Below are 142621 nucleotides of genomic sequence, written 5' to 3' on the forward strand. Positions count from 1 at the left end.
CACCTCCCATGCAGAACTCAGGTGCAGAGCAGGACCAGACTTGCAGATGTGTTTCTCAAATCAGATTTTCTAATAGCACCCCTCTCTTACTGCCTCTCAAAGTCATACCTGCACCAGCCCCACCATCTCAGGGTCCCTCTGTGCTTTATTTCCCCCAACACCAATACAAAGCACTCAGGAATGATTTTTCCCAGCGACAGAAGTAATATAACCTTGTATTCCCTGACAATCTGGATCAGTACCCCTTTCCCCCATTCTTACTCTGTCGCAAATCCCTCTGGATGTGGAGCTGACCAGCCAGCTTGCTGACCCTGGCTCTTGCCTCATGGAATAGCAGAAGGAAAGAAGACACTTGCCTTCTCTTCAGCCATGTTGGTGCAGAAGGAGTCATCCTCAGCAATGAGGGATGGGAGGAAGCTTTTGAGGGTGGGATACTCCAAAGCAGGAGTGCGGTGATCAGTGAATTCCCGTAAACATGGCTTGCAGTCAGACCCTGCAAGACAGAGAAGGTCACAGCGGGTAACCAGACAGCTGGGAGAGATGGAAAATCAGCTGCAATCGGGCGTTCTGCTCCCTTGCCCCTTAAAGGTCGGCAGTGCCAGGCAATCTCTAGACCACAGCAGCCTTGATCCTGGTGCAGGGATTCTGTAACAGCAGAAATCTCATCCTTTGAGCTGCAGCATGTGCAAGGACAGAGACCAGGCTTTTTTGCCATCCCAGCCAGACCCATGTCAGATGTCCTATGCTGCAGAGGCCATTTCCACAGTAAAAGAAGACTCAAACACATTTTGATGGTTGCTATTGATATTATGGACCTTTGAAGCAGAAATCTAGGAATAAAAATACTGTCAGAGATTTTCTTTTCATCGTTAAGGAATAAAGGATGCCACTGGGAGGCAAATTGGAGGCACATTATTGACTCCAGACAACACTGAATGTGCAGAGCAATAGTGGGAGCACAGCTCACTCCTGTGCATTTTCCCCACGCAGGAATGTGAACCTGAGTGTGTGTACACCACCTGATAACTCATTGAGAAACAAAGCCATGGTCTGAATGTGTTTCATGGTACAATAGATCTTCCAGCTGAGTGAAGCACATTCCTATGGAGCGAGACACACTGTAAACCTCAGCCACAATCTCTAAACCATTGCGTGACTCACTGAGGTCTTTTTATTCTTTTGGGATATGCACAGCTGAGGTGAAGGGAAAACAGCCAGGCTGTTGGCTGAAGAACTATGGTGGATCTCTGAAGATGCAGAGAACAACAGCAAGAGACTGTAAGTGGCCATATCTATCTAGTGGGAAAAACCAGCAGGAAACTGCTAGAAATCGCTCACACAAGAGGAAAGCCAAGTATAAAAACATTAATGTGAGGAAGACATTGTTAAGAAATACACTCTTGGAAATCTTGCATCCTGCTGTGGGTTATAAAGCTACACAATTCAGCCAGGAATTGTGTGGTGCCAACTAAAAAAAGGCAGCAAACATGAGGAATAGTTGGGATGTTTGGTCCTTGGATCCCACTACACACTGCAGATGCCAGATTTTCTGTTTTAAGGGGCGTTTGGTGTGTTTAAATGTCTGTGGTGGCTTCAAGTGAGGGACTATAAATAATATAGAAAGAAAACACTTTGTGAAGGCACTATTTTAATTAAGGGCTTTTTAGCTATAAGAGCAGGGAAAATCTGAAACAGGTTTTCTAGCAAGGTTGTAAAATTTACTTCACAAGACATTTTTAATGAATAGACAAATTCTTGTCCAGGATGTTCCTGAGCCACACCTGCAAACAGCAGAGGTTTAGTAAGTTATTGAACATCACCTTTTGCTTTCCTTGAATTCATCTGGATTCAGCTTGTAATGAAAAATCAGCATTTTGAAGTCAATGCACCTTTAAACCAGCACAGGTTTTGGCATGAGCTTGTAGGAAACAGCACCTAAAAGTGTCAGTGAGCAGTGAAAGCCACTGAAGTCCCCAAACAGGCTGGGATGAAGGCTAAGGAAGAATGGACCCAAGGGAAGCAACCAGGAGGTGGGGAAGGTCCCAGGGGGACCAGGACCCTCATACAAGTACAAGGAAGGAAGAAAAAGGAGATTCCCTGTTCTCGCCATTCCTTCAGCAGCGAACTACCCACAGTTAAAGCAGCAAAGGCCCGGGGGGCAGCAAGAATGTGGCTGCTGGAGCTGACAAGGATGGTGGCCTGACAAAGACCAGAGCCCTGGCCTACAGGTTTAGCTAAAACAAAGAGTTTTTTCCTCCCCTTCAAGGTCCGGCCACCCCTCCAAGGCTACTCTGGGCCTGCACAAGGCTCTGTGCAGCTCTAAAGTGGATCCCTGGAACAGAGTCAGCTCCATGGAGGCCTGGAAAGTATTCCCTGTGCTCTGCCTGTGCCATGCAAGGCTCAGGATCTGGGCAAAGGCATAGGCTGCAGTCAACAGAGCCCCTCCAGACCCACCGAAGGACTTAAATCCTCCTCAGAGGCTTCAGACACTCGGTTCAACACGCGATAAATCAGTTCCAGGGAGCATGGTGGCTGTGAGGCAGAGACACGCAGCTCACAGGCTGCAGCCATGGAGAGACCATTTTAGGCAATGTGTGAGCACCAGCCACGGCAATTCTGGGCTCCCACATCTCAGTCTCAGCCAGTTGATGCTAGGCTGGCACCGGGAGCAGAGCTGAGCTGTGAGGGTGCTTGGGCAAGGCAGTGATGGAAAGTTGTGGGATGGTGAGCAAGGAAGGAGCAGCGTGGAGCACACACAGGAGGGATACAGGTTTGGGGGGCTGTGAACATCCCTATATCCACCATCAAGGTGGTCACCCAGTATCAGCAAGTGTGGCAAACTCTGGAGCCCCTTGAGTCTCTTGGACCATGCACTCAAGCCTGTTTGGAAGGATCCATGTCCAGCATGGTGATAAGGGGATGGGGAATCTTGGCCCCCCAGGCACTGGCAGACAGCAGCAGTCACCTTCCCTCAGTTTAAGCTTTAGATGGGATGACAAAATGACACTTTCAAGAACAAATACTGTTTGCTTTAGGAGAACATTAAGCAGATTAGGTATTGCAGTTGCTTAATTCGCCTCTGGCCAGGAACCATAAAAGGTTATTGCTGCAGGGAGCAGCCTCCTCAGAGGAATTCCCAGGGCAGAGCTGGGGAGGAAGCTGGGCTGGGATGGTCCCTGCACTATGCCAGAGCTTCCCACAGGTGAAACATGAGGACCCTGGGCTGCTGTGTGCGGAGGAAGGAAGCAGTGACAGGTGTCCAGTGCATGTGACAATCTGGGACAATCTCGGGGGGTTTTGATGCTGTGGGGACAATGGGATCAGCTGGATGAGCTGCCCTGGCTATAACTCTGTGCAAGGCTGCTGGGAGCTCAGCAGAGATTTTAATAATTCCAACTCAGACCTATAGTCAAACCCTCCCTCCTACTACCACCTCTGCTGCTTTCCCTCGGACAGGTTGGTCACTGGAGATGCACCCACGAGTGTCACAGCAGGTGACAGCACCAGAGCAGCCAGCACTGGAACGAGCTCTGCCAGCAGTGTCCTGTCCTCACCTGCCCCCAGCTCAGTGCCGGATGCTACAGGTCCCCAGCTGACGCTGGAGCCAGGCTGACGCTGACAGGGAAACACGTCAGAGGAAAAACGGATGGCAGCTCTCACCACGTCAGTCACATCCTCCAACATCAAACATTGTCTGCATTCCCACCAGGGAAAGGCCAAACCAAATGCATTGGGATAAAGGCACTGGGCAGTTCTGCTATGTGAAACAATCCCAGGAGGAAGGAAAGACCAGAATGGCTGGGCATTTCCCAGCAGCCAGGGTAGAGACTGTTGGGAAACCACGGGGAGCATCACAGACAAGAAAAAAAAGTGATTCCATCTCCCCCTGGCCCCTGCTCTGCTGGCCCTGTACCAGCTGCCCTTCACGTACTGTGTTGCAGGATGTCCAGAGCCATAGGGAAAAACCTTGGGAAAGCAAGTGCTGAACTCCCTGTGCCAAAATGAGCTGAAGGGCAGACCCTGGCCTGATCTGGGCCCCTCATTGTCCTCGTTGGCAGTGGTGGGGATTGGCTCCTGCAGCCCAGGCAGGGGAGGGGGATAATAAGCTGTCCCACACTGTAACACACTGTACAGGGAACTGCTGCCTTATCACCCTGCCTGGGGCCTGGCTGTTGGGTGCTGAGGAGCAGGCAGCCAGCACTGTTTTCTGCTCACTCTCAGCTGAAAGGTCTTGGCAGGGCTGAGGGGGATTTGCAGTCCCTCTGATTCACTCTGGAGTGAGACCCCAATGTTTTGTGCCCACAGCTCAAGCCCCATTGGGACAAACTGCTCTGAAAGCAGATGCTGAGAGGAGCTGATTCTACCCAGGTCCTCTCCAAAGCAGTCAGTGCTTGAGAGCACTGTGAGGCTGATTCATTTGTTAGAGAAATCAGCTCACCTGAGCCTCCCCAGTGAGCACAACCACTCCAGCAGGCACGGCACTGGGGAGGCTGAAGTGGGGTGTCCAGCTCTGAACTGCTCTGAACTGATGTTCAGAGCTCCTACTCTGAACTGACGTTCCTTCAAGTGTTCAGTTCGGATCTTGGTCTCCTGCACATCCACATCAGAAGAGAACTGGGAGGGGTCGAGGAATAATGGAGGAGAAAGAGTGCCAGAAGCTCTAATGCCACAGGTAAAGGTACCCAACATTGTCAGCCTGAAGTAGTGTTTGGAGGCAAGAACAGCAGTGTCCAGCTTCTCTGGGACTGCAAATGTCAGGACTCTCACTTCCCTATTCCCAAGTCATGGCACCACATGCAGGAATGAGGTCAGTTCACTCAATTGCTGTCACTTCCCATCCCTGCTGTCAGACACTGGGAAGCCCAGCCAGGGCCACCCAAACTGCACAGCTCTGGCAGTGCTCACCAGCCCTCACTGGAAGACCAGAAGAATCTTTCCCCAGCATCTGCTCAAACCCCAAGCTCTCTCCAGGCAGCGTGCAGAGACAGCTGTCTGCAAGAACCAGGACCTCCAGCTCCCTACCAGCCATGAAACAAACTTAATACAAAACCAGAAGGCTGATATTCAACCCATTCCCCAGCTCCTGAAGGCATTTATGTGCCTTGAAAAGAAGATGAAGTGGAACAAAAAGCATTAACCAGCACTTAGGCAGTGTCCCCTGCAGGGAGGAGGGGTAGCACCCCAAAACAAGCTCTGCCTGGGGACCCCAATGTTCTTTGGTACCTGCTCAGCCCAGGACAGGCTGTCCTCCCATCCTGCAGCAGCCCATCTCCCAACACGCTCTCAGCCCACTCTCCCCACACACAGGCCATTACCTCGCTTAAAGGACCATCTCTTCTTCCAGTGCTTGGAAAACGATGGCCAGGAGTGGTTGAGCAGCGAGTCTGACATTTGGGAGCCCCGTGCAGGGTACAGCCCAGAGCAGGAGACGCCAGCACAGAGCACAGCAGAGCTCAGCGCGCTCTAAGGCAGCGCTGCAGGGCTGCAGCCCAGGGGCTGCCAAGGGGGGAGTGGAGGAGCCAAGTGTTTTGTCAGAAGTATCAGCTGATGGAAGCTGTAGCCAGGGAGAAATTCCTGGTCCCTGGCGTTCCTACCTGTGTGATGGGTCAGTGACTTCCTACAGCTGGACCTGGGGATCAGCAGCCCCAGAACACACACAGCCCCCAAGCACTGCTCAAGGCTTGCAGACTGAAACAGAAAACATGCTGTTAGCACACCACAACCCCCTTCCCCTCTGCCAGAGCCTCCCAGCTCCATTCATGGCTGTCAGCTGTCAGCATGGGAAATCACCATCTTCCAGGCCGTTTGGCAAGAGCAGAACCTGAAGTGACACTGGGTAAGAGTCACCTGCAGTGCAGAGTAAGAGTTAAGACCACAGGCTTGACATTTGTACCTTTGTTCTTGGTTTCAAGTGCTGTGGTAGAACCCTTGCAAGGGACCACACGAAACCCTGTCCGTCTGCAACATCAGCATCCTCCTGCAGTTCACAGCAAGTCCCCATCCCCTGGCAAGGACCTTTCTCCAAGCCCTCCTCAGCTCTCCCATGCAGGGAGGCAGGTGGGAGCAATCTCAGCCAACTCCAAACTGCCCCAAGAGAACAAACTCCCCACTCCAAGGTCTCCAAGGCCACTGCTCCTGACTGGCACCATCCCCACAGCCAAGACTGGCTCCAAAGTTTGCTCCCAATCCCTCAATTAGGCTGAAGAAGTCAAGTTTTATCCCAGTGCAGCTGCTGGGCTCTTGGGCCAGACCAAACCTCCTCCCTGCTGTTTACCTGACACTTGTGGCCTCACTGAGCAGAGCACAGCCAGTTTGGGAACAACCACAGGTACCTCCTGGCTTGGAGCCCAGGCTGGGGTAGTGTTGTGCAAAGGCAGGTGGCAAAAACCATTTCCCTCACCTGGCCACAAAACCCAAAGTGTCATCAGTACACCCCTCCCCACATCCCCTCTGCTTCCATCTCCCCAGTAACTGGACTGGGCAGTTTGGAGTGGAATTTGGGGCTCCCAGGCACGGACCCCTCTTGCACCCAGCCCAAAACCCAGCTGTGCGCAGTGCCAGGGTGTCTTTGCAAACCTTCAGCTGTGGCACAGCAGCAGCAGGAGCCAAGAGCAGCACCTGAAGGGTGCCCAGCCAGCCCAGAACTGCCCCAGAACCAGCCATGGGGACACACTTCACTCCTAGACCTTGTCTCCTCCTCTTCACTCTGAGCAGAGTGAAGCTCCCCGTGAGCTCAGACTCCCAAGCCCACATTGTGCCCTTAAGCCTGTGCAGGGGGGAGGCTGCACAAAATCCAGCACTGGGACTTTTGGCTTCAGGACAAGCTGCTTCCTCACAAGGCCTTGAGGAAGACGAATGACAACCCCATTGTTGTGGCATGGAGCTTGTGCAGGGAGCGACTTACCCTGAGGGCTGGAGGAATCCCTGTGGTGAGTTCCCTGTGCACATCTGGATCCCACAGCCCTGGCTTCTCCAGCTGCTGGAGCAAAGCAAGAAGCGGAGCCTCACCAGGGGAGCAGCAGCCATGAGGGTGGTTTGCTCACGGGGGCTGTTGGCTCAACCTTCTCACCGCTTCCCCTTTCTGATAGCACAAACAAACCCACCTCTCCCACGCTGCATTTTCCACAACAGCGGCCCCAGTGCTGCCCCAACAATCCCTCTCACCCTCCGGAGGGTCTGGGCTCCAGGAGGGTCCAGCAGAGTCCCCAGGGGGGTTGCAAACCCCCAGAAACCCAGCAGGAGCCCTGGGAGCTGCTGAACTTGCAATGGCTGCGAGGAACAGCTATTGCCACAACTGCTTCCTGTTCCCTTCAGAGAAAAACCACTCTGTGTGTGTGCATGTGCCACGAAAGCATGACACACCCAGCCCAGCCCGGGGGCTCCTTGCACCATTTGAGCCTCACAGGGCTCCTATGAACGAGTCCCTTGTCTTTGCTGTCATGGTTTGACCTTGGGCTGCAGCAGAGACCCGAAGACCAGCAGGTCTCAAGTCTTACAGAGAATGAAACGATAGCAAAGCACGGAAATGCCTGTGATGGCCAAATTCATCCACGCAGGTGAGAGACAGGGACTTCAGCTCCAGGGCCAGAGGGGTGATGCCCCTGGTCCAGGCTCAGGTTTGTCCACACAGCCATTCCCTCCTTCCCAATGAGCCCCGTGGCTGATGCACACACACTACTCATCCCAGAGCCCCAAGCACTCGCCAGCCCCAGCCAAGCCCTAATCAGAACAAGATCCACTCACACTCCAATTACTCAGAGACCGCAGCTTTGGCAGCACTTAGAATAGCAATTACCCCATGCTCCAGGAAACCACAAGAGCAAAGAGAAATTAAGGTTTAATTTCTCTGAAGTCCACAAGAGCTCGATTAGAATCAGAGATCAGGGCTGCTCCTAAACACCAGGCACCTGCTCCAGCTGATGGGATGGTAAGCTGTTTTCCTTCAGCCACGTCTGACACAGTTTGGGGGTTGCCGAAGCTGAGCTATGCAGGCAGACTGGAAGGGATAAGGGCAAGAGGGCTGGCTGAGCCTCAGCAGCCTCCCCACAGCATCTTAGAGAGCCTAGCAGGCAGCAAAGCTCCCAGGACAGCAAGTTCAAGCTTTGTGGCTTTGCTTAATTTTGCGTTTTAGGATCCTCAGAGAACAAGCTTGTGCCAGAAGAAGCAACTCCAAAGCATCTTAAAATACTAGATGTCGTCATTCCCCCAGTAAGAGAACTCCAGATGGGCTCAGTAAAGAAATGGCACTGGTGAGGCCTTGAGTTCTGTGTCCAGTTCCAGGCCTGGAAGAAGGACATTGAGGGACTGGAGCATGTCCAGGGAAGGGAATGGAGCTGGGGAAGGGGCTGGAGCACCAGAAGCAGCTGAGGGAGCTGGGAGGGGCTCAGCCTGGAGAAAAGGAGGCTCCTCTCTGCAACTCCCTGACAGGAGGGGGGAAGCCAGGTGGGAGTTGGGCTCTGCTCCCAGGGAACAAGGGACAGGACAAGAGGAAATGGCCTCAAACTGTGCCAGGAGAGGTTCAGGCTGGACATCAGAAGAAATTTCTTCACTGAAAGGGTTGCCAGGCATTGGAAGGGGCTGCCCAGGGAGGTGGTGGAGTCACCACCCATGGAAGTGTTTTTGCAAAATCGCGCTACTTGCTTTTATAGCAACTCATTGCGTGGGTGTACAACTCCCTGTATCCTCTTGAGGGGCAAGTCAGGGAGCAGAGCTCCACATGTGTCCAAAGCAGACTCCAAGGCTGGGCAAGGAAAGAGCATGAGCAGGGCTGAGGCAGGAAGAGCCAGGGCCAGAGCAGCTGTCAGGGAGGAGCTCAGCAAACCACACTGTGGCTGGATGGAGTCACGGGGCAGGAAATACTAAGCCATCATATTGACTCCACCAGATGCTTGGCTGCACCACACCACCTGGCTGGCAGCCCCACGAGGAGCTGGCACCAGCAGCAGCTCCTGCTCCTGCTGAAATGGCCACAGCAATCCCACCTGAGTGATGTCACTGAAGGGAAGGCAAGCAGGACATCTTCAGTAAGCAGATAAGAAGAGCAAGTCCCTCACCTCGTTGGTGCAGCTGAACAGGAGGGAAATCTTGGCTTTGTTGAAACAAAACCAGGTCTAAATTAGAAAGATTTGACACACCAGAAGGGGCCTGGGCACGATGGGAGGTGAGACAGGAGGTTCCTGGTGCACATTCCATTACAGCAGCTCCTCCCCAGGACGGGGGTGAAGCTGATCCTCTGACTTCTATGCTTTAAATCTGCCTGTGAGGAGTTTGTCCCCCTCTGAGGAAGGAAGACTTGGTCCATGCACAGAAAATAACAATTACATCACAGAGCCACAGCTCTTGATGTATCAGGCAGAAGGACCCCAGTACCAATGTCCACCCGATGGCATCAAGCTGCTGAGAACCCTGGGATGAGGGCATGGTCCATCAAGGAGAATTGCACTGCCTTCACACCACATGCCTATGTTATTCGGGTTTATTGGGGCTTATTCCAAGGTATTAATTTAGTGCTTTCCCTATGGCAAAGCAGCCTTCAGGTGCTGCACAGACAGCAGACAAAAGGAACAGTTATTCTCGGATAATTTATTCATAATTTTAATATAAACAGTTAATTGTTCAATACTCTGACACAGCAAGAATTTTTTTCCTCAATATTCAAAGATATTTTCTGTACATGTCACTGCTTGGCTCTTAGATATGAAAAGATTGAAAAAATAAATCAAGGGGGAAGGTTTTCCTTTCTCTTCCTTTTTAAAAAAGAATAAATTGTGGCACATTTGATCCTTTATTTCAAAGGAGAGGTATCTGCAGTAGTATTTGTATTCTGGAACCTTAAATATGCAGAGGGAAAGGTGGAAGCAGCAAGAATAAACTGGGAAAGAAAATAAAAAAACCCCAAGGCCTCACAGAATATAATTTAACATGAAACTGTGGCTTATTTAAGTGCAAGCAAAGAGCATTTGCTCTGGGCTGTGTTTGATGAAGCCGATGCCCAGTTCCCCCATCCATGCGGGTCCTAAAACACAAACCAGTTCTGATACTCCAAGAATAAAATCATTCCCCAAACTTAAGCCAAAGGTAATGCTTTCCCTGTTTAAAGAACACTCTTACTTTTCCAGATTTAGAGGTGGCCTTTCTAAAATTCTCCATCAGTTTTTGTCACAGGAGAAGCCCTTGGAAGCAGAGATGGTGGAAGCATTGGAATCCTTCCGGGAGAGTCTGAATTAACAGAGCTTTGGCGTCGAGTCCAGCTCGGAGTTCTCAGGTAATTAGTCCTAAGCTCAAGATTTACTGGTGCTGCTGGGACTTACCAGGGGCCGGGGCTCAGCTAAGCAAGAGCATCTGTGCCCACTGGCGGGAACCTCCACTGGCGGTTCCTCTTTAGCTGCCAGGACTATCCCAAGTCTTCCCAGCCACCTGCTCCCAAGGGACCTTCAGGGCTGAGAAAAGAAACTATTTGAATCCCACCAGTTGGAACCTGGACTGGGAAAAAAACCACCACCAGGAACAGAATTTTTTGCCGATTGCCTGTTGGCAAAAAAATAATAACGCCATAGGAGTTAATACTAACTTTATTATACAATATTTAAAAAGTCATTTCTCTACCTGTCCCCTTACAGCTTACATTGTGCTGCAGTGAATTTGCCCAAACTGCAAGAATAAGTGCTTCCTTCCAAGAAGGACAAGCAAATTCATTTTAAAAAGAAATACACATTTAATGACAGCAGATTTGCTAAAAACGGTAACTTTAGAGTTGTTTTTCAACAGTCAGGTTCCTCCAGAAGTCAACTGGATGATTGGCTTCACTCTTGTGATGCTTGTAACGAGGCTGAACACGTCAAGGCCTTACACCGACACTCACAGACGGAATCCAAGCAGAGGGAACACAGAGTCAAGCAGAAGGTAATAAAAAGGCCAAATTCCATTAAATTCATACAAATAACCAAACTAATCTTATTTCAAATTTCATGAAGTAACTTATTTCTTGATTACAATCCATTTGACAGTTCCTTTCCCTGGACCACACACACAGGAGGGGCTCTTTCGGAGGGACCGGGGTGCCTGCACGTCCTCCGAGGGCACAGCAAGAAGATCACAGGGTTTATCTGCAGTTCCTGGCTCACTCCAGGCTCGGAACCAATCCTGCACGGATCATGGGAGCACCTAGCACAGCCGTGAGAGTAAGGTTTTATGGCACAAAGATATTTGACTTTCTGACTTGTAAAAACAAGGTTCCAGTCTTGGTAGCAGGAATCGCCACTTGCAGCGAAGGGCCTGGGGGACCTCAGGGTCTGTCTCTGTGTCACAGTGGTGTTGAGAGGGAACTTGACTGCCTCCCTCCCTCCCCTAAAACAGAGGCTCAGCACCCTTCTGGCTCCTGTCATTTCCTACTTGCCTTCATCACAGTCAGCTCAGTAACACAAGAAGCAACTTTGAGATTTTTTGTTTCCCAACATTATATGCAACATACTAAAATTAAGCAAAGTGTCCCATCGCTATAATACAAATTTAGGAGGAAAGAGATAAACTACCCATAAATTAAGAGTACCCTTTAGCAACCTAAAAGCAGCCTCTTCCACATCCACACAGCTGCTTTACAATCATCCTTGCAGTGTGGTCTAGTTCCCATCACTTTTCCCAACCCAGTGCTGGCACAGAGTTTTAGCTCTTCTATTTTACAACACAATAGAGTATTTACAAGCAGCCAAGACAGACACGTTCCTAACCTGGCAGCCAAGTTTTGCAGCACTGCACTGGCCTGCAAGAGAAGTTCCAGATTGGCAAGAGTCATTCAGGAAGTGGCAATTGAATTTATGTGGAAACCTTTCTGAGAAACCTCCAGCCTCACACTTCAGACATTTTCTCAGTGAAAGCTCAGCAGAGCACAGAAAGCTGTTTCTTGCTCCTCATGATTCACCACAGAGTGAATTTCTGTCTATGCGGGGATGCCAGATTGTGTCCAGGAGGCTCCAGTTGCTCCTGGACAGGCTGAAGAGTCTTTTGTGCTGCGAGTGAGACGTTCTCTGCACACAAAGGGCAGGAGCCAACCCTCCAGTAAATACTAATGCAAGGAAAGAAAGAGCTTCCCACTTGCTGATGCTGGTTGCCCTCCTCCAGCCATCCCACCTGCTCTCCTGCTCCTCCTGAACAGCAGCAGTGAATGTTGTGATTCCACTGCAGCTGGGAATTCTCGCCCCATAAGGATCTGGCTGGAGCAAAAGCAGCAGCTCCCCCCAAGAAAGGCTCAGCCCAATGCCCCTGCCCAGGCTGGGGGTGCTCACAGCTCAGAGCTTTCATCTGGCACATGCAGTCTCCACTTGTATAAAGTCCTCATGTCTCTGAGCAGGAATCAGTGAGATCCAAGGAAGGATTGAGGCATCCCTGGGGTAAGGATCTTCCAGCTGCAGAGACCAAAGTGTTGGCTGTGGGCTGAGTAAGGATCTTCCAGCAGTGAGAGCTGGGCTTTATGGGTGATTTTATTCTTCCTAATTCTACAGCTGAGTGTGATCAGGAACAGCCACGAGCAGCAACTACTAGTGTTATTTGTTTTTAAAAAGGAGAAACACGACACCCTCCCCCACTGGTACCACACACCTCTCCACACTCCGGGCACAAGGTAGGAAGGATGACCAGAGGAATCTTTACACACAGTGCTGGGTACAAACAACTGCTCCGTTTGGTGCAGAGGGAAGATGAGCCATGGGAATGGACTCTTTCCATGGAGCAACACATGCTCCCTGGTTCAGTGATCTGAGTGTTGCAAACCATGTGTACTCACAGGGACAACCAGTATCAACAACGTGGAAAAGCCAGACCCAATACGAGGTTCCAATATTCCTTTAGATAAAAGAGCTTCTCTTTCCACAGTTATGATCACTGCCACTGGAAATGTTATCAAAGCAAGGGTGTGCTGGGAAAGATTTATTTCAGGAGGTCACTAGCAGGACCAAGACACCCCAATCCAACCCCAAGAGCAAGGGCTGGTCCCAGTCCCCACTCCATGCTGGCACATGCTGCTCCAGGAGGAAGCAGCCTGCTTCTTTCAGGTCATGAGTTCACTACAGTCCAAACATTTAAATGGCTCTTTTGTTGTGCTGTTTTTTAAAAATCACAACAGAACTAATAGGACAAGATCAGATCCAAATTTGAAAATGGGTTCATTGTCACTACTGCTCAGATTAGGGATCAACAGTGACGAACTGTTCTCTTTCCCATTCCCTTCATGAATGGTCCCTGGTATTGGAATCAGCTGATACTGATTTTCCCTGATCCACAATAGGTCCAGACCAAAATATTTAAACAGGTTTAGAGGTGCGTAGTATTAAAAATATCCTTAAGAAACACTGAGGTAGACTGCACCAGAACAGGACAAAAATAATCCCACCACATCCACCTGCCAAGATTTTACGGATACAAATTTACATGTTCTGTGTGTTTAAGAAAACAAATTGTTTGTTGCTTTTTTTTTTACAGTGTTTTATATATTAAAATAAATAAAAAAATTCTAATAAGAAAAGCTTCTCTTCCTTAGAAAAGTGTGAGAATATGTCTTCTTTCCTGCAGTGTAGTATAGAGCTGCTAAACAGTTACGACTTTGTAAAGCAGAAGAAATGTAAACAAGGCCTTTTGAAATCCAGAGGTTCTCACCCATGTCTGGACTGTGTTTTCCACCCAAAATTTTTGAGCAAGCTGTGCCCTCCACCTGGGTCTGCACTGAGCAGCCTCCAGCAGCAAAGGGCCTGACAAAGGGCCCAGAGTCCGTCATTGCCCCTCGAGGCTGCGCCCACCGGTGTGGGCTGGGAGAGGTGCTTCCCTAGGCATTCCAGCAGCCCCTCTCCTTGGCTTACAACAACAGCTCTGCCTGGGCTGGAATCAAAACCCACACACCAGCTAAGCTTCCCTGCTCTCCCCAGGCCAGGGCGCCTCATTTTCTCCTGGCAGAGAGCACAAAATGGGTCTTGGACTTCTCCAGAAGTGGAGAAGTGGAGGACTGAGCATCTCTCCCCGCTTTTAAATCATCTCCTGTCTGACACGGGCCTGCAACATCCATCATCATCATCATCTTCATCTCCTGCTTCCGCCCTTCTCCAGCTGGACTCGCTCCCTCCACACCACGAGACACATGTAGTTCCACAATTATCCTCTAACATAGTTTGCTAATCAATCACCTTTGCCTTTATGCAAACAACAGCACAACAAAGCACAGTCCAGAAGGCCAAAGCTGACATCCCAAAGAGCCGAAATGCTGCATCCCAGGAATTCTGCAGCAGAGATCTCAGGGAACACAAAGCTGGACACCTGCAAGCACGGACAGGCAGCAAACCACAGTCACTTCCAGCTTCTGCTACATGTGCAGAGCCCAGAGCCTTGTGCTCCCCCCTTCACATTGTGTCCCTTTCTCGGCTGCAGTTCGTGCTTGTCCTCTCCTGCCAGCTCCATCTGTGGCACAGAAGGCAAAGCGAGGGAGGAGCAGGATCAGGGCTGGGATGTTCTGGTGTCCTTCAGCTCCCAATGCCCAAATTCAGGCTTCGACTGGAGCCAGCTGACTGCGTTGTATAAATCACGGAACTATTACAAAGCCTTGTCAAGTATGAACTTAACATGTGCTTCATCGCTCCTCCGAGGCTAAAATTAGTTCGTTCTGAAATCTTTGGACCACTTTAAGACCAAACAATCCCCCAAACTCTCCCTTCCTCGAAAGGATCATAAACAGTCAATAATTTATATGAAGTTAAGATTTAAACTAAAGACATCTTTAAATATGTTACAACAAACAATATATATACTCAATGCTGTAAGGACAGAAAACTCCGTGTCTCAGGTCAGGGGACTCCTACTCCGTTTGGTCTTAAAAGTACCCACAAATCTCAGATTTCTGCTCCTTTGGCTCCCAGCACGTTTTCTTCATTCGTGAATGAGAGAAAACCTACTCCCAAGAGTCCTCGGTATAAAAATAATCTGTTTAGGATTCAGTCCCTCCAGGGAAACGGGAAAAAAGATAAGTACACACTTCCGAGAAGAGGAAAGCTCCTGTGAGAACACAGAACAACTGAGTTGGAAGGGACCCTTCAGGATCATTGAGTCCAACTCCTGACCCTGTGCAGGATACCCCAAGAGTCCCACCATGTGCCTGAAAGCATTGTCACTTGTGTACAAAACCAGAAGTGTCTATTTTGCTATAGGTTCCACCCCACACAGATATACTGCACACACGCCCACGCACGCACCCCTGGGACTTAACCCCTTGAAAAAGGATGAAAGCAGCAGCTATTGGTCAATCTGAGGATCTGGCGCATCCGACTGAGGTGTTGAATCCTTCAGCTGTAGCGGAGAGTCTGCCTGAAAGCCTGGAATTCTACTGGAAATGCTTTTGTCCTGCAGAAGGTTTGTTCCACACTGTGAGGCTGTAGCTCAGACACCAGCAAGCTTCACGTCTTCTATTGGCAAATGCAGATGCTTCTCCTTCAGTTTAGCTCACACAGTTGCTTCCTGTTGTGAAACCATGGTTACAGAAGGGACAGCAGCCATGGAAACCTCTTCCATTTATGTTCACAGATAAGTCCACTGACAACCAGTCAACTTGGCAAAAAAAAAAAAAATAAAATATTAAAAATCTGAAGAGTTTGTAGATGTGTGTCATACACTGTGGCAGCAATAACAAGAGTCCTGAGATTTGTGGAGGGGGGGGAAAAGCAGACAGAACCCTGGGGCCCAACAGGAAGTGTTAGGAAGGACTTGACCTGGGCATAGAGAGAATCCGCCCGTTTTTCTTGCCACCGTTCATGTGAGTGTAAGGTATGTGCTCCTCATAGTTCCCCTTGAGGGCCATGGAGGGTCCATTGTCCCTCCCCAGCGCTTTGTCCCTCTGGGAGTACGAGGAGGGGTCAAGGGGAATGCTCTCCATGTTCTCAAAGTCCATCTCGTACTCCTCCGTCTCCAGAGGTTTGTTTTCCTCGCTGTAGAAGAAGGAGACCTCGTGGAAGCTGGGGTGCAAGTCCTCCTTCAGCATCTCGATGATCTCGATGAAGGTGGGCCGCATTTTCGGGTTGTACTGCCAGCACATCTGCATCAGGTTGTGCCTGGAGCAGGAGAACCAGAGTCAGGGGTAGGAAGTGACAATTCCATGTACCAACCAAGGCTGGTATCCATGGCAGACCACCCACCCTCTGACACCCCGAGCTGTTTGTTTTCTTTCCAGCCTCTACACTGCCTGTAGATCCTGACAGTCCTTTTTCTTTGTTTCTGTCTAGATCAAAAATTCCTTCCAATTCCTTCAATTGTTCTTAACTTGGCTTCCGAAGGAAACAGGGCTGTGGTTCACAGACTCTGTGTGTGTGCATGTGCATGCCCTTACAGCCAGGTCATAGCTTTTTAATTAATTCTATTTTAATTTTAACTCAGCCTGAAAGACAACAAAGCTCCTAAAATTTCAAGGAAAATAAGAGGCTGGGCAGAGGACAGACGTGCTGTAAACATCCCACCCAAAAGAAAGGCTGCAGCAAGAGGTCACATGTTATCAGACACCATGGAGAAAGAACTTACAAATACAAATAGAATTTCAAACTGGAGTTTGTAACTGGCCATGAGACAGATGTCCAGCACAGCAGGCTTTTTTCATAGGGATACTCACAAAACATGTTTATTTTATGACTCTGGAAGTGCTGTTTTGGCCAGAAGCAGATGTGGGAAGAGGTTACCAGAACCAGCGAGTTACCATCTGTACTCTCTTTTCCAGCCAAGGCTACTTCCCCTCACCACTGCTCCAGTGTGACTCCTTACACAGAATCCCAGGATCGTTTAGGTTGGAAAAGACCTCTGAGATCATCAAGTCCAACCTGTACCCAATGCCCACCTTGTCACCCAGCTGAGAGCACTTAGTGCCACATCCAGTCCTTCTCTGGACACCTCCAGGAATGAGGACTCCACCACCTCCCTGGGAAGTCCCTTCCAATGCCTGAGCACCCTTGCCATGAGGAAATAATTTCTGATGTCCAACCTGCCCCTCCCCTGGCACAGCTTGAGGCCATTTCCTCTTGCCCAACTACCACCACCTCTGCCGGCTCCCCCCTCCTGTCAGGGAGTTGCAGAGCCAGGTCCTCCCCAAGCCTCCTTTTCTCCAGGCTGAGCCCCCCCAGCTGCTCCTGGTGCTCTAGCCCCTTCTCCAGCTCCATTCCCTTCCCTGGACTCACTCCAGCCCCTCTATGTCTTTCTTAGGGTGAGGGGCCCAGAACTGGACACAGCACTCGAGGTGTGGTCTCCCCAGTGCTCAGTACAGAGGGACAACCACTGCCCTGGTCCTGCTGCCACACTATTTTTGACACACCCTTCTTTCCAAATGCCCTAGCTCAGGTTAAATGCTCATTAAGGGGATTTTTTTAATTACTCTGAGAGCAGCCATTCAGGGAGTTCCTGGGCCGTGCCGGCAGACCTGGGATGCAGGAACCTCCAGACAGCAAAGATCATGAGCAGCTGCAAAGAACAACCCTTGACCTCGACACAGGGAATGTCTGGCTGCAGTCTGTAACCTCTTTGAGGTGTTTTTCACTGCCTCCCTCAGTGATCTCTTCTCCCTGACCTTGCAGGCAGCCTGGCCTCATCCCTTCAATGCAGCAATGAGAAATGAAATGGCTTCAGGCAGGATAAATAAGCTCATGGCTCAGCACAGCATTCCCCTGCTTCTCCTCCTCATTAGCCACAAAACGCATTTGTGAAAATCAGTGGCAAAAAGTTGTAATTCTCCACACTATTTATGGAGAGAATCACAGAAAACCTCACCAGACCTTGGAGAAAGGAGAAGCTCCTCTCTGGCCTCTGTAGCCACCTGAATGAAGGTGGTGGCCACCACTGCCACGTGACATGAGCCAACTGCCATCCACCGGCATGGAGTGGAGGAAGAACATTTTCTTTGGGCCATTGACCCAATGCTTATCTGTATTTTAAGTTTTTCCTCTGCTTTGTACTTCGTTCTCTTGCATCTGCACTCACAATGCAAGGCCTTGGCTGTTTTAATTTCCCTGCCATTGAAACACACTGGCTCACGTCACAGAATCATGGAATCCTAGAATGGTTTGGGTTGGAAAGGACCTTAAAGACCACCTCATTCCACCCCCCTGCCATGGGCTGGGACACCTTCCAACGGACCAGGTTGTTCTGAGCCCTGTCCAACCTGGGTTTGGACACTTCCAGGGATGGGGCAGCCACAGCTTCTCTGGGCAACCTGTGCCAGGGCCTCCCCACCCTGTGTAATCCCTGTCAGTGGAATTTCTGTGGGCAGTGCCTCCCCTAAAGTCTATATTGCTCCTCCCCAGTCAAGGAGGGGTTAAGAGGTACCACAGGTGGGGCCATCTCTGTTGGCCACACTTTGGCCCAGGAGTGTAGCCTCGCTGACTGTTCCTGGTTCAGCACTTACAGCCTCTCCGGGCAGTTGTCTGGCTGATCCAGGTATCCTCCATCCATGACAAACTTTAGCACCTGTTCGTTGGAGAGTCCCTGGTATGGCTGCTCTGCCAAACTGCTTATTTCCCAAAGGACCACACCAAATGACCTGAGAAAGAAAGAAGACTCCTGGTGAGAACAGAACATCCCGGAGCTCTCCAAGCGACAGAGTTATTTTGGAGAACACAAACTTCAAAAGCGCTATATTTTTAACAAGAGGGTTTCAAAACAACGGCTTTGTTTTGTCTGTGCTCTGAACAAGTCAGTTTAAACTATGTGTGTTAAAAAGAGTGAGCCCCTGAGCTGGAATCCATCTGGGATTGCAGCACACAACTTACCACACGTCAGAATAGGTGGTGAAAACCCCATCCTTCAGTGACTCGGGGGCCATCCAGCGCACAGGTAGCAGCCCTTTGCCTCCCTTACGGTAATAATCCGTCTCATAGATGTCTCTGGTCATCCCAAAGTCTGGGAAAAGCAATTGGGTTGTGTTAAATAGCTCCCTCCATCCTGCTTTTCTCATATCCAGATGGATGTTTCCTTCCCTGTTCTCGCATACCCGGTGAAACTCCCCCCACGGCCCTGCCTACAGTCATCTGGCACCTTGTGATTAATGTTCAAAATATTTCCCCTTCCCTGCATTTTTTCTACAGAGACTCCAGAGTTAAAATTTTCAGTGACAGTTTCTATTCTAAACATTATATTATTTGTCCTCTGCAAGGAAAAAAAGAGCTCCCTTTGCCTGAAATCCCACTGCCTTAGCTTTACCTCCAGAGAGCTCTGAAAAACCACCACACTGTGGGGTTTTGGGTTATTTTTAAATGTTATATTTATTTATTTCCACAAGGGTTTGGGTTAAAAACCTTTCTTGTGGAAGACAAATGACTTTTAAAAGTCACTTGACCTAATGATGGGATTATCGACACTGTGTTTGTTGTACCAAACACTTTCTTTGTCATAATTCTCATGGAAGCAAAGACCAGTGAGATAAATCCAGGCAGCTTTTGGATAGAGGTTTGGGAATAATGAATTGTACTTCCTTCTCTTGAATCTGCAATCATGATTTAAGGGCCAGATTGGTTTAATTTCCCTTCTAGTGAAACAGGCTGGTTCATGTCATAGAATCATGGAATGGTTTGGGTTGGAAGGGACCTTAAAGCTCATCCAGTCCCACCCCCTGCTATCCCAAGCCCCATCCAACCTAGCCTTGGACACTTCCAGGGGTGGGGCAGCCACAGCTTCACTGGGAAAGCTGTGCCAGGGCCTCACCACCCAGAGAAAAGCTGCTCTGGTTCTGCAGAAGATATTTTTCTCACTGAAATCCATTCAATTCTGTCAAGGAGAAGAAAAAGAGAAAGTGCTGCAAAGGTGGCCAGCGAGAATCACCCAAGTTTGCCACACTGGTTTTGGACTTCATCTATTTGCCTTCTCAGCAAATGTGATGCACAGAATCATCTGGTGATCACAGAATCACAAAATGGCCTGGGTTGGAAGGGACCTTAGACATCATCTATAATCCTGCACTACCCACCTCCGATTTTCACAGTGAAGTCCTCTGCGACCATACAGTTCCGAGCTGCCAGATCCCTGTGAACAAACTTCTTGGCATTCAGGTAGGCCATGCCATCTGCAATCTCTGCAGCCATCTGGATCATCTCCCTCAGTGTCGGGGGCGGACGACCAGGGTTGTTCTACAAGAAATCAATTGCAGAATCACAGAATGGTTTGGGTTGGAAGGGACCTCAAAGATCATCCAGTTCCACTCCCCTGCCGTGGGCAGGGACACCTTCCACTAGCCCAGGTTGCTCCAAGCCTTGTCACACCTGGCCTTGGACACTTCCAGGGATGGGGCAGCCACAGCTTCTCTGGGCAACCTGTGCCAGGGCCTCCCCACCATCACAGGGAAGAATTTCTTCCCAATATCCAATCAAACCTACCCTCTTTCAGCTTAAAGCCATTTAATAAAGAAGTATTAAACCTGAAATCAGGTCACTCTTGCAAAACAGACCCCTCTCTCCTGTCTTTACCTCAGCTTCAGGTCTCAGAGAGCGGAGGTAACTTTTCAGGTCCCCGTGTGCCATCAGCTCCATGACCACCAGGGTGGGTTGTCCCTTTGAGACCACCCCGAGAAGGCAAACCTGGAAAATAAGGGAGAAACTCCCTCAAGACTGTGTTTAAACACACCGGACAAGGCCAAGACCCCCTGAAACAGAGCTGAGAAAGAGCAGACTTGGGCAGATGTGTTCTGCAGAACCTGACAGGGAAAGATCCCAGCTCTGTTTGATCTCTGCTGCTTTGGGGAGCTGAGAGTCAGGCTCTGAAAGAATGACGAGCTGTGTGATGGGATGTGTTAACGAGCCGAGGCACCCAGCACTTACCACATGATGGCAGCTGAAGCCTTTCATCACAGAGGCTTCGTTGAGGAACTCGATGCGCTCGCGCAGACTCGCGGACTCGTTCACCGTCTTCACGGCCACGCGGGTCTCGGGCTCTCCCTTCACTATGTCCTTGGCAATTCCTTCGTACACCATTCCAAAGGAGCCCTGTCCCAGCTCTCGGAGGAGAGTGATCTTGTCCCGTGGAACCTCCCATTCGTCAGGGACATAAACTGCAGCAGAGGGGAACATTTCTGAACTGAGCAAGTACCTTGTGAAAGATGCTCCTGTGGCAGCTTAGATTACAGAATCCCAGAACATACTGAGTTGGAAGAAACCCACAAGAATCATCCCATCCAACCCTCAGCCCTGCACAGGATCATCCCCAAGAGTCACACCCTGTGCCTGAGAGGATCATCCAAAGGCTCCTTGAGCTCTGTCAGCCTTGGTGCTGTGCCCACTGCCCTGGGGAGCCTGGTCAATGCCCAACCACCCTCAGGGGGAAGAACCTTTTTCTAATATCCAACCCTGACACAACTTCAGACCATTCCCTGGGTCCTGTCCCTGGTCCCCACAGAGCAGAGCTCAGGGCCTGCCCCTCCTCTTCCCCTCCCAAGGAAGTTGTAACTGCAGTGAGGTCTCCCCTCAGTCTTGCCTTCTCCAGCTGAACACACCAAGTGCCCTCAGTGCCCTCACAGTGTCCTCAAGGCCCTTCCCCATCTTTGCTGCCCTCTGCCACAGGACACTATGGGTATAACTTTTAAAAAAAGACTAGAAAACCCCATGAAGACAATTCCAATCCCATCCTGCTGCACTGACTGGAAAAAAACAATCCCTGCAGGAAGCCCTGGTTACTCTCACCATCACTGGCGCTGATGTATTCAGGGTTGGAGGATGCATACAGGGGTCCGGTTGGTCCTTCAGTTTGTCTGGAAAGGACACAAGTTCTTCAGTACATTTGCAGCCTTTGACACACTCCAGGTGAAGGCAGTTTGATAAGCTCCCAAATCATGCAGCAAACACAAACTCTCCCCATTTCCAAAGGCACAAAGTATTTCCTACGCTAAATTAATGTTCCAATCATTAAGGAAATTAGAAAATAAACAAAAACTGACTCCTAGCAAATCAACAAAACTTCTGGATGTAAGTTTTGGTTGCTCTGGTGAAAGCAAGATGAAATTGCACTCACCTCTTTTTCACAAGCACGTAAGCAGCTCCAATAATTCCAGCAATTATTATGGCAAAAATAATAGGAACGATTATAACAGCAATATTAGGCTGAGAATTCACTAAGAAAGAAAGAGAGAGTTGGAGGCATTACAAAGGTCCAAAATCCAAGTTTTTTCCTCAATACAATAAATGTGACAAATACAAAACTAGAGCTATTTCAGAATATGGTGGGGCTGGTCAGAACGAGAACGCATGAAGAAAAGCCATGTTTCCAAGTAATTCCAGGTTCTTGAAAGCAGATACTTTGGTAAATACTTAATGACTCCCTGTAGTTCTCTGTGCGCTGCTTGCTAAACCCCATTCTTCAAAAAACCCCCGAGGTTGAAAATAAAATGAACTCACGATAATCAGCCACGTAAAAATAGGTGGGTTCTGTCCACGAGCCATTTCCAGCCAGGGAGGTCGCCCGGATCCGGACACTGTAGTTCCCAGGCTGAAGTCCTCGGAGTTTGCAGCCGTGCTCGGTGGCAAAGTGCTTTCGAGACACACAAAAATGGGCTTCCTGCAGGGGGAGGAAGCTGTGTCACCCTCCCTCTGCAGCATCTGGCAGCTCCCTGGGGTTCCTGCAGCATCCAGAGCTCCCTGACAAGCCCACTGGGGCTCCTGCAGCATCCAGAGCTCCGTGACAGCTCCCTGGGGTTCTTGGAGCACCTCTCTGGTTGGCAAACACACAGACTCAGGGCTGCTCTAGTTTAGTGCTTTGTGCTGGATTTGTGTTTTACAGAGCAGTAGTTCATGTTACAGAGAATAAGAGCCATGTGCTGTACCAGCCTTCAGCCCTGAAATTGGATCTGAACCTGAGAGTCCTGCTCTCTCCCTGGCACTGACACCAGCACTGTCCCCCTGGCACTGACACCTGTCCAGGCACCAGCACTCCCACAAGCTTGTGGACTGCTCAATGCTTTCCTAATTTCTTTAAGCAACTTAAATGCCACAGAATCACAGAAATATCAAGGTTGGAAGAGACCTTCAAGGTCATCAAGTCCAACCATCAACCCAGCACTGTCATCATCAACCCTAAACCATGTCCCCAAGTGCCACATCCAGATACCTCCAGAGGTGGTGACTCTACCACCTCCCTGGGCAACTTGTTTCAATGCCTGACCACTCTTTCTATAAAAGATTTTTTTCTAATATCTAATCTGAACCTCCCCTGGTGCAACTTAAGGCCATTTCCTCTCGTCCTTTCACCTGAGACAGAGCAATAACATTTCTAAAAAATTCCATACAGAAAGTTGGAAAATCAGCTAAACTTGTTTGGCAAATGGACACCACAGGGGTAGATTATTTCTTGATGTTATTCCAGACAGATTTCCAGAGGAGACAAATTCAACAGTGAAGTTTTGTGTCCCATTGGTTCCTGCACCAGGAAACTAGACTGGACAGGGCACTGTATGCACCAGGACTATTAAATCCTAAACAGCCCTGGGCTTTCAGGTGGAGTCACTTCTCCAGAGGTGCTGTGGAGAAGCAGAAACTCTCACCTCTGTCTCCCCGAGCCGTCCGTAGTTCACCTCGTACAGCACAATCAGGCCGTTGGGCTCCTTTGGCTCCTGCCACCTCAAATGCACCGTGTTCTTTTCAACCACTTCATGGGAAACTGGACCAACGATGTCATCAGCCTTAGCTAGAACCAAGTTCATGATTAATAAGTTTTATTTCACACCTTTGGCAAAATTCAAGCCTGCCAACCTCATCCATCATCCTTTCCCATCAGGACTCAAGGATGGCCCTGGTTCTATGCAATTTCTCTATATGGCAGCTGGCTCCCATGGGAAAAGCAGCATTTTGGGAACAGCCACCAACCCAAAACAGAGCTCAGGGAGATCCTTACCTTCTGGCATGGTCCTGGCACTGACATAGGCTGCTACGCTGCACCGGGACTCCTGAGCATCGTGGTTGCAGGCGTGGAGCTCGATGCGGTATCCGGTGAAATGGCGCAGCCCCGAGATCACCAGGGACTCCTTGGACAGGACTTTCTCAAAAGGTTTCTGCTCCTCTGCACCCTCAGCTGCTGCTGCAGAGTTGTTGGGAGAGACTGGGATGGTGGGGATCACCACGGTGGCGTTTGCCACAGAGGCGAGGTCTCTCCGTTTTCTTGATGGCCTGTTAAACAACACAGGTCACCATGTTATTGGTTACATTCAATGGGAACACATTCACCTGAAACGGAAGAGTTAAAATGAGAGAGCTCAGGGTGCTACAGAAAACTCAAAGCCTCATATTTACAACAAAGAAATTCAGGATTATTTTTTTTAGCCAAGCAATCTGTCTTTTTAAAATTCTGTATCTATGAGACTCTCTCCTTGCACAACTTCATACAGGGAAATAAAAATAAATCAATTTGAGTCTCAAGCATTTGCTTGAGAATTCCAGTTCTTCTGGATCTCTCAGCTGGATCTAACTTTGCCACTTTGGAATACATTTGCCACTCTGAACCCTATGGCTGAACCTCAGTGGATACATGAATCAGTTTTAGCTTTTCTTAAGAGAACAAATCTATTAAGTCCTTTTCAACAGATGCATTTAAAACTCATGACCGATTACAAATTAGCTGTGTGGTTTTGTTAACCAAATGTTGCTTCTCAAATTATTGCATTTCAGTCTGAAAATCAATTTTTTGCAGTTGTAACACCAGCACCAGCAGTGTGACCCTGTCACCTGCCCTGTCTGCAGGTGAGTGCCACCAGTCAGCTTTAATGTCAGGTTTTATCAGAAATAAATAGAATAAACTCAAGAAAATTAAGAGCCATTCACAAATTTCATTTTCTTGGCAAAAAAGAAAAAGAAGGGAGCAGTACTAAACCAGAACTACTCCTTCTAACACTTTATGTCCTGCCACACATTTGCCACGGGGAATTCCAGGTTTGGAACCAACACATGGTGAGTCAGTAACTGTATTCAGTTACACAAAAGGAATTAACACCATTGAAATCCAGACTATGTATTTTAAGGGGGGTGATGATCTTTTTATGTGTGTGCAGCTATTAAAGGGTACAAAAAGTGACCTGAACTGAACCCACACTTGAGGCATCTCCAGTCTCTAAAAATGTAACAAGCTGTTGAAGCTGCTGAACTGAACTTTCCACTGCCACCCTCTGACTACCAGGCAATGATCAGCCAATTCCAGCCATGGGCAGGGACACCTTCCCCTATCCCAGGTTGCTCCAAGCCCCGTCCAATCTGGCCTTGGACACTTCCAGGCATCCAGAGGCAGCCACAGCTTCTCTGGGCAACCTGTGCCAGGGCCTCACCCCCCTCACAGGGAGAAATTTCTGGATGCCAAACGGCAGGTTCAGTGAGCACATTCCAGTTTATAGTTTTCTCTTTCTTAATTACTAATTAACTCCCTTTGGAGCTGCTGTTCCCTCAGCCTGTGCATTGTTCTGAGCAGTGTCCCCTCAGGAGGGGGCAGAGTTCAGAGACCCAGCTCTGGGTCATGTCACCTCCCTCTTTGGGAAGGATTCCTTATGGTCAACCAGAGCCTTGTTTGCATAAAAGCAAAGCTACACCCGCTGTTTACAAAGTGTGGATTCAGCTGGTCCTCGTGTTTAAGGGAATTTTGCTTTTCACAAGTAAAACAGTAATTTGACCACTGATGAAACACAGAGTAAAATGCAAGAATTCCTTCCTTCCCAAGTCACAGAAAGCAAGAAATACTTGTGAAGGTGTAAAACCCCAATCTTCCCATATTTATTATCCTGTATTTGCAGCAATTTTCTTGCCAAATTCTCTGTATTTTCAAACATCTGATTCTTCTCAGAGTTATCCAGTGCAATTTGCATTAGAGCTATTTCAGCAGCTCCAGTGACCTTCCCTGTGAAATCCTCAGATCCAGGCTGAGATCTCCTGCTGTCACAGACAACGAGTATGGGGCTCACAGAGGCTGGAAGCGACAAGTCATCACATGCAATATGGCCTGTGTTGGAGGATTCTAAAAATGCCTTAAGTACCTTAAGCTAAGCTTTTCCACCTGAAACTAGCCTGGGACACCTGGCCTGGCTTCCCTCCTGTGCTGGTAAAACCAGTTCATATTTGTGTGCACAATTAATTAATTGAACTGGGAAACCTGGGGGGGGGAAATTACTTTCAATGTGAGTAATTTCCCAGATCTTACTCACTCTGTAACCCAGGAATACTGAGAATGGCACGAGTGTGTGTGACACAGAGACAGAACAGTGAGTCTGCTCTTTCTCTTTTTGCAGTAATGGAGAGAATACATGGAATGACATCCTAAACAGTTCCCGTTTAGTTCCCTTTTGCTTCTCAGGACTTTTCTTACTTTTGAAATCTTTCCATGCTTTCCACAGAATCATGGAGCAGGTGAGGCTGGAAGGCACCTCTTGCCCAAAGCAGGGGCAGCTGCAGCAGGTTGCTCAGGACCATGTTTGAGTATCTCCAGGGATGGAGACTCCACACCTCCCTGGGCAGCCTGTTCCAGTGTGTAACCATCCAATCTGTGCAAAACTCTTCCAAAATAAGAGCAAATAAAACAGGAAAGAAGAAGCAAACCATCAGCTTCTGATGGTCCCTTTGCTCAGCTCCAAAGGGAAGTCACAGAGCAGCTGGTGTGAAAACACCTGCCAGCTCTGCCAGAAACATCTCAAAATCTCTGGTTTGTCTTGTCAGTGCCAGAGCAAACTGACCCACAAGAGTGATAGTGTATCCTGGTAATAAATGTGCACAGGGGGAAGGAACAGTTTCTGATTTCCAGAAGGGTGAGATCAGCCCCAGACTAAGCAGAGCAGGGCAGAGCCATGTACAGGCTGGATCCTGCAGAGGGATCAGATGGCTGGGAGCAGGACAGGAGGAGAGAAATGGCACATGGAAAACAAGGAGACAAGGCACCAGGGAGAAACTGCTCTGATTCTGCCCCCCTGCCATCTCATATTCCCTGCTGGCTTCACCCCTGAGATCCCTCCCGTGACTGGCAGGTTTCTTCTCTCCAGGAGAGGCCACACAGCACCTCGAGAGAGGTCAATGAACTCTCGGGAGCCACAAAAAAGCATCTTAAGTAAACCACACTCCTTGCCAGGCTTTGTGAGCAGGTGATAGCACAGTATTCATAGGAAAAATAATTCTGATTTACATGACAACAGCCTGGAGCTGCTGGGGAAGACAAGCAGGACACATGGCAGCAGGGAGGTATCTTTACCACGGACTTTTAACAGCAAAAGAGCTTGTTTTAAAGGATTAGCCAAGCCTAGGGATGTGGAGATTTGTTTCTTAGCAGGCTGACAAGGTGGTACATCCTGGTGGATTGGTTTCTTCCTAAAATACATACCCCAGAAACTGGCCTGAGAAGCATCCTGGGCTGGCTGCACAATAAAATTGGGAAAAAAAGGAAATAAAAAAGAAATCAGATTGTCAGAATTGTCTGCCTGCATCAGGAGGAGGTTGGCTTTTGCACATGGCTTGGACTCTCCTCTGCCTCAGAATACATCATGTCCTGGCATCCTTTGGCACAGTGAAACTTGTCCTGATGGGCACCAACAGCCAGGGAATGGCAAAAGGAGGGACTCAGCCCAAGGCACCAGAGCAGCCTCACAGGGAACACCCCAGTAACGCATTCAGTGTATTCAAAAAAGAAAATGTTCAGTGCAGCAACACAGCTTCTGCCAAGGAGCTGCAAATAAAGGTTTGTTAGCTCAGGGCAGCAAGCTGGGAATAAATTTAGAGCACAAAATGCATGACAGGGAAGAGGGTAAATCATCATGGATTCTAACCTGCTTCCCAGCACTTCCTCCCTGAGCTGCATATGAAGTGTGAAGACATTCAACACCACTTAATGTGACACTGCGTGTGCCACTCAAAACAGGACATTCACCACCCACAGCACTCACATTCCTCATGGTATTGGAGGTATTTCCCACACTAAGTGCAAGGAAGACCACAAATACCATGCTGAAGGACGAGGCTATGGCCTCGTAAACTGCCCTTTTCCTTTCTTTTCAACTCAATGAAAAACTTGACCACAACATTTTTTGACAGAAAAACAAAATCGCTATTTTTGGCATCATCCAAGTTTCAATTTGCTGCAGGCATTCAGCTGTTTGTTAAGGATTCTCACTTTATTCTCAAGCTGAGGAGGATTCAGAGACAAGAAATAAAAGCAGGATCTTCCCAATTTGCAGAAACATCAGTGTAGGTGCTCAGCTGTCCCCATTCCAACACCCATATCCAGCTGGAGTAGACAGGTCCATGGAAGCCCAGAGACCGGCCACATGACCACATCCAACCTAATAATTGTGTTTAATAATCAGTCAATCACAGATCCCTCCCCCTGACCACATGAGCACTGTTTGATGGTCCTACCTTGGCACAAAAACCTCGTTGTGAAGGTAGTTCTCAAATGTCTTGCGGAAAGCAGATTCCTCCAGCTCCTTCTGTATCTGGGAGTCTGTCTTCGGGCAGGAACAACATTCCCCACTGACATCCTCATTTTCACTCTGATTATACTTCTGAGGGTCTTCAGATTCAAAAGGAGGAGACCAGGTCCTTGAGGGAAGTTTTAATCCTGTGGACAAAAGAGTTTTAGTGTCACTCATGCTTAGCTTGGCAGATGTTCAACCCTACAAAGAACCCAAACCAGTGTGCACAGGATTCATGGCACATTGGGGCGTCCTGAGCTTTCACATCCAGGGCTGAGCAGTTCTCTCTTTTCTGATAGGCCTTTGATTCAAAAATATTTTTTGAAACAAAGCTCAGATGCTGCTGTAGTCTGTGAGTTCTATCCCAGTTCATCCCAGTTTAGGTAACGCAGGGCAGCAGGTAAGATTTTGGGAGTCCTCAGTGAAACTCTGTGTTCTCAAGGAATCCCAAACCAGGCACAAGATACCTTCAAAAATTAACTTGGCCCTGAGCTCCAGAAGCACTGAAGTTTTTAACTTTACCATCTCCATAGCCGTTGTTAAACTTGTAACTCAGTTTAAAAAGAACAAGGGCAGCAGGGAGATCCCCAAAGGAAAAAGAATGTCTGATTACTCCATAAGAAATGTTTTTGGAGACCTTTTGCACATACCTTGGCAGTAGCACCTAATGTATAATGAACAGGGGGAGGACACAGCTGCATCTCAGCATGTTTCTTGAACAACATCCTTGAAAACAGCAGAACTGGGCCCCCAGAGCATCTCCAAGGCAAACACTCCAGGGAATTCTGAGAGAGACTGAAGGAAAGGCCCAGAGAGAGAAGCAGCCACTCACCTTTCAAGCAGTAATCAAGTTCATAAAGCTCACTGTCCTCTGCCTGCTGCTGCCAGTACACCAGGTAGTGCGTGATGTTCCCGTTGGGCTCTGAGGGTGGTTTCCACTTCAGGATGATTTGGGATGAAGAGTTGGAAACAGATATCGGATCTAACGGCACTGACGGAACTGTGTGGGTGGGCAAAGAGGCACAGGTCACTGCACTGCCCTGCCAGAGGGTGACAGGATGGGGGACAAACACAGGCAAGTTGCCATTCCTATGGGAATCCAGCATTCTCCATGGTAGGTTCCTGCAGTAGAAACACCAGAACACTCAGGCTCCCAAAGGCTGCACTTGATGATCCTGGAGGTCCTTTCCAGCCTTAATGATTCTTACACATGGCCGCATGAGCTGGATAGAAGAGAACACTTGGCAAATCTCCCTGTGCAGGGAATCCCATACCCTTCCATTTGTTTAGGAATTCCTTCCTACCAAAGTACAGCAGCAATGGAAAGTTTCATGGATGTGGGACTATCACAGCTCCCAGGCAGAAGACTATTTACATAAGCACAGAATCTGCTGAGTTGGATGGGACTCACAAGGATCATCAAGTCAAACTCCCGGCCCCGCACAGGACCATCCCCAAGAGTCACACCCAGTGCCTGAGAGGATCATCCAAATACTTGATGAGCTCTAGCAGCCTTGGTACCATGCCCACTGCCCTGGGGAGCCTGTTCAGTGCCCCACTAGCCTCTGGGAGAAGAACCTTTTCCTAATATCCAGCCTAAACTTCCTCTGACACAACTCCAGGCCATTCCCTGGGGTCCTATCACTGGTCACCACAGAGAAGAGATCAGTGGCTGTCCCTCTTCTTATTTAGGACTTATTTAGAACTCTTTCTCCCTTGCAAAGCAACATTAATGTGCTGGTACTGACCCGTGGCGTTGGTCTGGATGTAGATAATCTCACTCTTCGCTCCATATGTCCGCCGCTCATCGGAAAAGGTGACCAGGGTTTTCACAAACACAGCATATTGTGTCCAGGGCTTCAGGCCCCTCAGAAGCCAGCCTGGCTGGGCCTGGGCTTTGGGCTCGTTGGACCGTGGGGGTGGGTCAACATCCACAACTGTCCAGCTGTTTGACCCACAAGCATCCTGGCCATCGAACTCCGTCACGTTTTGGTAAGGACTTTAGGACAGAAAAGGTTCAAATTAACAGAATCTTCACTCCTCTTTTAAAAACTTCACTCATCTTTAAAAAGTTCTAAGGACATCACTGAAAGTTACCATTCTTTACTCTTCGGAGACAGTATTAATTCTCTTGTTGTATTTATTCTGAAAGTGAGGCATCAAAGAGCAGGTCCTGTGCCACACATGATCCCAACAACTAAATCCAGGCTAATTATTTTCAGCTTTATGAAAACCAGTTTCTAAAAGAACCTTTCCCACCTCAAAGGGAATAAAACCCTAAACATCCCATGCAGGTGGTGGGGAGATGAGAAACTTCATGGTTAGAAGAACTGGAAGAACTCATGTTTGGATTGTTCTTAGATGAGGAATTTTGACTGTCCACAACTCGGTAAGTCAGGGATCTTAATGAACACTTTTATACAAGGGTACAGTTGGGAACTGAAGTGTTGGAGCCAGACAATCAGAGATTAAACAGCTTTGCCTACAACAGGTTTATTATCCACTCTTTAAGGCCAACTGCTGATTGTGGGAACCCAACATGGCCACTGGTTTGTGATCGAAGGGTGGGTCACTTACGCTTCCTTGTAGAACAGCATAAATCCCAGGAGATCACGGAAATCAGGAGGCCAATATGGCTCCCACTTCAACAGGATCTTGTCGTGAGAAGTCCTGATGTAAGAAAATTTCAGCAATTCATTTTCACCTGAGACAAATGAGAAGCGACAATGCATTTATTAATGCTAAAAAATAAGGGTTTCAATTTCTATTATCTGAGAAGTGTAAGCTAAAGATGAGAATGCTGGCACTGAGAAGAGCTGCTTATCTTACTTCAGTGCTATTCCTACCTTAAGTCAGGGTTGGAATAGATGCCCTGCTAAGACTCCTGCCAGCTTAAATTTTGCAATGATTTTATGAAAATGTAGAAGAGTTGAACTAAATTCTAAAAAGTGGGAAATCTAAAAGCAACATATTTTACAATTTATCATGATCTACACAGATGAACCCAGCAATGGGGTGTGCACAAAAACGAAGCACATGATTTCCCAGCCTTGCCCAGGAGTAGTTTGGTCCCTTTGTAAACAGGAGGGTGTTTGCAGGAGGTTTGTCCCAGCAGCCCAAGAAGGACAAACTGTGGCTCTGACTGGATTTGCTATTCCTGCAGTAGCTGCAAAGAGAGGAAGAACACTCATTTCACTGGCACTACATCCAGAACAAAGGCTTTCTTTTTTTTCTCTATTTTTTTCAGTAAACAGGATGCTGCCAATATGAAAACTGAACTTGAAATGTAAAAGCAAACAAAAAGCCAAACCCTGGCAAGCTGTGGTTTGAGGTGGGGGTGGCACAGACACCAGCTCAGCAGAGGAGGGGCAAAGTTGGCAAAGAGGAATACAACTGTCTCCTCCAGCTGCCTTCAAACCAAACACCAGCCCAAGAGCTGCCACATGGCAGAGCTGGGTCTGAACTCCAAACCCAGGTTCATCCCCAATGCGGGAAGAGCTTTTCAGTGTCTCGTGGGAGGTGATGAACTTTACAGACAGCTAATTCCTCGTACTCCTTCCCTCTGCCCAGGCTGGAGCTCTGCTGCCCCTGAGGATAGGGCTCTGTGTGTGTTTTTCACTGGTACTGCCAGTTTTTAGGTCATAGCCATTGCATTCCCTTCTCCCACTGTGCATGCATGGCTGCATGTGTTGATATGTGGAAAACCAGACCAGCAAACTGAGTCAGCTGAAAGATCTTCACTTTTTAAGTCTGTTCACAAACAGCTACATCAGGGTAACAAGGGCAGAACTGAGGGATCACAGAATCATGGAATGGTTTGGGTTGGAAGGGACCTTTAGCAGTGCTGTCCCCAAAAGCAGAGGGACAGAGCATCCACAGGATGATCCAAACTGCACTGCAGGGTGTGGGCAAGGATCTGAAATCACAGTTTAATTAATGCTGGGCTTTTTGCTGGCAATACCTGCATAAGCATCTCATGTTAACCTGTGTGTGCTCCTGTTCTTATGCGCAGGCAAGTAAAGAATCAGAGCAGAGATACCACCAGCTAAGAACAAAGCTGGGTATTTTCTATCCCCACAGTCTGCTTCACCACACGGCCCTGTAAGTGTCTTACTGGCACATACAGGAAAAGGAGATTGTGTGCCACAGAAAGGGAACAAACAGCAGGGTTGGGGGGGCAGAAGGGATGCATTTATGGCAGCACTGCTGCCAAAAAAACTATCTTCAAAACTACATCTTCAGGAGCACAACTTCAGTGCCTTAACCCTGCTGACACAGGCACTGCCTTATTGTTCCTGAAGAAAGCCATTAGCTTAAAAACCTCTGAGAAGCACAGCAAAAACTGTTGGAAAATTTCCCTGACTGTTGTCATGGCAATTTCCTCACATGGCTCCAGGGATGGGTGGAAATCCTCTTTCTCCCATGTTTATTCTGTGTGCCCACTGTCACCTCATGACATGGGAAAAGGAGGTTATGACTATTAATCAGGTACTCGGCAGTAACATGAAGTCCCAGCCCGGACCAAGGTTATGTTGTGCTAAACTCTTCAAAAATAATACTCTCAGCCCCAAAAACTTCCCAGCAGAGCCCACGGAGAGCGAACTTTGGGGACCAAAGCTGGCAAGGCAGGCACCTTCCAGAGGGAGAACTGTGGGGACTTTTCCTCATGGCATAGGACTTTACTCAAGTGGCAAGTCTGGTGCTTTACCAAAAGTACAACGACAGTCCCTGGACAAACATTATGGGCCAGGTTGAGGGAAATAGGAGTGTGAGGATGGTACTGAGGCAAGTCTTGCTGCATTCTGAGACTCTTACATGAGGCTTGATCCCCGTTGGTCTTCAGGGCTATGTCGTTCCTCTCCTGACGCCCCTTAGTCCCAGAGATCTCTTCCATCTTGTGGATTTCTGACAAGCACAGCTTGGGGTTATAGTGGAAGAAGAGTTTGCCTCGCGCAATAGTGAGGTTGTGTTTACTCCAGTCCCAGAGCTGGCGGAGGTTCTGGTTGTCCAAGGCATAAAATGAATAATTGCTGAAAGAAGAAGAATGAAAACATGGGTTGGGAGGGGATCCACTGAAAATTCCTTTTTCTTCGTGCACCAACCCAGACACCGAAGAAAAGTGAATGCAAACTGTCTCCCCTGGTAGGGCACGATCCATGGGCAGAGGAATGTTTAAAAATAACTTATGAATTGTTTCCAAATACAAATCGTTCTGATAGCACTGGCACTCCTTGCACTTCAAAGCATTCAAATACAGTGTCTTTTGAGGGAACTCACCCAGCTTCAAGTGTTTCTCCTCTAATCAGATGGAGCTTCCGAAAAAAAGAAAGAGAAACCAAGGCATAAGAGCGGCGAATTTTGAGGTAACCTGAGATTTCTTCTATCAAGCCAAGATTTGCTTCCAGCTCAGCTGCTATGTTATCTATGGAGAGGAAAACATTGGGATTAGTTCTCTGATATCACTGAGAAGAAACATTGATATCAGAGCCCAAATACATTAAACAGAACTGGTTTATGTTAATTCATGAGACCTTAAAAAATTCAATTAACACAAAACCCCAAATAACCAATAACCTCAAGAGCCTTTGCTTAGTGGTTATTTTTCTGAATCCCTCTAAGATTCAGGGTGGTCAAAGCAAAAGAAAATCCCAGAACAGACTGAGTTGGAAGGGACCCACAAGATCATCCAGTCCAACTCCTGGTCATGCACAGGACACCCCAAGAGGCACACACTGTGCCTGAGAGGATCATCCAAACACTTGATGAGCTCTGGCACCCTTGGTGCTGCAACCACTGCCCTGGGGAGCCTGTTCAGTGCCCCACCACCCTCTGGGGGAAGAACCTTTCTCTAATATCCAACCTCAAACTCCCCTGACACAACTCCAGGCCATTCCCTTGGGTGCTGTCACTGGTCACCAGAAAAGCCCCAGCTCAGGGCTGGTGTCACATTCCCTGCCCTGCCATCCTGTGCTGCCCAGTCCTCACTCACGGAGCACTTACTTCCTCCCCGGATATTTATAACCAGGCTGCCATTGACAACTGTGCAGCCCCGGAGCTCCTGCGCCGATGTCACTGAGTCGATTGTCTTCTCCTTCCCAAAGTCACAGACCTTGGGACAGGGCCCCGCACAGGGCGTGCAGTGCAGGCTGGAAAACAAGACAGTTGGGATACAGGGATGATGTTTAACATGGAATGTCACCTGGGGCATCCCCAGCAATTCCCAAAAGCACTGGTGTCCTGGCAATACGTCATGGGATTCACTAGACCAGGTTGCTCCAAGCCCTGTCCAACCTGGCCCTGAAAATAATTCTTTAAATTATCATTTCTACATTTCAAACATAAATCACTCCCTCTCTTCCTACATAACAGAAACCAGAACAAAGTGATTTTTGTTATTCTGAAGAGTCCATTCGCCACGATGCTGCTCAGTGCTCTACATACCAAGGGTTTCAAGACCAACAAACCCAGTCTTCATCCCAAGATTGTTAACCAAACATGTAATTGATGAGGTGGCCCTTCATCTGGGAATCCTCTGATTGAAGACTGCACATAAAGCTGCTTTAAAAAAGGCAAGTATGTGCTTTGTGCTCTGGGGAAATACTGCGAGCTCATCGCTTGCCCTGGTCGCGACACCACAAAAATGTGTTCCCAACTAGTTCAGAGAAAGAAATGCTCTAGGAAAAGCAGGGAACAGAGCTGTGAGGTCCCACTGGCAGCAGCCTGGAACAGCACGGGAGAGGCCATGGTGCTGTTACACAACCAGCAGAGCTACTTTGGGGCTGCTTGTTCATTCTTCTGAAAAGCAAAACAGGAAATGGCATAAAAAGTCCTGTTAGAGTGAATTCCCTGAAATTTATTATGGCAGGAGCAAATACATACGATCACAAAGCTACCAATACTCATAGGAAATCTGACTCATCACAATATATAATGGTATTATGGGACAAACAACAAAGTTTTCAGTGATAAACAGTTCAGCAACATAAATTATTTAATTCCTTTGTCGAAAAACCCTGGGAACAGACAGAATGGTTGTCTATTTTGTTTGTTACATTGTGCATTTATGTCTGGCACAGCTTGAACCTGCTCAATGAAAGTAATTACAGGGATGAGGGACAGATATTCTGAGAACGATCCACTCAAAGGACGCTGCACTCTTTTGATTAGCCATGACCTCTCCCTGTTGCACTTTCCAGCCACAACCTCTCCCTGTTGTGTTTTCCAGCCTAGCTTTCTGGCCTGAGGTTGATCTAGAGGGGAGGAAAACAGGGCTGCTAAAGCCTCTCCACTGCCCATCTCCCTCCTCCCACTCTACTACAGAAAGACCGTTCCAATTTGAGGATGCTCTTCTTCCTTGTCCTCTCTCTCAATCTCCCTTTTCGCACCTTTTCCAAACTTGAGAGGGAACAAGGGAGGTCAAGGGAAGAATAAACTCCTAGCATATGGTAGGTTAGAGCTGTCTGCTTTTAATGGATTGAATTAGCAAGGTATTAGTTTGTAAATCATATTAAAGGAGACCAACCAGGTGATTGTTACAGACGCTCCAAAGCCGGAAATTTTTCTTGGTGTTCACAGAGAACACAAACCCCATGTCCAAGCAAGATGAAAGTAGAGCCCCAAAAACCTCAGCATGGATTCTTTACCTGCAGACCATGTACTTACTTGCTGGAATTCATGATGTACCCCGAGGGGCACTCGTGGACACACTCATTGTTGTGGATGACATGACACCCCGACTCCCTGGCGTTCTTACACTTGTTATGCAGCTCCTGGCAGAAGCTGAAGGTCACACAGCGCCAGCCCTCGAAGCGGTAGTACCCAGGGGGGCAGTTGTCCACACACTTCCCTTCCAGGTAGAAGTTGCGACAGGCCACGCACTTCTCGGGGTCGCTGGGCTCCGTGCAGTCCCCGAGGCACTCGCTGTGACAGCACTGCCCGTCTGAGGTGCAGCCCTGGGACTTGCAGGCAGCTGGACAAACTGGGGAGAGAAAACATCAGAGGCAGGTGAGAGTCACAGAACAACCCAGTGATGTTGTGACCCTGAAAGCTCACAAGTTGTGGCACTCGGTCCTGCTTGCTTTGGCATCTTCCCTTTCAAAGAGGCAACCACAAAGCGCAGGTGCCTCATCTCCGCTTTTCAGTGAAAATTCCACAGTTTAATAATGTTTTTGAAGAGTGTTCATCTTCACAACTCATTAATGCTCATCAAAAAGAGAAAAGTGACTTTCCTTTTCCTGAGTTCAGCGCTATGAGGCTCCAGGAGAGCTTTGGTGACTCCAACACTATTTCCGAAGCTCGGGAGTGATCAGACTCTACAGTAAGAGCTGTAGAGTCCCAACCTGGGACAGCCAGTTTCAGCCAGAAAGTTCTTGCTTCTTAGTTTAAGAATTTTAAGTTTCCCATAGTAATGCTGCGAATAACACGTGTCCAACAATCCTTTTAACACAACCCTTCAGCTTTATCAGGAATTTTTTCCCATCTCTCTCTCATCCTGTCACCAGTTTCCCGGAGGAATCCTACTGCCCTGAACCAACACAAGCTCTTCGGTGACTCTCTCAACAGCTCCATAAAGAAGAACACCCATGAGTGTTATTGCTTGAGATTTTTATGGTTTACTTTTTAATTACCAATTACTTAGTGCCCCACAATACCTTTAACAAGTGGTTTGGGCTTTGAAACCAGTGGCACAGCCCTGAGCAAACACTACGAGTAACGCGGTGAGGAGCAGCTGAGCAAACCCAGGGAATCTCCCGAGGGAAGGTCAGTCCTGCCCCTCAGCACCTCCAAGCTCAGTCTTAGTGGTTCAAACAAGGCTGAACTGATTAAATCCAACTGCTTAATCCAGAACACGCCACAGAACTTCACGTCAGGAAGGACAGAACAAAGCTGCAATCAGCACTCTAAGAGCAAGAACCAACACCAAGCCCGGCTCTGACACAGCAAAAGGAAGGGCTTTATGTGGGGGATGTGGGCCTGGATTTATCCCCATGGTCTTTGGGATACAGCTGTGAATTGCCAAGGCACAGATCAAGACACCACCTTGTTCTCACTAAACCAGAGGGTTCTGTCTGAAGGCGCAGCTGAACAGTTCCTGATGTCCTGCCTCAGTGAAGGGATACAGAGATAAGTCCTGAATTAACACCATCTGCCTCAAGATTCCCCAGGCTTTGTGTCCAATACTCAGTGTCAAAGCAGGAAGGGCTCCATTTGGGGAGGCCCCAGCCACCCTAGTGTTCAGGGGTGAAGTGTTATCTTTAATTTCTGGTTAACACATGTGAGCAGAGCAGTCATGGAACGTGGTGCAGTTTCATTCAGCCACAGAAGCAGCATGTGGGATCCCCAGTGTGTGCTGCCCGTGTTTGGAGGATCCAATCCCCAGCTGTGGTTAGGAAGAAAATCCCCCTCCACCCCACATTAAGGGATTGCAGAATTAAGTGTGGTAAAGCTGTTAATGCCATTCTTGGAATAAGCAGCAGTAGATGAGGTAGTAAAGATGAGCAACCACTAGTTTGTTCCAGCTGAGGAAGCATGAAATGGACAAAGTAGAAATTCTATCTCAAGGATAATTTAATCTCAAATATCTTACTGCTTCCATGTCAGTCACTCACTGCAGGTGTTTTCTCTGTACATCCCTCACAATTCATCCATTAACAAGAAATACAGGACCGTGTTTCAAATTAATTTTCTTTCATGCTGACCAACTTTTTGCCCTTTTCTAGCAATGTTTTGTGAACCTGTCACAACTGATTGAAATGCAACAGCCAAATAGCAGCAACTTGCAGATGACACCTTGTATTAGACAATATAAAATGAGAAGCTTGTTTTAAATAGTTATACATAGTCTTTTTAAGTGGTTACACATGGATGTTTTAAATGGTTATACATTCCTTACCAGGCCATAGGTGAGGACTGTCTAGCAACAGTTTATTTGAAATACTGGCAATAGAAAATTCCAGAATTTAGTCCAAAACATTATCAAACTTACTAATTCCAGTCTAAACTAAGGTTTATGGGTGGGGGAAAAGCCTGGGCTGTTTCTCCCACACCTCCCCTGATACAGAGATGTCCTGCAAGGACTCCTACACTGTCTGGTACCTCCCTGGAGCAGGAATAGCATCCAGCTGGGAAGCAAACCAGGAAATGCAGGCAGGAATGGTTTGTGGGAGCTGGAGAGCAAGTGCTAGCAGCACAAGTCCCAGTGTTTGTGCAGAAGGATATTTTCCTGGGTTTTCAGAACTACAAAGTTTAAACTATTCAAAAGACAGCCCTTGTTTCCCAAGGAGTCAGCGGAACAGACGGGAAACTGGGAAAAGCTGGCCCTCATGCAAAGCTCCCGGTGACACATGGCACCTACTTAACATTCTGCCACACAATATTTTTATTTAATTTGTTATGGAAACTAATCTTCAAAGCCCTGTGCTTATTTACACATTTTGAACTCAGCTGCAAATATTCACAAGGTAGAAACTGCTTCAAGTCTCCACTCTAAAGGTTCTTAGAAGGTACAATTGAACTATTTTTAAACCGTTCTTAACGTTTCTCTTTTTCCTGTTCCACAAGCTTTTGATGCCTCAAAGACAGCTCAAAGAAAGCAAAGCACCCAAGGCAACAGCTTTTTTTCCATTAAGCACTCAAGACCAGAAATTGTCAATCACTATTTTGTGCAAATCCTCATTACCCAAGATCCTGAACAGATGTCGGTGTGACATTATCAAAGTCTGCATGTCAGGGAGCATCTGAAGTCGTGTAAAACCTCTCCAGAGTATCTTCACTATGGCTTTTTATAACTAATACTACAGGTTTTGTGACTCAGACCGGTCAGATGGCAGGTTTTGTTTGGGTTTTTTGCTGCCATGTTGTGCTTTCACTGCAGGACTACACTGAATAGGTTTGTGCTGAGCAAGTGCACCCCAGTTACCCCTTTGCCACTGAGGTCTGCAGACTCCAATAATTGTCTTTAGCCCATGTAAATTTGCCCCTTTGCAAAAAGACTGGCTCCTCAGAGCAGTGGTCACAGCCCCAAGGCTGTCAGAGCTCAAGGAGTGTTTGGACAACACTCTCAGGCACAGGGTGGGATTCTTGGGGTGTCCTGGGCAGGGCCAGGAGTTGGACTCGATGATTCTTGTGGGTCCCTTCTAACTCTGCATACTCTGTGATTCTCAGATGGCACTTTTAGAAGCTGTGGCATGACGTGGTACAATGTGAGGAGGCTCAGATGTGGCACCCACACCCCCCCCCAGCCTCTGGTTAATGTTGTGGGAGACTTTCGGGCAACGCAGTGCCCTGCTCTCAGTATGACAAAAAATTAACTCTCTTCATTCCTCATAGAAAATCAAAAGGGACCTTCATAAATCCCTGTGAGAGACAAGGGAACAGCTACTACAGGGAAGGGGCAGAAGCCACCACACCAAACCACAAAAGCTGCTGCAGGAACAAGGGCTTCAGCACCAGCACCAGAGCAAAGCTGAGCAGAACAGCCACGACACCTCGGCAGCAGATCTGGAAGAACTGGACATTTAAAATCCCCGTCCCAAAGCTGACAAGCAGCCTGATTCCTAAATAATGTGCCCTGGACGGGGGAGAAACAGAGACCACACAAGATGTTCAAACCTGTTGTTCCATGGGTGAATAAATATTTAACTCTCTGCTAACCTGCTCCCAAGACTGAGGAAACAATGCATTTTCCAAACCTTTCTGATTAGGGATTCAGACAGACATTTCTTCATGGTGCTGAGGCCCAGCTGGGGGGAACAGAAGGCAGCAGTCAGCGCAAAGGAATTTCTACCTCTGTGGATTGCTCCCATGTTTCACCACTTCCCTGTGCTCCAGGTGGAAACAAAACACACTGATACTGTAAACATATTCCTGAGCCAACACAGGTAACCAGGAGATCCATATTTAACAGGCAAGTCAATTAAGCATTAAGCTGTTCAGCTAATGAACAGTTTGTCTGAATACTGAAGTAAGATTAAAAACATTTGTGTTAGGTCTTTGCTACCAAAACAGTGAATTGTCTGAAAAAGAGGGAAAAAAGATCACTCAGGCTGAGTTTTGCTGTTCCTTTGTGATTCTCTGCCATTGGGTGGGTTTAAATAGAATCACAGGGGAATCACAAAATATTCTGAGTTGGGAGGGACCCACAAGGATCATCAAGTCCAAAATAACAGTGTCCTGGGTGAGTTGAACCGGTATTCACAAGGATGGTGGTTTGGGTGTGATGAGAAGACGACAGTTCATTAAGGATAAATTCTAAACCACATGCATGAAAGTCAAGATGCTTCACATGTGCTGCCCAGGGACAGAGGTTCTCACATGATTTTGGGAACGATTTGTTATGGATCGACCTGATCTTTCTACAATGTAATAACAAGTCCAGCAACAAGGAGCAAACCCTCCTCGCACTGTCTGTTCCGAGTTACACAAGCTGTATTTTGATTACAGACAAGGCAATTAGGAGGCTCCAGATCCAACAAAGTCCAGGACAGAAAACAACTGTGGCAGGAGAACCGCCCTCAACCTCAGCCAATGCATTTGCTGCCTGCACAGGGAGGCATCCAACCGCCTGCTATCTGCACAAGGCAAACACATCTTAACCCTGCCAGCTCCCAAACGAGCCCTCGCCTCCCACCACGGGCACAAAACTCATCAGCCTAATGCAATTTAATGCAATTTAAGGGCTACCATGGGTTTTGATGCCCAGCGAGCATTTAATTCACATGGTGTATTTATAACCAGGAGGAGGAAGGGAGGAGCGAGCCAGCACGAACCCCGCTTTGCCACAGCTTAAAATGCCTTCTTTGGCTGCCACACATATGGGCCGGTGCCAGAGCTGGGCTTAGGGTAACGCTGGATGACGTGCACGCGCGTAGGATCCAAAGCCAGAGTCCCACAGAAACAGGATCGCAGAGCTCTGCACGTCCCCATGGCTTTTTCCTCTTACTGTAAATGGCTGCGATATCTGACATATAAATTTATCCATGAGCAGCCCTGCACACACACACACACACACACACACACACACACTCACAGAGGATCCTACTCGAGTTACTCTAGCAGAGGGAAGTGTAATTTATTTTCCTAACAGTGTCATGGCAATAATGAGTTCCACGGCAATGGGTTCTTGTGGTTCTAAACAAAAACAAAGCCAACAAGGGGAAAAAAAAAAAAAAAGGAAATGCAAGGACTAATCGCCCCCGGCAGTAACTCCTGGGAGTGTGTTGCAAGCATGTGATCTTAATTTAGTACTACAGAACTTGGGCTTGTTTCCTGAGCTGCTGCAAGTGCTGAGTGGCATCGCTGTTATGGAAATCCATATGGATCTTACCTCCTTATAAAATGTATTAAATCCTGTTGTACATGCATAATGTTTTTTAATTGATCGCTTTTCCTCAAGATTAATTCATACTCTTCCTGTCAAGACTCCAAATTCACAATGTTGTTGTGTCCCATTTGTTAAAGGGTTCTAGAAACATAATTTTTACCCCTAAACCAATTTTTAACTTTTTTTACCCATGATCCTCTATTTCCTTAAGAGTATTTATTTGATCTGAACACATCAAGACAACACCTAATCCCAGTGCACTGATGTGCCAAAAGGCTGAAAAGAGCTATTAAATTAAACAAAACTGTGTCTGATGAAGACTGAGTGTAAATCTAAAACCCACAGCAGAGAGTGTGGACAGAGGGTTGCTGCCAACCCCACTGGATGGTGGATTATTCCTTCAATTATTATTTCATGTCACCAAGACCAGAGAGGCAGAAACCTAAACCCCAAACCCACCTGCAGCAGTTCTGGGCTTTCCTGGACACACTGCTCCCAGGACACCACGATGGCATTAATGTGCCTGGGAGGAATAGGGTTGGAAAGGTCCAGTGGCCTGTAAAAAGCATAAGGACTTTTGATCACCTCAGTGACCAACAACAGCAGCTCTCCCAGCCCTTCCTGAATCTACAAAATAAATGCAGAAACTAGAACAGAACAAAAAATAAGAAGTTAACACGCTGCTCCCAAAATCCTGCTGGCAATGCCCAGATCAAGCAAAATTCAGGAAATATCACAAGATGCTCAAGTGAATTCGATGTCACTTATTCCCAGAGCTCAGCTGCTCTAACAACATTCATCCCTCCCTTTCTCCCAACACCAAAGACAACAAAGGAACAACCCTCCCAAAAGCCATCAGCCCAGACACCGTCACCCACACGCAGGGGCTGCAGTTCTCAGCACCAAATTGGGAAGGAGCAAGTGCCAAATAAATCCAAGATTTTACAATCAGCACTAAAATAAAGTGTTATTTATAAAATATTACAGTACATAATGCCATGACCCCACTGAACTGCGAGTTGGGAACGTTAGGAGGTCCCTATTTACACAGGAACAGATAAAATTAACTGCAGGTGCCTCCCTTCCCATGGACAGTGACTTCCAAAAACAACACACTTTCTACAATGTAAAGGAAACTCTTCCCATTGACATTTCTCAGGACAACATTACAACTCTTATCAGTGAGGATAAGAAAAAAAATTGTTTCTCCTCCCAACCCTTTCACAAATTACGTGCTCGAGTGGAGCTACACAGAACCTCTCCAATATTCCAAATCGGAGCCAGTGTTCCCAGCCAGGAACAGTCACTACAGCTAAAGCCAGTGGGGATGCTGGTACTGTTGTGTGGACCTGTGAGGATCAGCAAACTTGAGTTCAGACAAGATAAAAGGGTTTGGAGCTCTGTGCCACCTTGTCCAGGCGCGATAGTGGAGGACTTGGAGGTCTGTGGAAGTTGTTGAATGGAGATAGGGGGAAAGGTTGAGTTGGGCTGTTTACAGAGGAAAGGGGTGGATAACAGGAGATCTCTCTAGAAGCACAGTCCCCTCCGTGCCAACCTTCTGCTGTTTAGACTGTGGAGTAATTTATTATCATCTGTACTACACCTGCTGGTGGGCATTTCTCTGGAAATACGTATTTACTCCTATGGGAATTGTGCCAGGGAACATGGAAAACATGCCAAGAGGAGCTCACATAAACATGCACACATACGTATTCACGCCCATACTTTTATTTATATAATATATAAAATATGTTTATATCTAACTCATCTCAATATGATGAAGCCCAGAGGAAGCCACCAATGGCGATGGATCCGTGATGCCTTTGGTCACTTGTTCCTCATCTTCTTAGGAAGTGACAACCTTTGCAAATGAGCTTCTCCAGCTCCACACCGAGTGCACAATGTACTCAGTCCCTGTGCCCAGGTGTACAAAGCCCTGTGTGAATTCGGATCTAATGGCTGGACTTAGACAGCCCAACTATTGTCTCTTATTTTTAGGGATGGGATTTAGGCTACAACGCTCAGCAATGCAAGTCCCTCAGCTTCTTCCACTGAACCTTCAGGACAGGCTGTCATTTAATGGATTTTCTAGACCTTTCTGTATCTCTCCCTTGAAGGTTTTCACTCCTGCTGTCCTCTGTCACCCCAACTATTTACGCAGGTAACTGGATGTCTCCCACTTGAGTATCCCTAACGTTGCCCAGTCAGAACAAAGATCCAAGAAACATCTTCTTTTCCTGTGTTTTATGCAGTGCTCATGGTGCTTACACCATGGCTGCAAGTCCCTCATGAGGTGAACTTACACAGCAAAGCATCTTGAGCTGAAAAAAATAGAACTAATAAAGAAATTAAAAGTCAAGACTAGGTCTGTTTGCATTCTCATGGCACCTCTCAATCAAGTTGATTCCCCAAGCAGGTACAAACAACTTGCACAAATCAGGCTAAAGCTGTCGGCCATCAAGCTCAAACTACCAAAACATGGAGTTTGATTTGAAAACACAGCAGCACTGTTAAAGGAGGGACAAGTGTCACAAAGTGCACACCAGGATAGCGACGAGAAGTTGTAAATACTTTACCCAGAGTCCACAACAGTGCTGTTGTGCCATTCCCTGGCAAGCAGATCAAGCCTGCTCCTTGTACTTTGTGTTCAAAATTACATGGGAGCTTAGCACAGTTAAGGGATCAGGAATAAGCACCCACTTCTACTTGCTGGCTTGTTTTTATTTAATATGTAATCCCCCAAAATTGACACTACATCTTCAGGGAAAAACCTGGAGCCCACAGACAGTTATCTCTGTGGATAATACCCTGTGCAAATTGATACTAACTCCAGGCTTTGGTGCTGTCAGTGCCTTTGATGGCTTATAATTGAAGCAGATTAAGAAGCCACCACTCCGATTTCTGTCCCTCAGGTACCCAAGGACTGCAAGGCCAGAAGTTTCTGAGCCCCAGCCCCTCCCTGATTTGCAAAAGAGCTACTAAATGAAATCTGTCTCCCTACAAAAAGGAGCAGAAATGCTCAGAGCACCTCTGGGGAACATGGGGGTTTGTAAGGAGGAGTTCATTTTAAAGTAGTTTGTACCTCAGCCACCTCATATTGTACTTGATTCTCTACATCAGAAGAGACTACTTGTAATTTAGACCAAGACCAGAATATTTAAAGTTAATTTGGAGCATTTTCCTGTAAAGCTTTGATCATAATTTTACTCCCAGCAACGAGGTTGTTTTCCTGTTGTTATGGTTTGTTAAATTTCAATCCTTATAACAACCTGAGGATTTGGTGTTATCATTCAATGGTTCATGCCACCTGGGAGCCTCATGAAAGCTTCACGTTAATATTTAACTATATATTACTCTCCAATGTACAGCACCTTGCAAACATCCCTATTCACTTTTAATTGAATATAAAGTCTCTATTTTGAATACAGATCTCCTCTCTGAACCAGCAGGATGTGAACCACCTCTCCCAAATCAGTGCTGGGGGCAAGTGTCTCATCTCACCAATTTATTTCTTAGTGATGGGCAGCAGGGACTGACCAGAATAAGGAGTCAGCAGGTCAGTGCTTAGTGAGAGAAGGTGCTGCATCAGGACAAGACGTGAAAGAGAAGGACAAGGAAGATGTGCTTTCACACTAAGGGAACAGCTGGAGCTGTGTCAGGGCAGTTTGGGAGGGGTATCAGGAAAAGGTTCTTCCCCCAGAGGGTGCTGGGGCACTGCCCAGGCTCCCCAGGGCAGTGGACATGGCCCCAAGGCTGCCAGAGCTCCAGGAGGGTTTGGACAACGCTCTGAGGGACAGGGTGGGATTGTTGGAGTATCTGTGCAGGGCCAGGAGTTGGACTGACGATCCTTGTGGGTCTCTTCAAACTCAGGATATTCTGTATTCTCTGATTCTAGGAGCTGGTACCTGAGAAACAGAGACAAGTAGACACCCACAGAGGGGCTTTAACATATGGTCATGGTTTAAGACCAAGGTCCATCTGATTTTTCCAAACACAGGTCTGAGACAAGTTATTACTTTTACCTACAAACCCCATCCTGAAAATGAGGAGTGATAGGATTAAGGCACAAGGCGAAATGTCTAACCTTTGCTTTCTGCAGAGATAAGGGAGGGACAAGATTCCTTTCCTCAAGGCCACAGGGAAGGATGTGGTAGTAAATAAGCCATGAAAGAACGAAAGCTAAGCTGACACAGGCAGCTGTGTGGGGCTGAGGAAGATGGAATTTTAGATATGTTATTGTAAATGTAATCCGGACACACAAAATAACAAATCTACACCAAAAAGCACACAGAGTTCACAGCAAATAGGAAAATGGAGCTGTCCATAACTGAGAAAGGTAATGAAATGGGCGGAAGTATAAGATTAACCACAAGGAGATTACGCTGATAACTAATGATCTACACAGAAATGTCAGGTAGAGGTTAAAATTTTAATCTGGGCAAATTTCACGGCGCAGTCATGAAGTGTAAACATCGATACTGAAAGCGAATTTGTGTTTGTGGGTGATGAGGCTGAAAACAAGCAGAGAGGAAAATGGAACAGGACTTATCCCAGATCCCCCTTCCCGCCTCACCTCCCAGAAAGGATGAGGAGAGAGAAAGGTAAAGTATCACCTGAAGGCCAGTCATGCAAAGAAATATCTGGAGGGTGGATTTTCCCGGGAAGCAGAGCTAGCTAGCTCTACCAACCAGATCTTTTTTTCCTTCCTTAAATTACCAGGACACATAAACCATTCAGTGCGCAGTCATTTAGCTTGCTGCCCAGATCCACGTTAGCCAGGGAATGGGATCACAATGCTAGTCTCTGTCCCACTGCAGTCACTTTGAGGATAAAGGGTTCTGCTCTGTGCCAAGGAGAGTATGACCACCGGAGACAGCAGTGCACGGATGGCGACTCCAGGGCTCCAGCAGCCTCTCCCAGCAGGCAGAGTCCTTGGAAGAAGCTGCTGGGCAGCTGCCCTCTCCTAGCACAGCCCAGCCTGGCAGGAATCAAATCAGAGCAGTCCTACCCCGAGCGAGCAGCCAACACAGTCAGGACTCACCTCAGGGCTAACACACAGATCCTCCAGTTACCAGAGTTATTTCCCACGTAGATGCCTCCAAAACTCAACACTGTCCAGCATGTCTTCACTCATTTCATAGGTGTTGTGGTTTTCCCTGAACTTACAATAGTTTTTTCCAAAACAATATTTGAACTGTAGAAAGGAGAAATCACAGAATCACAGAATATGCTGAGTTGGAAGAGACCCACAAGGATCATCAGTCCAACTCCTGGCCCTGCACAAACAACCCAACAATCCCACCCTGTGCCTGAGAGCGTTGTCCAAACTTCTTGAGTATCTCATTACCAGGTACACGAGTATCAAATACACCAATTATTTGCACGCATATAAAATTCTCTCAGCTACTGGGGTTGTTTTGGCCTCCTCAGCTCCTGCCCATTAATTTGTTCACCCCCCCCTTTTCCCAAACCTCTGTGCATGCTCGCCACAGTTTATTTCGAGGTATAAGAATTTCCTTAGCAGTACTGAAATAGATACTGCTTGCCTGCAGAGCCAAGTAATGTGCAATGTATTTTTATTTACTACTCGCCCTCGTCATCCTCGGCATACCAGCATGCCCATTTTCAACTAATTCACTGTATAAGAATACATGGCACTGCATAAACCCTCCAGCTCAGCTCTCTCCAGATATCCACATATCCTTTGGCTTACCAGCTTCTCCTTACAAACACACTGACCCTTAGAGTTTTTTGTGACCGTGCCACATCCCTTTGCTGCTCTAACCCAAGTGAGAAGTGATAAAAATGACCAAAAGGCACACAAACACAACCCTGAGGAAAACCAAACGGCTGGAGATGAGTAAAAAAACCATTAACTACATTGCACAAGCCACCCTTGGAGGCCATTAATCTGTTTCTCCTTGTAAACTATGCAAGAGAGAGTTGTAATCTGAAGGTATTTCATGCCAAACCAGTTGTGCCATCACAACAAGGCCAACGACGGGGGAACTGGATCATCCCAAGTTACATTAAACTCAGGGGAGATCTGAGTTTCTCAATCCTTCTTCCACAATAGTTAATGGCTCCAACTGTCAATGGTCAGAACTGTGAAAATTCTGCTTTATCTCATCCCACTGCCTTGGTGAGCTCTTGAAATAAAACTGACTGTCATTAAGGTCACTTTGTTCAATGACAAGGAAGTGGAGGAGTAGCAGAAGTCTCATTATCTGCCCGTGAAGCTGCGCTCAGCTATCGAGAGGAACAGGATCTGCTGACATCACCCGGCTGTGCTGGCGTGTGCCACAGTGCTAAAAACCTTCAGCTTCGGGGATGCTGGGAGTCAGATATGGTCTAATCACCAGTCACCATCAGCATTGTCCACTGCAGAGCAATTACGACTATTCAGAGCTGCTCTAATTGATGCTACAGCCATGGATCCCTCAGCAGGCAGTTACTGTGGAAACATATGGAAATCACCTGACAATGGACAGAGTCCTCTGTGGGGGGAGAGGGGGGGAATCACACAAACCAGCTTTGTCGAGCAAGAAAAAGAGATGGCAGTCTCCTCTACAAGAAACCTGAAGCCATATCAGTTTCTCCAGGGACAAAGAGTCTTTTTCTTAAGCGAGCTTTGGAAGTTTCATGTCTCAGCTTGGAGCTGCCAACACAGGAGTCAATCTGCTACTGGAAGGGAGCCCAAGAAGTTTTGGAGATGCCCCCCAGTCCATCCACCTTGTCTGAGGCCACATCAAACATTTCCCCTAAGACATTGCTGATGGTTGTTTGTCTAAACCCATCTTACAGTTAAATTCTGCCTCGAGGCACTTCCTGCATTCACCAGTTGAAGTTTATTGAAGTCACAGAGAAGGGCCCAGAACCACCCAAGAACAGTTGGCAGTGCCAAGAATAGACTGGTGGTACCAAAGTCCATATCCAGCACTTGACTTGCTGCAGAACACTGAGTACAAAGCAAAACACTTGACAGTTGATTGCTGAGTCCTGCTCAGTCCCCCCCAGCACCAAAGTGTATCTGAACCTGTGCTACTTCAAATCAAGCCTTGGGTGGATGGACATGTTACCACAGCGGAGAGTCACTGGCAAATCTGAGCACCGAGAGACCTAAAGCATGGTTGAAAAACACAATCTGGACTTCTTTTTGTTATCACAGATTAGAGCATGTGGAAAAACAACACGCTCTTCCTTGGTGCTGATCAACAAGAGCCGTCATGCAGCAGCTCCTCCTTTCACCAGCGGAGCCATGCAAAACAAGGGGACATTTTTCTTATCACACCCTCCAAATTCACGCACTCAAAGGAGAACATTTTATATTTCCCAGAACAAAAACTGACTCTTGATGCAGATACCAAGTTCGAATAGACTGGTTTTGTGGACTAGAAACTCAGTATCCAAGTGCCCGAGAGAGCAGCCAAACACTACACGAATTATTTAAGCAGCCCTGGAGATAAGATTATCAGAGTGTGGAAGAGAAGCTTAAGGAAAAGGTAATCTGCACACAGCATTTCTTTTGCTAATTTAATAATTGTGCAGACACTGATGAGGTGAGAAGTTGTTTCAGATAAAGCACCAGTTTCCGCATAAATGCTTTTTCCTGAAGTCTTTAGGTAAGACTGTACCATATGCTACACTTCCCCTCTGCCAAAAACACAGATTCCTGGAGCCTAAAATCCATGGAATTGAATGAACAGAGAAACAGTTTATGGAGCTTTAAAGGCTTCACTTCAAGTACAGTTTTAAAACAAAAGCCTTATTCCTTTAAGCCATGTTAAGGCTCCTCTGGGCGAGACTTTCAGACAGTCAGACATCACACTGAGGAGCTCCATTTCCTCTCTGGCTTTTGGGAGCTTTTGAGGGGTACTTAAAGGGAACTCTTGGACTCCTTCATCCCCAGCTGAAGCTGTGTAAACACATCAGTGTGATCAGCCTGACTTCAGAAAGAAGACATTCAGAAAAGACTGAAGACCAGAAAAAACAACCCTGTTCATTCTATTAAATCATTGTTTTCACTACCCAGAGAATATAATTGGATTGTCTTCACAGAAAAAACAAGGAGAACATTTGTCTGATACTCAAATTTTAATGAATCCTTCCACTGCTCATGAAGTATTAAAACTCTTGCAGTGTTGTAACACAACATGGATGTGCTTAATGAAGTTGAAAATGGCAACAGAAAAACGCTTCATTATCCCAGGATGTCTGTGGAATTGCATGTGCCTTATTCCTGGGAAACCCAAAACACAGGGATAAAGCTTCCTGCATCATTCCTGAGATTTTCCAGTCAAGCCCACTTTAAAACCCAAGCATGTACTTCTTCAATCATAAAATGCTGCTGATATGACAGAGTCTGTCTGAAGCCTCTGTGTGAGGGATTTCCCAGTGCCCAGGTCAGAGCAATAGCTGGAATTTGATTTTTCCTTGCTGCAGGTTGCTCAGTAAACTCTCAGTTACTGCAGATATTTCAGAACGAACAACTCAGAGCTGATGGCATCTCCCTCACATTATCGGAAGTGACGCTGCCAAATTCAGACAGACCAAATAATCCATCCCTGGAACCCCCAGTGTCATTTGGACTCTTCACATCAATGGGGGAAAATCAGCCAGCAAATGGGCAACCCCATTTTGTGTCATCAGACTGCCACATGAGAATGTCACATCCTAGCACTCAACTCCTTCCTCTCAGCAGGAAAGTTGCATCTGTCCCTGCACCTCTGGAACACCTCGGACAGCCCAATCTTTCCATCCCATGGTTACTTCTCTGTGACCCCACAGGGATTACACCCTTACACTGCTGTGTGCTGCTAATGTAATTAAACTCCAAGAGCTGCAAACCCAGAGAAAGTATCAAAAATTGAGTTGGAAATTGCAGCTACGCAACTCCAAGCCGTGCTTGCTCCCTTGCCCTGTGAACCTTCCCTTCCTCACACTCCTACAGTCCAACAGGTTTTGTTCTGATGAATACATTGGGACCAACCTCCTGCCTCCGTGCCCCAGACAATTCACATTTTAAAAACCATTAACATGAGGAACTGTGCTCAGGGGTCAGATCAAAGCGAACTGAGAGAAGCACAAGGGACCAGAAACCAGAACCGCAGAGTTTACTGCTCAGTCTGAAGGTATTTTCTCTGATCTCTGACAAACTTGCTCCCTAAGTTGCCTTAACTCTGTGTGTTGACTTAAAAACCATAAGTCTTGTGCTGGAACTTGAGCTCAGGCTCAGCTCATCACATCAGAGACCCGAAATTCCAGCATGGTTGCATACCAGCAGCAGTTCTGTGGGAGTCCCAGGTGACCAGCACTAGGATGTGTGCACAGAAAAAAAAATTGCACAGAAAAAAAAATGGAGTAGTTCTACAAACAGATTAAAGAAATTCCTTTTTCCCAACTAAAAAGACCTTGCAAATTTTAGCGTTCATCAGACCAATCTCGCTAAATACCTGTCACCCTCATTTGGACTATGAACAAGGGTCATAATTCCTGACAAGGGTCTTAACTCCTGACAACTCACCTGTCCAGTCCCTGTCAGTCCTTCAGCACCTGCAGTGTGGCAGCTGATGTCTGCAAAAGCTTAAGCCGCCCGAATCACAATTCCAGTGGAGCAGTATTTCTTGACACCCTTAAAAAAAAGCACCTCTAACCTGATACACAAGATTAAAATCACTTCTTTTTTTTTCAGGAGTGCACCAAAATGATGACAATGAAAGCACACACCCCCTGAGTTCTTTAAAAATAAGTAGAAGAAAATTAACCCCAACATTATTTTAACCGGACTTTCTTTCCAACTCTTCTGTGGCTTTTTCTTCATAACATCATCTTCCTCCAACCCCTCAAGGCGCCCAGGAGGCAGCCTCTGTGCAGGAAAATAAGCACAATCTCAAATTAAGGAATTCCCATGGAGGGTACAGAAGCTCCGTGTTAGTCCATGGAATCCTCTTGCCCTGCCCGTGTCACAGAACAACAGAATTCCAGAATATCCTGAGTGGGAAGGGACCCACACGGATCATCGAGTCCAACCCCTGGCCCTGCACAGACACCCCAGCAATCCCACCCTGTCCCTCAGAGCGTTGTCCAAACGCTCCTGGAGCTCTGGCAGCCTTGGGGCCGTGCCCACTGCCCTGGGGAGCCTGGGCAGTGCCCCAGCACCCTCTGGGGGAAGAACCTTTCCCTGAGATCCATCCCAACCACCCTGGCACAGCTCCAGCTGTTCCCTCAGGTCCTATCCCTGGTCACAGAGAGACTGTCCTTCTCAATAGCAATTCTAAACCGATTCGAAAAGGAAGAAGGAAATTCCAATGATAAAACTTTCTGGACATGAACAGGTGCCGAGTGTCCCGCCTTGTTTTGTCAGTTCATTTAAATCTAGATTTACAAGGAATCCAGACTCTTCACATGAAACCATTATACCCACTCAGTCAACATTTAAGTACCACATGGAGCCAAAGTTAAATCTCTGTTTGTTTTACATGTCACAAGCCAAAATAAAGCCATGCTGACGACTCTCCAATGGCGTCAGCCCAGTGCCCCTCAGTACCCTCTGCTAAAAAAATCAAGATAAAGGCTCTGAAGGCACAGGGCTGTGATCCAGTATCTCCCTGCACACTTATGCAATACCAGAAGAAAACTTGGGACCCAAGCCTGGAATAACTAAAGGTTCATCCCAAGCAGCTCAGCCAGGACCCCCACAACCTTCCCTGACTCAACCTTTTTTCTCTCCCACCCACTGGCCCTAATTAAGCAGCATAAACACCCCAGCAAGTCCATTCACATCCCTCCAATGGGAACTCGCAGACAATTATAAGATATAATTGGGAAGTCTAATCATTGAACTTGTACCCAGCTATTGTTACAAAGCTGAGAGGAGGGTGAGTGTTGCTTCCTCCAGGACATGGCTGGTTATTCCCCAGCTCTGTAATTAATCAAAAGGTCCTGAAATCCTCAACCTTTTAGTGAGAAACAGTCTTTGTGCTGGTCACACCTGGGGGGTTTTGACCTTTTTTGTGTTTTGTTTTGTGGGTTTTGTGTTTTGTCGGCGTTTTTTAAACACAAAATTTATTTACAAAGGCAATCCCTGTCAAATCCAATTCCTGACAGAGAAAGATGTTTTAGAAAACTTTGCCAAGTGACATATTTCAGTGAGTCTGCTCACACTCTCTGAATACACTTCTTTGTATGGACCCAACAGTTCACAATCTCTTTACTGCCTTGAACAACAAATATTTCCAGTTCTTTCCTTGCAAAATCAAAGAACATTTTACCATCATCCAGCTTAAATTTATTTTGCTCTATTTGCCTAAATCCGTGAAGGGACATCAGAATTCCATCTGATTTAGAATACTCTAATAATTAATTACAAGTTTTAATATTTAAAATACAGAACAACTCTTCTTGCCCTCATGAAGGAGGGGTGAAGAGAGGAAAACATACAGGACACATAAGCTGGCTAATTCCTTATCCTCACTTACAGCACCAAAGCACCCCGAACATCCAGCAGGATTTGCTGTGAATGAAACATCTCCTCCTCCCTGAGCAAACACCTCACACCACGTGAACCATTTCCTGCTCTCCCATTCAGGCATTAACACGCATTAACAGTCGCTCAGAATTATTACTTTATTATTGTTTTTACATTCTCTGACTTCCCACGTCCATGCCTGTGCCCAGACAATGGCATTTTGGTGTCTGCCAAGTGTGCTTGGTCTCCTGTATTTTATCTAACAAGGGGTAGTGCAGGTTCCCTTTTTAAGCAAATAAGGTGACTTGGAACTGCTCTTGGAGCGGGATAAGTAAGTGTTGTACCTGAAGCACTTGTGGCACAGTAGCTTGGCACTCACAAGGGCCAACGTCACCACTGAGGATCGAACAGGGGTTTAAAACATCTCGAGTAACATCAGTGCTGAGCCACTGCACGTGAAGCCTTAAACTCCTCTCAGCCTCCTCAAGGGCCCAGACTTAAATAACAAGTGTTTTGGAGAGAGGGCTAAGGGTGAAAGAATTAAAATAGCAACTCAGATCAAACCAGATGAAAACTTTTCCAGTTTTCACTGTATCAGCAGCAAAATACCTCATTCTCCTTTTTAACTCATAAAAAACCTCTTGCCTTGACAAGACCTCTGTACAGAAATTAAGATATCTAAACTATGTGGAAAAATTATCTGTATTTAATGTGTACTAATTGTCAGATGAGTAATTTTTTTATGATGTTATTTTTCCAAAGTTCTAAAGATAAAAAGGATCAGACAGTGTGGTTGGGAATTGTGACAGGAGAAGAAAATCTTCACTCCCAAGTAAAGGTGCAGCAGTGAAGAACCTGAAGAAACATCAGTGTGGTGAGACCACGGGAGCTGCATGTGAGAGGATTTCTCAGTGAGTTGAAACCTTTTTGTATTGAAATCCTACAGTCTTGTGTCACCCCAGGGTAGTGGAGAAAAGCTGCTTCTTCACAAGTTTTGTTTGTTGTTTTTAAAGTAGAGTACTCTTAAATAGCCATTTGTATGGAGGGATTGTTTCCACCCCTTTTCCCCCAATTCTGGGCTGTATCACACCCCCAAGCACCATAAATCTCTTTACTACTCTTAATAAGTTCAAGTGAATTAGTTTAGGGTGTCTCAGTGTTGGTGAACACCCCAACAACCCCAACCAGGGGCCCTCAATGAAGCTGTTCCTTGGCAGGGGTCAGCACCGACACCCTGGTGAGATTATCTGGTGTCAACTTCCATCTGGCTTTTGTCAGGGCTAGCAAAGAGAAAAAAGGCAGTTCTTATCAGATCTCCAAATAAAAGGAGCACTTCCACTACTACTTCATGTAGTAGCAACTGCAAAAATTTCCTTTGTGTTTGAAGCTTTAAAAATATCTTGCCCTTGGGGTTGGCTGAGTCTGTTCAGTGCTTCAAGCCCCCTTTCCCATACAAAGGTAACCAAGCTGATGGTTACAGACATTCCCAGCACATAAAAATTACAGGAAGCTGTTGCTAAGTAATATAAACACCACAAAATGTTTCCCACACACACCTCTGAACTTTGTTATTCAAACCTGCCTTGAAGACATTCAGAGTTGTAGAGTTTCTGCTGGCACTGCTCTCTCTGAAAGCCCTCGGTGCTATTTCACAGTAGTTGAAGGACATTCAGGCTGAGTAATTTTTTCCTCAGTGCTTTGTCATGTTGCTTGTACTTCCTCACCTGTCCCCTATCTGTCACAGAATTTTCCCTGGATAAATCACAGGAAAATTAGAGAGATTCGGTTGTGTCCCTTTGTCTCCAGATCTGCTTTCCCAACATCACAGAAAAAAAAAATATCATGGAATATCCTGAGCTGGAAGAGATACACAAAGATCAGAGTCCAACTCCTGCTTTGCCCCAAAAATCACAGCCCAAAATCTGGACAAACATTATTATCTTCACACAGAATCTTTCTTTAGCAGCTCCTCTACACGTCAGTTATTCCAGGCTGTCATCCCTTCCATCTGCTGTTTTATGTCCCCTTCAATGGGCCCTAATTGTTTCATATACTTTCCACAAATTTAGTATTCTGCCACAACTTCCAAATTGCACTAATTGAGAGACAACTTTTGTTTTTAACACACAAAGCAAGATAATAAATGAAAGAAAGAGTCTGTCGACAGACCTGGAATGGCCCAGACACTTAGTAACTCACGTTTCCCGGTAATGAGAAATCCCAAGACCAAGAATAGATTCCTGCAAAGGTTTCGTTCGGGATGAGCAGAACTTGAATTTCATCATATCCTCTAAAGAATGAAGTCTGTATTTCATAGAACTATAGAATGAATCCTAAAATGGTTTGAATTGGAAGGGACCTTAAAGCCCACCTTGTTCCACCCCTGCCATGGGCAGGAACATCTTCCCCTATCCCAGGTTGCTCCAAGTCCTGTCCAATCTGGCCTTGGACACTTCCAGGGATGGGGTAGCCACAGCTGCTCTGGGCAACCTGTGCCAGGGCCTCACCACCCCCTGAGTAGGGAATTTCTCCCTGATATCCAGCCTAAATATTTCGTCTTTTAGTTTAAAACAATTCCCCTTTTTCCTATCACTATCTGGCCCTATAAAAATTATTTCAGACATCCATCCTTATATTCTAGGAATGTGGCCCTTCAGTATCCACCAAGGGACTGTCTGAGATTGCAGATAATTTTCCTGGTAACTTTTATTTGGCCATTCTACTTTTCCTTCCTATTACCTTACTCCACTTCCAGATGACCCAAAATGCAATAAAAGGCTGAACTTGACATTATAATTACACTGTCAAACCCAGCAAACTGCTACAAGTTTTGTATGGACAGAGCAGCCTGAATGCAGAGGGAATTGGCAGGAAATCCTATTTCAGAGGGAATTGTTCCTTCCTCAAGTGGAGTGACAGACATATAGAAAGAAAAAAAAAAGTGGAAAAATGCAAAATATGAAAATCATGTTTGGCAGATCCAGACCGAGGTCTAGGACGTGGCATTTCCAGCATTTTTGTTGTCTGCATTCTTCAGCAAAGACTCTCTCTGCAGGAACGTGCTGCACAGAACCAAAAAGTGTGGTTTTATGGCAGTAAAAGTAAGAACACATGGGAAAAAAACCTGTTAAAAATGTGAGTGGAGAGGTACAAAACCCACAGAGCAGGAACAGCACTTGGCTGCCATAAACAGCATCAGGCTAGACCCAAATTCCAACCAGACTACATATTTCCCTCCCTTCCTACCCAAAATATAACATGAGTTGGCCTTAACTGAACCGACTTGCTTTTCACACCAATACAAGTGACTTAGGGGGAAAAAAAAAGAAAATAAAACCCTGAGGAAGCACATCCCGACGGATCCCAATCCATGGTGAATCCACCTACACAGCCCTGCACTCAGACACAGATTCCTCAATATTGAAACTGGTTTTTTAAAGGGTGCAGCTGCCCACAGACGATTTCAGTTCCTCCCCACTGGTTTCATCCCTAACCTTCGCTCCAATGTCTGGAAGAAGATCCTTTACTTTGTTGTCTCCAACATGTTATCACCAAGTGAAAAAAATTTCCGGGCTGGAACTGTAGCTGCAAGGATGATTCAGAGCCCTGGATGTGTGCCTTGGAGATAATTCTATGCTGTAACTGAAAGTTAGTCTTGGAGTTAACCGGGATCTTTGTGCTGATTAAATAAATACCAAAGAGGCAGGATGGTGGGAGGGATAATGGCAAGAGACCACGGAGAGCTGGCAGGGGAAGGTCAGGGAATGGTGTGGAACAGATGGGGGACAGCCGGGAACACACTTCAACCCCAACCATTGCCATCTCCCTTCCCACACACAAGGCATTTAATGGAATTACAGAATTGTTAACGTCGGAAAAGACCTTTAAGATCATCAACACAGCAACTCCACTAACCCATGTCCCTAAGTGCCACATCCACACATTTTTTGAACACTTCCAAGGATGGTGACTCCACTGATGCCCCGGGCAGCCTGGTCCAATGCTTTCCAGCCCTTTCCATGAAAAAATTTTCCCTAAATATCCAACCTAAATCTCCCCTCTGGCAACCCGAGGCCATTTCCTCTCATCCTGTCACTTGTTACCTGGGAAAAGACCAACGCCCACCTGGCTGCATCCTCCTGGCAGGGAGTCAATTTTCTGTGACATCCTTCAGCCTTCCCACATGTGCTCTCCCAAACTGCTTGCCCACCTAATTTTCTCCAGCAACTCTCCAAGCTTTGCAAGCTGGAAAAGCTGATCAGTTTGGGACTTGTCTCTGTCAACTGATACACACTCTGTAACATCAAAACCATCAATATTTACATATCCTTTGGGATTTTTCACAATCCCAGGGCAGCAGTGCTCTCCATCTCCAGCAGTGCTATGAGTTTAGACAGCAACAACTTCCCATCCCGAGATGCAAACCAAAAAATAGGAAGCAGGAGATTCTACACCAAAACAAACCAGAGGTACAAATAACCTATGTTAAAACACACAAACCCAAACTTCCCTATGAAAATGATACTGAAATCGCTACATTTAGAAGAAGTAGAGAAAAAAATAAAAGAGAACGCACTTAAAACCAGAGAGCCAGGAGAATTCAGACCTGCTTTAGCTTGACACAACAATTACACATGCTAAGGATACATTATGGGCTGGCATGAGAACAGAGGATGCAGCGATTCCACCGGCAGGTTCACTAAATAAATGTCACTTAATCTCCACCACCTTTCCCGTCGCATGTGCTCAAGAGTCTAAATGCTCCTCACAAATAGTCTAAAAAGTCCAAAAGACCACTCAGGTTGTCAAAATAACTTCAGAAATACATGGGAAGGTGTCACAAGGTGCAGGACAATTCACAACCCAGTGTGCTGAAAAACCCAGGTACCAAAAAATTAAAGTACAAAAAATTAAAGTTCAAAACAAAGATAAACCCAGTTTGTTAAGTGGTTTGGGAAATGCAGCCCAGTCACTGCCCAAATATGCAGGAGCACTGCTTCTCCACAGCTTCTGCAAGGAAAACCAGATGGGAGTATCTGTATACAGTGACTTTTGGAACCATTTTCCAATTTAAATCTCAATTTCTAAGTCAAACAGACGTAGTAACTGAGCTCAGTTACTGTGGTGCTGTATTGGTGTCCTCCAACAAACTCAGTGAACGTGTACCAGAGGCTCAGGAGCTGAGATTCCTGTCCCAGTGGTAAAATATTACATTCCTACAGGTTTCATGGATATAGGCAGTTGTATAAAGGAGAGAAACCATACATTCCAGTCTGCTGTAGCACAGAAAAATTCACAGGAATTAGGGACACCATGGCCTGGCCACTGAAAAGCATCACTCAGACCTTTAACCTTATGAAACAGCAAAAAACAGAACACATGAAATGCATAAGAAACCAGGTTTCAGTGCTGATATAACTGTATACCCCAAAGTTTATAAATAGAATGCTTTTTTTATTTTAAAAAAGGAACACACGTACATACTTGCATCTTCTTGCTCATACCCTGTTATTCTGGCCACAAAAAATGACCACTTTCTTTAAAAGGAAGCTGGACAATTTTGGGGTGAAGAGTAGCAGAGGGGAAACCACATTAATTGCATCAGTTTATGCACACTGGTAGGAATTCCTTCTCAAATTTGGCACTTAGCACTCAGAGTTGCCCTTTAAAGCTTGGCAAGAAATTCTCCCCAGCCCACAAGTTTCCTAATTTCGTCTCAGGACACACTGGTTCATTTGGATGCTCGACCTCCAGAAAGGCAGACAACCCTAAATGTGTCAGTCTCACCTCAGTTCACTTTGCTCCCCGTCAAGTCAGATTTGACATAAATTAAAGTAAATATATAATTAAAGCTAAACTTAAGGTCAGGTTCAAGTTTGGAAAAAACAAATCTGCATGAAATTAAAAGCAACTCTAGTAGAGTTTGAGAACTGGAGTTCAGGAGTGGCAACAAGCCGGGAGCTTTCTGAACACACCTTCTCACCTGAACCACAACCCTGGGTTCAAACCCCATTATTTCACCCTCCAACCCATCCAGGTCCTCTCTCCTCCTTCCCTTTTCCTCTTCAGGTCTGACTTGGCTTCCTGCTTCTTACTCTATGCAAACACTGCTCACTCATCCAGGTATTTTAAACGGTCTTATGGCAGGAAGGTTTCAGGAAAAATGTTATTGCACCTTTCCAGAGTCATGTTTATTCCACAAAGACTTTTCTCTGCTGTCCTGTTCCCATTTGCTGCAGCCTTTCAGTCAGTCTGGACTTTTAAATCCCTACACAAGCACCAACAGAGATATTCAGAGCACCAACTATTATGCAAGACATCAGTTCCACTCACAGTCCACTAAAATGGGGAGCTCCAGGCAGTTCCCGACTCTCCAGAGAAACCAAACGCACATTTTTGGATTCCTCATATATGCAGCTGAAAGAACTGCTCAAACAGCCCCATCACAAAGGTTCTGTCTTTACCTTCTAACGCCAATTTTTAGCCTGGCTTTTATGAACCTGTGCTTAAAGACAGCAATCAACAGGTACCTGTTAGTTCTCCAACAGATCATAGAATGGTTTGGGTTGGAACAGACCTTAAAGATCATCCAGTTCCCACCTTCCACTAGCCCAGGTTATTCCAAGCCCCATCCAACCTGGCCTTGGACACTTTCAGGCATGGAGCATTCAAGACCCCTCTGGGCAACCTGTGCCAGTGTTTCACAGGACTGGAAGGTTAAAAACTGACAGCAGACCCACAGCTGAGCTCCACCACCGTGCACTCACCCCTCTGGCAGCGATCGTGTGTCCAGCAGCGCTCGATGAAAATGCCGTTTATCACAGTGGGGGGACAGTTGCTCTTCCCTTTCACGGTCCCAGGACACACATCTCCACACTCCTCCTTGTCATCCTTGTTGGCCACAATGTAGTTGTCCTCTACAGAATCCAGAATCCTTGACCAGTCGATGGTGGACAGGTAACACAACTCATTGTTCTTCTCAATCCTCACGGCACCCCGGGTGATGTTCATGAGGTTGTAGAGCCCGATCTCCTTCAGGTGAACCATCTCAAAAATCACCAGGGCATAGTTAAAGAACAGGTGAGTCCCCCTGATCACAGTGAGGTTGGGGAAAAGGCCCTTTAAACTCTCCAGGCCGTACACACGGAAAAGCAGCAAGTAGTCTGTGATCATGGTCAGCTTAGGAAAGCTGAGCTCACGGAAATCCTCTGGCTTGGTTTTAAACATCAGCAATATCTGCAAGTGGCCCTCGATCACAGTGCAGTTCTCCAGCATGTTCAGCCGGGTCAGGTTGTTGCGGATGTCCATGCTCCTGCAAACTGGGAGGCAAAGGAAAACGTTATTTATTTATTTAACAGAAGCTTAATTGTCTTGAGTTTCCTAAATACACAGTTTTGTCCGACTGCACCATAACCAGGACACATGGCCCTCTCAGCAAAGCAGGCCTCAAGTGTTAAGAAATACACTGTGGGGAACATTCCCTGGTATTATGGTTACAAAATAAGACTGAAAGAGTATTTCATCATTTTTTCTGCCATTTTGAGTGTCTGTCTGTTGCCTCTGTCACGACTCAGTGGTAACACCAGTCCTGAGACATCCCTCATGAAAGGAAGAGACATCTGAGCAACTGAGGCTGTTTTCTCTAGACAGTTGCTAGCGACACACCTACCTCGTCTCAGATTGTGCAATTAATGCCAGTGGATTAGAGGGAGTAATTTAGAATAGTTGCAGGGAGGGGAAGACATGAAAAGAATAATGGCCAGAGATGGTAGTGCTTGGGAAGAGAGCAGAAAAACCTGGAAATACACACAGGCAGGAGCACAGCCCACGCTTCTGCCCAGACTTTGCTGACAGAAGTCATTTACTACATTAGTAAGTTTTGCCCTGAGCATTCTTTTCAGATGAGGTGTTGGGGCTTTTTTGCTATTATTTTCTCAAGGGTGCAAATCTCCCTGTCTTGACTACCTGGGCAGTTTATTTAGCAGAACCAGTAACCCAAAGAACTGGCAAAGTGAACAACTACATGAAGCATAAATTAGAAGGTAAACAGAACAGTAGGAATCCAGGCACCAGCAGAAGGAAAAAAAGTTTGAATAGGAAAATATTTTTGTTAACTCTAAGCACAGGTAAGAAATCAAGAAGGAAATTCAGAGCCCCACACCAGCACAGCATAACAGAACTCACAGTGACAACCCTTTTGAAATTAAACGTCACAGAAACATCAGCCAGACCTTAATATTCAAATCCAGGTGGATTCTTCATTAATTTTTCTTTTTTGAACACTGCACCCACTTAAAGGATTCTCCCTTTTGTCTAAAGCTTAGAGAGCATCTTCCCTCCCCGCTTAAGAACAAAAAGCACAGGATCTTCTGCCTTTTTGTCACTGCATTTAAAGCTCATCAACTCTAAAATCACTACACCACAGCTTCAAGAGATTACCCAGCAACAACCAGGCCTTACAAAACTAATGCAGACACAAATATTTCATTGTTAGGATTGCCTGACTCCTCCTGGTTTCACACAGCCCACTGCTGTAGGGGTTAAAACCAAATTCTATGCAAATGTCTTAATGATTATTCAAAAATTTGCTCCACCGTAATAAAAAAAAAAATATTAAATTTGGCAACACTAATATGGGACTTGAAGCCCAATGGGACTTTCTGGCACTGTATCCAAGTCGTTTCATAAACTGCCTTCTGGAAGAAAAAGTGCCTCAAAGATTAGGGATGTACTTGAAAAAGCAGGAAAGGAAGCCCAATGACCAGCAAGCAGCAACCTCTCTGTCCCAGACTGGAAGTAACTCCAAAGCTGTCCTGCTGCACATCCCACCCTGGGGCTAAAAGAACTGGGAGAGCAACAGATTCAGCTGAAATACTCTGAATATTTATTGCAAATAAATTGGCATTTCCAAGGAAGCAAGTGCATGACAGCACGGGGCAGTGGTTTCTTCACGAAAGGAGAAGTAACAGAAGGACAAATAAAACTCACTGTACAAGTCACCACAACAGTAAAACTCAGATAAATTCAAAATCCAACATTCTGGTTCTTATTTATTAGTGGTTCTCATTACTGTTGAGCACACAGGCAGTGCTGAGGTGGTACCCAGGGCCAGCTGCTGTCACACAGGATAAAGTCCTGCCTGTTGGAATGTGACCTTAAGGAAGAGGAAAGGGAAAAAAATACAGCTCAGCTCTCCAGACTAGGAATTACTTTGTAGAGTAAGAGCTGCAGGCTATTGCTGTGGCTCAAGGCCATGAGATGCAGATACACACTGAGCATAACTGCCTCAGTCTTTCATCCTTTTGCCTAGAATTAGGCAAGTCACCAGGAACTGGACACGAGCTGGCCCCAGACAAGCCCTTCGCCCACAGCCATCACTGCTCAGCTCCATGGAAAGAGAACCCTTAGTTTGGGTGGAAAGATCTCCAGTTTGGTACAGTCAGGACCAGGCCCTCCTGGTGCTGTGGCTGCATTTCAGGCTGTAGAGATCTTCCTATCGTCCAGGAGCAGAGCTAAGGAACTTGGTCTGAAGGAGCTATTCTGGGTGGGAACTGTTGCATCACCTCAGCACCTCAGGGTGGGTGCCCAGCACTGAGGGAATTCATGATCCTCTTTGGCAGAGGAACAGATACACACCCAGCCAGGCTTCACAGAGAGGATTATCATGGAATCACACAATGGTTTGGGTTGGAAGGAACCTTAAAGCCCATCCAATCCCACCCCCTGCCATGGGCAGGGACACCTTCCACCAGACCAGGTTGCTTCAAGCCCTGTCCAACCTGGCCTTGGACACTTCCAGGGATCCAGGGACAGCCACAGCTTCTCTGGGCAACCTGTGCCAGGGCCTCACCTCCCTCACAGGGAAGAATTCCTTCCCAATATCCCATCTAACTCTGTCCTCTGGCAGTGGGAAGCCATTCCCCTTGTCCTGTCCCTCCATCCCTTCTCCAAAGGTCTGCTCCCATCAAACCCCAGCCTGGTCTCTGCAGCCCTGAAGATCACAGCTCTCACCACCTTCCTAAACACTCAAAATCAGTTAAATTACACTGTCCGTGAACCTGATTCAAATAATTCTGGGCTTCTAGAGATCACCACTAACATAAGCCATGCTGCTCTTGGTCCAAACAGCCTGAAAGCTGCTCAAAGATCTGCTAACCTACTCAAAAAATCCAACAACTTAAACATCCACACAGGACATAAACCTCCCTCGCTTCCAGCTCTCCCCATTCTGACATGGACTCCCCACTGAAGGTGGCCAAAGGCTAAGAACACCCAATATTTTGAGATGTGTGACAGAACAAAGGTTTGCTGAAGCTGAATCTAAAAAGAGACAGGTGGAGCTTTTGAAAAGTTAAAGAATCATATAAATCTACCAGAGCTGGGAGTATAACGTCCACAGTCCATCAGCTGTTTGCATTTTACAACTATTTTTGTATTTTTCACCCATTTTAAGTCCAAGACAGAATACATTATTGGTCATGAGTGCTGCCAGCAGACTTGACAGGGGGTTCCACACATTCTAGCAAACCAGGATGTCCTCTGAGTTATCCAAACTCTGCTGCTTCCAAAGCTGAGCAGCAGCAATGGAATAATGGTCACATCCTCTGCTCCAGCACTGGGGGTTCTGCACCAGCCCTTTAGTGGAAGGATGTCAAACACTGCTGGGAGCCTGGTATGGAAACTCAGGAGGCTTTCAGAGTACATTAGAGGTTTGTTTCTGAAATAAACAACTGAATAAAAGACTAATATAGTTGTAAATCTACACAGATTAAATTTTTTTTACCATTTTTTCCCACATTGAGATAAAAATCACAGTTAACTATTTTTCATGTTCTACTTCAGTTTAGTTTTTAAGTGGTAAGTACCACCAGAGTATCTGAGCTCCTTTTCTTTACCCCCTCAAGTAGAATAATAATTAAGAACATCTGAGACAAAATATGTTTTTCGGTTGGAGGTTTCTCCATCTTTTCATGTCTCTGAATTTGCAGCAGTTTGTATCTCCTGTTCATGCAGTAGCTGTTTAAGTCACCCCATAAATTTATTGTTACCAAGACAACAAGAAGCAGTTCAAAGCAAAGTAATAAGCATTTTTCCACAGCTTCCCTCAATAGTAGTTCTTCTGCAGGGACAGGGGAATTATTCAACCATTCATGATGAAGGCAAGGCAAGTCTGATCCCAGAAGATGGAGAGCAAAGTTGAGCCATCAATTATAGCACAGACAACCTGGTTTCAAAAAACACATAAATCTGTTTTCAGGGAACTAAAAATCACAAATTGATTCTCCAGTAGTAGGGCCCAAAGTTACTCCTATGCAAACTACTGGCAAAACCTCTACTACACATAAATTCCTGAATTTCAGCAGAACCAGCAGCACAGCTGCCAGAGGAAGCACATCCTCCATCCCTGCTACCAAGCTACTCACAGGAACTTCAAAAACGGAATAAATCATTGTAGACATGTTCCATCAGCCTCTCCCCCCCCCCCCCAAGTTGAACACATGAAACAAACAAACAAACAAACAAATCCCAAGATGATGAAGCCTCTTGGACAAACTGGTTTGGTAACAACCTTCAAATCCTGAATAAAGAAACCAGATCTGATGTCAGAGGTTAAGTTTTCAAGATAGAGTCTAACCAGGGGAATAGGTGGAACTTAAACCTTGTTTATAGTAAATCATGTGGATACCAAACCTTAATGATTCACTGCTTCAGAGCTCTGGCCTTTAACAATAAAGACCAGTGTAATCTGGCACAGAAGGCTCACAAACCATTTGAGGCAACTATCAGTTAATTCTGCTTTTTTATAGTGTTTGCTGCCTACCGAATAAACAAATTATTGGAGAAAAATCACACTCACTTTGGTCAAGCCAAAAGCTTTGCAATTCTACATAAGGTAGTGGTATTAGGAAACTGGCAAAAGGACTTTTGGGTTTTTCTTGGGATAACTGCTGAGACAGGAAAACATCCTGTTAAGTGACATGACAGTGGCAGGGACTGTAAGACAGTTCTACCTACTGCAGCAATAGTTTCATAAACATACAAACCATCTAATTGTGAAATGTGAATTTTTAAGCTTCAGTTTTGCACCTCAGACATTTAGATCTGAGCAATGAGCTGGATATGGACGTCAAAGTGAGCCCCTATAAACCCCCAGCCCCTCAGGGAACATCTCAGGTGCCTGTTACCTCCCACGATTCACACTGGCACGACTGAGTTGAGGGAAAACCTCTCATGGAGGTCACCCAAAGCACAGATAAGCTCCCAGCCTGGCCTACAAAGCCTGGTTTGGGCTATCTTTATGCTCTCCTCATTCAATTCAAAACACAAGAGAAAACAGGACTCATCCTGCCCTGTTTTCCAGGCAAAGATAATCAGCAGTGAGGCGATACGTCCCAGGACCACGGAGATCACTCAGGGTAACGGCTCAAGTCGGTGTCGATGGCAACAGACCTAAAGATCCTCCTGCTTCAAAGGCAGCAGGAACAGGTTCTACACATTGCCAATATCAACATCATTTACATTCCACAAGATAGTCACCCCAAAACTGACCTCCAGAAAGCTCTGGGGTTTTACACTGCTCAGAGACAGTAAGTGCTGCCTCTCTCCAGAACAGTGAGAGGACACATTGGGACAGCGCACGGACACGGCTGGTGCTGGGTTTGGTACAGCCTTGCCCTCCTGCACTCACTCTTACTATTTTACACTCCTGGGAGCACAATTTCATTCTAGAGTGAGTCTCTCAACACCAAAAATTGACACAGGGTTGAGGTGGGACAAGGGGGCAGTTTCTTAATGAGTTTCCAAGCCTTCTGTGTGAGCCAGATATAATTAAGAAGCAACCTACTTTTAAGGGTAGTACTACCGCAATACCCAGTGAAATTTGTCCCACATGATGATTTAGACGGAGAGATCTCAGTTAGATTCCCACATCAGCAGCAGGTAATGCATGTGCAGCACTCAAATTTAGGGCCCGAGTTTAGAAGGGGAGGAAGTGTACTCCAGACTCTATAGAGTGCATTGATTAGTTTTCCATTAACCACAAAAGGAGCCCAGAGTAAGTTGTTCCCTTAGTAGATGCCTAAAACTAGGTGAGGTAAATCCCACCCCAAATACCACAGCTAATGAACTGACAGGCATGAGTCATGAGTGAGATTTATTTCAAGAAGCTGCATTATGTTTACACAGTGATAAAAAAATACACAAACCTGTTTTTCTTCCCAAAACAAGACGTATGGATCTTCATTTCATGCACAGGTTGGGTCTCCTTTCCTTAACCCTTGTTTCTGCTTGTGTCAGTAACTTCTGAACTCACCAACTACCTTCAGTCTCACGTAAGAGAGAAAGAGAGCTCTCACAGAGTATTCCTAAAACACTTAGGGGATGGATCGAGGAGGGAAAACTCAGTGTCTGCATCCAAAGGATGTAAGTGTGAATGTAAACCACCCCCTCCATTTGCCTTCTGAACCACTTACACATTCTACATGCTGCTTTCCCCCAAACTCCTGCTGTCTAAAGGGGGAAGGGAAGGGAAAGACACAGGGCACAAGGAAAACTATGGATAGGGGGAATACTGTCACTGGAAAACAGCATTATCTCGGGGCCTATCTGTGTGAGCACAGGGCTCCAACAAAGCTGCTCTCATCAGCCCCGTTGCTCAGGGAACAATTTGTTTGCTTATGCAACTCCTGTAGGTGCATTTCCCCTCTGAGCCAGGCTGGTGCCCTCTAGGTCCGGGTTGTTTTCCATCCCCACCGGAGAGCTCCATGACCTAATCATTCCCAGAAAACTGAGTCAAGCACCACAGCAGCTGAAAACCTTCTGAATTAGAGACCTGATGGTCCAAATTGTCTGCAAAATACTTTACAAAGTATTTGCGCTGTATGAATGACATGAAAATATTCCAGCCCAGACCTTGCTTTGGTATCTTGTGCTCCTGTTTCTCCATCCATGAACTCAAGAACATGTAGTAATCCCACCAAGTAGTAACACAGCAAAGATTATGGAGTTAAGATCATAAACACATTTGCATCTCAAAAAGCAAATATGATTTAAATAAAGAACTAAATAACATGTTTCACTGTAGCAGTAATAATAACATTTTCAAATTAGGAACTGCTGGACTCAAGTTATATATGTATTTATTTATTATTAGTGCTATATGTTAACTGCCTTCACCCCTCTGATGGTAAGAGGCAGGTTTGCCCACACCAGTGGGACTGACCCTCCCAAGGTAACACTGAGCCACCAGCCTCCTTTAAGGCTTTGACCATAAAAACATATATGAGGAAGAAACTGGGGTATTTTTGAAATATGAAATTTGTCCTACTGCTGGAAAAAGAGGCTGTTTTATGGACAAATCCTGCTTTATTCCCTGAATACCATTCACATCCCAAAAATGTCACTGGATTGTCTATACTTGAACTGATTCTCTTGCTACCACCTTTTCCAATGTGAATGTTAACAAGCAGATTGTCTATGGGAGAGATGATCCACAGATCCTGTCAGTTGTCTTTAAATAAATATTTCCCTTTTGTTAAAAAAATCTGTAAAAATCACCCCAAATTAAAGAACCTCTAATTAAAGGATTTCCTAAGCAAGTTTATTTAACGTAACCCACCAAAACAGCTCGTAATTCTTAACCTCTAGCCAGCCGTGGGTTTAACAAGCTTGTGACCTCCACCCCAACATCTTTACGCCCCGTTGTTTTCTTTTTTTACAAGCCCCTGCGTAAACACAGACCATCCCCTCGGAGCATTCCCCCCTTTATAGCTGGGGATTTGGCATCACTACCCAAAAGTGGTTAAAGACAAAACCTCCCCATTTGGCCACACTAAACCCTCCTGAAATCGGAGCCGGTTCTGAGGCGGCCGAGGAGCGGCGGGGGCAGAGGGCTGGAGAGGGGACCAGGAACGGGACCGGGGAAGGGGATTGGGGACAGACCCGAGAAGGGACCGGGGAGGGCGACCAGGGAGGAAGGAACCGGGGAGGTGACCCGGGGAAAGCGACTGGGGTGGGGGAGACCAGGGGAAGGGTTCGGGGAGAGGACCAGAGAGGGGAACGAGGGAAGGGGACTGGGGTGGGGGATCAAAGACGGGGACCCGAGGAGGGAACCGGGAAGAGGCTCAGAGGAAGAGATACCAGGGCAAGGGAAATCAGCGGGGAAGGAGCCGGGGAATGAACCGAAGAGGGGGCCGTGCCCTCCCCGCGCCTGCCCGGGCGCGGCCCCCGGTGACCCCCCGGCCCCATAGCGGGGCCCCCGCGGCCGGGGGACGCGCGTCCGCTCGCCGCCGCAGCCTTCCCGTGCCGTGCCCCCTTCGATCCAGCGGCCGCCAGGCCCTCCGAACGGGGGGTGAAGGTGACCCGGGAGCGCTCCGGGGCCGCGGCCGCGCTGCCCGCGGGCCCACGCAGGTACAAAGGGCACGGCGCGGGCCCGCCTCTGCCGCGGGCCGCCCCCTGCCTCTTGCCCTTCCTTCTCCACCCCGACCACCTCCTCCGCGGCCGCGGCCAGCAGGCTCCAGCCCACGGCACGGCCAGCACCCGCCGCATCGCGCCTCGCTCACCACATCCCCGCGCCGCCCGCCGCCGCGCCGCCGCGGCACGAATCAGAGCCCCGCGGGCGGGCGCGGGGCCGGGCCGGCCGAGCATCGCGTGGGAGCCCCGCGGAGCCCCCCTTTATAGCGGCCCCTCCCTGCCCGTGCTGTCGGCCCGGCCGGCGGCCCCTTTCCAGCGCAGCGCCGGGCTGGCGGCGGCGCCCCGGAGTAAACAAGGGGCTGCCCCCGTCAGCTGGGAGCGGAAGGGCGGGCGGCGGCAAGAGGCGGCGCGGAGCTGGCGGGGACGGGAACGGGACGCCGAGGGAGGAGCGGCGCGCAGCAGCAGCACCATCAATCCATTCATCCATCCCTCCCTTCATCCCTCCATCATCTATCCATCCCTCCCTCCCTCAGTCCATCCAGCTGCGATCCCCGGCCGCCTGTGAGACCCGCTGATGGGGAGCCGCTGTAGCCCCGGTAGCGTTTGAGAGAGTAAAACGGGGCGGTTCAGCAGCAGCATCGCGCCCTGGGTTCGAATGGAAAGAGAGGAGGTTGGGGGTGGATGTTTGGGAAAAATTGTTTCCTGGGAGGGTGGTGAGGTCCTGGCACAGGTTTTACCAGAGCAGCTGTGGCTGCCCGTCCTGGAAGTGTCCAAGGCCAGGCTGGACGGGATAGTGGAAGGTGTCCCTGCCCATGGCAGGGGGTAGAGTGAGATGAGCTTTAAGGTCCCTTCCACCCTAAACCATTCTGTGATTGTATGATCCTATCTTGCTGCCCCTGGCTGTGCCCGTGTCCCTCCTCCTCCTCCCATAAGGCATTTGGAGAGGATGAACTGCCCCCAGACCCCCCTGGACGCAGCTTGGGGTGAGGGCACTGCCCGCTCACCAGCACAGAGCCCAAAGACCACTGCAGATTTCTGGTTCTTTTTCCTCTGAGATTCACCATTTGGTGCCTTTTTTAATCATCTCTGCAATGTGCTCACGCTAAGCCATGACAGTACGTTTCCTGGCAACTTCCAGTAATTTTATCTGGCTCTTGCTTTCAGCCATTTCTGCAAGACAAATGAGTTATAAACTGTTGGAATAAAGGTTTTTTAAAATTCAAATATGCTTAGTAAATAGACACGTTTCTTTAAAACCTTTCCCTCCCCATCTTCAGCTTACAGCAGATCTCACTTTGCTCACTCAATTGCCTTGGGGCAAGCCAGCAGTGACCAGCAGGTCACCGTGCCTCAGCTCCTGTATCTGGACATTGAATTGCACTATGGGTTTAGACCCTCCACATAAAGAATCATTGCAGTCGTCACAGGGCTGTGACAGAGCGGAAGGAGGTCAGTGAAATCAGGGCCCCGTTGGTGTGATTCACTCCCTGACGTTGTTTGAGGTTTCCCTACAGGACAGGGCAAGGCTAAGGGCCTGCTCCTGACCAGCATAAGCAAGATTAGCTAGGATAGTACCTGTGTGACAATAACTCCATCTTGGCATTCGCAGACTATTTAAATGCTTAGATGAAAGGCTCTGCCTAAGTGGGGATGCTTTCTCTGTGATCAGCAGGGCAGATGCGTGTCTGCAAAGCACAGGAGCTGTTGATTCAGCCCTTTTGTGTGTCAGAACCGCCATCATGGGAAGGCATTTCCCCCATTTCTGTCCATTTTTCCAAATCGACACTGCTGCCTCGAGCTCACAAGTGCAGAGGGACTGGGAACATCACTCATCCTGGAATACTTCAGGAAGTAAGGGCAGTTAAGGAATGGAAATAAACAACAAAACTATGCCTTCTCTGCTTGCAAATTAACCTGCTTTATGACTGTAGGCTTTGCATAAAACAGACAGAGCCAAACATCACCTAGACAGCTCGGGCTGTGTGGAATTTATACTCTGACTCTAATAGCAATCTCTTCCTGCTTACTCACTTATGTTCTTATTGCCTTTCATATAATAATGATATCAGCTTACACATTGGCACAGAAGGATTAACGGCTACAGATTTATTATCTTTTCTTAAAATACTATTTTTAGTTTCTAATTACTGATTAAGAACATCGGGTTGCAATCTTTCCAGCATCTTTCCCATACACTCACTGCTACATATTCATCACGCTACAGCGCACTTGGTTTGCAATCAGATAAACCAACAGGAGCAATGTGGGTGCAAAGAAACTAAGCCAACACCTGCTTACTCTTTTTTTTTTCCTAATAGCTGCAATGCAGGCTCTTCTCTCATTTCTGATTCAAGAAACTACTAAAAATCAGTAGTTTGGTATATTAAATATTGACAACAGTCACATTTCTTTCTCTCCTCAGTGGTTAAGTGTCTGCTATGAACTGTGATACAACCCATGGGGGTTCAGTTCTACATCCTCCTAATAAAATAAATACAGAGAGACTTGCAATAGAGTGTATCCACCTACCTGAACCTACAGAGACTTATTTATTTTGGTTTGTTTCATTCCTTATTTACATCACAGAATGGTTTGGGTGGGAAGGAACCTTAAAGCCCATCCAGTCCCTGCCACAGGCAGAGACACCTTCCACCTTCCAATCCAGGTTGCTCCAAGACTCATCCAATCTGGCCTTGGACACTTCCAGGGACAGGGTAGTCACAGCTTCTCTGGGTAACCTGTGCCAGGGACTCATCACCCTTGCAGGGAAGAGTTTCTTCCCAATATCCCATCTAACCCTGCCCTCTGTCAGTGGGAAGCCATTCCCCCTTGTCCAAAGCCCTATTGCTCTGCCCTAAAGATGCTTCCACATCAAACCAACCCAAGTGTACCAACTTCCTAACAGATCCCAGCCTCTCCAGATCAATGCTGCCAGGAACTGAAGTCCTTGGAAGCCCACTCCTGGCAGCCACATCCCTGGAGCAGGAACCCCCTTTGCAGGAATGAAAAGGGAAAGTGACTTTGTAAACCAGCTTGATGTTCCAGCAGTGACATCCTTACACTGACACAAGTGGACATGGAGAGAACATGGCTCAGCTTCCCTATCACCAGCATTTGCTGAAAGCTTCACACCTTGAAAACTGAACATATCTTTCTCTCTGTACACTGGAACCAAGCACACGTGGGTGGTTTTAGGCTGGGTGGTTTTAGTCATACAAAATAAAGTTCCTTGCTAATTAATCAGTCAAGGAATAGTTAAGGAACACAAACTTTGTGCCCAAAAGGAGCTTCAGAGCAGTTGACTCACCAAGAAGTTACGTTGGTACCAGTTCTGTTTAAAGAACAAAACAGCTGAAAAACAGTTCAAGAGCCAAAGCCACACAGCAGGAGGCTGAGCTGAGGGCCAGAATTCTCCCCTTCTGCTTCACCCACTCAATAGTGGCCTTCTCTTAACAACAGGTTGCAACTGCCTGGGTGAAGAGTCACCCCATGACTCGAGTTGCTCTGTTTTTATTGATTTCCAGACATACTTTCCTACTCACAAGTTTCTCACTGTGCAGAACTCATGTTATCCAGCCTCCTGTCCTTTGAAGATGCAGCAGAGTTGCTGTTGAAGCCAACAACAGCCAAGTCTCTACATCACTGGCAGGATGTTGCTGCAAAGGTTACAGAATTGACTTCTTGGTGACTAAACCTAAAGCTGAGAGTACAAAAGAGCTGACCTTGGAAAATTATCTCATCCTGTTTAGAGTCACACAGAACCATTTGCCAAATCTCTCAATATAAAATATTTCACATCACGGATTGACAGAGTTCCTTTCTTACCCTTCCTTCCGTCCACACCAAATCCGATAACTGACTTTTCTTTCCTCGATGGGAGAAGGCTCAGAGGATGGAGATCCGGTCACTTTACATGCTAAGGACACAAGTCCCAGCTTTTTTACTATTGAAACAGGAAACACTGTCAGATCCTTCTGGAGAATTCTATTGTTACATGAGCAAATAAAACTTTTGGCCAAGGTGAAAATGGCAGAGGGCATCTCTCTGCTACATGCAGGTCAAAGACCCTGGAGATGGAGGATGCAAAGGAAATCACAGCTCTCCATGGCCAATGGCAGCACTGCCTTGTTTTATCTACTTTTTGTCCGGTTTCTGGGTTTGTTCAGTTTGATTTTTGGATGCCACGGAAGCAGATGCAATATTAGATTTACTTTCCATTCCTTGTCAGAACATTTTGATCTAATTCAACATCAGACTTTTCAACTCGAAAGAACTACGTGAGCGGGGCCCAGATGTGAGACAGTCAGACAGACTGTCCTTATCCTCCATCCTTCCCTACAGCTTCTGTCCTACCCTGAGCCAGCCCCACGTGTGGTTTGCACAACCTGCTGCCAGGCACCCTGTTCTTTATCAGCCACCACGTGCGAGGCAGCGGCTGCAGCCGTGTCACCCACTCACAGCGCAGGCACACCAGGCTCCAGGACACCCACTGGCTACACCAGTTCTATCCACAGCTCACCCCCTCCTTCTTTGGTTCTGTATTTCCTTACACGTTTTTGTTGATCTAGAGTCTAATTTGGAGGGATTGATGGCCCCGCTGGCAGCGGGGATTCACAAACCCTTGGTGCTCCTCACTGCTTTAGCTCACAAGCTGCATTTTGGACAATGAGAACTCCCAGTTCCCGTTTGATAACCGGTTTGTTCTGTCGCTGGGAGACACGCCCTCTCTCTGTAAATGTTACAAATCAGGCATATCTGATCCATTATTCACTAACTGCTGCTGCTTCCCACTTCCAGCTCCTATTAGAGGGAGCGCTCATGCCAGAAATGTCACAGTGGCATCATGTGACAGGTGGTATTGATTTAGGTCCAGCGGGGTTTAATGTCACTCCTGTTCAGTGGGACACAGGGCGAGAGCACACAGAGCCTCAGCAAGGGGGCAGGTCAGGGCAGGAGCTCTCAGCCAGCCCCTACACAGGCTGCTGGACTCAGGAATGGGCTCAGGCAGGACTCTGCTGCACACCAGGACATTTGAGGATCTGCTCCCAGCTGCTACAGCGTTGTGGTTACATTTTTCTTCCAAATTCACAGAATCCCAGAATGGTTTGGGTTGAAAGGCACCTTAAAGCTCATCTCATTCTACCCCACTGCCATGGGCAGGGACACCCTCCACTAGCCCAGGTTGCTCCAAGCCCCATCCAACCTGGCCTTGGACACTTCCAGGGATGGGGCAGCCACAGCTGCTCTGGACAACCTGTGCCAGGGCCTTACCACCATCACAGGGAAGGATTTCTTCCATAAAAGAAACTAGATTGCAACTATTAATCACAAGACTCAATTCTGAGCTTTAATGGCACGTTTAGAGCAGACAATGAGAAGGGAGTGTCACAGTGAACAGTCAGGAGCAGAAACCTGCTCTTGCCCACTCCCTTGTTTTCACTCTTTACAAGATGCTCCCTTTTGGCACAGTAGCTGCCGGTTTGGGAAAGCTGCCCACAGCCTCTCAAGTCTGGTGCACAGAAACTGCAAAGTAAACCCCAGGGAACACGTGCCCAAATCAAGTTGGGACTGCCCAGCCACAGGAGCCTTCATATCCAGCGTTCTGCTCCTGCCATTCCAGCCTATCAACCTGTACACAATCCTTCCAGAACATCCAGTCTGGCTGGGACTGAGGATACTGCTTAAACGCTGAGCATTGTAACACACAGTCTCTGCCACGAAGGATGTTCGCCAGAAAAGCTTAGACTGACCCAGAGTTACTGCTGCTGCCAGACTGAATCAGTGCATTCACCGGCCTGATGTGACCCAAACCTCCAAAAGATTTTTAATTTCATTTTCCTTGCTGTCTCAAAGTAGGTAGTCTGCCAAGAAGCCAAGCAGGGCCCAGCCCTGTGCCTGATAAACATCTCTCCATCTGGATTTCCCAAGCTTTTGGGAAAGTTAGGCAACTCTCACAGAGAGTGATTTCTATATATAACATTATTCTGTGGAGAGCAGCACATCAGAGCCCCATGCCACGGAATGGAGCTGGAGCAGCAGAGCGTCCACCACCCCCCATAGGTTGGTCAAAAATAAAAGCTGTCATTCATCTGGGAAATGTCACAAAGCCTTGAGTCATTGTTTATTCTAAATACTACCGGCACCCATCTTCAAAGTGGTGTTGAATTACTGTAATTGCTAAATGAACTCGAGAGAAGCCAAGACAACGACCCCGTGTGCAGGGATCACCGGCTGCTGAGACAAGGGATCCGTTGGGATTGGGGCAGAAGGGAACATTCTTCCATCCGGGCAGAGAACCCCCAGGAAGCAGAGGCTCAGTGCTTAACAGCCACGGAGATAACAAAAGGTGTTATTAGTTACAGGGTTCAATCCTGGCAGTTCATCCTTCAAAATAACAAACACCCATGAAGCATTAACGGTCAAAAGTTAAATAGTTTCTGAACTCACTCTGTGCAGGCTTCTTTGTAAAGCAGCTCCTATGACTTGGAGGGGTGGATGTTTTCTTGGGGACAAGCTGTTGCTGATAGTTCCCTTTCAGGTCTTTCCAACTGAGCTCCTAATTTCTAAGTGCCAAAAATTACAGGCAACACATGGCTGATGACAATTCAGCTTTAAACTTGTCTGCAATGATGCACCAAATCTTTTGCAAGCTAGAAAAAAATAATTTATTTCAAGTGATAAAGAGGAAAATGTTATAGACTGTGAAGCATTAATGTTGCATCCCAAAAAATCTCACACACAAAAAACATTCCAGCACCACATTCAGCCTCTAAGAGAAGAGCTCGGCACTGAAATGCCTGCAGGGAAAAGTAGTAAACAATTAGAACTGAAAAATAATTTGATGACACAGCATTGACTAACGAAGCACAGTGAAATGTCAAACGTTACAGTGGAAGAAAACAACTGGGAAAAGTAGGAATGTCCATAAATTGGTTGTTACAACTATAAATCTCTATAATAAAGTTCGAGGTAAGTAATGAATTTGCTTGAAGGGGAGCGTATCACACAGATTTCTGAGTAGCTGGACATAAAAAGCTGTACTTCATATTATATTTATTAATTTGATTCTGTAAGTGAATGGTGCAGTAAATACCAAACATCCTGTTAAATGAACTGAAATACTTTTATGTAAAAAGTGTTAACTTTCCTCATTACCACAGCTGGGTTTCGACAGGACAGAGCACAGCTCCAACACACAGCCTGGTGCTTTGGGATGCGTTCAAAGCAAAGCCAGATTTTCATAAGAACCAACAAACAGCTCTTTTCCTACCTTTTCCTGGCCTGGGGCTGCTGGGATCACCAGCCAGGCCTGGAACACCCCATCTGGTGGTTCCTAACAGCAACAGAAATGGCCAAAGCACACCCGGGGTCACCTGGTGCCCTCCCCTCCTCCGTGGAACACACCTCACTCCTGAACACTGACCCTTCCCAGAGGGGGACTCCGTGAACACCGGCACAGCTGCAGAAGGGTTTGCTTTCCGCTTACCACAAGCGCCTACAAAGACTCTTACACTGTCACATAAACCTTCCTGTACTGCAAGCTCTAAGTTTTTCTAGCAATACCAGTGTTTTAAAAATATTAATTCTAGTTTATCTGTTTTACTGTAGTGAACCCTTAAGAAGACATTTGACAGGAACACTCTTGACCAGAATGATTTGTCTCAAAAAGGAAAGGCTGAGTATTTTTTTAATTATTACTTCCATCTTGAAGACACCACCTTCCTTACACCCTCATCTTAAAGTGAAAACATGTTTGCACAGGTGAGGTCTGTGCCACCTGGGGTTCTGTGTTTACAGTTCTGTGGTGCAAGGTCAAGGTGTTTTCTTCCTGCAACGGCATCAACATAACAATGAGAAGTGAGAACATTTGCACATACAAAAGGGAAGCAAACATTGCAACAGCCAGCAACTCCAGACCTATAAGTCTAAACTGGAGAAGATTGTGAAGTCCTAAGTCCCAAATATCCATCTGGGAAAAAGGTGAGCCTGAGGTTACCTGTTGATAACTCTGAATCTGAGCCAGCCAAGCACCTCAGTGGCAGAATTCTCTTCCTGCCCCTACAGTTCTGTATGTACAGAGCTGAAATTAAATATCCTGTTGGCAGCAAGTCCTAGGTCAGTACAGAAAAGCTGTGCAGAAAGAGTGTAAGACTTCACCTGTTATTTATATTCATATTGACTAAATGGCCTTTTAGGAGTCGTAACATTTACCACGACCACATTAAAAATGACTGTATGTGTCCATTAAAGACCTTGTCAGCAGCTCCGTGTAAACTCTCATCAGCAACAATAGTCACCAGATAAGAAGTAGCCAAGTATCCAAGTGTGGAAAACCTTCCCCATGAAACCAAGCCTGCACAAGGAAGGAATGCAAGGGTAGGTAGGCCTTGGACAGCCTCTTTAAGGACATGACAAGTGGCAAAGACATTGACTGCTGACAGTTCTCACACCACCTGAGCTTTCCAGCTGCACTGCTGGCAGCTTTAAATGAAATAAAAAAGCATCATTTTAATTTGGGGAAAATCCTGATGAAGAGAATCATGCTGATGAATATAAAGCAAACTACAATTAACATTATCCACAGCAGCCAGTTGACCGATTTCTTCGCGTGCTGCTCCAGGCGGTCAGATTCATCCTTGAGCTTCTCAAAGTTCTGGTCTGCCATCCTGAGGGAATGGGACAGTGTCTGTGGAGCAAAGAGAGCAAACGGTGTCAGACTCAGAGCTGCATGTGCTGGCTGACATTTCCTCCAACAGAGGAAACGTTCAACCACACACAGCAGCAGACAGGTATTGCCTCCAGTCTCCCCACTCTAATAACACCTGGAATCGAGTTATAGGTACAGAATTTCACTTATGAGCACTTTAACCTCCTGGGTTGGAAAGTTGAGGGGTTACAGTTTCAAGGTGTGCTACCTGGTTGTCCTGTTTGATCACGTTCTGTGCAGCCAGGGTGTTGTTTTTGAGGCTGCGAGCCAAGCTGAGCATTTCCTCGGCCAGCTTCTCCTGCATGTCCTGGTGGTGCTGCAGCACAGCATCCAGCTCCACTACCGACTGCTTCTCGTCTGATTGGAGGCCTCTGCAAGTGCACAAGGGGGAAAAAAAGGGATTTGTACTTCCCTGCGGGTCAATCTCCCAAGGTTTCCTCAGATTCTGCAACTCTATGGTACAACAAGGCCAGTTGAATCAGTTGAAGTCATTACAGTTTGGTTTCTATCTTTCTATTCTTCACCCAAATCAAAGTACATCTGGGATTTAAAGACCATTGGGAAAGTAGTTTCCAAAATGCTGAGTATTGGAATGAGAAATTTTAACTTACTTCCGCTTCCTTATGTTCAACTCCTCAGAATCTGGGAAAAATAAAAAAAAAAAACAAAACAGTTTAATTTGTGCTTTAGCACCTTATAAATTCCCATGCAATCACAGGCTGAAAAAACAAGTCTGTAAGGGATTTTCAGCTGTCCAAATCCTACCTGGCATCTGTCCCAATGAATATGGATGTCAAATGCCTACCTACTCTCTGCAGGGAAAAGGGGACATGTAACATCAAAAGAGGGAAAAAAAACCCCAGATGAATCACATCCCTGAGGGCAGGGTTTGAGCCCTGTGTATCTTAGTGTTTTTTCAGGACAGGTTAGATTGGCCCAGCTCCAGCCACTGTAACAGCAGCCATGGAAACTACAAATTAATTCCTCCCAGTTCCCTACATGAAAAACATGGCTGTGTATTCCAGAGGAACCGCCTACTCCAAGAGCCCAAAATCACATGATTGGCTCAAAGCAGAAGGGAACAGGAGCAACAATAAAGGTAAATTGTCCTTGCTAATTCTGTAACTAGAATGTCTGTTTCTATACAAATTCTACAAAAAGAGGTTCCTGCAAGTCCCTGCTACCACTGATAACACTTCTGCTTTCATCTGGTTTTCGTTTTGTGTGTTTTTAAAATCTATATTGAAAAAAGGTGAGCCACTAAATTAAAAAATACACTTTGGGCAATCGCTAATACCTGACCTTCCTCCTCCTTTCCCTGTAAGACTCAGGTTGACTAAAGTTAGAAAAGCAACACATCAAACTCACCATTGATAGCCAAAGGGCCCTGGGAGGCAGAAAGAAAACCAAAACAGCAGATTACAAAGGGTCATTGGTAAGAGACAGCCCTGCAGGCCTGGCACAGTGCCTGTGTCCAGGATTCAGACCACCCAAACCAGAAAAAAGGTGACTCCCCACCCAGGCTGGGACACAGCTCAGGCACAGGCACCCAAGGCAGCTGAAGGTAAGGACAATCTGTAAAGTACCAGCAAAGTAGCAGCACCAAACCTACTGTACCAAGCAGCTCACTCCTCATCTGGCCCGTGCAGCGAGCCTTGGTCTGCAGATGGACTGTTTTGGTCGCTGGGGTTCTCTCCCTGGCTGTTGTGGGGGTGCGCCCAGGGGCCAGGAACTGGTTTGCCAGAGCCTTCTCTGTTGATGAGGACTGTGAGTGGGAAGGAGCAGTGAAAAGTCACAGATATCACACTCTGCAGTGTGAGGCACCTGGGTGCGTGATCACCCTCATCCTTCAGCAGCACTGACTGTACCCCATGAGCTAAAATCCAGCTTAGTGGTACTTCGCAGCTCTCCAGGTGCACATGGCACTATCCAGAGAGGTGTCAAGGCTGAAGGATAGTGCCTGCCCCTGCATCTCATAGCTAAGGAGTGAGAAGGATGTAGGCAAGCTGTACTTTGCTTTTGAAAAGGAGGAAAGAAGATTCAGATTTCATACAATACCTCCTTTTAACAAAACCTGGAGCCAATACATTTATTCACAGTTTTACAAGAGCTGCCTAGTAAGACTTTAACAACAATTATTTTAAGATACAAGATAATGGCCAACATAGGAACTATGCAATAAGATGAAATAAGCAGAGAACTCTGAAGTCTTTTCAAGCTGAACTAGTAGATCTTACCAATTTTTCAGCTTCTAGGAGTCCCTTTAGGAAGTCCACTTTGCGAGAGTATTCATTCAGCATTTCTGGGGCAGGCTTGCTATTGGAGTTGAAAGATAACAAAGAAAACCAAAAGTTACTGGCATTTGCTACTGTTCAGGTGACTTTCCAAATAAAATAAGACAGAAAAAACCAACATGTGGTTCTTCAAAGAAGCGTCTTTAACAAATGTAGCCTCAGGATAGGAACACACTTGCAACCCCCTGCAAATCACCTTTTCCAAGACAAGGAGAGCTCAGAGCACAGGCATTTCCACAGGGAAGAATATACTGTGGTGTTTGTGGGCTATGGCAACTTACAGATAAGATTACTATTGAATCACAAAATCATTAAGGTTGGAAAAGACCTCCAAGATCATCAAGTCCAACCTTCGACTGAATCCCCCCATTCCCACTAAACCACATTACAAAGTGCCACGTCTACTCTTTTTGAACACTTGAAAGGGATGGTGACCCCACCGCATCCCTCGGCGGCCCGTTCCAACGCTTAACTACTCTTTCAGTGAGTAATTTTTTCCTAATATCCAACCTGAACCTCGCCTGGCACAACTTGAAGCCGTTCCCTCTAAACCACAAAACCACAACGGGCACCCAGGGACTCAGAGCGCTCACCTCGACTGCTTCTTCAGCTCCCGCAGCATGTCCTCGAGAGCAGCCACATACTGAGGAGAAAAATAAGGCTTTAAGCGACAGCATTAAGGAGAAACACCCGGTGGGGCAGAGGCAGTGGGTTTAACACCACGGCGAGGGTTACAGAAGGGCCGCCCCGCGGTGCCGCGGGACGGAGGGGCCGGGCGGCCTCACCTTCTCCACGCCACTCCTCGGGGTCCCGCCGCTCCTGCCCGCCACTGCCTCGCCCGGCCTCAGCAGCCGCATCATTAGCTCCCGCCCGCGTCGAGCCATGGCGGCATCGCGATCCTCACTTCAAGGCGCCGCGTCGCCATCTTGGGGCGGGCGAGGGGCGGGAAAGGGAAGCGCCGGCGGCGTTATCGCCCGGTTATTTAAATAAACCACCCCAATCATACCCGAAACTAACCGGCCTCAAAAGCAACCCCGGCTGCGCAAGTGCTAAAGGGGTTGCTGGCATGCTCGAGGGGTGGTGGGGCTGCCAGCTCGGGGCGTGGTGGTGGCTGAGCTGAGCTCTTCCCTCACCCCCACGTGGCGCAGCCCCGTGAGGGACCGGGGCACAGAGGCGGCTTCAAAGCGATAATGAACGATGGCCCCTCGCCCTCAGGTGTGTCCCCGCACACAGGTGAGGGGTGGGGAGGATGAGGCAGCACCACGCTGGCTTGTGGTTCGCTCCAAGAGCACCAAAACCCTCCCCGGTGCCACCAGAGCCTTGTTAGTGCTTCCCCCATGCAGAGCTTTCCCCATCCTTTATCAGTACTTCATAAAGGCAGCAACATCGATTAAAGGCTTCCCTCGGAGTGAACTGCTCATTAGACACACACTGATAAACGAACACGTGTATTTTTTTAAAAGTGCAACGTTTTAATAAACTTCTTTATACATTTTGGTCTCAGTTAAGGCTATTACGTTAAAACAGTTCTGTAAACCACACAGAAAATTGTCATAAAAAAAATTAAGGCAAGACACATTGACCTAAACTCACTGTTGGTCCCATGAGAGTCCATTGTAAGACAAATGGAAAAAGGCACAGCAGCCGAACTGGGGGGGCTTGTTTCCTGTACACTCAACCCACATATTTTACTCAGCATTAAATTTTAGGTTTTTTGCAAGGTTTTAATTTAAAGTGGAAAACATTTGCTTTAAACAACCTTGCTGAACCTTTACAGTACTGTACATTTCCAGGTTGCCTTCCTGGCAGCCACTTAAACACAAGTTTACAGCCTTCAAAGGGTTAAAGCCAAAAGCTGCGGTCAACTTCAAAAAAAGTCCAGAGAGCTGAAGTATTTCACTTCTCCATACAGGGAATGTGAGAATAAGGATCTGAGAACCTCCGTTTGACTTTTGCAGTTGGTTCATATTCATCCACGAGTTCCTGAGCGTGGGCCAGTGCAGACCCTTGTGCAATGTATACCGAGTGGATGCTGTCAGTCCGCCTTGCTGGCTGCTCCCTATGTCTCACCACCTGAGACTCCTTGTTAGCAGAAACCTCATCCTGGGATTCTGTACATTTGAACATCCCAGGAGGGAGTTTTATATTTGCTGTTGGCATCACTGGAGTTCGACGGGGCACTTTCATCTTGGACAGTGTTAGAGAGTATCTGCGCCTTGAAGCCAGGGATGCAGAGTAGGAATGTGAAGAGGTTTGTGGGAGAGAAGGCACTTTGCAAATGTCTTTGGCAAGCAGGCTGGAGCTCTGAGCACGGCAGTGTAATCCAATAATTGCTTTACAGAAACAAGACACTTAGAGACTATAGCAGTAACTTGATACAAGCCACCATGAGCAGATAGCATCTGCTCACCTGGCTGTATGTAGCAGAAGATGGAGAATAAAAAAAAGCACACACTACCTTAATACTGACCTTCGGTATCCATCCGGCCTGTCCTATCCTCAAGCAGGCTCTCTGTGCTTGCCGACGTCTCCGAGTCCACGTTTTCCTCGTCGGAGCCCCGCTGGTCAAGCTCAGGTAACCGGTAAGTTATGTCCTCTCTGCATCAAACACAGGCTAGAACACTCAACCAAAACAACGTCTCTAACACGAGCTCGCGTTCAGAGGCAAAGTATGTAGTCATGAAATATTAATTCTTGTGGTATTTTCTCTCAGCTAGTCCTTTGTATTTTCCCTTTCCCCTCTGCAGAACAGAATTAGAACCTTTTGGACAAAAGGTATTCTGCTTTTATGCTACCCAGGTGAAGGGGGACTTACTTTTCTTCTTTTATTGACTGTATGCGATCGATGAGAATCTCCTTTTCCCGGTTATTGGCTTCAGAAACTTCTTCATCTTCATGCACCGAGTCCAGCTCTGAGGTGCCACTGTCATTTCCTTTGACCTGAGAGCTTTTACTCTGCAAGACAAATTCATGCGTAACACTTCTCAGTTACAAGCAGCTACACAAGTCTTGGTCTGCAAGTTTCAGAGTAGAAGACAAATGAGTAGGTCAAAGGAAAGGCTGAGGGAATTAATGAAGAGCTGTTAGTTATCCATACAAACATTTCAAAGAGAAAGAGAAAATCTCCTATTCACCTGGTTTCTGGGGCTTTGTTACTTTTTTTGATCTGTCAGCCTTAGCTTAGTTTTAGTAGTCACTTATAAGTAATATTATTAAATCCAATAAAAGTTACATACAGTGTCTATAAAATATTAGGTGAGGACAGAACAGGCCAGCAGCCCTGCATGCAGTCTGGGGGTGGGAAGTTGCACCAATACATGCAGTCTTGATTGTTTAAAACAGTGTTTAAAACAAAGTTACAGCATGTGTAATAAGTATTTTAGTCATGCAATAGTACCATAAGAAAAGCCCATGCACTACACCCAGGCAGTTGTACGTACCAGCTTCCCCTCGTAAGGGGAAGAGAACCCAAGTTTTACAGGCCAGAGCTAGAGAGAGATGGAGACCAAATTAACTATATGCCACTTCTGATCAGACACAATTTGGCTGGCTTTAATCAGTACAACAAAAACAAAGAATAAGTTTATTTGCCCTACTAGAACACAGCATATTTTTGCCCACCAGCAGTCTCTGGAGTGAAGGAGCTCCTCTGCCATGTCAGAGACTCTGTTAGTTCTACTGATGGAATTATATGGGAATAGATTTTGATCACTGCAAGAGCAGATCCCCACACCTCTGCACCCTTCATTTATCAGACTCCAGTCCAGCTGTATATTTAGCTCCTACCTACAGCTCCTTCGGCAAGTCCTACTTTAGGCAAGTCCAAATCCCTTTTCTTCTTATCTTGCAACTGATTTTTGACTTACTGAATGAGATGGACAGGATAAATAAGTAGTACTTCATTTCCCAAAATCTGGTGGGATGATGGGTTTATTTCAATACTTACTGTATTCTGCCGGAGCAACGAGAGCCGTCGGAAAGCAATGCTCTCTGCTGCTTCCAGCTGATTGATCTCATCCATTTTTATCTTGTACTTCCTTATCTGTTCCTTTATGAGCATCTCTACACACCTGGGAAAAACGGCAAGAGCATATTGAGCAGCCTCATACCATAAAAGCTCTGGAACAACCATGGTGGGATGAGATGCCTCTCTTGGCCTGGGGGTGTTTATCACACACAAAGTGTCCCAACACATCCCCTACGGGTGGCACTGCAGGGTGACACGGTGGAGAGTCCAACACAGCAAGCAGAACAGGACAGGTAATGGTTAAATGCAATGGCATATGTTCCTCCTGGGATAACCGGAGCCTCCTACGCTGACTGCACACAATGGTGAGCAGACAGACATTACCAGGGCTGCCAACAGCTTCTGCTGCTTCAACCTGTCTTCCCTGTGCTGGCACAGAATGAATCTGCAACTGCCCTTTTCCACCTCCTTTTCCACCTCTGTGGTCAGCAAAAAGTTACAAAAAGCTGTCATTTTTCAAACTCTGTTTCCACTGGAGGCAGATGCACAGCGAGGGGCACTCAGAGAGCCAGAGCTGCTGGAGGGTGAGAACAGAGAGGATCAAGGACAGAACCTTCCCCAGTTCAAGGAACAACACAGAAGAAATTATCAGGGAGTTTCATGTATACAGGAGACAGCTTAACTATCATACTGTTTATTATGGCTCGTATCTCAGCAAAACAGATGATTGATGTACAATCCACCCAAAAGATTATCTTGACGTAAAACACAAACCTGATATTTAAGACTTCTAAGTCATCCTACTTGATGCTTTGTGAACTGGAGACAGGTGGAAGGTCTGAGAGGGGCATATAAATTGGCAGCACCGGCAGAGCCAGGATTCAGCCACTCTTAACCCTCAGTTTCTCAGCTTGATAGGAACAAGGTCATAACAAATGCAGGCAGTGGTACTGGCCTTCCATCCCACTCTAAAGTACTTTTTTTGAGGAAGTACTTTTCAGACTGCTAAAACTTACATGGTTGTTTTTGAAACGTCCTTCATGCTGGTTAAGGGGTCAGAGGTATCCGGACAGCGCAGGAGGCATGGAGCAAACACAATGGCCAAGGCATTGGGTGACATACGGTTGACATCTTCTATCAAAGCCACTCTGAAATCGAACATTCAGGAAAAGAGATTTTAAGCAAACCTTGCTAGAATGCAAGCAACCTGATCGCACCTTGCCAGAGTTCCCAAATATCACGCAAGGAGGCCTCTCAGGCACTCAGTGCATATAGCAGTTCAAAAAAAACCATTAAAATTATTTCGCACAAGTAGACAAAATTTTGTGCATCAGAAAAAGGACTAGGGAGTCACCCAGGTTAAACTAGTCTGGTAGCCTCCCAAAGTATATCTGGTGATTCAGTGTTTCATCTCCAAGAACCATGTTCAGAGGGCACTTGGAAAATCCTCAATTTCCTTAGATAAGAGCAGCCTCTTTTCCAGCACCATTAATCCCTGCTCCTAAGACTCACATACGTTCATCCTTCATTACGTACTATCTGTATAAATCCTGGTGTTCAGATGATTCACCAAGACTGTGAGATCTACCTTATCTTCAAAGTTGTTCTTACCCGATTTGATCCAAACACACGAGGTTGTAGAAGTCACCCATATCTGTTCTCAAGCACAACTATCAACTTCAATTCTTTCATGTCTAAACCAGCAGCACAAGTCCTACACTAACACTTAAGGAGTTTAAGACTTTAAAAAGCTTCCAAGAAGCACCTAAGAGTCACACAGTTTCTCTACAAATGAAGTAATTACACTCATTACTTGACAAGATGGAAGATGAGTCGCTCCAGGGTATTATGATTTGCCTGTGGGAGCTGTTCCAGGACACTGTAAATGGCACAGAGTTGCTCCTGTTTTTCTGGTAGTTCTGCACAAAGGGAGAAAGCACAAGGTGATAAATGCTCTGCAAGGCTAGTGGAAAGCTAAAATTTGCAAATTCTTAGAAGTCTCACTGTCATTTCATTCACCAACTGTTATAATTGAATGTTAAAGCATCCCTCATGGCACTGCAATTGTCCTGCATTTTCAAATGCTGCTGCTGTTAAACATCAAGTGACTGATCAAGACCTACAACAATATTTAGGATGCCTTAATCCCACTGAAATTAAAAGAATTTAAGGATTAAAGTTAAAAGTTAAAAGAATATCTGGATATTAAGATCTGGTTTAGACCATCAAAGAGGAAAAAACACGCATGAAAGGCAACTTATTTACAATCTCACTGTTTACAGAAAGAGCAGCTATATAGTGATATTACACTACAATCCCTCCCCCCACCCAAAAAAAAAAAGGAATCTCGAAGCAAGATGAAGTAAGCTAGAGGAGAAATTCCCTGAGAAGTGTTTTATGTAAAATGTCTAAAATCTTTGCCATAACTGCACTGGAAGGAGCTGTTAATCCAGCATGAGCATCTTAAGAGTTTCTTCTCCCAAGAGCATAATGAGTTAAAGAAGAAATGCTTAAAAAATTACTTTAAAACCTACCTACAGCTCGGAGGAAATCATTGTACTGTGCTGATGTCATCAGTGGGTCTGGCAGCTCCCGCAGCCACTGCTTAAGGATCCCCGTGATGGTGTGAATAGGGTAATTCTCCAGCTTCACTGAGTTTGGATCTGAAAAGGAATGTTTTATTTAGAGCAATTCATTCCTCCTCACAATTCAACTCTCCCATTCACAGAATCCGAGTGGCAATTCAGAAGAAAAGAAAAAAAAAGCAACAAACCAACAAAAGATAGTAATTTAGAGGTACTAAGCAGCTTCTGGCAGCCAACAAAAATACTACAGCCTGCATGGTCACCAAAAAGCTGTTTTTAAAACACCAGAACGTGCCAGATACTTTCAGATAGAAGAGAATTGCAGGGAAAGCTGATATCACAAGGAAGTCCAAAGGGTGGACAAGAGTGCCTGACCTGCTTGCAGCAACTGTTTGAGCTCCTTCATCCGATTTGCTGATCCTGATTTCCTGTAGATCCCCTCCGTGTAGAGCCCGTGCATCTCCACGTACTCTAGCAACTTCTCCATGACAACAGGGACCGAGTTCCTCTCGCTGGTCAGGGAACTCACACTCACTCCGAAGTGTCGTGGTTCTGCATCCTGCTCATTCTGGAACAGATACAGGCCAAGTACTGTGAATCCTGTTCCCAAGCCAGGAAATTCCACTGTTTCATGCTACAATTATCTTATGCTTCCAGAAACTAAAGCTGAGTGTTTTATTCTAGCTTGCTACACACAAGGCATAAGGCAGATTTCCTGAGCTGCAGCAATAAAGAACGCTTATGGTTCACACTGAAGGATTTCTTTATCAGTTTGTCCAACACTGCACACACACTCTGAAAGAAGAGTTCCCAAATTAGGTCAAGCATCACCTCTTAGAAGAATGTTCTGCCTCTGCACGTGCAGAGCTGCACCTGACTATATGCAGAGAAGGGAAGTGTTTGGGCAATTTTTATTCAGTGCCTGGACATCCACTGTTCCTTTGCTGAGAAACAAAGGCAGCGTTTTGCATGCGAAACTTATGGTACCACAGAACCCCATGCCAGATCCACAGGCCTTACCTTTTTCCCACAGGAGGTACAGCTGCTCTGGATTTTGGACATGCACTTCTTGTGACAAGTCAGCTTGCAAACTAGAGAGAAAGGAGCAACTGTTAGAAGCATCCAAATCACATTAAAAAACACATTAGCACCTTGTTTTATTCACTGCCTATATAAACCACATGTACTGTTCACTAAGGCCCATCTGCAGCAGCCAAAGTTACAAGCAGTTTGCACATATGGTAACCTAAGCAGGAAGGCTGAGGGGTGTTTACTCACCACTGCACAGACAGGCTTTTTCCATGGGCCAGATGTAGGATGAGCAGTGCTCACACGACTGCCGGATGCTCACTTGGTAGTTTGTGAACACATGGCCATTGTGTTCTTCAATCTGGTGGGAGACAGAAAGGAATTAGTGATTTTTTTTGCCTTTTAAAAATTATTATTATTTTTAATAAAACCATTTACCCTGTATCAGATTTTCCACTTTATTTTACAATTACAACTGAAGGCTTTGAACTTGAAACCAAATTTTGCCCTATCTTAAGGCAGTTGGGTTTGCTGGATCATTTCATAATTGGCTTGCTGCCTTAAAGTTCATCAGTGCAATACATGAGCTCTAGTTTGTTGTTACTATTCAATAGCTGTTTTCCTTTAAATAGTCCATTATTGAGAAAGCCATTGGCTTCTAAAAGGTGCTATGGACAAGCAAGAAAATATTTGAGTACCACCTATCACTGCATAAAAGCAAGATTTCTGATTTATGAAGAACAGTTTTATATCATGTCACATCTTCATAAGAGGTAAGTGAATTAGTATGCAAAATAAAACAGAATATCAGTACAAAAATCAAACTCTTCCAAGGGTGTTTGTGTTCTGTGAGTGCACCTGAGGACTTGGACTATTGCAAAAGAAGAAGTACTCACTGCACGATCTTGTTTTCGTTTCTTCTTCTGGGCTTTGGTTTGCTGCAGCAGGATACAAAACCGCTGTTAGTCTTGAAATTCAGATATTCCATTCCCTTTTTTTGCTATTGAGTTTCCCAGGCTCTACTTCACCTCCAGACATTTGAGACACTATCCTGCAGCTTCAGCTTGGGTTGTCTGAGCTCACACTACCAACTTCCTAAAAACCAGCTGAGCTCACTGCCTGATGGCAAAGCAATTCCAGCTCTCAAACCTCCAGAGAACTCCTATGTTTTTATCAAAGAAAATGCACAAACACTTACTCTTAACATCTTCAGAATCCGAAAGTTAAAAGATTAACAATTCCAAAAAGGTGAATCAGCAAATCAGAATTTGCTACACACATAATGTGTGTATGGCAAGTGTTTGCCAAGTAACAAAGAATGCTCTGGAAAAGGTTTCTAAGGTAATTATTATGCTGAGACAGTAACAGTGTTTCATCATCCCATAAGCCAGTAACAGAATAACTTTTATACCTTGGGCTGCTCAGATTCCTCTTTTTTTGTATATCCTCTGATGAATTCATCCAGAAGGGATTGAAAGAGATTCAAAACCAGCTTGACTTCTTTCTCTTCTCTTTTTTGGGCCAGATTTGTAACTAGAAGCTGGTAATTTTCCACCAGATCTTTGTAGCCAACATGGATTTGTCCATTCTAGAGAAGGGTAAAATACGTGTAAGACAGTCTTTTTGGATAGTGTTGAGGCAATTTCATATTTTCATGTGTTTAAGTTCAGAGGTGAGAAAGCACAGCCATGATCAAAGTCAAAGATAACAGAAACAAGTTCACAGACTTGTCTACTGCACTGTCCAACAGCACTTGGCTGAGACAAGGCAGTGTCAGAAGACACTGGAAAAGCTGTTGGCACCTCTCATTGGTGTCTAAACACAGCAGCATTAAGAGGCTGAAGATAGCAAAATCCATCCATTTCTAAAAATAAATTTATGGCTGAGTGAATGTGAAAAGGGAAACAAAGAAATCTGCTTAAGATTACAGCAGAACTGTAAAATGAGTCTAACATTCAGCTTTGAACTTTACGCTAAGAATTGCTGAACTGCTTTGTTAAAGAGCTGCAGGCCAAGCCTTTAACCTGCACACTCAACTCACTTATTGCCTGCCAACTTTCCTTTACTGAGACTTAACTACTTACAGGAGCAGAGTACATGGTCTTGATGTTTCCTCTAAACTTCTCTGTAGCTTCAAAAAACAAACACTCAACACCAGACTTCTGGGAGCGTAAGTCATTGATCTAGAAGACAAATAAACCTGCATCAGATGTCATTAAAACAAGAACACCCCACCAGAGTTGAGCTTCCATTCCAATTATTTAAAACAATGTTTCTTAATACACTGTGCTGATGATACAAAATAGGAGAGTCGGTAGTTCAGCTCTAGAGAAATATTTCCTTACAACTCATGCTTTTTTTTTTTTTTAATACAACTTTTGCTGCCCACTCATTTGTAAACAAATGAAGAACTAACATGAATGGCCTGAGTATTTAATGCAATATAATGCATTCAGAGACTTCAAGAATGGAATAGGAAGGGCCCTAATACAGACTTAACTCAGTCAAGACATCCAATCAATTCCACTTTGCTTTAAATTATAACAAAAATTTGCAGCTAGAAAAGTAGGCTCTAAAATTCCACAAAACCAGTGAACATAGATTTGAATTTTATCATGGTTGAGAGCCTCTTACCTTGTTGAGGAGGAACTCATCCAGGTGTTTCAGCTCATTGGCATTTGCAATCTCGCGGACCATGGACGCTCGCCAGTTCTGGGACACGCTCGAGATCTTGCTGATCTTTATGGTCCTGTTCTTCTTTGCTTTGCTGATCTCCTTCACTGCCTGGGGGCGGCCTGGCTGCCCAGAAGAAGCTGGGAAAGAAATCAATTTGCATATTAAATCAGGGTGAATTCTGCAGTTTGTTTCCTCTATAGCCATGCAAAACCTCACAGAAAAGACATCAGCATGCTAAGGGTTAAATCACACAAACTCACCTTCTGAAACTTTCTGAGTTCCTCCCATGTCTGTAAAGAGGACACAAGATACAAGGGAGAGGCCATCTCCTTCCTCAATCATATCAGAGCTCTCCTTTGGAATTTTCTTGTCTGTTTTTTTCCCCAAAAGTCTACGCAAAGGACTTTTAAAAGCAGACCTGAACACAAAAGCAGATACAAGTGTGTCCCATTAGAAATGGAAGCTGGTTCTGCTACAAGAACAGGCTCATAACAGTTACACACAACAGGATTAACCTGTATTAGGAACATTTTAGGTCCAACCTGCAGGAAAAATGAGCAGCACAAAAAAAGAAAGACAATGTGAAAGCACACTCAGACTTTCTGATATTTACTAGATTAGAGCACAATTTTCAGCACACACAGAGACAACACATCCCATATCCAGAACACCGTTTCTGGCTCAGGAAGTCCCTGAGCTGCAGAGTGTCACAAGCTGGAAGAGAAGGCCAGGGAAGTGGCATGACATGCTTGCTGGGTTCTTCAGCTTTTCTCTTGGGGTCTCTCTACAAGAGCCTTTGATCTGAGCTGTAAATTGGTTCTTATTTTAAAAAGAATCAGTTCAAAGACAAGTGTTATGCAAGAAGCAGAGAAGCTGTTCCCCAGCAGGGTCAGATATCAGGTCCACTGCAACATGAAGCAGTAACAGTCACTCCGGTAGCTGATGCCAACACGTGTCTCTCCACAACTGCAGTCTCAAGATGCCCAATTCAAGTACAAGTGGAAAATATCCTTTTTTTCCCCATTTTCTCAAACACAGGCCAGTCACACACACAGCACATACTTGGCATCTCCCTGCTGACTCGCTGGTTGCACGAGAACAGCCGTGTCCAAGGTAGGTAAGTGGTCACTGAGCTTCTTCTGCACAGGGTATTTCTTGGTGCCTTTTTCTTCTTCTATCATATCTGGTGATTGCTACAGTAGAGAGGAGGCATCAAAAACTACATTGTGAGTGAAATAGATTGTCTAAATGGTTTTAAAAAATAGAATGGTAAAAAAAGTTTGCTTCATCAACACAAAACACTTTAGCTAAAAATATTAGCATATTAATATAAGATCCAAGTATATTTAATGCTTTAATCACAGATCCATTTATTTAAAATTAAGTTTTCAAACTCTTGTATAATATTTGCTAAAGATTTTTTTTACATGGATATCAAACAAAAAAAAAATTCAACCTGAAGGAACACAGGCACACAGAATACTACAGAATTGTTTACAATTCTTTAATATTTATAAGCAAGGATAATTAGGTATAAATATGCACAATAGCATCAGTACCTGATTCATGGCAACAGTCTGGGCCAGTGTTGAGAGATCACTTAATGAAGCTGAACTCCCCTTCTTCCTGCAATGTTACAGGATAAGTTTCCAAATATATATTTTAATTAAGTCTGTAGCCCCTTAATATTTAACAACTTTTAAATAAGGTACATATCGATGTTATATCTGAGACAGAATCTTGATCAGCTCTTGCAACTCACTTTTAAATGCAAAATTTACTGGACAAGTGAAAAAAAGATGGGAATGTCAGATTTCCTGCCATATCAGAGGGATGATGGTTGCAAACTGCAGCTCACTAAAATTTTGTTTTCAGTGGATAAAAGACACATGAAAATACACTCCCGACTCTACTTCATCTAAAGCCCTGACTCTCCATTTTAATTCAGCCAGGCAGGCTTTGTATCTTTTGTGAGCTTCTGAAAACATTGTGCCCATACAGATTCCCTGCAGGACTAGGAGCCAAGGAAAAGCAGTTGTTCATAGCTCCATTTGCTCCCATAATATGGCCAGGCTGCCAGGAATTCTCCATCTATATTTAAACATTCCAGATATCCGTTTTCTGTAAAGTAAATAAAAAGGAAGCTGCCCTTACTCCAGTTGATCTTGAGGAGACTTATCCACACGTGTCCTTCCATCCAAGGATTGACTCAGCACATCATTCTGACCAGCATCAGACTGTCTCTTGCCTTTCCACTTCTCCCTCTTGTACTTCAGCTTCTCTGGGTCATCCACATATCTCTGGATTGCAGAAGAAGTGGGACTATCCAGGTCTTTGGTTGCCCTCTGACCAAGACGTTTGTTTTTATCTGCCCAGGGGTCAGATGGACTCCGAAAGCTCCCAGTAGCTGACAACATGTTATGAAGATTCAGTGCAAGATTCATGGGCCTTTCAGGGCAGGTAAAGCTTTGGCTGCCTTTTATTTGGTTACTCTGATTCCCTTGTGTTTTTGTTCTATCAGCTGCCACATCACCCTCTTCTGATACCAGTGGTTGCTCAGGAACAGAACCACTTTCCTTTATCTCACTTGATGGTGGTGTGCCTGGAATGGCTTTTTCTTCACTTGGACTTTTCTCTTCCTCACTGCTTCCCTGAGGGACAGTATAATCTTGTGCTGTGGATTTCTCTGGCACTGGAACAGTTTCCAGGGCCTCTTCAGAAGTGGTTTGTTCCTCAAGGCACAGCGAAGATGGTCCTTCGAAGGACAACAGGACGTGCTTGTTCTGCAAGTCGTTGTGTTCCAGCCCCCTCTGCCGACGAGATTCCCTCTTCTCCCGGCTGGTGGTTACTTTCTCCGAGCCCTCTGTCGTGTTCTTCTGGGGTAATGCGGCTATCTCAGATGAACCTAGGTTTTCAGCTTGTTCATTCTGAGCTCGATCTTCAGCTTGTTCATTCTGAGCTCGATCTTCAGCTTGTTCATTCTGAGCTCGATCTTCAGCTTGTTCATTCTGAGCTCGATCTTCAGCTTGTTCATTCTGAGCTCGATCTTCAGCTTGTTCATTCTGAGCTCGATCTTCAGCTTGTTCATTCTGAGCTCGATCTTCAGCTTGTTCATTCTGAGCTCGATCTTCAGCTTGTTCATTCTGAGCTCGATCTTCAGCTTGTTCATTCTGAGCTCGATCTTCAGCTTGTTCATTCTGAGCTCGATCTTCATCCCCAGCAGCCTGATCCAGCTCTGTTTCATGTTTCACAGGTAGCTCATGTGTTGCTGGCTCACTCTGCTCATGCTTGCTCTTATCATCCTCTCTGTCTTCATCTTCCTGCATTTCTCTCTGCTTTTCTTCAGCTTTCTGCCTTTCTACAGCCATTTCCTGATATCTGTTAAGAATTTGTAAGATGAAAACACAAATATTTAATGCCCAGTGGTCAAAGAAAGTACCAACTGCTTAAATGCAGCTCAAATAGCAATACAAGCACAAAGTACAGCTACAGTCCCAGTGTGCCTGCAGGGAGGTGTCTGCTTGTCAGGACTGGCAGCATCAGTGCAGCTCAGCTCAGTAAAGCTCAAGTCCTGAGCACTTAACCAGTGTCCACACACCACTGGTCACTTGATACTGAAAGATCATGTGGTAATAACTATCTTTAACTTCATAGAGTCCCAAAATGGTTTGGGTTGGAAGAGACCTTAAAGCCCATCCAGTGTCCATAGGCAGGGACACCTTCCACTAGCCCAGGTTGCTCCAAGCCCTGTCCAACCTGGCCTTGGACACTTCCAGGGATGGGGCAGCCACAGCTTCTCTGGGCAACAGTTTATTAAGTTGTTTATTCAGTCAAAACGTCACACAAACTGAGCTTGGCAGGTGAAGCCGAGTAGCTGAGTCATATTGCTCCTTCTCCTTTACCTCTTACGTGTCAGGTGCCCTCTGACCAGGGCCTGCAGGAGACAAATCCTCCTCCTGTGCTGCAGGAAGTGTTTCCTCTCCTGGTACCGTCTCCAGGCTGCCTGGATCTCGATGGCAGCATTGCTCCTCTGCAGGGCCATCCTGATACAGCGGGAACGCCAGCAGGCCTGGAAGGGATATTTCTGAAGTAAGAAAGAGAGGGCTTCTTCAAGGTGGGGAGCGTTACATAACAGTTTGTTGGGAAAACAAGGTTGGCAATTCTTACAGATACCTGTAAAACAATGGCCGCCTGCCGTGTCCTGAGAAAGCGCCTCCTTTCCAAAACCATCCTGAGCCAGCTCTGGAGAAGAATGATTTTCCTGATCACTTCTTTGTGTAGTGTATCCTGTAGTATCTGCCTTTCAGCCTCTTTCATAAAAACCTGCCCAGTTAAAGAAAAGTTCATCAAAAAGCAGTTAACAGGAGCCTTTGAGCCCTCACTGGAGGTATAATGAGATAATGGTAATGCTTAGCACTGCACCAAACCTTACTGGCTGACAGCATGCCCAAAAAGTTAAAAGTCCTTTTAAATTTCAGAGTTTGCATTCTAAAACATACAACTGTATTTACAGCCTTCAAATCACAGGTACCTTCTAAAATGAAAACATCGACCTGTTTGACAAATGCGAATAGCACCAATACCCCCCAAAATATCCATATATTACAGATCTGTACTGTGTCAAAAAAACAGGTTGGCATTAAAACCAAGGAGGCAACTGTAACATCTGTGTCAACATTTGCTAGTTAAAACAGCTCATTTTAGTACAAAATGCAGAGAAGAGTAACACCTGTAAAAGAACGGCACTGAATTTTGCAGTGTACATCAATGTTTCTTACTGCCTTACAGAAAGTTTCACAGACCTTGGTCTTCCCTATTTGATAGTAGCTTTCATTCAGTTTTAGTTTATTCAAATAAGCACAAATGTCTTCCTTAGAGGCTTTGGCATCTTTGGGCAGTAACACCTGAAATTGGTCTATGAATTCCTGTGAAAAGCAGAGACAGCAAGAGACCAAAGTTAGAAGACAATTCACAAGTTTAGAGTTTTAGCTTTAAAACATAAATCTGACTAAGACGCTTATGCTACAGAAACCTGAAAATACTTCAAACAGAACTATTTTTCCTATTCTGTAAAATGCAGGCTTCAGTCCAGTTAATGGTAAAGATCACCTGTATGTGATCCCTAAAGCTACCGGATTGTTTTACAGAAAACTAACTCCCACATGGAAGCAGTACTGTGCAGCACTGACTGAATGCTTTCCTTCATGCAACAAGGAACAACTTAGTGGCAGATGACTCACAATAGTTCAACTACAACTTTTTACCACGCAGGCTCTCTCAAAACAACAATGCATTTTTACAGTTCACCCCAAGTCATGAGCTTCATATGAAGAGCCACAAAAGACTCTGAGGCAACATGTGCTTTTCCAAATAGAGCAGATATTTCTGAAAACACAATGCAGTTCCTTACATACCTGGAATGTGTATTTGGCACTGTAGCCAGATCTCCTGATCCTCACAGTTTCTAGCATTCCCGTGTACCGTAACTGCTGAAGCACCAAGTTTTCATCAAAAAGCATTTCTTTCTGAAAGACATCAGCAGACAACATGCAGTGAGCGCCTGAAGAGTGACAATGAACAAGTTGAAAGAGAGATATTACAAGGCTGAGCCTTAGACCCTCAGCACCCAGCTCAGCTCCAGGGCAGCCTCACCTTCTCTGCGTTGGAGCGGATGCAGCGGATGAAGAAGGGCTCAGCTCTGCCCAGGGTCTCCAGTAACTTATTAAGTGAATTCTGAAATGAAACATTCAGAAATATTTTTCTTCTTCAGATATCAGCGTTTTGAGTTGTGTTTGACTGCAGTGCAGCTTCTGCCTCAGGAATAAGATCTTTCAGGTCTCTTGGCTATATAAAATCCTTTTTCATCCAAGCAGAGGTTCTCCCACACTCCACGGCACATCCCTGTCTTTGCTTTTCTCAAGAGAATTTAAAGTAGGGTTTGCTTATGCTGCAACAGTAGCACTAGATCTGCATACAAGGATGAGGTTGGTTGGCACAGAGAACTAACACATTTCACAGCATAAGGGGAGTCTTTAAATGCACTGACTTTAATCAAGTAATAACCCTACTTCAAGACAAATCTCAAGAATAAAACCCATTGTTTTCCAAGCAAGACCAGCCTAGATTAGCCCAGGAGGGCCTATTCCCTGAGGGTGCACCAGGGGTGTGTCACCTACCTGGAACTGGGCACTTATGCTGGGGGGTTTCTTCTTCTTGTGCAAGTGCAAAAGGGACTTTGTGGTTCGGTCGTGCAGAGTCATGCTCACTATGAGCTTCAGCGATTTGGAATCCAGCAAGTTCTAGAAGAAATTTTTCATAATCGACAAAGTGCAGGTCTCAGTTAAAGGGGAAATACTTCTGTCTGCATCCAAACGAGTAAAAATGAAACCAGCTACCTAGAGTTCCACATTCAATGGCATGTTACATTTCGTAATTATTTCTATTTTGGACGAAAACACTCCTTAAGAGGGAAACTTTTCCACTGCCCCACCCCAAGAATATAAGGTAAACAAGAAGAATTACATAATCACTGTGTTTGCCTTCCCTGATTTGAAGTGACTTTATGCATTTATGGCACCTCCAGTCTAACTAAACAGATGCTAGCTCACAATTTTTTCCTGTTTAACAATTCTTATAAAGGTGAACATTTATCTATTCTTAGCTTGTCAGAAGAGCATAAACAACACAACTTTCCTACCCTGTGAAACAATATTTTCTGCAGTGAGTTCTGGCAATCAAAATTAAGTTCACAGTGCAAAAAAAAAAAACAAAAAAAACCAAAAAAGAGAAATCTAAATTTTCTGAATAACTTTACCTTGGGAATGATCTGCTTCTGTTTGATACCTTTACTTTTCCTGTTAAAATAAATATAATTTAGGAAAGAAATACACATGATTTTTTGTTATTTCAGCAAGCCATAAGGTATATGAGATAAGATGAAGGACAGAAGAAAATGAGCACAAACAGTAGCAGGGTGTGTTCACGCGTGTCTCTCGCAAGTAATCAATGCAAGAAATGCAAACTGCTTTGCAACAAGAATGTCTTTTTATTAAATAGACTCTGTAGGTATTGGAAGCTTTCAAAAGTGAAAGATTTTCTCTGAAGTTAAAGCTGTTCCAAACTGCACTGTTTCAGAGACTGTTTCAGTGTGAGTTATTCTATTGAACTGTACAGTCACTGAACTCTTGTTTAATACTAAGGCACTACCAAATAAAAACATGTGACTCACAAGTTACTGTTGCTTGCAGCAGAACCCCTGTGAAAGTACCTAACTAATTCCAGAAGGACAATGCATGTCCCAGCACCCCACCTGGGAATTCTGGAATGTCTGAGCTCATTCCCAGAACTGCCTGGAGCAGGATACACCTCAGGCACTGCTCCCATCCACACACAGAAGGTGAACAAGTGGAAGCCCTTAGAAACAGGCCTGCAGTTCACATCCTCCTGACTCCAAGCGTGTGTGAGGCAGGTTCCAGCTCCGTGCCACCAAGTTTACTTATTATACATTTACTTATGTATTATACAATTATACAGTTACTTATTATACAATGGAGCCCAGATTCATTTTCTGACACAGGCATAGAATTGTACATGTAAATACTCTTAACCCAGGAATATATCCAGCCTCTGCATCCTGAATTTCAGGAAACCATTCCTTATACCTTGTGAGAGATCTCACTGTTGAATATTTTGCAACAACAAGCTCATACTTGGGTTTAAAGCAAGCTTACGTGAGAAGCAGGCTTAACTTTCATCTAATGCAATGAAGCAACAAAGCGTTCCCTACAGGCTATTTTTCAGAAGAGATGTTTTATTCTTCATTGTCTTGCTTAGTTTTTTGCAGAAGACAAGCTTGAGACAGGTATCTTTTTTAGGGAGTGGAGTAACTGCTTGGTTCTTGTTGCATTTTCAAAGCAATCACCAAAGCACCAGAACTCACATGAAGTGGGAGTGGTGTTGAAGGTGGTTGAGTGACCGAAGCAGCTTGCAGGGATCCCCCCCCTGCCAGGGCAGTCCTTTAATACTGGCGATGATCTGCTCATGCATGTCTCTAAAATGGTCCACAGCAACACAAAGGTGGCAAACAGAGATACACAGCAATGAGGAGGGGGGGAAAACAGGAGTTAAAACCCCAAGAGATCCCATCATCAAGTATGCTCCAAACTGTGGCAGGTCGATCCCAGGCTACTTCTTTGTAAGTGTGAATGATTCTGATGTCAAGTCAGCACTTTCTACTCCATCAGTGCCCTAAAATTTAATTGCCAGGGTCTCATTCTAAACTTACTCTCTAATTCTACCTTTTAATGCAAATTCTTGAGCCATCAATTCAGAAAATGGAGAGAAATTTAGCAAAATGTACTTAATGGCCAGGGAACCCTTTTGTTTAGCCAAGGGTTATATCCTTTTCAGATAGATATAAGCTTCTTAATAATCAACCATAAATATTTTTAACATATATTTGATTACTAAAATGAGGCTACTTAAACACACATCAGAAAAGTAAGTTACAAACAAGTTGTTAGGAGGATACTTGAAGAAATTTTGGTTTTCATTTCCATTTCAAAGTTATTCACGTTTAGCTTTTCAAAGTAAGACTGGGGTGGTCTCTAATTCATGGCAGATTCCATTCTTTAAGCATGCACTGTGCTTGTGAAGTGTTGTGTCCTGGCACAGAACTTACCTTCTTTACTCTCCAAAGAGGCACAAATTAAAAATAACAGAAGTGTAAGAATCACTTCTGACTGTTAGATGCTCTCACCATTCTGAGCAGCAGCACTATTACAGACACCTGTTGCTTCCCTTGGTTCCTCTGAATATTTTGGAATATCAAGATTTGTTTTAAGATATCCCAAGGAAACAGATCTGTTATTCTATGACTAATCCTTTCACCCAAACTGGATCTTTAGTTCTTAATTACCTCAAGTGACAGAGGCTGTCCAGGATGAAGTAATTAGGAAGCAGCATGAAGTCACTGCTTTATGTGCTCCATGGCTTCATTGTTACCCAGAGGATTCTCAGAAGGTCAGTATGGCCTGGAAATGTGCCTCCCTGGCCTGGAAGTTCAGGCCTATTGCTACTTACTTCTTGTTTTCATGGAAAGGAATGAAGTCTTGGAAAGCATTTATAGTGTAATCCTCAGAACAATCAAATGAGAAATCAAGCACTGAGTAGCTGCAAAAGGAACATATATAAAGCCTAAATACTCCATAGAAAGGCAAATCTGCCTATAGAGAACACTGGAGGCAGTTCTGTAGCACATGCCTCCCTCCTAATGATGTCACAAGGCTGCAAAAACATGAGTGCTCCTATGAATCCTTCAGTGACACAGACTGGCTGCAGACGAACACAATGCTAAAAGCAACACACACCAAGCACAGAGAACTCAAAACCCCAGTGGTAAATGGGTCTGAGGCTGTCCCCAACATGTGGTAGCACTGGGTCTTACATAAAATGAGCTGGAGTGTTGTTTTCATAGTATCATAAAGGCCAAAGAAAACAAGAGAGAAGAAATGAAACTTGCTCTCCTTATGGAAAGATCTAGTTGATAATTTGATATATGAAAATGCAACTCAGTAATTCAGCTCTTTTCCCTGGACAGGTTAAGGATGTTTTCTCACCGATAAACTTTTTCTACTGGAGTATTGGATCTCTGGAGTTCAGCAAGGGGAACTCTGGGTCCTTGACGTACCACTCCTGTCAGGAAATAACCAACAAGTTGTATTTTGACAAAGATACGACCATAACAGACAGAAAAAAACACCCCATCAACTGTAACAAGAAAAATATCTATCCAAGGGCCTGGAGTTTTTATTTAGGATTTTATCAAGCTACAGCACTTTGCTTCTCAAACTCCCTACTTCTAGAAAGTAAATTGCAGCTGCTCAGAAAAGCTTCTTAAAATTAATAGTTATGAACTAATAATTTTAACTATGAATACTCATTTGAAACTTCAGAGAGGTCTAAGAAGATCAAAACTAGTGATGAGAATGCATACCAGAACTAGAACTATCTTCCCCAGCTTCACAGAACATCACAGAATATTCTGAGTTGGAAGGGACGCACAAGGATCAGAGTCCAACTCTTAAGTGAAGGGCCCACGTGGGGGTCAAACCCACAACCTTGGTGTTATCAGCACTATGCTCTGACGTACTAGGACTTCAAATTTGGCACAGCCTGACATGGTGCACTGATTGGAGCTGGAAGGCTGAATAATTTCAGGTAAAACAGTGACAGCCTCCTTGATGTGTGACTGTTAAACCATTTTCACCAGTCGCTTAGTGCCAAAGATTGTGACTAGTTGATGCGGTTTTACCACAAACCTGCTGGTTCTGCCAGCGAGCACTAACCAACTGTAGAGGATTCAGTGTTCCCAGAGCAGTTTTCCCTGCCATACCTGCAGTTTTCTGAGCCCTCTGACGTCCCCCCTCTGCAAACACAGCCATGGCCCTGATGGCCGCGCGCAGCACGGCCCAGCGGAACACGGCCACAGGGTCCATCCCAATGAGCTCCCGCACAAACGCACTGTCGCTGCCCCGCAGCAGAGCCACGATATCCGGCCTCATGTAATCCATGTTCTTCTCCCTGAAATCCTGAAAAATAGCCACATTGAACTACAAGCTGTGCTTTGACCTAAGCTATCACTATTCAGAATACCTCATTATTCCAAATAATTCTCACTATAGTGTTACCCTCCAGTCTACACTACCACCACCCAAAGTACAACTGAGTACCCTTTAATCCAGCTCATTCCCAGCAAATTTTCTACACCCTTACAAAAAACTCCCTCAGAAAGGTAAGGATTATTTTATGGTCATCAGATCCATCACCTACTTTGATCTGGTATTTCACTTTTCCAGCAAAGTGGCGGATGATAAAAGCAGGCTCCATCACTGGGGTTCCAACAAAGAACTTGTTCTCCTCATGTTGTTGTTTGAATTTCGCCAGTAGAGTTTGGTTGGTGGCATGTGGAAAACTGGGAATACAAAACAAAAGAGGCCAGCTACTTCTCAAATATGGGTGTGTTAATTATGGTGACAGAGTGAACACCTATTGATCCTTGTGAAAAGTATTAATTCTCCAAGATCTCTACACCTGCTCTGAATTTTAGAGGTGGGCTTAATTTCTGGACCCAAACCAAACAGCTCCACACACAGCAGAATATTCTGTATGTCAATGTTTCCTCCCATTTCACCAGCCAAGTTTAGTTAGGACATTAACTATTTGCCACATTTGCTACTTAATGTTCCAAGGAATTACATACATGCATTTTATTTTAATTAATAATTAGTAATTCCACGGTAAACCACAAACATGGAAGTTTGTAAATTTGCTTAAGCCAAAGTTCAGTTCTAGCATTAATTTATATCACCACCATATTGGAGTCATTAGAAGCAAACTACAGTGTAAATCAGGGTCATAAAGGACTCTTCGCTTCCCACAATATTCCTCTCCTTTTTCAAGTGCTGTATTCATGTTCCCATTCAGTCCTTCCCTCCTCCCTGCCACACATGTTTTTCCAGAAGAGGTTTGTTGCTTACTTGCTTTCTTCATCCAGAAGATAGAACAGGCCAGTGGGCTTCTTGCTGATTAAGTGAATGCAGGCCACATTATCAGTATAGTCAATATTGTGCCAAGTGATCCCTTCACTCTTATATTCCTCCTGTGTAGTTCAAGAAAATTCCCTCATCAGTACAGTGCCCTGACCTTTGATGTCCTGTGCTCTAAGTGCTTAAAACACATCCTCAAACAGCTACAGCAAGTGGAGTTTGTTAGTCCAGGCAGCAGAGACGGAAATAAGGAAAATTTATAAATTAGAACAGAACAGCAGGCAGACAGACTCAGATTAAAGGTCCACTTAGGCACATCACTCAACAGTGCATGTTTGGGGTAGAATTATTTAAAAACAAAAGTAGAGAAAAGAATGTTCTGCTGTGCTCTGCCTTCCCAGCAATCACAGTCTCTGACCCTGGACTTAGACATTACCTCTACAGCATTCCAGTAAAGCCCTGTGTAGACACATCAGAGGAGTTTAAGTCTATTTTTCTCTTCCACAATTCTTGTATTATAAGAAATGACAAATACTTATTATCAAGTTCCAGAATTTTCAAATTGCACTGGCAGAAGTTTCAAAACAGGTAGTTAAGCTCTACACAAACAGCACCAGAACTTCCCCAAGGAAGCAATGGATATTGCCTAGGTTCAGAAAATTTGGAGCTCTCTGACAAGAGAACGTGAAGCTCTTCTGCTGAAATGACAATGCATCAAATGCTCAACAGGACAAGCTTCCTGCTAAGTTACAAATAAAATACCAGATTTTCTTAATGCTGTAAATACCCACAAACTAATGATAAGATACTAAAGTAAAAGAAGGTATCATACAGAAAATCAAGTAAGTTTTATATTAAACAAAGGACAAAGAGCACCTCTCAGTGCTCTAGATGATGATGATAAATGCATTATTTTTAAGTAGGTAGAATTCAGCCTGCCCAACAGACTGCTCAGTGTGTGCTGCCTTACACAACTAAAGTGCCATTTTCCACAGACAAAAAAGCCTTTCTTTAAAAAGATATAGAGATCCCCCTGAGGGCCCTCAGGCTGCAAGAGATACAGGAAGTGGGTCATTCAAGGATTAAGCTTATTTGGAAAAACAGCATTAGAAAAAGAAAAAAGACAATGCAACTATTTACTCTGGTCAGCCTGGATAGCCAGTTCTGTCATAAGTTACAAAACACAGACCTCAACGTTATGTTTATACACAAAATTTGGATGTTTAGTAATCTTCCTTTCTTTAAAATGCTTGTTTAAATTTATCTACATGTTGTTGACAAACTGCCACATACTACAGAATGACTTCTTCCTTTTAGCAAAGTGACTTGAGAACCACATTTTCACACAAAGCAGAAAAAACTCCAAGTTTCTAGAGCAAAAGCCCCCAGAGCTCAGTCTAGAAACAGGATCTGTTCACTCCTGCAGCACCCAAAGTGCTCTGTAAGATAATACCATCTGCAAACAAGTAAATCAACACATGCCAGTAACATCAGGATCTCAGAACTACTGCCAGTATCAACATACAGTTGTATCCCCTAAATGCACTTGGGTGGGAAAAGCAACAAAGACTTATTGAATACTTAAGAACTGATAAAAAGAAGAGAAACTGTTTCCTACTCATTAAAACAAAGCAAACCCACCTCACCTACAGACTTTTAATATCAAACTTTACAGTTTCATTTGGGATCACCTGAATGTTGTCTTAGTTTTTGCAGTTAAACAGGAACTCAGTGCCAGCCCTCTGAAGAAAGATCTCACTTCCATGAGTACACACAGAGCACTAAATAGATGAACAAAGCCACTACTTTCAAACAATAACAAGCAATAATGAAACAAGAAGTTAAAAAAGTAAAACTTCCAGAAATATTCAAACAATTATGCCAAAGGATTTTGCAGAACAGAGGTTAAGTTTGCATAATACAGGAGCTCTTGATAAAAAGTCTTATTTCTTGTTTCTTACCTGTTCCAATTTGAAAATGTGCTGATTGAAATAATACTGAAGCTGCTCATTTGCATAATTTATGCAGAACTGTTCAAAACTGTTGGTTTCAAAATCTTCAAATCCAAAGATATCAAGTACACCAATCGACAGACACTAAAAGAAGACATGGAAATCTAGTTAATAGTCTGTTATACAGTGCCTTAACCCCCAAGAGATAAACAGTACAGAAAGCATTGCAGTCTAAGCTGATAGATTTTGAATAATTGAATATTTAATTTGAATATTTAAGAGTTTTGTCTATTCTAAAAACAGAGATGATTAAATATTACCAAGAAATTTACCATGGGCTTCTTGATCAAAATTTATCCCAGATACCTGAACACATCATTGATCTAAGGACACAACTGCCTGGAAAGACTTGTTTTGGGAGAAACTTACTGTAACAGATTCCTCCATGTCCTTCTTATTAAGAAGTGCATGATTGATTCTTAGAACAATCCAATCAAACAGAGCACTGTACAGGGACTTTGCCATGGAATCACGAGCTGTTATTGCCTGCAGATCAAACAATGTTCAGAACTTCATTTAAAGAAAACCATTTCTGTTTCAAACCAGTGTCACTCACAGATTGAAATCCCAGCAGAGACAAATAAAATCACGATTTTCCTTTAATGCCAACTTCTAACTTTCCTAACACTTTTACAATGTCAAAGTGTACCATATTAGCTTTTTTAACCCAAAAAAGTAAGTTTCAGTTATTTAAAATCATTCTACTAATGTTCTTTTACTCACCTCATTGAGACTATAAGGCAAAATAAGCTTATCATTAGCAGTCACAGTTTTTCTTTTTGTTAGCACTTCTACCAGGATTTCTCGTTTAACCTTCAAAACAAGAGAACAAGAGTAACTGTTACACTCCAGCTCCTCAATGAGTAATTTGACAGCAACAGTGGACATAGAACTTCCTCAGAGAAACCCAAGCTCTTTGACAACATCCACATTTATCATCCATTTACAACTTCTTTAAATTATTCTCAGCTTGGATTCATTCAGATGTTTCCCTGTGGTGGCAAAGAACACACCTGCACTGAATCTACTCCTGAGCAGCTCTATTATTGGTGAGTAAACAAATTCTATTTCCATGCTACATGTCTAACCTAAATGATTTCCCCAATTTCATCTGTTTCCCCTCCCACAAGACAAATGTAGCAGAAGTACTAAAAAGAAGATCAAGATACAGCAACTGGGATATTATGAGAAATAAAATAGTCTGGTTTTATTATAAGTAGAATTAAGTATTAAGTGAGGGTGTTGGGATTTTTTTTTTCCTTTCCTATCTCTCATTTGACTACAAGAATTTAGGCGCCCCGCGAAGATTGTAAGGTGGAAGAGCCCCATCAGGGCTTGACACCAAGGGAATGTCGCGGCCAAGGTAGGATACAATATATATAAAAATGAAAAATTTACTCCGGCCACATGGTAGGTCTTTGTATGCAAAACAACCCCCTGTACTGTACAGGGGGATACGTCATCAACCAATCAGGTGGGAAGGCGACACCCCTCCCCAGTTTGAAAAACTACCTTTTAAGGTAAAATACCTGTTACCTGTTGAATATTCAACATCTTAGGTGGCCAAGAGTACAAAGGGGCGTGGGTTTTTGAATTCGGGGTGCTTTTTCCAGGCATGTAGCTTGGGACTGCACCCAGTGCTGCAATAAAGTATTCTTTCTTGTAAGTTTCCCTCTCCTGCACATGTTTTTGCTATTTTATAAATTGGAAGAAGAGATTTTTCTCACAGATATCCAAGTGAAATGCTGATGCAGAGCATGACAAACAGGTGTATCAAACATTAGGGATTAAGAGAAATACTTTACTTTTAACAGCTGGGAAAGAATGTCCAACACTTCAGGAGGTCCCACGTCCAACCCTTCATCCCGACCCGTGGCTTTCTTCTTGTATGTGACATTACCCAAGTAGAGAATAGCTGAAAGTATTGAAAAAATCCTAAGGAAGAAAAATTAAATTTCATAAGAATTTTTCTTATGAGATCATTGTAACATGTTAACAGAGCCAATTCTACTTCAAGAATTTGTCTGTAAGCCCTGAAACACTCAGGTCTCCTTGCTTCCTACTGAACTGCTTGTGATGCCAATGCACATAGAGCTTATTGCAATTCATGAACATCAACTATCAGTAACAAAAGTTTAAAGAATTCTACTTACTGTTTCTTTGTTGCTGAAAGGAAGCCAACCATCTCCATGGCTTGTTTCAACCTCTCAAATTCATGCCGGAGATCTTCCCCATCTTCAATTTTCAAGTTATGCTGTGAAGAGAGACTCACAACTAAAGGCAGAGAACAAAGCCCAAACATCACAAGAAAACAAGCATAATCTGTCCTGCTTCCTTTCATCTTTGACATAAAAGGCAGACAAACCTTACCAATGCACTGGTATACACCTGTCACAGGTTACCTGGTTGAGGTAGAAATAATCTTCAGGTTGCTTGAGGTGAAATTCTTTACGTTCTTCCTCACTGACTCCAAGTAGCAAATAATAGAAGACATGGTAGTTCCTACAAAGTCAATACATTTCTCTCATGAAAATACGATTTTTATTTTATGTACTTCAGATGCTCTTCAAGTCTTCCATTGATTGGAATTCTTTTGGAAAACTGTTTTAATCTCTTACCTTTCATCTTTCTCTTGAGAAACCAGACGAGATTTTTCAAGCAGGTATTTTTCAACAACAGCCCTAAGGAGCCACCAGAAAATGAAAAAAACATGAGGGCAAAAAGAAAAGACTTCAGAAAACATCAGGCAACAACTGCCAAGAGAGTTCAAATAAGTTCAAATAATGAGATCTGCACTAAAATATACAAGAGAATAACTTAGTTACTACCTTAAACCTAAAACAGGAATTTCAGTAGGCCTATATTATGATTGGAACACAGAGAAATATCTAAGGACATCTATCTGCAGTGCTCGGGTTTAGTGGAGATAACTGGAAACAGGCAGACAAAGCAAAGAAAGTGCTGATGAAAATTGTAAACAGAAACAAGATATACAGAATGGTAACAACATGTTATCCCGGGAGATTAACAGTTATCTGACAAGGAATGTAAAGACTACAAAACCCCCCAAATATTCCAGGTAACTGTGTGACTCTCAGTTCAACAGGACAGTGTGTATGCCAGCCTAGAATGGAAGCCAGACAGAAATCCCCTCCCGGTGTGATAAAGTAACCTCCTGAATGAGATTTAAAGTCCTTGACGTGAGATACAATGACTGAGGCCAAAGTTTGAGCAGCTTTTTCTCATGCTAAAGACAAAACAAGTGTATTCACATTGTATCAATCTCCTGAGCTAGTGTGACTTCCTCTGAAAAGCTGCCAAACTTGTTCAGAGTAACACTCAAAGCAAATGTGCTACAGAGTTCCCAGTCACTTATGTGATTGCAAACATGAAAATGATCCAAAGGGAGGAAATATTGGAGCACAAAGATCAGTGATGGCTCCTGACACTCCATAGTGCAGCAAAACTAGCAAATACAGGCACAGGATATTTCACGTTTGACACACAATTTCAATTAATTAAAGTAATAATCTTATCACTTTTTTAATCTCTCTTAATTGGTGTTTAAACTGTTCTTTAAAATGGCTTCCTTAAATATATTTCACTTCTCTCCAACTCCTCTTAAAAACTCAGATCTTCTGTTTTTCCATGCAAAATGAAGTGTTACGAAAAAGCCCTCATTTAGCAGGAAGGTAAAGATGCAGCAGCAAATCCTTAACCTGATCCAGTTGTACAGCAAAGTAAGGATATTATGCATGACCTGACAATTCCATAAAGCTCAGTTAGAGACTCTCAAACATTTGATATCCAGCAAGGCTTCCCCAGTTCCTGCAGAGATCACCCCACAACCACCCTGTGCTCTACTTACCCCCTGACAATACCATTCTCTAAATAGTTGACTTGAATGAACTTCCCAAAACGACTGGAGTTGTTGTTATGTGCTGTTTTTGCATTTCCAAAAGCCTGTAATAAAGCAAAATGAGTTAATTTTCAATTAATGTGTCAACTGCCAGCTTCCCAAGCTCTTCTGTGCATTGTCCAGACCCCCATTAGCTTCCAGTATAAACTTGGAATACTATGGAAATGGTAGCACATAGATACCAAAAAGGCAGCTCAGGAAGCCCCCATGTTCCTCACAGATCTATATATGTTTATTATTTGCCCCATGCAATAATATTTTGAGGGACTGAGGGAAGGGAATAACACACTCAGATATTTTCAAGAGCACAAGACAGGTAATCACAGCTAGAGAGTACAAATCAGCCTCAATCCCTAACAATTAGGACCTTAGAGAGGATATTCAGCTGGAAGGAGGCAGCACGGACTACCGTGAAACTGCCTCTCCCATACAAGGGACACAAGCTACATCCTATTCCCCATTTTTTCTTTAAGTGAGACAGAACGTTAAGATCTCATTTATAAAGTTAGCCCAAGTTGTGTATTCAAAAAACAGGAGAAAGACAAACAAAACCACTTCGGTTTACAGAACCACTCACTCATTGGGCAGCTACTCTGCTACACAACTTCAAAAAATGTAGTCTCATTTTGAGGTTCTAGGAAAGGGGGGAAAAAATACGTATGGCACAAACCCTAATTGTGCATCTCTAATATTTCTGTTGGATCACGAGTCCTCTGATATCACAAAATATCCTCAGCATGAGCCATGCTTAAAAGTAAGTTATTACATCTAAAAATCCAGTAGAATTAGTTATCGGGAATGTCCTTAACTTTATCAACTCTTAACTGTGTGTTCCAAGCTTAAGGGGAACTTGTCACCCTGTACCATGAGCAGGCAATGCAGCACCTAGAGCAGAAACCCCGTGTAAGATCTAATTGTTTGCAAAAATACCCTGCTCAGGGTAGACTATCCCCAGCAATTCCTGCCGCAGATATTTCCTCTTAAAGCTCCAAGTAATTAAAGCCTCCATTAGGAAATCCTCCTCCCTAATATAGAACATTCAGGGAATGACTGCACAGAAATGCCACCCTCTTCCTCCACACACATACATCCGGAGTAGGAGGGATAAGGACGACAACACAGAACTGAGCTGTTTATACACAAAACTGCCCAATTATGTTGTATTTCCCTACATACATATCATATTATTTGTATATTGAAAGCCTTCCCTTCTCTTTTGGTTTTGGGGCTTTTTTTCCAAAGCACCTTAAGGGTTGCAGCCATACTGCAGTGGGACTCCGGGATCACTAATTCCCAAACAGATTCTCCCAGCTTTCTACCTTTCTATCTCTTGCAAGATTTCCGCCACAAGCTGTCTCATGTTCAGAGAGCCTGAGAAACTTCCTATAAACTGGGAGAATGTCCATAATTCTTAAGGCAACTGTTATTTTTGACCTAAAGGACTAAGCTAAAGGAGCTCTTCCTGTGCAGGTGGACTGTGCTGTAACTGCAGAAGGGCTTCTGGAGGAAGAGGATTTGTGTCCAGCAGTAGCTGAAGAGACAGGATTTGTATGCAGAAGTGCTTGCCTATGGCTGGAGGGAGAGGATTTGTATCCAGCATCTCCCAGATAGCTGAGCTCAGCCTCTGGATTTTCCAAGACCACACTACATATCTCACAATGCCAACAGCACCCCCACTCAGATTTTTCAAAGCAACCATTGCCCAGCCATCACTATTTTTTTGTAGCTTCCATCCAAAGTATCACCCAGATTTCTCTTTTCAAAGCCCATCTTGCATGCACATGCATATTAATATGTGCATAAAATCCAGGTCAACTCCTCAGCAGGGACCAAACCAGAAGTGAAAGTCCTGTGACATGAACACAGCTCTTTAAATCAAACCCCTCTTCCTCTCCAGGACAGTGGCTCAGCTCTGGCTCTCTGACATACACCATCCAACTTCCCATTCTGTGCCTTGGGAAATCTGTTGGAGTGAGCTTTGCCAGACTGCAGAATAATGGACTTGCAAATTGATCTCACAAAAACCTCTTTTTCTAAAGTTTTCTTACCTAAGCCACCAGTTAACCATCAGTTCACTGGTTATATCCAAGAAACCAAACCACAGTACAGCTACATTTGCCACATTATTTTGTAAGAACTAATTTTTGGCATTATAGAGTTAAGAAACCCCATAACTTGGGCTTCCTGACAAACTTTTCTTAGTGATTACTCATGTAAGCAATGAATACAGTTTAAAGGCTCTTATGATCTCATGTGTCTGGTATTTGGTCAAAGCACACAGCAAATTCTTAAAAGCTGATCTAATATTAACAGTTTTTAGGAAAGTTTTCATGAATGCTTTCCTCAGAAGAGCCTTTAACATCTACAACGTTTTACATTCCAAGTCAGTTAACATTTTGGGTAGAGAATATTTTTTTTGTTACATTTAACTTTTAACTCTAATCACCAATCACTGTTACCATGTCCTTCCATATACCTTGGTGAGTACAAAATAAATTCAGAAGATGTGAGGGGACAAGAGAATCTCAGGTAAGGAGAAATAAATCCTTTATACGAGCAAATTCATACACTGTTTTCCCTCGTGAGTCAATGGAGACAGATAAACTCAAAAAATTAAAACAAAATTATTCCAATGCACAACACCAGCTACATAAAAAGAGGGTGAGTCAAAAATAGCAGAGCAAGGGCAGTGGGAATCAGAGCTGGGACAGCCTATTCCAGGAGGCAGAAAGTCATCCAACCCATCTTCTTAGTCTGGAATGCAAGAGGCATAAAGTGGATCTGACACTCAAAACTCCTACAGCAGTGACAGATTTAAAAGTATTCAGAAAAACATCAAATTCTCCCTTTATTTGTTGTCAAAAAACCCACCCCAAACCAAGCCACACACGTACTCCCTCCTAACACAGGAACACAACTAAAAATCTCATAGTATTAATTCCTAAGAGTTGCCAAAATCTGAAAAAGCTACTGGAGTTTCCATGTAAATCACAGACAGAGCCACCACTGCACAGCCCCATCTTCCAATGTGCCAAATGACATGGAAGACTCAAATTCCACACCCTGGAAGAGGAAATTACTTCTTTGGAGTTGAGCTTGGTTTAACAGTGGTCTTTACAACCATGCTGTGAAGTACGCACTCACCCAGTGTTCGGGGTCATTTTGCAATTCCATGTGCTGTGGGATGCTCCAGGGAACTCCAAGCACGGTAAGAGTAAAAACGACCAGGTGATTTTTTCCCCAGGAGTTGTGTGCAGCAGGGAAAAGTAGCAACAATGCATTTTTACCAAAAAAATCAAGTAACATCCAAGCAAATGGAAAAAGGAAGTTCCATTCCTCCTCTGATTATGATTCTTAAACAAACAGATGCAGATAAATGTTTAAAACAACCACTTTCCCTGGAATAGAACAGGCTACACCCACAAAATGCATGTACAGGCTTTGATGGTAAACACAAATGAAAATCAGAGTTGAAGCTTCAGTCCATCTTATCCCAAAGCCACTAGCACAATGGGAATGTCATAAGGAAAACAGAGCTACAAATGGCTTCACTGTGATTTCCACAGAACTGTAAGGCATAAAACTTTCTACAGTTAAATTTGATAAGTTTTTTAATGTGGTGAGTTCTAGAAAATCTGATCCCCCCAACTGATTACACTGTCAATAAAAATTCTCCTTTAGAAGACCACTTAATGAATGCTTCCTGTTGGACTTTTCATTTCATTTGGGCCTTAATTCTTCCCAAAGAATGGTTCAGTGGCATTAGGAAATCTTCAAGAATACATCCAAATGGGAATAAGCAATGATTTTCCACATAATATAGGAAAAATTAGGATTCCCCCAGTATCTGTCCCACCTCTCCTCAACTCCCATTTCAGAGGGAAATGAACTTTCAGCACACTCAAAAAGTAACTGGAATTCTGTAATAAACCCAAGATACTGAGGGCTACAATTAAGGACAGACAAGTCAAGAGCTCTGCTGCCAAAAGAAAAGGCTCCAATTCCCTCTATTCCCTCACCACATGCTCCCATCCCCTTGCTCAATTCTCTGCCACTTTATTAAATTAATTGGCTTGAAGAATAAGTTAAATTTAGGTTTCCAAAATAAATTCAGTCTTACATTGCACACTGTGCATTTTATAGCCAAAACATGCAGTTAAGACATTTTTTCCCTGATGAAAGGAAAATATAAGTTTATTGGAAACTTCTTCAGTGTATATGGAAAGGTTCGATTCTCTTGTTTGAGAGTTGATAAAATAAACAAAGCTTTGATTCACTAGTCCCAATTTGACCCAAATAATAGTTCCCAAATGTAAATTCCTTTTTAGGATTCCAATCCTAAGTAAATTGAACAGTCAATACAAGAAGGCAAAACTCCAAGTCAGGGAACTATATTTTAATTACTAGATTTAGAAGAGGATGAAAAAGTTAGGAGTATCTTAAAAAGGAGCTTATATTTATCTTCCCACTGGTTTTAAAGAAATTGCTCTTCACTAGAGATGATCTCCCTTATCCTGGAGATATAATTAAAAAACCCCAAAAAAACCAACAAAAAACACAGCATAATCTGAGAGTTAAAGCAACCGAATGTCTCCTGAACTGTTAAAAATCAGCACAAACCACAGCTTGGGGCTGGGCTGAAGCATCACTGCACCATGGAAGGACCCAGCCTTTGATTCCTCTTCTCTAGAAAGCTACAAACAGTGCCAAGTGTAATCAGAATTATTGGAATTGAGTTCTGCTTATTAGATCCTCAACCAGGAACCTTGGAAACAGCTGAGATTGAGCAGGAAGCATATGAAGCTCAGAGTTGACCCATGACCACCTTCCTCTCCTCAGCCCATGTGACAGCACTTTAACTACACTGGCTCAGTATCATGTCTTTTGTTTCCCAGATATTCGACAAGGTAATATCAAGCATCATTTAATGTCAAATCTCCTTCCCTGGTACAGCTATAACTCCATCCTTCAAAGCCTAGAAATTGTGAGCAAGGAGCTAAAATATTAACAACAGTTCATCTGTAAATCACTTAGAGATTTGAATACAGATTAATGAGCCAACACAGAAACAGTAAAAAATGTTTCCAAGTTCCCTAAGCATGCAATAATAAAATTATGAATCCACCTCCACACCACCCTAATTGTGCTCACCCCTCTGTGCTTTAACCCCTTGAACTTTTACAGAAGGTCAGCTTAGAAACAGACACATTTTTACACCACTAAAATGAGGAAGTTGACCCAAAATGCAACCCACTTCTACATCATGAAGGTTTTTAGTCAAGAGTACATGTTCAACTCTGATGAGGACTCAGAATAAAACTTCAAAATCAAACAGAACATTCTCAAATAGTTTAGGCACAATGCAAACAATCCCCCAAAACATCCATGTAAGAAAAATTCCCTTGTAGCACTTTAGTTCCCTTCAGTAAAACCCCAAAGTGAGTCACCACGGATGGATTTAGACGTGACCAACTCTGGCAGGAGTCGGCAGTAACTTCCACAAAGCAATATAAGCTTTCTGTGCATCCCTCCCAAGGACTAAGGTTTGACTTTTTTTTTTTTAAATTAAGCTTAGTGACTGGACTGGGAAACATGGAACTTGACTGTCAGCTGAATCCACTCTGCTGAATCCAATCAGGGTGACTGGATTCCACTTCTTATGTTCTAAACCCACCATAGCGACACTTTTTAATCCACTCTGGATTTACATGAATACATATTCAATTCTGAAAGATATTTTAGGATTCAGATGTTTCTATTTTTTACATTTAGTTGTCAAAATCTCTTATCTTTTGGAATATTTGGGAGGACAGGCTTACACTGAATCAACTCTGACTGACAAACACCCTCAGAGAAGCAGATCAAGAAATTTCTGAGAATTTCATTTTAGACAACATGTTAGAGTCTATCTGGCAAGTCTGCAAGCTAATCTTTCAATCAGTCATCAGATTTCCAGCTAACAAGACTATTTTCTCACGCAAATCATTCCTAAATGCTCAGTGGAAGTCTGAAGTAGTTGTGGTACTTAAGACAACAATCTTAGAGTACGAAATCACAAGTATCTCCTCATGAACATTCCCAGATAAACACAACCCTGAGCTGTGGCTCCACCAAAGTTAGGAATTTGAGTTTTGAACCCTGAGCAGACAAACAGGCACACAGGGTTTTACATCTCTGCCTAGTTTGACACAGCTGTATCACGTCTGCAGAGGAGGATATGAAACAGTTAAATTTATCAAAGGCAGCAAGATCAGCTGATCAAACAGGGCTTTCCACAATGACCCCTTCCTGTTTTCTGGTTAAAACTGTAAACGTGAACTCCAGCAACCAACAAGCCTCAATTTTACTTCTTCTTTCAAGCAGCAGAAAGCAAGGCAAAAAAGAACTTGCGTATATTCCTTATTCTTTACAGAAAAGCTCTAAAAAAGCTTAAACTTCTTTTTATGAGAGTGCTGTTACATTTGAAACTATTTAAACCTAAAAATTACAATGGCTGCATTCAAACTCTTTGCTGTTGAAGATTTTATTAGGGTTGACCTTTACATCCATCCACACTTCCAGAGTTTTTCCTTCTAGAGAATAAAAGGGAGAGGCTGAAGCCTAAGAGATCATTTAAAGTTTGTCCTGCTGTTACCTAATGCAATACCAGCTGTGCCCTCTCTTCTCACGTGTTTAGTTTTGCTTTCTTTTGGAAATGCTGTAATAATTAAAAGCCTAAACACTCTCCCACTTTCTCCTCAACTGACAATGATGCTCTCTTCCAAACAGTTGTAGAAAGGAAATAAATCCCTCAAAAAGCGAGTTCAGAAAAATGCTGCAGGACATGCTCACACACAAAGGCAGGATCACACTAAGCACTTGGTGTTTCAGTGGAACAATCTTTATAAAAACATTTGCTGACAATTCTATTCAAATGCTATCAAAGCTTTCAGATGGAAAACACAGGTAACCTGTGTCCCAGAATATGAGTGTTTAGTGGTGGGAATAAGTCACATATAAATGACAAGCAACAGGAAGTCAACTGAACAGAAGGACGAGTTAAGGAAAAATCAATTAGAAGCAGTTGGGTAACACTGCCAAACACCACGGCAGCCCAGTGACATTTAAGCCTAAACCAAGTGACAAGCCTAAAACCAGTGACATTTTAAGCCTAAACCAGGTGGGTGACTCAAAAGCAACATTCAGCAGCAGTTATTTGAAGTTTTCAAACCCCAATTTTCACAGAAGGTAGTTTGAGCACAGCTTTACCTCCAGGACTGGTCCAGCTCCCAGGATGGTTCTCTCTACACCGCTGGCATACCCTTTCTGGCTCAGAGCCGTGAGACAGTGAATTAAAAAGTTTGTGCTTTGGGTTTTCCCAGATCCACTTTCACCTGATATAACAATGCACTGATTCACATGTTTTTTAAGCATTGTGTGATAGGCCACATCGGCAATGGCAAAAATATGAGGCTCCAACTTCCCCAGTTGATGATTCTCGTACATCTTGACATATTTGGGATTGTAGATGGGCAGGAACTTGAAGGGGTTAATTGCAATCAGGATACTTCCTGCATAAGTGTAAATTCGGTGCTTTAAGAAGCGGCATTTGAGATTCTCCAGGAGTGTTGTCTCTGTCAGGTTGGGGAGATTGCACAAGTCATCAAAGTCCTCCTGGTGCCACGGAAGAAAGCCCCGTTCCACCAACCTCCGAGCATCCGTCTCCTTGGAGAGCAACTGCATCTGCACATACTTGATGGTCCCATCAGTGTTCCTCTCTTGCAAGAGAAAGTAGTAGCCATCCTTCTGTGGATGCTCGTCCTGAGCACGACGAGGCCAAAGCAAAACCCTGTGAACAGGAGAATCATTTATATCAAGTACCCATTCCTCTCCTCCAGATTCTTTCACCTCCACAAGCACATAATGTTTGGAGACATCCAAGTTTAAGATGCTGATCACGTCCTTGATGACATCTGATGATGTGCTGTCCTTGGTTGCTGTCACTTTGCAGCAGGGAGCACTTTCTGTTGAGAGTTGGGGGTAAATCTGAAGGTTATAGGCTGCCTTTGCCTGGCAAACTGCACTATCAGCATCTTTTAAACTCATTCTGTCCCCAAATGGGCTTCAGTCTTCCACCCCTGCTTAGTATGGAGTGCCCATTGTCTGAAAAAAGAAAAAGGAAAAATGAAAAAAATCAGGTGTTTAAAAGTGTGTACAAGAGGTATTAGGTATTTTCTGGAGGATGAGAATACAATTATTACATAATTAAATTATTAAAAAACAAATGCACTATCTGTGCACATCAGTGATATTATTCCAAGCAGCCTGTTTGACATATCCCATGGAATGGATAACTCTCACAATACTTATCCTCCTTTACTTTTCCTTTATTCCATGCCACCCCTTCTTCCCTGTTCTGGCAGCAAAAGCATTCATACAGCCAAAGCAAAATCAACCAGGATATACATCCAAATTAAAACTTCCTTGTTTGCCCAGGTTAGTTTTAACCCAGGCACTTTCCCTGTCCTGGTTCACTGTATGGCTACACGAACATTCATCCGCTCTCCCACATAAACTCTACCTTAAAGCTGCACAAGCAACGTGATGTAGCAAGAGGGTTTGTGGTCACTTCCTAATTCAGCAGTGACAGTTCAGAGCAGCCATGACCTATGGCAGAGGGATCAGTGCATGGGTGCAAGGAGGAAGATGGTTCTGACAGAGATCCACCCTTTTTTTTTTTTCCTCTTTTCCCCCAGATAAGCTCTTTTCATGGGAGGTACAAGACATCCCACTCATCTTGAAGGAATCAGAGCCCAGAGCTGAGCAGAGCTCAGCTCCCTCCGACACATCGTAGAGATTTCTTGGACACACATCACTTACACAGACTCATTTGTGAACCACATCCTTGCTAAAGAAAGGTCTGAACCTGCCTTTTATCTTCCATTTTAGGCAACAAAGTAAAACTAGTCTTATTGCAACTACTTTTCAGCAGTAAACAAGATCTGAAATAACCCACTTCATTCACAGGCCTTTATACCCCATCACATCAACTTCACCTTCAGTGGGTTTAGGAACCTCATCCATGAGTCTCTAAAAATCATTTGGTGTGATTGCTTTTTGCTCCTTTCAGCCTCAGTGCAGGCCAGACATCTAACTCCTATCAACTAACCGAACAACAGCCTTAGAATCAACTTCTTCCTCACTGTTAAGTTAGAAGTCTCCAGACTCAGTTACCGCCTCTGCCTTTTCCGATGATTTTTCTCTCACCTGAAATTCGGTGCCTCCAGATCACCAGGACTAAGTTTACTCGTATTGCTTTAGCTCAACACTTTATTTGCTCATCAAGGGGTACTAAAAGGAGGGGGATAATAAAGTACCCCTTTGTTTTAAGTCTGTAAAGCTTCATATCCAGAATAGCAGTTCAATTTTTGTTTCAAGAACAAAGTGTTATAATTATACACTTACATGCCAAATACATTAAAGACAAAAAATAAAAAGAAAGAGGAAAGAGGCAGAGAAATGCCAAAGAAGTTACTTTTTGCCACTAAACAACTGCATGGGAACTTGTACAAGGCCACAGAGACTAATCATTTCAAATTAAAACCAGCAGAGCTGGAGGTATTTAAGCTGCCACTTTCCACTGCAAGTAACGAATCACTTCACAGAACATATGACATAGTTGTGCCTCATGAACAGCCTCTGAGAAGGGAGTTGTGTTTAAGGGAACACAGAGCTCACAGAAGACACTATTAGATAAGCTGGATCATTTTTAGTGGCTACTCATCAAAAGGAAGGCTGAGCAAGCCACAGAAGGCAAGGCAAACCACAACACATCTCTGACCAAATGGTGTGATCCACCCAAGAATGTTTTTTCCACATTAAATTTCATTCTTTTTTCATTAAGGAGGGCTGATTGCAAGTGCTGGTCATACAGAAGGCTGGAGCAGTGAGCTCCAAGTCCCTTCCTCATTTCCTGTAATTATCACTGACCAGCAAATAAGTCTGAAGTATCTGTGAAGTGCAAGTGTTAAGCTTTCTTAATCTATAAAAGCTCAGACCTTGACATACAGTAGAATCTACAGCAAACTGCTGCTCCTGGGGAAGATCAATCTGGAGCTCAGATAGAAAAGTAGAACAACAGCGAACATTTTCCTCTCGAGTCACTCAGTTCAAGGGGGACAGCCTTTTGCAGACTTCCTTTTTCCACCCCCCAGCAATTAGTTTCAGACATACAGTCTGGTAAGATAGAGGAAGTGCCCTCAGTAACCATTATGGCCAAAACAGCTCCCTAAAAAACGTGGCAGCAGCTTCTTGCCACCACAGAAGAGCTGGACCTTGGTGCTGACCCGTGACTTTACTAACACACATTTCCTAACCTTGCCTCATGTCAGCCACCAGAATGTGGTACATTGCTCAAGATCCCAGCTCATACTTTGGAAAGAGGAAACCAGAATGCAGATGCCACTGCTCTGCAAGTGACAAACTCAGGGCCCTTACAGCCAGCAGCAATGTGACAGCTGGGAGGGTCTGCCCAGGTGTGTACAACTGGAAAATTCAATTCTTCTGTCTGAGAATGTCCAATCATTACAGAGGTTTGAGGAAAACCTGCTGGTCTGCAGCTACTTGTGATTTCCTTAGTGAGAATATCAAATTTATTTGATGACAATACTGCTCTAAAAGAGACAGACCTCGGGCTTCACACTAAACAATATTTCAAGCCACAAACTAGAGTATAAAAGCAGAAGAGCATTCAGTCAATAGATTTTAAGTTGATTACCTAATGAGTTCCAGTATTCAGCTAAGGACACGGTATCTTCAAGTAACTGGAGGATTAGTTCCTAGTGAAGTTACATTCCTGGCATCAAAGTAAACATTTTCATGATGGTTCTAAAAGAAAGAAAAGAGTTACTGATAAAGAGATATTGAGAAGGCAGCAAGTAATCAAGAAGTTAAATCAATTATATAGGTCAGTCGTACAGGAGCAAGGAAATAAATGCTAAACAAATTTCAACTCAGTTTACAGATACATAACAACAAATTTATCCAAGAAACAATCCATATGAGAGGGATAGAAGTTATCCTGAAATAGGCCTGAAAACCATAGCAAGCAATCATTCAAACAGTGTTCTAATGTAACACCACAAGCATGACAGGGAATATGATTCCCAGATAACCATAAATTAATATTTTGTTAGGCAGCCATCCTACCCTTTTACTCAGAAGATATGTGACCAATACAGCATCTAGGATAAATCCAAAATTCAATTAAAAGCTGAGATAAGAGCAGAAACAACAACAGAAAAACCTGTTAGAAAATGCCCCCCTTAGAGCCAAATACTCTCCAAGCCTTGTCTGTAAGGAGCGCACAGAGGAGTCTGTTATCAGTCAGTCGCTGCATGGGACCTGGTGTTTGGTACAAGCATCAGTCTGGAGGACAAAGCCACAACATGGCTGGAATTTGAAGCCAAACAAGCTCAGGCAAACATAAGACATAAACGTCACCAGAAGGTTAAACTGCGCTGCAAAAACGCAACTGACCACAAGGTCTAGTTGCCAAAGCTCATTTTGGAAAAATCAGCCAGTCCTCAGTTACAAATGGGCCTCACAATTAGAAAAGTTAATTAGGTACCATCCTCTCATTTATGTCCAGAATGGTCTGAAGATATGATTGCAAAGATTCCTTCTAATTTTATGGGGAGAAATTTTAAGCAATTGAAATAATTATTCAATGTGATTGGCTCATCAAGGAAGCACAAGCACAGGCAGAGAATACTGGGAGGAAAGTAGAAATACAAGAGAGAAGGTAATACTGAAACCATGCAAACCCTGCAGCCCAACCACCTCTGCTTGGTTCTGTCTGTAGATGGAAATTCTGCAGTTACCTCAACTTCTTTCAATACTCTTTCTTACAAGAAGCCCCTTTCCAACGCATGGAGGATAAAAATCTGTGGCTTTACTTTTTGCTCAGACAATTTTAATAGAAAAACCAAAAATTCCAATTCTATATGATAATTTTGATGGTATTTTATAAGGGTTTTCAAGACTCCAATTAATTTTTTAATAAGCCAACACTGTTCACTTCATAACATAGCAGAACTCTAGCAGAGAATTTCACCCCTATCAGCGCAGGGGATCTGTTTAGTTTAAATAAGGCCATATTTTGAAGACACATATTTAGTCAGTGAATCACAGCGAAGCTAAAAAGGGAAAGCTACCATTACAGCAAAATTGTTGAGGATGAACTTTATAATATTCCAGTTCTTCCCATTTTCAGTGCTGCATTCCTCAAATGGAAAGGTTCAAGTTTCTCCCATTGTTCACCACGTAATTTTCAACACAGAAGGAGAAATGGATCACAGGTACTTAACCTCTGATATTCTTAAACACCAGAATTGCCAGTGACCATCCCCAAAAGAGGCTGCTCTGTCTGATCAAATTGAAAACATTTCAATTTCAAAAATATCCATTTATTACCCATCCTTGATTTCCAAAGCAAGGAATTTCCAGCAAAACAGCCTGCAGAGACACCTTAAAATTTCCACAAATAACTATGCAGTGCAGGTAAAGCAAAGACTCTTGTCTACCTCATGTCATAGGGACAGAAGGTGCTGTTAGTTAAGCAGAATTAATTTTAATTTTTCCCAATATTCCAGGCATTTGTAGATTACCTGAATATTGCTTAGTAAAAACACTTCAAGGCTTTCCTTGGTTACAAAAAATTCCAGTGGACTAAATTTTACACCCTTGGGGTTTTTTTAACTAAAAGCCCTTGGCTTTTTCTACTCCAAAGGGAGGAGTTCTGAATGGAACATGCAAAATTACAACACATTTGTAACTACTCTTTGTAATCAACCCTAGCAGGGAACTTTGGGCTGCAATGTATAACACAGGAAAAAGGCAAAGAAATCACCTTTGGTACAGGCAGTTCCTCCTCAGTTACCTGCTCCCTGCAGAGAGATCCCAACTCACACCCTCAAACCCCCCCAGGTACAGAGACCTTCCTCCGAGTGACTCAATGCACAACCTCACCTGAAGACAAGGATGCCTTATCAGGCTTTACAGTGACATTAAAGGTCTATTTATGACATGTTACTACCTTATAAAAAGTGCAATGTCAGAGTTACAGATGTACACGTAAGTATGATTCAGAGGGAATGAAAACATGGGCCTGTTGAGGAAACAGGAATGAAGGCAAAACAACTTTACTTAGAGGTAAAGAACATAAACCAAAAGAATCTTGGAGACTATTCTACCACCTTTTGTAGCTTTCTTAATTTTATCCTTAACAGCATTACAGCTGTCAACAAAGGAAGTCAAAATTTCACTGTTCTAATGCTGCATTTACACCAATGAGAAACTTTTTAAAGAAACTTTGGGTTGAACTTTCATGTGAACAGAACATATACATGTCAAAAATACCTTTAAAAACACTTTTATTGTAAAATATCCTTGGTCTTTAAAGGAAGAGATTTTTTAGAGTCTGCATTGAGTTTCATTTGGTAATCAGAGACATACAATACAATAAAGCCTCAATAAAAGGAACTCCACAAGCCACGCTTAAGTCACTTGATACACCAAGAAAACACAATATACTAGAGACAAAACCTCTGAATTTTCATTTTCTGAAATAAAGACATTTCTAGTCCTTTCTATTAAAAATATAAATTCTTATCAGCATCTCAGGCTTTATTTCTCCTTGGTATTTGCATAAACAGGCCTTGTTTCTTAGAAATGTGATAAACTCCTTCAGCCTTCAAACTTGCAAAAAAAAAAAAAAAGTTCTGAACCACAACCTTTTCGTTGAATCAGAATTTTTCACTCCTTCCCTTGGCTGTTGGGACAGCCAATACTGTTGCATTTCTTAGGAATTTTCCTTTTTTAATGCCTAGGATATGCAAATGCTGCCTTTTGACCTTCTAGCTGGCAAAGGTCATACTCAACTATGTGCATGTGAGTCAGACAGTTATTCAGACATGGAATTATTCAAGAAGTCTAATGTTTGAATCACTAGTGGTCAGAAAACTCTGCCTGTACAAAGCATTGCTCTCTAGGTGAAGCCCATTTAAATTTTTCATCAGCTGCATTTACTCTTCCTCAATTATTCAGTCCTGTAAGTGTTTTCCACCAAAAACCCAGACCTGGGAGCCTTCCCGCCGTGTTTGTGCAAACAGCTGCTCTGTCACTGCAGAAGCCGCAACATCCAACTTCTGGAAAAGCTTTTTGTTGAGACAAACATTCAAGTAGGGTTAAAAAAAAACCCCAAACCCCAACCAACTAAAGCTGTATAGTTCTACAAACACAGTTCCTTTACATTACTGCAGTAAATCCTGAGTCTTACGCTAATAAGACTAAAGACAGAGGAAGTGGCCTTAGATGCATCATCCTGAAAACCAAGATATCAGACTTTAAATGTAGAGGCAGAGAACCTCATCATAGTTCAAAGACAAAATAATCAAGATGAATTCTTTTCTAAAAAAAGCCAAAATTCATCTTGACAATAATATGAATATGCGTTAAAAGTTCCCCAAACTGCTTCCCCTACATTAAATGGATTTGCTCCTGACAAGATTCTGAGTGAGACACTGAGGGCTTACTAAAACCTGATGGATGTGATACCAGCATCCCAAACCAGAATGCAGAGTTACCTCACACTGTTACTTTAGGTCAAGTTCTTCAGCCATGGATTCCAGCTACCAGGCCTGAAATCAAAGTTTCTAATTACCCATGACAAACTCCTATTTGCAAACAGCTTGGCAGACACTCCGATACCAATCCACCTCTAGGAGTAACGTGGGAGGATGCTGATGACATCTCTGAAAGGCTAACTGCATCTGCCGGAAGCCTGAGATCATCTCCAGCCCTTTTGCTCCACTGCCACCCATTTCCACGAAGTGAAATCAAAGAATACTGAGCTCATTTGCATCCAAAGGGCCTCTCACTTTTCACAAACGGGACTTGCAAATAAAGTTGGGTAAAAATTTTGCCAAAATATTTAAGGAGTAGTAGAAAACAAGGTTAAAAATGACACTGGGAAGTCATCTTACATTAGGATCACACACACCTATGTCAACTGTATGGTCAGGAGAGTTATGAGTCAGGGTAGTAGTGTGCTACTTTTAATCTAGAAACATGTAACAAAGGATGTTCTCAGCTTGCGAAAGCTTTACTTTCCAGAGATTGCAAAACCAAGCTTACCAAAAAGCCCGAGCACTACCGACATACACACAGTTAGAGGCATGAATCAATTGGGCAACGATGGTCACCACGATAAAGCACAACCCCAGCACGGCGCTGTCAAAACAGCTGCCCGAAACCAACACAAACAAAACAAAAGAGCTCTGAGAGTTTTAACGAAACATTTGAAAGATGCTGAGATATTACAGGCTGTTCATACTGAGAGTCAGAGGTGGAAAAGCAGAAGGTTGTGTGGTTGAAAGATGGGAGGAACAGGAGGTGGAAGTTAACACCGTGCCCGGCTCAGCGGCCGGGTCTGCCCCGGAGGCGGGAGGCACAACCTGGCATCAGGAACATCCCTTCCCCGGAGCACCTCCAGCTCCTCGGGCACGGCAGACGCAGAGCGGGTCCAGCAGCACCGCATGCGCCCCCGCACGGTGCAGCCCCGCACCCGGGCACGGCACCAGCCCCGACGGGATCCGCTCCGGGGGCGTCCCGGGGAATCACTCCGGCCCCGAGCTCCGGAAGGCTGCGCAGGAGACCTGCGGCTCTCCCCGGTTAGGCACCGACCCCCAGATATCCCACGAGAACAGACCCCCAGACACCCCCTCGGAACTGCCCCAAGGCACCGATCCCCGCATAGCTTCTCAGAACGGACCCTCGGACACCCCGTCGGAACCCACCCCCGCACAGCCCCTCAGAACCAACCCACAGCTCCACCCGCCTGGCACCGACCTGCAGGTACCTTCTCGGAACTGTCCCACGGCACCGACCCTCGCACAGCACCTTACAACCCCAGACACACCACCAGAACCCACCCCCGGAATCCCCTCAGAACCCAGTCCCAGTCGGAACTGCCCCAAGGCACCGACCCCCGCACACCCCCCGGCCGCTCCATTAGCGTGATGCCCTGCCACCCCACCGCAGCGCTGAGTCGCCCGTAGTGAAGAAAGATAGCAGAAACGAGACCGGGAGGACGGAGAGGAGGCTCCGCTGAGCCTTACCTGCGCCGCTGTCGAAGCGCGGACCCCCGCCGCAGCCCCAGGCCCCGCGGCTGCGCCACTTCCGGGTGGGGGGCGCGCCCATTCAGAGCGTTGCGCGAATCGCGCCACGCGCCCGGCCTCGCTTAAGGCCTGGGGGTGGGGGTGGAATGTGTTCATGGGGCCACGGGTTCGACACCCGACCAGGGTTATTCCACTGCCCGAGGCTCCTGGCACAGCTGGGCAGCGGGAGCCAGGTGCTGTCTGTGTGTCTGTCTCGCCATCTGTCTGTCAGCGGCAGTGGGCGGATTCCTGTCAAAACTCAGGAACCTGGGCTGGGAGCGTCGCCGCCCGGCGCTGTGAGAGCTCCCACTGGGGGAGTGGCTGAACTGCTCGATGTGTGACAGCGCTGGGGCAGCGCAGAAGCTCCCGAGCATAGTGTGCTTGGGTTCACTGAATCACAGACTGTTTAGGGTTGGAAGGGACCTCTGCAGATCGCCCGGTCCAACCCCCCCCTGCCCAGGCAGGGTCACCTGGAGCAGGTGACACAGGAGCGCATCCAGGTGGGTTTGGAATGTCTCCAGAGAGGGAGACTCCACGCCTTCCCTGGGCAGCTGTTCCAGCGCTCTGCCATCTCTATGGAAAGAAGTTCTTCCTCACGTTGAGTTGGAACTTCTTGTGGTTTATTTTATGGCCGTTGCTCCTCATCCAGTCGCTGGGCACCACTGAACAAAGTCTGGCACCATCATCTTGCCATCCACCGAGGAGATATTTATATGAATTAATGAGATCCCCTCTCAGTCTTCTGCTCTCTAAACTAACCAGGCCCAGCTCCCGCAGTCTCTCCTCATCAGAGAGATGCTCCAGACCCTTCATCCCCTCTATGTGGCCTCTGCTGGACCCTCTCGAGCAGCTCCTTGTCTTTCTTGTCCTGAGGAGCCTAGAACTGGGTTCCACCAGCTGACGTTGCAGAGAGCGGCCACCAAAGGCCTGAGGGAAAAAAGGCTTTCGGGCCCAGCCAGGAACTGCCAGACCCTCATTTGACCCGGAGGGCAGCAGCCGCCGGGTGCGACCCCTCTGGCTGCGGTGGCTGGTTTCAGCCCTCCGCGCCGCCAGGGGGCGCTCTGCCGCCACCGCCCAGGGCGGTGCTGCGCGGGCGCGTTGGTTCAAACGCGATGGCGGCTGAGGCAGCTCAGGGCTGAGGGGGAGGGACGTCCGCCCGGCCCCTTCGCTCTCCCGCTACTGCCTTGGCAGGATGTCTGCGCACAGGAGAAACCCCGGCACCGCGGCGGCGGGCGGACAAGCGCCTGTAGCTAAGCGGAAAGGTAGGCGTGTGAGGTGAGGGGGGATCCGAGCTGGCTGAGGGCGGGAGCCCAGTACGGCTGAGGGGGGAACCTCGGCCCGACTGAGGGGGTTGATCCAAGCTGGCTGAGGAGGGGGATTCGAGCCATTCGAGGGGGTTGATCCAACCCCCTTGAGGGCGAGGGATCCGAGCCGGCTGAGGGGAGAGCCCTGTACGGCTGAGGGGGGAGATCCGAGCCTGCTGAGGGGTGAGGAGCATCCCACCTGTCGGGCCCAGCTGAGCTGTCTTTGCCCCTTTTCCAGGAGGAAGAACGGTGCAGTCTCGTTACCTGCAGTACGACAAGAAGAACACCGAGAAGGTACCTGGACTACCGCTCAGCAAAGGGTAGAAATGGTGTGAGGGGCGGCTCGGACACAGGGCAGCGAGACCTGGACAAAAAACCCGGCTCTGCTGGGGTTGTGAGGGAGCTCTGTGTGTTACCAGGTGGGAGCTTGGGGCTGCACTCAAGTGACTTGCAAGGTGCCCTGGGATTGAGGCTGTTTGTTGTCAGCATTCGAGTTGAAGATAAGGTACATTGCTGATTAAGGTACATTGCTGATTATGTTCTGTCTATTGCTGATTATGTCTGTGTGTTCATTTGCAGGGTGCTTCAGCAAGTTCCTCTTCATTGTGTGCTGCCCCACCATCTTCTGCAGCTAAACCAAAATCAGTTCTTTCTCAGAAACATGAAGCTTCTGTTGGTAGGTTTTACCGGTATTTCAAAGCTATTCTTTCTTTTTTCCAACCTCTGAAACTCTTAACAGCTCTAAGATGGCGATATTTTTTATTACTTGCATTTCTACCAGTCATTATTTGTATAAAAATGGGAACTGAGAAGCTTGATGTGGGATTAAGAGATGTGAACTCAGGTACTGGATCTAGAATTGAATGCTTGGGCTGCCTAAAAACATCTTTCCTGCCTTATGCAGAAGGTTTTGAACTGTTCTTCTCCTATGCCCTCACCTGTACTCTGCCTTTTTTTTTATTTAATCTTTTTATTAAACCCAATGTAAATGCCTGAAAAATCCCTGTCTGCAAAACAGTCCATTTTTATTTCTTTTGTAAGAATTGCAAAATAATTCTCTGGTAAGGCCTTGACTTGAAAATCATGAGGAAATCGGGACATCTGAGTTGAGAAAGGTTGCTCCTGTTCAACATTCTCCAGCCAATCTTTCTCACCACGTGTTAATTCCTTGGTTATTCCCAACCATTCTTGTCTGTCATTGCCCACAGTCCTTGGTTGGCTCCAAGGTGTTTGGGACATACACATTAGTGTATTCTCTTCTGGGAATTGAGAGCTTGGAGGGTCTTACTTTGGGCTTTAGTCATAGCAGTTTTTCATCCTGGCTGCAATTCCATTGGTAACTTTCTTTGAAGGTTCAAGAAAAATAAGTTTCCATGGCTTTTAAAAAGCAGGTGTTCATTAGAGAGCACTGGTTCCTGAGAACAGTGTTTCTGATCAGCTCAAGAGGAGCTTAGTCCAGTTTGTCAAGGCTGAGCCTTAAGCAGCATTTCTCAGATCATGCTGTGGCCTGAGATGAGGGGGATTGTGACTAAAATCAGCTTCTCTGTGCCTCTACAACGCGTAGCTGTGAATTTGTGCAGAACGTGTTCACATTCTTTTAGTGTGATAACAGCTTCTTTTCACAGGTGTTGGCCGTAGCTTAAGTCAGAGTATCTTTGAGAATGGTGACTTGCAGTCCACCTTATTAGATGAAGAAAAAATTAAAAGACCGGACCTTGATCTCTCAGCTATTAATGGTACATTTCCATTCATACTTGATTTCTGGTTTTATTATTTTTTAATGTATGTGCTGAAACATGGTGATAAGAAATCACTGTATTTTTGTATACTCACAAAAGGATTTTGTTAAATGAAGTGAATGTTGTTTCTGGTGTCCTTAAGCAGAGCTACTAAGACTTTTAGGGTTTAAATTAACCTCTCAATTTGTAATATCTTTTGGGTGCCCTGTTGGTTTTGTTGAAGATAAAAAATTAAAGTACTCTCAAGTAACAGGTGGGTGTTGGACTGTCAGCTCTTCTGAAAAGTAGATCCCATCTGTCTGTAACTGTCACTTAAAGCTAAATACTCACATGATCCACATCTGCTCATGAGTATATCAGAACCAGACATAGAGCACAAGTCTTCTTTACCGGTGCACATAATAATTTTGAAATTATCTCTGCCTTTAAAGAACCTGATGATATGTTGATCCACCCTGTAGACCTTGGTAGAAGAGAGCACTGACTTTTTTGTTGTGATACAGATAAAACTGTCCACAAGAAGAGTGATTGTTCAGAATCAGCTGAAGAAGGAGATGCATGGACACAGACAGAGAAAACTGGAGCAGTGAGTCTCACTGCTTTCATTTGTAAGGATATTTATTTCGAAATGTGCAAAATGAAGATTTTCTTTCTCTTTAATCTGGATTACAACTGAGGTCCTGGGATGATCTAAACCCTCCTGACAGAAGTCAGTTCTACTGGTGGCAATGTGTGGTTTGTTTATCAGATCTCTGAACACTGACCAGAACTTTGCTTCTCTCTGGTAAAGAATCTGTTCCAGTTATAGCATCTCCTCAGGTGGATTCTTTTTGCATTCCTATCCTGTTTAGTTCTATCACCTTATCTTTGAGATTTATCTGCTTAAAGAACTAACATTGATTCAACCTAGTTTGAAGTGCCTTATTTAGGGATCTCATTCAGTGTAGGACTAAAACTTCAAATTCTCTGCCAGTATTATGAAAACGTGCTGAAAATATTATAAAATGTTGTGGAACAATAAGGTATATTTAATGAACATGAGTTGTTTAAAACCCCAAACTTTTCTGATCAAACTTACTGTTGTTGGTGATGATTCCAGGCACAAATCGGACTATTGGTAATTTATTTGACCACTGAAAAAATTATTGCTTAAATACCAAACTTGATGCAGTATATTCTTTTCTTTTTTGAAGGAAACTGATTCCAGTGATTCAATGACAGAGCTGGAATCTGAGACACTACTTTTAACTTACTTAAGAATAGAGGTGAGAGTCAGTCAAATATTTGGTGTTTCAGGTAGAACCTGATATTGAGGAATTGTTTAATTTCTTAAATGCTTCCTGATCCATAAAAGTTAGATTTTTGTGACTGTATGTGATTATGGTTGTAAAAGTGTGTTATTTGCTTTGAAAACTCTTAGAATGAGTTTAGTGCCAGTTTACTATCTGGTGCTGGTTGTTAGGAATTGGGGGGATGCAGAAGTTTTGGGAAAACTGTGTGAGTCTGACTGGAGTTCAAGGTTATAGCAGTGACTTTTTTCCCTCAGTACTGTATGTGTGTATTTTCCTTTACAAAAAGCAGTAGGGGAAAGAGGGTTGAGGGGGGCTTTAATTCTGATGTTCTGTGCTTATTACGTGATGTCTCCTATTCATTAGTTACAGCTCTTTGACCTGGTTTACATCTGTTTACTCAGAATATGTTAATTGCTTAGGTGTAGCATTAACTGTGCATATTTTTGGGATGTAATAGACAGGAAAAAATCTTGCCAAGCTGGAGGAAAAAGCAGAAAAAAACTTGATGATGTTGTCTGAAGAAAAGCAGAGACAACAGGAGAAGCTCTTGGAGTTGAAACGTGAAATTCTGCTTAAAGAGAGACAGCGGAAGCTCAGTGAAGCATTAGACAAACAGGTAGGTTTTAGTACAATTTATGCTTCTCTTACATTTAAACAAACTCGTATATGAAGTAGCCCTTTATTCAGAGAATATTTCTCTGCTGGAGCTGAGATGCGAACCCTTAATGAGAAGTGAATATCTTGTGTTCTTTCTTTGTCTGGTTTGTCTGTGTTACCCAGCTCTAATTTGGCTGTAAGAAGACAGGTTTCTTATGAATAATTAATGTTCAAAACTGTATCTCTCTTTGCTTTTTAACAAATATGCACTGCAAAAATTAAACAAGGCTTTTGGAGAACACTCTTGTTAAGTACAGTTAAAGTAATCGAAGCATCTGCTATAAAACCTTTTGCCTGCTGTGTTGCCGATACCTCTGAGCTACAGGACCAAAGAAACTGGTATTGACCTGGGCATTTTGAGGTGGTAGAGGAAAACATATTAAACAGCATGATGGGATTATTGTACCACAAACTTCTTGAATTCCTCTGTCAGTGAGCATTTCAGAGTGATATTTGGTTGGAGGTTTTTTAATAAATTATTTTTCTGTATTGAGCCATGTTTTTAATTACAAAGTAGCTGCTTTTGGAGAAGTCTTGGTTCATTGTGTGTATGTTTCAGATTGAAGTGCTGTCTCCCCTCGTTCCTGTCTGTGAACAGTTTCAAAAGCAATATAAAAGCTTTGCAGCTTCCCTGGATGCCACTAGGCATGAATTACCCATAAAGAACATTCACATAGAAGGAGATAAGCAAGCGTATCTTGGTATGAAAACTTGATTTACCAAATTTACTGTCAGAAATAGTGTTTTTATGCTAAAAAAACTTCTTATATTGTTATTGCTACATGTGTCAATGGCTACTGGAGGAATTTTGAGTGCTCTTAGAGCTTATGTGAACACTGGGCTGCAGCATTAGTCACACATTGTGCTGTGTGTAATTCTTATCTCTGTTTAACTACTTCACTGCACTTGAACAGGTTTTTTATCTTGCAGCAGGGAAGAGATTAATTTTCTAAGCTGAGTCAGTCTTCATATACACCTTCTTTAGCAAATTTCTGTATATTTTAACTGTATTCATGGCATTACTCCTCATTTCTTGTCCCTACTGCGTAAATAAGGAATATGTAGGAATAAATAAGTAAGTAAGGAAAATGTTAATGAGGAAAATGTAGGAATACTGTGATCTCTTCCTTTTTCTGTGTTTGAGGGATACGCTCACCTGGGTAGACTTGCTCATGTTTCTTGTAGAACTGGAGCTTAAATATTATTGTGTTGTGTTGAATCAGAATGTTCAATAAATCAGTACATGTGTTTTGTATTGAAGTCTGGACAAAAAGTTACATTTTTAAACTACTGGTCTGCAAGAAACAATTTACAATAATCTTGCACTTAGAAACAAATGGAAACATTTATTAAAGAACTTAGAATTCTTGTAAGAAGACTTGAAATAAATAGGTTCATGTTCCTTTTTGGTTTATGAACGCTGAAGGAAATGACTGGATAAATTTCTTGGGGGGCTACATGCCAAGAGCAATACATGTAACTGGCCAGGGAATTTTGGATGTTTAAAACTTGTTTTTTCTCTTGCATTTGTCTTATAAAAATCTTTTGCATACTCTAAAATTGCTAATCAAGCTCTCATTCAACAGCCCGTTGCTAGTGCTTGTCACAATAATGAAAAATAATTTGGCTTTCACAGTTTCACAGTGTGTTTGTGAAAGCTGAACAAACAGTAGTTTTTCATTATCTAGTTCACTTGCCTCTGGGTTACTCCAGCTGCTGATATCCTGTATTAACTGGTGGCACTGCATTTTTAATAATACCTTTAACATCTCACTTGTAGATGAACTGGGAAAGCAATTAAAGATCACACGGGAGCTTCTGACAGAAATTATGCCAAGCCACTCAGAAGACTGTGCAAAAGCACTTACTGCACTGAAAGAGCTTAAAGAAGTGTCTCAGAAACTGGATAAAGAGCTTCAAAGGTAATTACAAAAGTTGGGTGGAAGACTTGTTGACTAAGTATTCCAAGGAAAATCTATCAACCTTGCCAGAATATATCCAGAACATAGAATGGAGGAGGATTAACTGAGGGTTTGGTAGCACTAAGTTTAATTCTCTTTATAGCAGCCCATCTGCATTTCTGTCCCTGCCCTACCTACAGTCAAAGTAGGATGGTTGGCTTTGTTTTTGTTTGTGCGTACCAAGTGAACTACTTTAGTGTGCTATTCTCTGCCGCTTTAGGTGAGAATTTCAGTGAGCAAGAACAGACCTGGTAAGTGCAAATATGTAGGAGTGGAGAACTCTGGGAGACAGAGAAGTGAACTGGAGACAATGTCTTAAATAACAACCCTGCAAATGTATCATCCTTTAGGAGCATAGAATAGGTTTTTTTTTTCCTCAAGTGTTGTATCAACAAATACAAAGTACCACTGGGAAAGTGAAGAAGAGCTAAAGCATGACATATTCAAGAATATTTCATTCATTGCCCCGGAAGAGATTACAACTCAAATCATTGAAGCTACTCATCTCCCCCACCTGCCAACTGCCCCTGTATTCTCCAGATTCTTGTCTTAGGGAAGAAAATTCACATTTTACTTTTTTTTTTATTCTGGTGGGGCCATAGTAGGAGAAAGACACCAATGTCCAGGTGTGTAGTCTTTGGGCTAAAGCAGAAGTCACTGTCCTTTGGAGTCACTGATTCAGCTTCATGTGTTCCAGGAGCTCCAGAGAAGTGCAGAACCTGTCATTTGAAGTCAGTAAAGAAGTTTCTCTGCATAACCAAAGTGCATGTGAAGAGAAGCACGGGCTAGATGTTATGAAATGCTGGTATTTCAACTAAGTTTCTGTATAGTTTTACTGCTGGGTAGGTACTAACTCAATGCCATTGGACATGCTATCCTTTTGCTTCTTGTATGAACATACAACTTGCCCAGTTTTTCAGTTATATGAGGATGTGAAACCAACAGCACTGATACAGAAAATGGACTGTTGTTCTGCCTGCTGTCCCATCAGGACACATCACAACTCTCTTTTAACATGGATTTCTGTGACAGCTGTTTCATCACTTTCTGCCTTGACGATACTGAAAAGTAAATAATAAGAAATAATAAGTAAATAATATTCCTGGTGTTGCCTAAAAGACTGCGGAGAAAAAGACTCCAGGCCAATTTATTGTATAAGATAAGATAAAGAGAGCAGGTCCTTTAACCTCAGGCCTAAGGCCCAGGGAATACGTACCTCTCACGCCCCCTCAGGCAGTCGTTCTATGATTTTATAATAAGGTCCATCCAATCCCGGTTCTGTCCAGCCCTGGTTCTGCCCCATTCTGCCCCTGACACACCTGTTTGGGAATTGGGTCTGGGAGTGTTTGGGACCCCTTCTTCCTCATCTTCATCTTCTTCAAAGCACATAGAGTCCTTGGAGTTCCTCCAGGGTTCTGGGCTTGAAGGTCTCTGTGTCTATGTGATATCTTCTGGTCCAGGCCTTAGGGTGTTTTTCTACAATTCTACCTTGAAAAGAAGACTAAACATGCTAATGAAATTTTAGAGTGATTGATATGAAATGGGATAATAGGGTTGGGTATGTGTAAACATTATGCTACAGGATAAGGGATATCATCATGTTCAGTCTTTGCGAACGAAGATTTGGGAAAGGTCTTTACCTTTTGAGCCTGCGCAGTGGATTTTTTAGGTGAGACACAGTGTGCGCTGAACTGAGCCCACCCTTTAATCCTAAGGTTCATCTACCGGGGCCAAGTGAACTTGGACAGTGTCAACGAGGTCCTCAGGACGTAGGTTTGTTTAGAGTGACCTTCTCTTAGATGGATGGCCTTACAGGGCTGATGAGCTCCATTTGCCCAGGGAAGTCCCCTGACCGGGAATTGAACCCGGGCTGCGGCGGTGAGAGCGCCGCATCCTAACCACCAGACCACCAGGGGGCCCCCGTAGGGATATAATACAGCTACATTAAAATCTACGTTCACTACACATCTACTTCTAAAATCTATAAAAGTTTAAAAATCAGAAAAAAAAAACTCTGAGGCATCAGTCCCCCCTTTAGAGATGGATAAAACTCAATCTTGTTTAATCACTACCTCTTATACCTATCATTATACCAGAGAGATGGCCAACATCTACAACATCGGTTCATGCAATGAGCTATTATACAAACACTAATTATGCATATCACTAATATAAACAGTTGTTTTATCCAGGTCCAATTCGGTATCCATGAAGTAAGTTTGTGGAGAATGTCTCCAAAACCCAGTGAGACATCCTCAGGAATTGCCCAATGTAGAATTTAAACTTGTTGCCAAATTTCAGCTGAATCCATAGTGCAAATCCAGCACTCACTTCCATGAAGGATATTGGATCCATTTTTGCTAAAGCCACATGTGAATTTTGGTTCTAAACCTGAGTCATAGTTACCAACTGTACAGATAACATATACAGAAGAAACAGGCTAGGCCACATGCTCTTCATCGGTGTCAGGCTCTGATTTGCTAGTAGTTCCAGGAACTGAAGCTTTCTTAACTCTGGAGTAATGAAACCAGGGTCCTTTGCCAGCAACTTGGACTGCAGCCAGGGAAGTCAGCAGGACTCGGAATGGTCCTCTCCACTTGGCTTACAGTGGGTCACTGTCCCAGCATTTAACGTAGACCCAGTCTCCAGGCTGGAATTGATGGGCAGGGGTGTCCAATCCTATGGGTCTGGATAACCTAATGAATCTCTGCACTTTCTGTGAAGTAGCACCTAGAACCATTAAATACTTTTGTAGATCAATTTTCCCCCTCGTGTGAGTGTCCCCTGGAATATGTGGAGCTTGGTGTGGTCTCCCATATAATATTTCATTAGGACTTATGTTATTTCTCTGCTGTGGTTGTATGCGAATTCTCAACAGAGCTAGAAGTAAAGCCTGAACCCATGACATGGATGTTTCCTGACAAATTTTACCAATTTGCATTTTAAGAGTACCATTCATACGTTCTACTTCGCCGCTTGCCTGAGGTCTGTAGGGAGTATGCAGGTCCCAGGCAATTCCCAGGACGCGACAAACCTCCTTCACTACTGTTGCAATAAAACGTGTTCCTCTATCTGATGACATTCCTAGAGGAACCCCAAACCTTGGAATTATATGGTTGAGCAAAACTTTTACCACTTCCCTTGCTGTGTTAGTGCGACAGGGGTAAGCTTCAGGCCATCGTGTCAACCAGTACTAGTATGTACTTGTATCCCTCCCTGGGTGGTAACTCAGCAAAATCTATTTGCCAATAATCTCTGGGAAGGTCCCTGGCCTTTGTTACCCCTGGCACCACTCTCTTGCTTGTGTCAGGATTATTTTGCCTGCAGATTTCACATTTACTTACAATGGATTGCACGACTTTGGTCATACCTGTCCCTGTTACTGCCTTCTTCAAATGTTTTAGGTTTTCTGTTCCCCAGTGGGTAGCCTCCCGTTCCCGCAGAGCTATCTCCCTATGGAGTTGGGGTGTGATTACAACATGTCCTGTAGGTGTAACAGCCTGTCTGCTTTCTTTCATTTCAGCGTTAAGGGTCTTAATTAACTGGTGGTCTTTCTCATCATATTTTGGGGTGAACCCTGTCAGATCGATTTCCTTCTGTGGTATTACTGCTAGGATACCTTTTTCTGCAACCTCTTTTGCCGCCTGGTTGGCGAAATGATTTCCTAATTCAGGAGTTGTTTTCCCCTTCTGATGAGCTCTGCAATGCATGATAGACACTTCCTCAGGCTTCCACATACTCTGCAGGATTTGGTCTGCATGTTTGATCCCACTGCCTTGGGCAATTAGTAGCTCTCTCTCTTTCCAGATGGCTCCATGGGCACGTACAACACTGAATGCATATTTAGAATCAGTCCATGTATTTGCCTTCTTTCCTTCACTCAGTTCGAGAGCTCTTGTCAGTGCAATCAGTTCCGCCTTTTGGGGTGATACATCCGCTGGCAAGGCCTTTGCCCCAGCTACCTCGTCCTTGGTTGTCACTGCATGCCCTGTCATTTGCTTTCCGTCCCTCATGAAACTGCTTCCGTCTGTGTACAGTTCCCAGTTTGGGTTTTCCAGAGGCACATACTTCAGGTCTGGTCTGCTGGAAAAGGCCTCCTCAATGGTCTGCAAACAGTCATGCTCAGGCACACTGTCAGTCAATGTTGAGGACAGAAACATAGGAGGATTTACAATAGATGTTGTTTTCAGGGTAACATCATCCTGTTCCAACAACTCAGCTTGGTATGTAAGCATTCTGCTGGGGGACAGCCAGTGGCCCCCCTTTTCCTCAAGCACAGCTTGGACTGCATGGGGTACATACACGACCATGTGCTGCCCAAGGGTGAGTTTTTGGGCCTCCTGGATCAGGATAACAGTTGCTGCTACAGCTCTCAAACACCTCAGCCACCCTTGGCTAACACTGTCTCGCTGTTTGGAGAAGTAAGCCATAGCCCTTTGCTGGTTTCTCAGGGTCTGTGACAGTACCCCCAGAGCAACATTCAGTTGCTCATATGTGAACAGTTCAAAAGGCTTAGTTAGGTCTGGTAGTCCCAGTGCTCTTTAAGGACTTTAATTCTTTTTAATAATAAAGAATATTTTCCACTGCTGTATCATGCTTGACTGTCTTCACTGATTTCCTACAGAAGCTTTTGTTTCCAGCTGGACTGATACTACACAGTCCAGCAATGGACTTGTACACACTGAGTGGTCCCAGTGGTGAGCCATGAGCACCCGAAGTGCTCAGGCCAAAGGATTGGGAATGTGGAGGGAAACCACAAGCCTAATGACTGAAAAAGTGCTGGAGAGCAGGTGTGCTGGGCAATGAACATACATGCCAGATCTGGCATGCTTTCCTTTTTTGTACTTGGAATGCATTTTTCTCTGGAAGACATGCTGTATCTTGTTTTTTATAAGCTATGGAACGTCTTTCTGTGATGGTTTTTCAAAACCTTTGCTTTGTGTTGTGTTCAGAGGGGTATGTTTCTGGCTTAACCTGTGTCTATAAGGCCTTTTAGCCTCAAAAAAATACTTGGAGCATTCTCCTTGCACTCCTTCAAGTGCTGTTCAGGTTTTCTTCCTGTGTCACTAACGGTCTAACTAGATTCTTGTTCCCTTTTATTAAAAATTAGGAGTAAATTAAGTAACTGGATCAGTAGAGTGCTGTGCACTGGATGAGAAGCCAGTGTATAACAACTATTCAGACCCAACTTGTATATAATGGCAGTGTCATTTTTTTAGCTGCAACTTACCCATAAGCCAGTTTTATTGTAGGAACATATTAGATGATCTGCACCTAGTAGTTGACCTGTGTGTGCTACCATTCAGCACAAAAATAAAATAAAATTAAAATAAAAGTGAGTTGTAAGTGTTGCAGGTAGATGGATCATGCTTGGATCAGGAGCATGAGCTGCATCCATGAATTTGGCCACTGGGTGGGGAACTTTGCCCAGCAATCATAGCTTAGCTACAAATAAGTAGGGTAGTTAGTTTTGGTGGATAGAGATGTGGGTAGAAAGGCTCCAATGTGATGAAAGTGTTTTTTCCTAGGGTTGGATTATTGCTTAGGCTGTGCGTCCTCACACCTTTAACCAGTGTGTCATTCTGAAACTCTGAAAGTCATGAAGTGATGTCTTAAACATGAAGGAGATGAAATTAAAATCAATACTGTAATGTCTTGATAATAATGTCTCTGAACAGACATACCAAAATGTCTTTCCTAGGATTTCTTGATTGTACACCTTATTGCTGTTCTAAAAATATATTTTTCTTTAAGAAATACTTTTAAATTAAACCCATCCTCTTCAGTCAAATGATTTTCTACCACTGAGATACTATTGTGTGTGTACCTATACACCCAAATGTTACTTGAGCAACAGCCAGCCACGCAAATTTTCCCTCTAAAAAGGAGTGGAATGCTGTTAGTTCTCCCCCAGAGGCAGTGCTTGCTGTGACCACAATTAAAGGCTCTAAATCCTCGGGGCAGTAGTTCATCTCTGCTGCTGCTGGTGGCAGTCGTTATCCTCACACAATTCCAGGGAAAAGGGGAGTCCTGGAGCTGGAGCCAAACTACTTGCCCAGAACAATGCCGTGCCCGAGGATGTGTGCTCATTGTTTCAGAACAACCAGAGGCATTAATTTGACCATTCTGGCCGTTCTTTGCCTTAAATTGAACACTTGTGTAATTCTTCATACAAATGGTAGAACAAGTGTCAGCCAAAGCAGCTCAGCCTCTCCAGGAAAGGCTTTGAAACTAGTTTGGACTGAGATTTTTCCTTCTTGATTTTTTCTGAATATTCTAAGTGGTTCTGTTTTGGCTCTTTGCAGAAGGGTTTTAGGTTCCTCCACCTTGAAACAGCTACAGAATTGGATGCTGTCATTTAACACTGTACAAACAACAACAAAGAGCTGCAGAATCACTGGAGCAGGAGCTAAACAGATGTGACACCACTTATTTTGTATTTTCCACTTATTTTCTGACAATGTTACATGCTCTAAATCGGTTGGAATCCTAAACAAATTAAGGGCTCTTTTTTATTCAGGTTATCAATCTTTTTCTTTTCCCTCCCCCAGAATTAATAATGTTCTCCCTTCTGTAGCTTGTACCAATGAAGACTTAGTTTTGTTTTGTCTGAACTTGTGCAGTATTTGCTGCCTATTTATTCATCTTTTAGGCAGAAGTTCTTCTTAACCAATTATTAACATTCATGTGTTCTAAAGTGCTTTTGTGGGGGGGAGAAAGGGATTTTAAGGTTGTCTAAAAAGAGATTTGCAGCTCTTTTAAGCAGGGTTTGCAGTTGCAGATTGCCCTGCCTGGATCCTGGTAGAGCTCTGACCACATTCTCCTGAGTTCCTGGCTGATGTTGCCAGACTCTTTCATTGAGTTCTATGATTTAGGTCTTCATTTCTCTGTGTTCTTACTGGACTAAAAAATATTTAAGGGTTATGAGCAGACTATATGGCTTGAACCAAAAGCCATGACTTTCCGTTCTCCAGCTCTGCATTAAATCTCTTAATTTCATGATCTCCAGAACTCCACTGTCAAAGGTACATCACCTTAACTGCTGCATCTCCTGACTTTTATTTTATTTACCACTCCATCTGCAGTTAACATGGTGGGTCCTTAGGGGAAGCCTGATGGACCAGGAGTATAGAGAAGGGCAGGCTCCTGTGCTAAAGGCAATGGAGTTTTCAGTGCAGTTGAGGGATCCAAAGTACCACAGGTTCTCATTTCTGTTCGCTCAGCAGAAAGCTACTGACTAGAAAAACAACTATTTTAACTTGCAGCACATCACATGGGCAGTGATTTCAGAGGAGATGGGACACCAGCTCGGGAGGGCTGAGTCAAGGCATTTTTTGGCTGTAATTCCTGTTCTCTAGGGTCAAGATAAGGCAGGATCCCTCCTGCCTGGGGTGCCCTGGGAGATCCTCGGGGTTCCTGTTCCCCTCCCCCCAGCTCGTTTTTCACACTGCTGCAGAGGGTGCTGGTTCTGTGCTCATCAACAGCACATAAGCAGCTCATGACCCCAGCAGATGTTTCTGCATTTTAGGCTAATGAGAATTTATTGGATTACTGCAGTCTTCCCTGCCTCAGAGTAAATACCACTTTGTTGGAGATCCGGAAATTCATCCTGAATATGATAAACAAACTGCTGACTGGGCTGGGACTGCCAGGACATGAAAAGAGTTCCAGAGCGGCAGAAGATCTAATAGCTCTGAAATGCACCACCGAGCCACACCAATTAAGAGCATTTCCAGTGATTAAGTGAGCGTTCCTGCTCAACTCAGGAATGGTTTTGGGTTGTTTCTTCCACTGCATTTGTGTGTGGCCTGCAAAGCAAGCACAAGGTTTGCAGAGGAGTCTCAGCTGCCTCTTATTTTAAAATAATTCTGTGATAATGTGTATGCAAGACCTATTGAGTTTCTTGCTTAAATCTTGAATTTTTTGTATTAGGGAAGCAAACACAACTTGCCTCTTCAGACTTTTCTAATCTTTTTATTTGTATAGATAATGTGTATTTGGAGGTGGCCTGTAGGATATCAGAACTTAATTCCACATTTTAGTATCTATTGCACGTGGGAAGTGACTTCACTGTTAATCGGACTATGCACAAACTATGCCAGTCATATGTTGGGGCTGAGAAGAAAACTGTGAAACTATTTCAAAGGAAACTGGGAAGTTATTTCTGACTAAATGTCTCAATGACAGCCACTTCTGATAAGCACAGTGCTCTTCCTTCTAGATGAGTGTCTGCCCCTTTGAATGCTTTCTTAGTACTATTTCTGTCACTTTGTCAGGAATTAAAATGTTTTATTACTGTGAAAGATCAGGCTTTCCTGTTCTACAGATGAATAATAACGATTTTTGACAGAGCTATTTAATAATTATGTTCTCAATATAATTATCCTGTTATATGCTACTCAGATTACACTCTAATTTAAAATGTGCTCTTTAATTATTCTTTCCTTATAATTTTGTTCTAGAGATGCCTGTTTTCCTGGAAGGAGGATCAGTCTGGTTTCCACCACTGTGGACTGATGCATTCTCTGTTAAGCCTTTATCCTGGGGAGCTTCCAAGAGTGTGGCAAAGCCTGGGACATTTGTTTTGCAGTTATCGGTTTCTGTATTTGCTATCTCTGTTTGGCTGTCCCAGAAACACAAAGGGAGAACTAAACTGGGAGTTAAAGAATGAGTGTGGCTTTTTTACCATGAATATAATACTATAAAAATTAATTAAGGCTTTATTCTTGTCTGGTGCTATGTAATGACTGAGACAAACGTTCTTCCATTGGGAAGTGGGGACAAATGATTCTAGAAACTGAGGACTTGTTCTTTATTTCTCGCCCACCTTCTACTGAAATCTAGTGCTTACAGGACTTAACACAAAGCTGAATAAGTAATAGCCTTGGGTTTAGTACAGTATCTTTTCTGTGCACAATTTACATATATACTCTCAAAATCTTTAAATAAGTGAGTACTACCTTTTATAGATCTGATTTGATCATCTATGTGGCAGGTTGGTGACAGCAGTTATGCTGAGGCAATTAACAAGGGCTAATTATTAATGGGGTGGTCCTACCACTTGATTCTTGGGAGTAATCTCACTGATTTGAATTTTGCAGTTTGAGGGGGGATCCAAAAGGATTCACAGCACTCAAAAATTAACATTTTTTGTTTGACAAATGTCTGTCTGATAATTTTCACATTGCATAGTTTATTTATGAGGTAGATGGGACATCGGGGCTATAATTTCTTCTGTAGAGAAGTGACAAGATTGTACAAGGGGTCAGGATGTAAATTAGATCTAGTCAGAACCCATATAGGTGTATTCGCACCTTCTTCTCCTAACTGCTGTCCCTCCCTCACCTTTCTGACAGCAGTATGGCCCCACATGTTTTCAAGTGCCTGAGATTCCTCAAACTTCATGAGGAGCAGAATTACGCATTCAGTAAATGAATAAAAATCCTAGCTATGCACAGTGGGTGAATATGGCCCATGGATCTGACTGATGAATAGTTTTTATACATGGGCAGTTCTTACAGCCTTTAAACTCCTTAACCATTCCCAGATGTGGGTTGCAGGCGGCTGCTGGAATTCCAACACCTGTTGCATCACACTGAATGGGATTCATTTTGGCACGCACAGAAAATTCCATTTCAGTAAGTAAATAGTTTGAAATTATATCTAAAGCCTCCTTTTTTTTTTCAGACGAAGCTGATCCCAGCCTTATTTACAGGATTGCACATACTTTCATAATTAGAAGATGGTTTACTTTAGAGGTTGTAATTACCTGAGATTTCTTGTACTCAGTAAATGTCAAACAGAAATTCTTCAGTTTAGAAGAAATCTCACCTTTAAAAAAGTTAGTTATTCCAAAGGGCTCTATTCCACATAAGGGGAATTTCTAGCTGTGCTTTTTGAAATGTAGAAATACACATTTGTGTATTATTCTGAAGATGATGGAGCTCCATTTTAGAGCTACACTTTGCTCCACTTATCAATTCATTGCTGAATCCTGTTGCTTCTTTCGAGTCCTTACCCAGAGCTTTCTCAAAGATGAAATGTGGGTGACAGGATGGGTGTTCAGTGGCACTTGGTGATTTTTTTGGTACATATCCTGCAGATCTCAAGTATGAGTCTGTAATAACCATTTGTGGTTTGCTCTAGAAAAGTATGTGTAGAGATAATTATTTTTTCAAAAGCATGATGATGTTTCAGCCCAAACATACCTGATCTCTGCAGGGCTTCTATCAAAGTCAGTAGTTTGGTTGGTGAGATATTGTACTTTAGTTTGAGGCTGCCATACCATGAGAACAGCAGAGGTGCTTCATTTTCATTTTTTGCCTTCTTTAATATGATGAATATGATGAAGCCGAAAAAGAATTTGGAATTAGCAGATTTTGCTTTTTCTTTAGTTTGTCTCAAAAGCCCTGAACAAACAAACAAACAAAAAGCCAAACCCAAAACATTCCCCCTTTAATGTACTTTCTAATAAGTTCCTTCTCACAGTGCATGGTTTCCTTGGGAAGTGATCCCTGTGGTTCTAGAGTCTAGTCTTGTCTAATTTGTCAAAATGTGTTCATTCTTCTTCTAGATTTGTTCTGCCTCTCCACAAAAATAAGGCAGGGCTGGTTTAGGTTAGATTTAAGTAGGAAAATGTAACCATGTCTAGCAGTGTTATCCACTATTGAAGATAATCTGAATTTATCAAAAACCTACTGAGTTAATGATTTTATTTTAAAGAGAAGACATATTAAAGTAAGTTTCAAGTAAGATAAAAATTTAGGCACCATTTATTTATCTCCTGGTTAAGGACTGATCAGCCTCTGAGTCCTGTTGCTGAAATTGTCAGGGAATCCTTGTTCCTTTTGATGACTTTGTGCTTTTAGGGAATGGATTGCCTTGCAGAAAATGTGGTAGCTAGGAATGACAGTGCTGAAATATATATCGTAGCTGAAATTATTTAAAGATGGAGAAAAATAACAGCAGCTTTAGCAACTTGCTCTTTTTCTTGTCAGAAGCCAGAAGGAAGGGACTTTGGGAAACTCTTGAGCTGACTTGGATACAAATGTGTATTTTTGCTAAATAAAATGCTGGGGTCCATACCTGTGATTTTGAGAAGAAATGAAACTGAGGGTCAAATATTGGAGCCAACCTAGAATAAAAGGTTATAAGTTTTTTCTGTTTTCCTGGTACTTTACCTTAAGCCAGGTGTGTAGTATTTGGGGGAAACATGTTGGGGGAAACAAACTGCCTATATTGAGGGGTTTCATTTATTTCTGGGGCAAGAATTCCGCTCTGTTGGAGCATTTAATCCGTCACTGTTGTGACATTTTTCATCATCTCGAATCTCTGCTCTTGCTTTGGATTTGCTTTCCCCTGGTTTGTGTGAGCTCTACTCTTAAGCTGCACCTCTTCAGACTGGTGCAGGGAGAGCTCCCTCTCCTGTCCCGAGCCCCTGGAAGCGCTGGCTGGGACAGAGGGATGGAGATGGATAGACTCGGGCCTAGGGATGGAGGAGGATAAAAAAATCCGGTAAAAAAACAGAGTAGCATCAGTACTGGCACTGGATTTTGGGTTGGGAAGCAGTTCTTTGGCAGCGCGCAGTGGAGTCCCTCGGCGTGCAGAGGCTCAGTTACCGGGAACACACCGTGCTGGGAGTGCCGGATCATTGGATCTTTGGTAAACTCGGCTTTCGCGTCTGTGGCACCTCAGGGACTCGGGAGGAAGGCGGAGGAGCCCGGGCGGGTCTCCGGGGGGCACTTTGGGCTGGGGAGTAGAGGCGCCGGTGCCGCAGTAACCCCGGAGACAGGCGGGGACACCCGGCCCGACTGCGCTGTCAGCGCTGCCGGAGGTGCGGAGCCGGGCGGGAGCACACCTGGGGCCGTGCGGGGCGGGCCCCGCTGCCAGCGAGGGGCGGGGCACGGCAGACAAAGAGCAAAGAGCCGGGGCCGAGCGGGGCACCGGGCCAGGAGGGGGGCGGCCCGGGGGCGGGGACGCGGGCGGGCGGCGGCCAGAGGCACCGGGGAGCCGAAGCCGAGTGCAAGCCAAGCTAAGCAAGCTAAAGCTAAGTAAGCTAAGCTAAGCTAAGCCAAGCCCGGGCGCGGGCGGCGGAGGCTCGGGCTGCAGTCAGCCACGAACAAAAGGC

At 44.8% G+C, this 142621-nt stretch overlaps 5 protein-coding genes across 10 annotated transcripts in view; 1 reads left to right on the forward strand and 4 right to left on the reverse strand.

The window, feature by feature from the left end:
- The window catches only part of ARHGEF18 (Rho/Rac guanine nucleotide exchange factor 18), a 49169-nt gene extending 43751 nt beyond the window's left edge, over window positions 1-5418 (reverse strand). Inside the window, exons 1-2 of the mRNA XM_008934038.3 lie at window positions 5316-5418; window positions 357-493 (exon numbers count right to left, since the gene is read on the reverse strand). Of these exons, the coding sequence (XP_008932286.3) occupies window positions 357-493; window positions 5316-5391 (213 nt within the window). The 5' untranslated portion in view covers window positions 5392-5418. The remainder of the gene's footprint in view (window positions 1-356; window positions 494-5315) is intronic.
- A 5135-nt stretch (window positions 5419-10553) lies between these two features.
- INSR (insulin receptor) lies at window positions 10554-60518 on the reverse strand. The gene is made up of 20 exons (XM_008934027.3): window positions 59967-60518; window positions 36074-36389; window positions 34412-34557; window positions 33689-33833; window positions 33227-33441; window positions 30989-31115; window positions 30160-30410; window positions 29244-29411; window positions 28356-28557; window positions 23875-24146; window positions 23525-23667; window positions 22383-22542; window positions 22000-22099; window positions 21672-21739; window positions 20814-21043; window positions 20463-20573; window positions 19967-20126; window positions 18774-18903; window positions 18410-18544; window positions 10554-16079 (listed from the first exon to the last, which is right to left on the reverse strand). The coding sequence occupies exons 1-20, from the start codon at window positions 60505-60507 to the stop codon at window positions 15725-15727; spliced, it is 3975 nt and encodes a 1324-aa protein (XP_008932275.2). The 5' UTR covers window positions 60508-60518; the 3' UTR covers window positions 10554-15724.
- Window positions 60519-74735: 14217 nt separating this feature from the next.
- USE1 (unconventional SNARE in the ER 1) lies at window positions 74736-80495 on the reverse strand. The gene is made up of 8 exons (XM_018088696.2): window positions 80397-80495; window positions 80205-80254; window positions 79555-79633; window positions 78930-79082; window positions 78686-78704; window positions 77929-77959; window positions 77526-77688; window positions 74736-77296 (listed from the first exon to the last, which is right to left on the reverse strand). Exons 1-8 carry the CDS (start codon window positions 80493-80495, stop codon window positions 77114-77116), a joined length of 777 nt encoding a protein of 258 aa, XP_017944185.2. The 3' UTR covers window positions 74736-77113.
- A 567-nt stretch (window positions 80496-81062) lies between these two features.
- On the reverse strand, window positions 81063-118213 carry MYO9B (myosin IXB). 5 transcript variants are annotated; one of them, XM_029964289.1, is made up of 41 exons: window positions 118102-118213; window positions 114594-115487; window positions 107295-107389; window positions 106045-106107; window positions 105829-105928; window positions 105580-105680; window positions 105232-105361; window positions 104150-104239; window positions 103796-103912; window positions 103376-103510; window positions 101406-101527; window positions 100699-100840; window positions 100262-100457; window positions 99486-99561; window positions 97808-97918; window positions 96683-96722; window positions 96045-96167; window positions 95521-95601; window positions 95283-95393; window positions 94671-94793; window positions 94042-94191; window positions 93771-93937; window positions 92023-93246; window positions 91428-91494; window positions 90931-91061; window positions 90129-90286; window positions 89827-90005; window positions 89277-89375; window positions 88604-88780; window positions 88089-88130; window positions 87442-87553; window positions 87184-87254; window positions 86539-86731; window positions 86113-86241; window positions 85392-85497; window positions 84595-84726; window positions 83558-83681; window positions 83052-83099; window positions 82427-82566; window positions 82082-82209; window positions 81063-81944 (listed from the first exon to the last, which is right to left on the reverse strand). In XM_029964289.1, the coding sequence occupies exons 2-41, from the start codon at window positions 115428-115430 to the stop codon at window positions 81508-81510; spliced, it is 6807 nt and encodes a 2268-aa protein (XP_029820149.1). In that variant the 5' UTR covers window positions 115431-115487; window positions 118102-118213; the 3' UTR covers window positions 81063-81507. The 5 variants fall into 5 exon arrangements, with proteins under 5 accessions (XP_029820149.1, XP_029820154.1, XP_029820155.1 ...); XM_029964294.1 differs by lacking the exon at window positions 97808-97918 and adding an exon at window positions 98549-98551; XM_029964299.1 differs by having other exon boundaries at window positions 81833-81944; window positions 82070-82209.
- Window positions 118214-124623: 6410 nt separating this feature from the next.
- On the forward strand, window positions 124624-139971 carry HAUS8 (HAUS augmin like complex subunit 8). 2 transcript variants are annotated; one of them, XM_018088698.2, is made up of 12 exons: window positions 124624-124803; window positions 125084-125139; window positions 125425-125521; window positions 126471-126581; window positions 127088-127170; window positions 127778-127849; window positions 128334-128492; window positions 129093-129234; window positions 130314-130455; window positions 131192-131299; window positions 138023-138320; window positions 138957-139971. In XM_018088698.2, the coding sequence occupies exons 1-11, from the start codon at window positions 124734-124736 to the stop codon at window positions 138069-138071; spliced, it is 1089 nt and encodes a 362-aa protein (XP_017944187.1). In that variant the 5' UTR covers window positions 124624-124733; the 3' UTR covers window positions 138072-138320; window positions 138957-139971. The 2 variants fall into 2 exon arrangements, with proteins under 2 accessions (XP_017944187.1, XP_008932434.2); XM_008934186.3 differs by lacking the exon at window positions 138023-138320 and having other exon boundaries at window positions 124626-124803; window positions 131192-131336.
- The last annotated feature ends 2650 nt before the right edge of the window (window positions 139972-142621 follow it).

Source organism: Manacus vitellinus, unplaced genomic scaffold (genome assembly GCF_001715985.3).
Source record: "Manacus vitellinus isolate BGI_N305 unplaced genomic scaffold, ASM171598v3 scaffold_107_pilon, whole genome shotgun sequence".
Classification (NCBI taxonomy): Eukaryota; Metazoa; Chordata; class Aves; order Passeriformes; family Pipridae; genus Manacus; species Manacus vitellinus.

Coding starts and splice junctions, on each gene's coding strand:
- USE1 (XM_018088696.2), bottom strand. CDS start 80,495: ATGGCTCGACGCGGGCGGGAGCTAATGATGCGGCTGCTGAGGCCGGGC. Junction 79,083..79,554: donor TCCTAGAAGCTGAAAAATTG/GTAAGATCTACT, acceptor TCCCACTCACAG/TCCTCATCAACAGAGAAGGC. Junction 77,297..77,525: donor TGATCAAACAGGACAACCAG/GTAGCACACCTT, acceptor TTTGCTCCACAG/ACACTGTCCCATTCCCTCAG.
- INSR (XM_008934027.3), bottom strand. CDS start 60,507: ATGGACATCCGCAACAACCTGACCCGGCTGAACATGCTGGAGAACTGC. Junction 31,116..33,226: donor CAACGGGGATCAAGCCTCAT/GTAAGAGTCTCA, acceptor CATTTGTCTCAG/GTGAAAATGAATTGCTGAAA. Junction 24,147..28,355: donor AACGAGGTTTTTGTGCCAAG/GTAGGACCATCA, acceptor GTTGTTTAACAG/GCCATCAAGAAAACGGAGAG.
- HAUS8 (XM_018088698.2), top strand. CDS start 124,734: ATGTCTGCGCACAGGAGAAACCCCGGCACCGCGGCGGCGGGCGGACAA. Junction 124,804..125,083: donor GCCTGTAGCTAAGCGGAAAG/GTAGGCGTGTGA, acceptor CCCCTTTTCCAG/GAGGAAGAACGGTGCAGTCT. Junction 125,140..125,424: donor ACAAGAAGAACACCGAGAAG/GTACCTGGACTA, acceptor GTTCATTTGCAG/GGTGCTTCAGCAAGTTCCTC.
- MYO9B (XM_029964289.1), bottom strand. CDS start 115,430: ATGAGTTTAAAAGATGCTGATAGTGCAGTTTGCCAGGCAAAGGCAGCC. Junction 105,362..105,579: donor CTTTCAGCAACAAAGAAACA/GTAAGTAGAATT, acceptor TTTCTTCCTTAG/GATTTTTTCAATACTTTCAG. Junction 93,247..93,770: donor GGGCACCTGACACGTAAGAG/GTAAAGGAGAAG, acceptor AATTCTTAACAG/ATATCAGGAAATGGCTGTAG.